This window comes from Bubalus bubalis, chromosome 14 (genome assembly GCF_019923935.1).
Source record: "Bubalus bubalis isolate 160015118507 breed Murrah chromosome 14, NDDB_SH_1, whole genome shotgun sequence".
Classification (NCBI taxonomy): domain Eukaryota; kingdom Metazoa; phylum Chordata; class Mammalia; order Artiodactyla; family Bovidae; genus Bubalus; species Bubalus bubalis.
In genome coordinates this window covers 25,643,072-25,762,505 of record NC_059170.1, presented here as the reverse complement: position 1 = coordinate 25,762,505, position 119,434 = coordinate 25,643,072, and the positions used below count along the sequence as shown (strand labels likewise).

The 119,434-nt window shown below is 46.5% G+C and overlaps 2 protein-coding genes across 2 annotated transcripts; one reads left to right on the top strand and one right to left on the bottom strand.

Annotated features, from left to right (window-relative positions):
* Nucleotides 1-7,231: 7,231 nt before the first annotated feature.
* Nucleotides 7,232-55,186, top strand: APCDD1L (APC down-regulated 1 like). Its single transcript, XM_006049031.3, has 4 exons — nt 7,232-7,574; nt 47,801-47,939; nt 50,266-50,818; nt 54,422-55,186. Exons 1-4 carry the CDS (start codon nt 7,319-7,321, stop codon nt 55,184-55,186), a joined length of 1,713 nt encoding a protein of 570 aa, XP_006049093.2. The 5' UTR covers nt 7,232-7,318.
* Nucleotides 55,187-71,802: 16,616 nt separating this feature from the next.
* Nucleotides 71,803-119,101, bottom strand: VAPB (VAMP associated protein B and C). The gene is made up of 6 exons (XM_025263753.3): nt 118,876-119,101; nt 94,256-94,408; nt 81,334-81,437; nt 77,620-77,700; nt 75,620-75,796; nt 71,803-73,285 (listed from the first exon to the last, which is right to left on the bottom strand). Exons 1-6 carry the CDS (start codon nt 118,931-118,933, stop codon nt 73,127-73,129), a joined length of 732 nt encoding a protein of 243 aa, XP_025119538.1. The 5' UTR covers nt 118,934-119,101; the 3' UTR covers nt 71,803-73,126.
* Nucleotides 119,102-119,434: the final 333 nt, after the last annotated feature.

Sequence of the window (119,434 nt, the reverse complement as noted above, 5' to 3'; positions counted from 1 at the left end):
TTCAAGAGGGAGGGTGGAGACTGAACTCTGAATGTTAATTGTAAAACGAAAAAAAAAAGAAAAAGAAGAAGGAAAGGAAAAAATATGTAAGGTCTTCTGCTTGGGCTGTGCCTTGAGCGCTTGTAAACTTCCCCCCACCCCCAAATTTCTGCCTGTTCACCGACTGTAGCTCACCTGCTCCCCAGACAACACACTGCCTCTTCTATTGATGTACCGAAGCAGCCGCAAAATCCGCACTTGGGAGGGGCCCTCTGGATGGATTTTTCAACCCCCAAACACCACCACCTTCGAGGTATTTCTATTTAAAATCAATTTGCTGCTTCCAGACTGAAATTGGAAGCAGAGGAAAGTTTACAAACAGATGCCTGTCAAAAGGCTCAAACGAAACAAGAGCTAGTCCCACTATTGGGACACGCGGCCAGGAAAGAATATGACTTTCATTGCTGGCCTCTTGTCCCCTCTCCCCGTGTGGCCCTGCACCTGACAGTTCCTTAAAGGCTGGAAAATTAAGCCAAAAGATGAAATTGGGGGATTACTGGTTTATTTAGACGTTTACATTATTAAATTTGACCACAGGTTGGAAAATACACACATAAATGGAAAAGAAAGTTGTACTGTCCCAGTGTCAGCTGGAGCTGTCCTCCTGTGGCCTCACACTGAGTGACTTTCATTTCTATCCATTCTACTTTGTATTTTCCAAGAAAATTTATTAGGAACATGTTATAATGGGAGAGAAATAACCAACTTTGTGCTTTTTAAATGCTACGTTAGGTGTATATATCAGATCAGATCAGATCAGTCGCTCAGTTGTGTCCGACTCTGCGACCCCATGAATCGCAGCACGCCAGGCCTCCCTGTCCATCACCAGCTCCCGGAGTTCACTTAGACTCATGTCCATCGAGTCAGTGATGCCATCCAGCCATCTCATCCTCTGCCGTCCCCTTCTCCTCTTGCCCCCAATCCCTCCCAGCATCAGAGTCTTTTCCAATGAGTCAGCTCTTCGCAGGAGGTGGCCAAAGTACTGGAGTTTCAGCTTTAGCATCATTCCTTCCAAAGAAATCCCAGGGCTGAAATCCCAGGTGTATATATAGATGTTTCTAATTGGGGCAATGTGGGAGACCTGGGTTCAATCCCTGGGTCGGGAAGATCCCCTAGAGAAGGGAATGCAACCCACACCCTTGTATTCTTGCCTGGAGAATCCCATGGACAGAGGAGCCTGGCAGGCTACAGCCCGTGGTGTCACAAGGAATCGGACATGACCGAGCACTACCACCACCATAACATTTGTTGTTAAAAAAAAAAAAATCAACCATCTACGGTCATGTGTGCCCCCCAACATTTTTTTATAATTTTCGTCCTCTGACAAAAGCCCCTCAAAACAGGAATCGTCACAGTAGGTTTGCCTTCTAGCCACTCGGCTGGTGGGTGGGCAGGAGGCCGATGGCTGGGGAAAGGTGAGACTCTGCTCTGGGCAGCCCTCTTGCAAACACCACAGACAGGAGAAGTTGGCACCCGCATGGTGCCCCACGGTCTAGGAGGAGAGATGAAGAGCAAAGAACCACCTGGGCGGTGCCTCCTGCCCTTGCTGCGTCTCAGTTGCCCCTGTTCAGGAAGGGGAGTCCACATTCTCCGCTCTCTTTTGTTCATCTTACTTTTCAGACTCAGAGCAGAAAGCTGCCATCACGTAACTGAGTTCATGGTGAGCTAATAACTCAGCTCTGTGTGAGGCCTCTCATGTGTTGTATTTTATCATTTTTTCCTTCTCCCACCCCATGCCCACTTCCCTCCTCTCACGCCTGAAGGCAGCCTCTCAAATCTGTCGGACGTGTTGCCTTAGATACACACACATGAAAACTTGTGGATGCGGCTTTATGCTTGGAGCTTCCATGAAGAAGCCCTTCTGCTTCCTACCTCTTTCTCAAGACACTACATTTTCTAGATCTCTCTCTTCGGTTGTGTGTGTCTCATTGGTTTCTCTGACAGCATCAGGAACCCCCGTGCAGTTTAGCTAGACAGACCCCTGGACACTAGCATGAAGCTATTCATATGGGAACACATGGCCCCACCTCTGTGAATGAGGGACTGGGATGTATCTCCACAGTATGGGGACTGGCAGCCCAAGGGTGAGTTGGTACATTAGTGAATTATTACGAATCAATTAATAAATGAGAGGATAAAATCAACAAACCAGCTTAGGGACCACCCCAGAACAACAATCATGACAACTGTAATGTTACTCATTCTATCCATCCATCCACCCATCCATCCACTCACCCGCACAAACATGTATCTATCCATCCATCCACTCACTCATTCAGCTACGTATCCATCCATCCAGCCATCCATCCACTCACCCGCACAAACATGTATCTATCCATCCATCCACTCACTCATTCAGCTACGTATCCATCCATCCAGCCATCCATCCACTCACCCGCACAAACATGTATCTATCCATCCATCCACTCACTCATTCAGCTACGTATCCATCCATCCACCCATCCATCCACTCACCTGCACAAACATGTATCTATCCATCCATCCACTCACTCATTCATCTACGTATCCATCCATCCACCCATCCATCCACTCACCTGCACAAACATGTATCTATCCATCCATCCACTCACTCATTCATCTACGTATCCATCCATCCACCCATCCATCCACTCACCTGCACAAACATGTATCTATCCATCCATCCACTCACTCATTCATCTACGTATGCATCCCCCATCCATCCATCCAAAATGTGTTCACTCAACACCTCTGTGTCAGTGTGCTGAGCTGATCCTTCCAATGTCCCCTACCCCTACTACAGCCTGATGGGGCAAGAAGACTGAGGTGTGAGGGCTGGTGGGGAGGTTTCTGGGCATCCCAGGACATTCTCACAATCTGCCTCCCCAGGAGCCGGTGAACTGGAAGTCATTCAGGACTCAGGCAGTTTAGGGTCAGGTTGAGGAGCAGGACTCTCAAGTCCCAGAGCAACTTCTCATTCAGGCTCCATCTCACATCAGCTGTGTGACCTCTGACTTCCCTTCAGGGAGTCTCAGGGCCTGAGAAGACTGGATCCTATACCCAATGTCAACTTCTGTAGACACTGTCATCTTAATCCTTCAGGGTCGCATGGGCATTATCCCCATTTTACAGAGGAGGAAACTGAGGTGGGGAGTTGTAGGCTAGGACCAGATGAGTCCAGAGAGGCACCCAGGGCTCAAAATGTAGGCGGTGCTTAGCTTCAGGCACCCACCCTGTACCTCCATAGCCTGAGAGTGAGCAGCCCCTCAGCATTTGAGCCCCAATCCCTCACCCTGGCTGTGGCCCTGGTGAGCTGCTAAGTGGTAGCATTAAGTTTTGCAACTGAGGGACTTCCCTGGTTGTCCAGTGGATAAGACTCTGTGCTCCCAGTACAGAGAGCCTGGGTTCGATCCCTGATCAGAGAACTAGATCCTGCATGCCACATCTAAGACCTGGAGCAGCCAAATAAATAAATAAAAGTCTTTTTTAAACAAGATTTGCAACAGAGTCTTCCAACAGGGCCCAGTGCTCATCCTGTGATAGTGTGTGTGATCATTTGCTCATTCATTCAACAAAACGTAGTAAGTCCCCATCACATACAAGGTGAGATGTACCAGTGCCATGGGGGACTAGACAGACAACTGCGGGGGGAGCAAGGGCTCTCCCGGGGGACAAGAACACAGGCTCCCTGCCTCAGTTTCTCCATCTGAAACAGAGGGCTGGTTGTGAGGGTCTGGGGGGCTCCAGGACAGGCAGTGTGATGCTCTGCAGGCAGAGATGGTTACCACGTGGGGGGAAGGGTGTTCAACCTGCCCCTCAATTCATTCAGAGCAGCCCCCACCTGCCTTTCCCACCAGGGAAGCTGGCCTGGATGTTTATTGGGTTATTAGATAACCAGGCCCGGGCATCGTTTCTTTGATCAGACACCCCTGATAACGAGCAGGGGAAACAGACCATTTTACAGCAAGATTTCGTGGGGTGATCTTATCTTCCCGTGGTGCTGTTAATATGCAGGAGGATGAGGAGGTAGGTGTTTGGTGGGGAGGGAAGAAAGAGGCTCATTCTGCAAAGCTCTCCTATTGCGCCAGCCTCAGGCTTTGATCTGGGGGGAGGGTGGGGTGGACGTCTGGCTCAGGGCCCCTCCCTCACACCAGCTGTGCGTGGCTTCAGAAAGCCTGCCCTGTGTCCCCCCACTCTTCCCGCAGCTCTGACCACTTGGGAAGACCCCTGCAGTGATCAACCCAGAGAAGTCAGCTCTGGAGGCCGATGGTAAAGCCCACAGACGTGACTCATGGCTAGCAGAGTCGAGGCTCAAGAAAGAACCTGCTTCTCCCCCAGACAACCTTATAATTACTAATCATTTCAAATATTCTTGGGTCTGTAGGTACGAAAGGGGTCAGGAATAGAGCAATTAACACCCTTGCTGCAGCAAAATGCAAGGTCTGGACAATACAAATTTGGGGGGTTAAAAATAAATATCTGCGTTTGAAGTCAAGTAAGTTTAGCTTTGGTTCCTTCTCTCTCTTTTGTTGGATCTTCTTATGACCAGAGGGTTGTTCAAACACTAACTGTTCATTTTCTTTCTTTCTTTTTTTTGGAGTAAAATCTGCATTGAACAGGGAACTTATCTGACCCTGTGCTTCTGTTTTCTCACCTGTAAAGCCAGGAGAGCAGCACCAGTGGGCCTTGAAGACCCCTCCTAGCTTCTCCCATCCTTCCAAGCATCACCCACTGTTCATGTTGGGCTGGGCGAGTACGATACCACCTATAATTTTCAATCTCAACAGAGGAGTTTGGCTAAGACCTAGGCAGCACTTTGCAATAGGGCTTCCCTGCCATTCCTAAGCCTCTTCGAAGAAAGGGTGTTATCATTAATAGAATGGGCTTTCTCATTTAGGAACTTGAAATTCAGAATGGAGCCAAGAGCCCGGTCAGTCGGGGAATCCCATGGAGACACACAGCATCCCAGACACAAGCAGGGACTAAGGAGTTCTGCCACCTTACAGCTGGGTGGCCTTGAGGCACTGGCCCAACCTCTCTGAACTCAGTTACCCTGCTCTGTAAAATGGGGCCAACAATACTTCTTACTTCTCATCAGGCTGTCCAGATATAAAGTCTATGCATCTAAAGCACCTGGCCCACACCAAGGTCTCAATGTGGGTGTTAGTCGCTCAGTCGTGTCCAACTCTTTGCAACCCCATGGACTGTAGCCCTCCAGGCTCCTCTATCCATGGAATTTCCCAGGCAAGAATACTGGCGTGGGTTGCCATTTCCTTCTCCAGGTTGCAATAATTATCAGCAATTCCTCTTATAAATAAGCCAATATAAATAAATAAGCCAATATAACAATTAATACATGAGCACCAGGCTTTGCAGGGAAGTTCTGTTTTCTAATAGCAGTACAGTAGGTTCTGAAAGTACTGAATCATAACCCCACGTTGCATCAGCGTAACACCCACCTCCCAAGCCAAACCATTCTTACTCAAAGCCCCATCAGTGAACTGGGACTGCAAAATGCCCTCAAGCAGGAAGCCTAGAAAGAACAGCCTCAAACAGTCACGGCCAAAAGAGCATGCAGTTTTTAAAAAACTATCCATAATTGTAAATTTTTAAAATTTAAAGGCACAAAGTTGCCACAAACAATCACCATTATGCAATTATAAATAAGCACACCCCACCCCCCACCCACGTTACCCCTTTCACCGAAACTTAATATGTGGCGCGCGGTCGCTGTCTGCCGGGGAGCTGATGGCATCTCGGCTTCAGCAAGGCCACCCCAAGCCTCATGCTGTTCTCAGCAATCCATAGAGACCAGAAAAAAATGTCATTTTCAGGAAGGGAATTGATCGCTTCTCTCACATTTCCATTTGTGTAAGATCACGCTGTGGCCTCCTTCCACACTTGTCGAGTCTGTTCCTCCAGAGAAAAGAAAATCTAAGGACATCCCGGGGACGGGGGGTCCCTGGCTAGGGGTTCCCTGGTGGAAGTTGAAGGGCTCCGGAGGCCCAGGGTAAAAAATCAAAAGACGGGGTGCTGTCTACTGACCCCCAGGGCCAAGCAACCCACAAGCGTGGACAGGTGGGTCTCTTCAGAGGGCAGGCCGGCTGCCTGGGCATGCACCCTGGGCACAGACATGTCCCCACGTGCCCAAGTCCTCCCCAAGGGACATCCTCCATCTCTCTCTCTCTCTCCCTCTTCCTCCCTCTTTTTCATTTTCTTCTTCTTCCTCCCTTTCCCATCTGCCTTTCTGTCTGCCTCTCTTCTCTTCCTTACTTCCTTGTCCCTGCCTTTCTCTCTCCCTCTCTCTGCCCTTTTCTCTTTCCTTATCTTTCTTCCCCCTCTCTCCTTCTAGGTTCTCTCTTTCACCTCTCTTTTGGTTCTATCTACTCTCTCTTCTTCTTTCACTGTTAAGGACAACACAATGAAAACGGACACCTTGATCTACACATCTCAGGCCCCCACCAACCCCGCCTTCACGACTTTACTTCTGTTCTTCTGGTGATCCCCACAGGTGGGAAGCCCTTCAACTTCCACTTCTCCAATCCAAGTGATTCTGTCGCTTCTTCATTCATAAATCCAATAACTTGGGAGGTTCCTTCCCCAGATGCTACTCCTGTCCTTCAAGGCTTCCCTACCACTGGGGAGCTGCCTGGGGGAGCCCAGGCCCTGAGGTCAGGCCCTGAGGTGGCCTGACCCATCCATCTCCCTCCTCCTTCTCCCAGCTGCCTTGCCTCTGAGCAGCCACCCTCAGCTGACTCACTCAGATGGGGATTAGGGGTGGGGGCAGGAGGAGGAGTTGGGGGTGGGGGGAACCGCCCTGGTCGGCTCCACACTGTTTGCCCAGATGCTCTTTGGAGCAGAGAAGAGCTAATTACAGGGAGCGGCTGTGGGCTGCTGGGCGCCCCAGGTTGGCCACATTCACTGCGCTCCTGCACTCCAAGTTGACGCGACTTTTCCAAAAGTGTCTGGAAGGCTTGAAGAGAAGCCTTGGGGGTCTGAGGACCCCGCGGGTACAGATGAGCTGCCCCCGACCCCCTTGCCTTTGGAGGGGACAACCTGCATAGGGGTGCGCTTTGGCGGAGGAGCGCACCGCACCGTCTGGCTTGGCCAGGACAAGAGTTTTCGGGAGGCCTCCTGGCTCACTGCAGAGACTTGGTGGGGAGAGGAAAGAACCAGGGCACGGAGGGGGGTCGACTGGGTTCTGAATGGCAGGAGGAGCTGCGCCAGAGGGCTGGGCGCGCTGCGAGGCTGTGCGAGCAAGGCCGGGGGCTGTCTCCACCTCTTCTGGAAAGTTGGACCTATGAGTGCGCTGCTCTCCTTACAACTATCAACAGCCCGGGAGGGCGAGCGCGTGCAAGCGCGGAGTGGGGCGCAGGACCCTCGTGACTTCTTCGCAGGACCCCAGCCGGGCCGCCGCTGTCCGAGGCCGCCTGAGAGCCCTGCGCCGGCGCCTCCTCTCCACACAGTGTGGAGGCGCCCCAGGGGCCGTCCTGCCACCCTCGACGGGATGCCGGCTGCCATGCTCCCCTACGCTTGCCTCCTGGTGCTGTTGGGAGGTAGGTGCCACCCTCCCCCCACTGCCTCGCCGCCTGAGGTCAGAAGGGAGGGAGCTGCCATCTGACATTCCTTGGGCTTCCTGGGGACTGCTGTGTGGGCCGGTGAGCCAGGCCGGCAGTTCTTCGTCTCGCGCGCTCTTCTCCAGCCTCACCTGGCCGGGCACCTGCCGCACCTCCAGCCTCCTCCTGGACCCTGTGCTGGGAAGCCGGGCGCGGAACCACGTGCGCACCTCTCTGTGCTCAGTGCCCGCGCAGCCTGACCTCCAGGGATCCCGAGCCCACTGGGAGGCCCTCGGCAAGGTGCAAGCTCCATGTCACTCAGACCTGGGCTGCGGAATCTGGTCTGCCCACTGAATCCTAGATGGGCTGGGACTCAGAGCTGCTGTCCTACAGCAGAGCTACAGAAGTGAGGGGAGGGCACAGTGACCCTCACCCCACCCCTCAAATTCTGGTGCACAGCAGGCTTGGGGTAGGGGGTCAGGGGACCGGACCCCCGTAGAGGGGACAGCGTCCTCTCCAGAACTAACTGCTCTCCAGCTGCCTCTTCTTAGAGGGTAGGAAGATCAAAATTCTGTCAGGCCTGCTGACCATGGGCATGTACATTGTGCTTGGTGGTACATTTTACCAATGTACACCATCGGCAAAAATGACAATAATAACCACAGTGTGCCGGGCTCACCCCCAAGCACCCTCACCTTGTGAAGGATTAAGAATTCTACCCCTGGAGTCAGATCACCTGACTCAGAAGTCCAGATCAGCTTCATATCAACCTGTGTGAACTTGGACAGGCATGTCATCAGTTCTCTTAGCCTCAACTTTCTCATCTATCAAATGGGCTCATGAGATCCTCACCTCTGTCTGGGGTTATTGTGAGGGTTACAAGAAGGAGAGCAGGAGAAGCGACTAGCGCACTGGCCAGCCCCGAGGCGTCCATCCTGCAGGAAGACACACTGCCCAGTTATCGCTGAGCACGCTTTTCTCCACTTACAGGCAAGGAGCAAAGTCAGGTCTCTCTGCAGCTCTTCAATCAGCCCCAAATTTCTCAGCTAAATATCTGAAGAAGAGATGAGCCAGGTCTGAAGGAAGGTCGAGGGAGGATGTGTAGGCAGTTTGAAGAGCTGCAGATGTATCCGCCAAAAAGGGACGTTTACCTCAGGGCTGGGGCGAGAGGTCGCACGGCTGTCCATGCCCAAGGAGTTCTCACTGGGCACCAAAATAGGCCAGGAAAGTAAGAGTGGAAGGAAGGGGACATGGAGGGGACGGCTGGGCAAAGAGTCTGTGTGCTTGCCCTATGGGCACAGAGCTGGGAGGGGGAGGAGGAGGAAGCTGTGTCTTCACCTCTCCTCCTCCTCCTCCCAGGTGGTGGGACGGGCCAGCCCAGTAGGGCACATTTCCCCAGAAACCTGCAGCCTTGGTCACAGCACAAGGCCGTTGTCCTTGGCAGGCCCCGTGCTTCTGTCACGCCAATAAAATCAGCGCCAGTGTAGCCTCGCTCCTGGCTCTCTGGAGTCCTGCTGCTTCGCTCCCAGGTGACCTCTCGCCACCCCAAGTCAGACAGACTCCACAGGAGAGAAGCCCAGAGTACCCGGAGGCCTGGGTGAACAGAAAAGGCGGCTGTGGAGCCTGCGGTTGAGACCCAGGTCTCAACCCTGGGGTGACAGACCCGTGCGGGCTGCCTTCACAGCTCCTCACTCTGAGCCGGGCCCCATTTTCCACTGAACCCTTTTCCCAAAGTCCTTCTCACCACTGGCTGCATCACCAGGCAACAAGTTCCTTGTGCTTTAGTGAAAGGAAACAGAACCCTTTTAATCCTTCAGATACTTAGATAATTGAGGTACCTGAGCAGAGGCAAGCCTGGACTTCATGTCTCCAGGTTCAAGAAACTACTGTAGGCACACCAACGGCCCCACCACGGGAATGCACCTTCACATACACACACACACACACACACACACACACACACATACACCCCACCAGGGTTTCTCAGCCTCAGCACTGTTGACACTGTGGTCCAGACCCTTTTCTGCTGGGGGCCATCCCGTGCCCTGGAGAACATGGAACACCATCTTTGGCCTCCACCCACCACACGCCAGTAGCAACACCTCCCAGCTATGAAAACCACAAACGTCCCCAGAAGCTGCCGGATGTCCCCCGGGGGCCGCGATTGTTCCCAGCTGAGACCCACTGGTGTGGGCAGATCAAATTCAACTTTCAGATGAATCTGTCAAAAATCACCAGGTTAGGTGGATTTTGTTATTCTTGCTCTGAGCAATCAGGAAATCAAAGGCACAGTGGGACCTCAAGAAAAACAACACAGTCGAAGTAGTTTCTAATCTAGACGTTGATTTTTCCCACTTGTCCACTCTCCCCTGGTCTCTGAAAATGTCCTCCCTGGGGATGACAGGAGCTGGCTGTGGGTGAGGGTGGCTAGTTCCCGGCTGCAGCAGACCCTCGTCAAAACCCTGCATCGCCAGATGTGTCTTGTGCCAGTACAGTGGCTTCCAGCTTTGGTTCACTCCTCAGCAATTTCTGGCTCTTAAAAATCTCCTTACTCAACAATTTATGCTTGAGGGGGAAAATGAAAAACCACAGCTTCTTTTTTTCCCCCTCTCATTTGTATTTCTTTTTTCTAATTTCAGCCCTGCTTTTATCTCTAGCCATATCCTTTGCAATGGCAAGTTATCATTTAGAGACAGATTAACTAGGACAAAATCACAGGCTATTCCATAATAAATTACTTGTGGATATAGGGCTCTGTTTCAAAACTGAGAGTGAAATCTGGGGAGAAAATTAACTTAGTAGATGGGTCCGAAAAATCAAAGGTGAAAGGAGATAGGTAATTGTATTCATTACGTAAAACAAAAAAAAAAGTTTTTTTGAATGAAAACTTCCTCTCACCGCTTGGATCATTGTGGCCAGCTGTTTCACTTGTATTCTGACTGACGCTGGAATCTCCAAAGTCTAAATAACCAGCTCAAGACAAACAGAACAGCTTCGTTGGTCTCCAAACCATCTGGATGGCAAACTAGTAGGAAGCTACGTGTGAAAAACTATTTGGAAATGTATTGGATGCTCACTATGTTCATGGAAGCTGAAAGCCAAAATGAGCCCCTGCTGAGTCCCTTCGCTGTTCACCTGAAATTATCACAACATTGTTAATAGGCTCTACCCCAATGCAAAGTAAAAATTTAAAAAGGCAAAAAATAAAAGACCTGGTGCAGCCAAGTAAATTAATCAATCAATTAACTAAAAAGAACCCAGTGCCAAAAGAGGCGACTGAGTTCAGTTTGAACTTGAGGGCAGTTCAGGCTGCGCTGGGGGTGATCCAGGGAAGGAACTGAATTCTGAAGCTGGCGCCAGAGGTGGCCATGAGTTGTAGCTGGGTGGTGGGCTCAAACCAGAATGGGTTTCAGAAGCTTATTGCCCAAAGCCAGCCCCCAACCCAGAGTGGGGAGTGCAAGGGTCATGGTGAACAGACGTCCCAGAGAATGTCAGACCTCACTGTGCGAAGGGCCACCAGGGGTTCAAGTGGGCTTTGGTTCACTGGGGAGGCAGGACTAGCCCCCCAGGACCTCCACCTGTGCACTGGGAGGTTGGTCGGTCTTGGCTGAGTTTAACACGTCTTGTGTGCTATGGAGAGCTTGAGAGCAGCATCTTAGGAACTGAGCAGACCCGGGTCCCATCCTGGCTTTGTCACCTTCCAGCCCTGTCACCTATGTCCCCATTAGCGAGTTGGGAATGATGATAGCCCCGCCCTCCAGGGACACTCAGTCCCAGCCAGAGCCTCTGTCCAGCTCAGCTGTGTTCATACCCGTGCCTTCTCCTTCGAACCCCTGTCAGTGGCCCCAGTTCCTGTGTGACCCTCCTCCCCGCACACTTCACAGACAAGCTTTCTTCCTCCTCAGAGAAGGTATCACCAGCCACCACCAGGATACAGAAACACTCTGTCAGCCTGTCCTTCAGGCCACACCCCTTTCCACCACAGCCTATACACACACACATGCTGTTCCTCTGCTTAGAATACTGTTCCCTGCCCCCAGCCTCCCCTTCATCTGCAGATTTGGATGTAAATCCCTAGTCATGAAATTGCTGCAGCAAAATGTGTGTGTAAATTCTCCCCAGAGCCTTCCTTTCTAATGGCTTGCACAGTCAACAACCTCCATGGATGGGCTATGAGACCCTGTTCCCCACATCCTTGCCAACCTTCATCATTACTTTTCTTTAAAAATCTTGCCAGTGGCAATGCCTGGTTATTTATACTTGCATTCCATCAGTTATGAGTAAAGAAGAAAGTCTGTATATTACCCCTTTCATTGACTTTCCTATGACACCTCCAGTAATCTCCTTTGCCCATTTTTATATCGAACTTAAAAAAAAATATTTTCTTCTTATTGACTTGTGAGTGCTTTTTATATATAGAGAAGTAGCTGTCTCCCATATACATTGCCATTTTCCCTAGCTTTCTGTCCACCCAAACTTCCTAAAAGAGAATTTACTCTTTGTTCCTGGTCTCTTTCACATTTATTCCACTGAAACATGTGAAGGCATGTGGTTTCTAAGCAAAATGTGCTTTTTTTCACCCAAGAGGAGAATAGATGGCCAGATAATCTTACTATGAATGACCACATATGGTGTCTGTGTGTGAAGGAGAAACTGACTTTCCTCGGGGGGAGAGATACAGCCCAAGCACTATGCTAACAAGCATGTCATAAATGATACCCCATGATTCTTGCAACCTCCTGTGCCATGGGCACCATTCTACAGATGACAGAAGCAAGGCCACACACCTAAGGTCGTCCAGCCGGCAAGCCCAGGGGCTGAGATTTGTGGACCACCAAGCTTCCTGCTTCAGCTGCCCTCTCCTGGGGCAGTTCAGCTCAAAGCTCAGGCAAGAGGCTCCCTGCCCTGCTGCTGCTCGAAAGAACTGGGCTTTTGAGCCAAGTTTGGGCGCCAGGAGATCCACAGGCTCTGTGGCATCTGGGCTGGTGGTTTACATAACACGACTTAATGGGGAAGATCGCAGCGCAGAGACCACAGGCATGCTAACAAGAACAGCGTTTTAAATCCCCAATTAAATGTTAATCTGAGAGTTGTTGAAGAGGGAAGGATCCTAATTGTCCATCTGCAAAGGCTGCAGAGCTGCTGGGCTCTGGAATTCGGCTTCCCACATTCAAATTCCAGCTGCTCCATTTGCTGCAGATTACCTCATCCTTCCATGCCTCAGTTTCCTCCTTCATGAAGTCGACCCCAAGGGACTACTGTGAGAAGTCGGTATTACTATCCATGTGGAGCGTTTAATACAGCACCAGGCACACAGCAGGGGCTTGGTGAGGTCACTCACATCACTGTTAAGGTGACGGACACTGCCCTGCAAGGTCCAGTCTGGGGAGTATGCTATCCTTCTCCTTGCGGGATTGTGGAGGGGGTGACTGCAAGGCAGTCTGGGATGTCAGGAGTGTGGCTGGGGAGGAGGGGTCAGAGAGGGTGATGGACAGAGTCAGAGGAGGACAGGGATGCAAAGTACGAAAAAGGAGTCAGAAGCCTGAGTTCCTGCTTTCAAAAGCATGTGGGGGCTTGGGTTGCCTTTGCCTGGTAGTAGACCTGAAGTGCCCATCCAGTGGGTGGGACGGCGCCATGCATTTCAGGAAGGAGGGATGGCGGGGGGTCTTTGTGAGGAAAGCTATGACAAACCTAGACAGCGTATTAAAAAGCAAAGACATCACTTTGCCAACAAAGGTCCAAATACTCAAAGCTATGGTTTTTCCAGTAGTCATGTATGGATTTGAGAGTTAGACCATAAAGAAGGCTGAATGCCAAAGAATTGATGCTTTTGAATTGTGGTGCTGGAGAAGACTCTTGAGAGTCCCTAGGACTGCAAGGCGATCAAACCAGTCAATCATAAAGGAAATCAACCCTGAATATTCATTGGAAGGAGTGATGCTGAAGCTGAAGCTCCAATGCGTTGGCCACCTGAGCTGACTCATTGGAAAAGACCCTGATGCTGAGAAAGAGTGAAGGCAGGAGGAGAAGGGGGCAACAGAGGATGAGCCCTGGGTTGGGAAGATCCTTTGGAGAAGGGAATGGTTACCCACTCCAGTATTCTTGCCTGGAGAACTACATGGACAGAGGAGCCTGGTGGGCTATAGTCCATGGGGTCGCAAAAAGTCGAACAAGACTGAGCAACTAACACACATACCCAGAAAACGGACTTGTGGACACAGTGGGGGAAGGAAAGAGTGGGACGAACAGAGAAAGTAACATCAACATAAATATACTACCGTGTGTAAAATGGATAGCTGGTGAAAAGCTAATGTATACACAAGAAGCTGAGCCTAGGGGTCTGCAATGAGCTAGAGGGGTGGGATGGGGGAAAGGAAGGAAGGCTCAAGAGGGAGGTGATATGTATATAATTATGGCTAATTTGCATTGTTGTATGGCAGAAACCAACACAACATTGTAAAGCAATTTTCCTCCCATTAAAAATTAAATTAAAAAAAAAGTAAAAAAGTCAACATCCGCTGGGCACCTGCTTTTGTTAAGCATTGTAGGAGCATTATATTACTTCTTTACGATTGCCTTATTGTTTGGACACTACAGTCATTGCCATTTCACACCTGAAGTAATGGAGGCCAACGGGCTAGGGTTCCTAAAAAGTTTGCAGACCAGTGAGCTCTTGGTTGCTCAGCAACCATCCACAGCATGTGAGATACCAACCCAGTAAGTCCACACAACTCACTGCTCCCTGGTGGCCCTAAGGTACTAATAGTCTGTCTACACGGTTAGCTCAGGGACCAGGAGACCCATTCCCCATCACAGAGAGGAACCAGGGAAGGTGGGATCCTTCACAAATGCCAGGGAGATCCATGGTGCTACCTGTTGGTCTCATTAGCAGTGGAGGGTTTGCCCTTGAGTAATCCTCTCCCACCACCCCCTTCTCAAGCCTTCTTCTGTTTGAAGCCAAATTGCAGTGGACAAGTGCTGGGTCTGCCTGCCTAGGTTCCTTGCTCCCTTTTTCTGCTAACAGCAAAGTTTCCCATATGACTCTAGTCCTGGAGGACTTGTGAGCCAAGGTGCCTCACCTCCTACCTGGGACATGAATCTCAGGCCTGTGCCCATAGCTATCCCAAGAGCTCAACGCGCATTACAAAATCTGAGCTGCCCTCTCCAAACCTCAATATTAAATTATACAAAAAGGGAGAAGCAAAGCAGTCAATCACACCTAACCCTCTTCTTGCCCCCAAATAGGAGTAAAAACAGAGCTCAACACAGAGATGTATTTAGCTTGGAATTACCAGTGACCACAGCAAAACAAAATTACTTGTCCTCTGAAATGTACAATTAAGAGTTGTTTTAACATGTGTTTTTGGTGGTTGGGTGTGGTTTCTAGATAGTTTGAAACTGAAGTCTACTGTTTGGTCCATCAGCTCTAACCGGGTTTAGATGGGCTCCACTTTCCTTAGCAGCAACCCCCTGTTAACTGAAATGAAGACCAACTTGCCAGGGGGTGAGAGTGCCTGGGCTTTTCCAGTTGATGTTTGCCCTTATTTTTTTTCTTACGATAGTTTTACATTTCGTCTGCCTTCTACAGGGAGGTCAACTTAAAGTAACCAATGAAACCTCAGAAAACTGTTAACCTGGTGATGGAGTAACTAGCTGCATTTTCCTGGTAAACCCCACCCCAAGCCTTCAGGGACTAGAGATGCCTGTTTGGGGCCAATTCAGAGATGTATTCATCTCTGCCACAGTGAAATGCCATCGTGTTTAGCAGTGAATTCCTGAAAACTTCCTGATGCTGACTTCCTGAAAACTTGGTGTTCCAGGTACCAGGTAAAGAGCTTAAGCCCAGTCCCATTATATCAGGCTCTCCATTATTACTGCTGGCAGGGGCCTCGGGGAATAGAGGTTAGGATTCCGAGCTTCCAGAATCCTTTAAGGGCTTCAACAAAACATGGAATCACTTGGAATTTGCATATTCATCACCACAGAGCTTCTCAGAGTGTTTGAGGCCAGAGCTGCTGGAGTTCATTATTAAGAGGGTGAAACATAGTCCCCTGTTTACACAGATAATTTGCTCAGAAAGTTCTTTTTTTTTTAAATCCCACTTAACTACAAACTTCTTTGTCTCTCTCCTCCAAATTCTAATTTAGAAGAACAAAATGAATGAGTATGCATTTACTATGTTTTTTGATAACTTGGTATAATTTCAACTCAATGATGGAAACATTTCTTCATTCAAGTATTCTTCAAGGGGTGTTCAGTGGATGCTGATAGTGTGCCAGGCACTGTTCCACGTCTTGGGGACACAGGCATAAACAAAATGGGCCTGGTATGGCCCTTGTGGGGCTCGCCTTCCAATTGAGTGGTGGGGTGGGGTGGGGGAGTGCAGACAATAAATAAGAAACAAGAGAATGACTGATGGAGTGGCACTAAGGAAAGATGGTGACTGGGGAAGTGTGGCTGCCAGAGGAGGTGAATTGAGCCAAGCGGTGGTGTGAGGAAGAAGGGGTGTGAGAGAGGACTTGACTAGGTCTGAAACCTAGGAAAGGAGGTTGAAGATCCCAGAGGTGAGACGAGCTAGAGGGAGGGGCGTCCAGGCCAGGGGACACCATGCTCCCGGGTCACATGCTCTGAGAACACGGGGGCCTGCTGTCTTGGTGGTGGGGTGGGATGTGGAGCAGAGCCTCAGGAGACCACGCCGGTGAAGGTCACAGCCAGGGACAGGGTAGAGCGGAAGGCTGGGGTCTGGAGAACTCTGCCAGACACAGCAGACACACCAGTCCCACCCGCAGACGAGAAATGAATGTCCACCCGACCTTGGTGACTGCTGCTGAGGGTCTTGACCACAGCACCCAAAAGTGGTCCTGACGCAGGTGAAGGGCATGAGCAGTCAACGGGGTCTGAAGCCAGGAGGAGGCCAGCCTCCCAGGTGGACACAGGATGGAGATGAGACTCCACAGAGGACAGGGAGATGTGAGAGTGGGGCCCATGGCCTTGGTTAGGGAAGGACAGCAGCTAGAGGTGACGTCCACTAGGAGGTGATGAAGGTCAGGGCACCCTCTGAGAATGAGAGGCTTTGGTCCGAGGGAGGAAGACCTGTGATCTCCAAGCAGTACCGGCTTAGGACCTGTCATCAGGGAGGCTGGCATTCGAGTGGAAACCAAAGTTCTTAGGGATGGGAGGTGTGGGTTTGGCTGGTCTCCACGTCCAACCTGGACTCCACGTGCAAACAGGCAGCCAGTTCAGGCAGATACCTTTGAACTTCCTCCTCCATCCCTCCCAGCCCCTTCAACCCTTTTCCTGGCCAGGTGTGTCCCATCAGCTCCCAATGGACAAATGGCCTTTCTTTGTGCACAAGGGCCACTTCAGGATAACCAAGGGTGTGAACAGAGTCCTTCTTCCCTTCAAGAAATTATATCCTTGTTAATCAGGAATGCAGTATCTGAAGCCGCACTTAAGCATCATCTAATAGGTTCCCAATTACTGAAGGGGTGCATTTCGGGGGCTGAAATTTCAGCCGCACCACCACCAGTCTGATTATCTTGCTGCTTCCCTCCCCCTACTGAAAGCATTTCATTATTGAGCAACACACTTTCGAAGCTAGTTTACATTGTCTTTGCTTGGCTGACCTTGTACGCTATTGAGTTGGAAAATGTGGTTTGTATTGTAAGGCCTCTTAATAATGTTTTTTGTTCTTTTTTTTTTGAAATGAGGGACTTTTCCATTGCAAATGAGACAACACCATATTTAGCACAAAGAACGCCTCTGTCTGTTTTGAAACATAACTTTCATTAGCTAGGTTTTTCACCATAAAGAGGATTTAAATTTTGTTTTAAAAACAGTCTGCCCCCCACCCACCCACCTGCAACACATATTTCTGTGTATCCCTCCATAACAAAGGTCTAGAAAGACAGGCAGATTGATAGTAATGGTCTGCTGGGAAAGGAAGGAGGTTGAAGGCTGATTAAAGGGAATTCTGCTGCCCTGCCTTATTTCTTCGTAATGCCAATACACTAACAGGGGGTAGATAGAGTCCTGCCTCCACCAGCCCCTCAGGCAGGGGCCCCTGTTATGGGTTGAAACATGCGCCCCACCCTACCCCCAAAATTCGTATGATGAAGTCCTAATCCCCAGAACTCCGTAATGTGCCCTTCTTTTTGGAAAGGGTCTTTACAGAGTGATGGCATTAAAGTGAGGTCATGGGAAGGGGGACTGTAATTCAAAATGACTGACGTCCTCATTAAGAGGGGAACCAATGTGAGGACAAGGGGAGGGAGTCGTCTGCAAGCCCAGGAGAGAAGCCTCAGAGGGAACCCCCCCTGCCACACCTCCACCTGGGACAGCTGGTCTCCAGAGGGAGGGAGAATCCATTTCTGTTGTTTAAGCCCCCAGTATGGGGGGCTGGGTGATGCTACCCTGGGACCTAATAGAGTGAGGCATGGGAGTGGGCGGGGGTCCAGCATCCTCCTCCATGAAGTGGGGCATCAAGATTGCCCCAAGTTGGACAACAGGCCCAGCCCCCACCCAAGCAGCTCTCACGCCGGCGCCCCCTCCCCAGTCCCTGTCTGCAGTCTGCACAGGAAGCCAGGAAATTTTGGAGGGATTGGGACCATCGCATCTCACCCACCTGGCCCCACACGGTAACCACGTTCCCCTATTCTGTCCTCGAAAGGCCCACTGAGACCTTAGCACTGCTGGCCAGGCGTCCCACGTCCCCACCAAGATCCTATGACCCCCCTCAGCTGGGTCCCCACACGGGCCCCTCCTCTTCTCCAGGGCATCCAGGCCTCCGTGGGGCTTCTCGTAGGCGTGCCCTGCCCTACGCCCTGCCTCCCCCTCCTCCCCCTCCTCCTCCTGCCTCCCCCTCTCCCCCTGCCTGCTTCCTGGCCCCCTGCCGGCCCACCCAGCCTCCCTCACTCTGACACCCCTCCCTTCTCTCTGGATATCCCTCTTCAGTCATTTCACAGGCTTCTATCCCTCAAACCAGTGCTGGCCAATGGAAATTAGATGCTGGCCACATATGTAATTTTTGGCTGCCACATATTGCACGTGAATCCTAGTTCCTTGACCAGGGGTGGAACCCATGTCCCCTGAAGTGGAAGTGGAGTCTTAACCACTGGACTGCCAGGGAAGTCCCCATATGTGTAATTTTAAATTTTCTAGTAGCCACACTTTTAAAAGGAAAAAAGAATAAAATGAAATTGTATAATTATATAGTTTGATTCAGTGACTCGATGGACATGAGTATGAACAAGCTCCAGGAGTTGGTTATGGACAGAGAAGCCTGGCATGTTGCAGTCCATGGGGTCACAAAGAATTGGACACAACTGAACTGAACTCATAGTTTGATTCATATTTAAAGACATTCTTACTTAACCCGAGATGTCCAAAATACTATCATTGCCACACACAACCAATATTTTAAAATTATTGAGAGTTGGCATTATTTTTAAAATAATGTGCGATAATATTCAAATTTTGGGGCATAAAATTTCCATCAGAAATCATCATATATTTAAGCTTTATAAAATTTATTGTTGAAAAGGAGAGGCACATGCTTACCCAAGTTGTTCCAAAGCTTAAAAGTGTTCTAATAACTGAACTGAATTTTAGTTTTGAAATATAAGCTACAATCATATTTCTCATAAAAGGGGCATTAGATAAAACTGGAGAAAATCTGAATAAAGTATGTATGGACTTTAGTTAATAATGATGCCCCAAGATTGATTATGTAATCGTAGTAAGTGTGGGCTTCCTAGGTGGCTCAGTGGTAAAGAATCCGCCTGGCAATGCAGGAGATGCAGGTTCGATCACTGAGTGGGGAAGATCCCCTGGAGAAGAAAATGGCAACCCACTCCAGTGTTCTTGCCTAGGAAATCCCATGGACAGAGGAGCCTGGCGGCTACAGTCCATGGGGTCACAAAGGGCCGGACGTGACTTAGTGACTGCAGCACAATGAGAACACGCACTGCACTCACATAAAATGCTGTTAACAGCGGAATTGGGGCTAGTGTAGATGAGGACTCTGTACTTTCTTCCCAGCTTTTCTGCAATCTGAAACTCTCCCTATACTCTCTCCTGCAGCCTCGATCCCCAGAGGGGTCCCTGAGAGCAGGTCTGAGTTCAGACCTAGCAATGAAAGTGAAAGTTGCTCAGTCGTGTCTGACTCTTTGCGACCCCATGGACTGTACGGTCCATGGAATTCTCCAGGCCAGAATACTGGAGTGGGTATAGCCTTTCCCTTCACCAGGGGATCTTCCCAATCCAGGGACTGAACCCAGGTCTCCTGTGTTTCAGGTGGATTCTTTACGAGCTGAGTCACAAGGGAAGACCTTACACGCTTGCAAATTCACACAGTGACTTTTGTTTTTCGTATAGTTTGGCTTGCCTACCTTTTTTTGTTCCACTCAAAGTAGATCAGAATCTTATTAACATCTCCTCAGTGCCACTCATAAGAAGCCCTTTCCCCTTTCCCTAGCCCCTGATCGCAGACATAGCCTCACCCATCCCTGCCTGGTGCCAGGAAGACCCCCGAGGGGTCCCCTGCTCCCCCACCCCTCTCTCCACTGCGGGCCCATGCTCCCTCAGTTGCTTCTGCCTGAAGCACCTCCAGGGCTCCTTTGCCTCCAATATGGCCCCACCTGCCCAAACCAGCCTGCTCCACCCAGGCAGTCTCTGTGCCCTGTGGGCCCCACTCTCCCTGCAGGCAGAGCAGCAGCTGCAGCAGCTTTCTGTCCTCCCCTTGCCCATTTCCAGCTCAGCCCATCCTCAGGGCCTTTGCACATGCTGTTCCCTTAGCTTGCACTTACTTTCCACATATCATTTCCCCAAACTCCCCTGGACCCCCAGCCAGGGAGCCCTCCTAGCTAGCTTTCCCCTTCACCCCCTCAAACCCATCCTCAGCATTTGTTGTGATATTTCATCCCTGAGATTATGTAAACACTATCTGTCCCCACTCACCCAGCACAGCACCCAGCATCCCACCCCCACCCTCCACTCTGGGGACCCACCTCCCTGCCCCACCGCACACTGTTGATTTATCTGGGATCTGGCTCCCAGGTGGGGCTGTGAACCCCTCCAGGGCACAATGGGTTTTATTCTTCTTCGAGTCTCTCCCACACCTGACCCAGTGTTTGGTGTAGATTATTGCTAAGTAAAAGCTGTAATTACATACACTAAAATTTCTTTTCAGGATTCAGAAAATCAACCTGAACTCATTAACCTCGGGGGTAGCAGGACTGAATAGAAATGCCCCCTTGCCCTCCTCTGCTCATAAAAATATTCATAAAGCATGAGCATGGCCGCAGCCCACCTCGTGGCAAGCCCTGTGCTCAGCTCTCCACCGCCCGAGCTCTGCGCTCTGTCCATATCTACTAAAGGCCTGCTTCTTTATCTGCCTTCTTAGTGTGTCCTCGGGGGGCTCAGGACTTTCTCTTCTTATAAGGGGGCTAATCCCATCCTGGGGGCTCCACCCTCATGACCTCATCTAAAATGAATGTCCCCAAAGGTCCCCACCTCCAAATGCCATTGCACTGGGGGGCAGGGCTTCAGCTTATGTATTTGAGGCAGGCACAAACATTGTCATAGTACTGGGTGTGATAACAAAAAAAAAATTTGTGAGTGATGGGGCTGCATGGGGTCACAAGCAGTGACCCCAGGGCTGGGGGTCCTGACTCCTGCCAAGGCTGGAGGAGAGCAAGGAGACAGCACGTGTTGTGTGGATGGTCAGGTCAGTGCCGAGGACACAGGGGACCCTTAGTAAATGCAGCACATCACAGCCTGGCGTTTGACGTTCGGGGTTACAACAGTAATCACATGCATGGATGGAACGTGGAGTACTTCACCTGTGTTACCTCTTTCTGCACAGTAAGCCTCTGAACCCATTATACAGAAGGAGAAACTGAGCTTCTCCCTCAAAGCCACTAACCTGGATTCCAGCCTGGATCTGCTGGGTCCAGTCTGGGCTCTAGCCACCATGGTCCCTGCCTTCAAGGGGCCTCAGCACAGGGGTGAAGCACAGGTGTGTACTTGGGACTAGGGAAGCACAGAAGCCCCCTCCTGCTCCCTGGGCAGAGGCATGCCTTCGGTAGGGACGTGATGCACAGCCTGGTTAGATGACACAATGTGATCCCAAGGCCCTGCCGTGCCTTCTTAAGACCACACCCCTTTCACACACTGATCTGCAAGAGGGCAGCTGTAGACATTCATACACGGGGGCTATGTGGGTGTTACGCTCTGCTCTCAGTCTTGAAATTCTTAATGCTTTCTGAACAAGGGCCCTGCTTTTTCAGCATGCACTGGGCCCCCAGTTTATGGAGCTGGTCCCGGTGGCTGATGTTCTTGCATGCATCTGTCAGGAGTGGCACGACCCTAGGCAGAAGGGTCCCAGCCATCCCTGAGCTCAGTTGGCTGAAGATGCCCATGATCCCCAAGTGCTGCACAAACAGCAGTCATCACTGGGAAGGTGGTAACCAGAACCTCCCTTGTTCCCTCTGGAGACAGTGAAGTGGGGCCGCAGGCCAAAGAGGGAACTGGAGGGCAGGCTTGAGACAGGATCATGGGGAAATTGTCACTAAAAAGGTGACATCTGAGCTGAAGGATGAGAAGGAGCTGAAAGGTCCAAAAGAGCATTCCTGGGCCAAGGAGCTGCCAGGGCAAAAGCCCTGGGGTTAGCACAAGCTGGGCGTCCACATGGCTATTACCATGGACTGGGCAGCTTCAACCACAGATGTGTTTCTCCCAGTTCTAGAGCCTGGGAGGCCCAAGATCAAGGTGCCAGCAAATTCCATATCTACTAAGGCCTGCTTCTTTATCTGCCTTCTTAGTGTGTCCTCGGGGGGCTCAGGACTTTCTCTTCTTATAAGGGGGCTAATCCCATCCTGGGGGCTCCACCCTCATGACCTCATCTAAAATGAATGTCCCCAAAGGTCCCCACCTCCAAATGCCATTGCACTGGGGGGCAGGGCTTCAGCTTATGTATTTGAGGCAGGCACAAACATTGTCATAGTACTGGGTGTGATAACAAAAAAAAATTGACAGTAAATCAGTGTGTGATGTGCCAAGTGCTGGGAGAAACTAAGAGAAAGGAATTGGAGGCAGAGGCTGGGTTTTGAAGGACTCGGAAATGGGAAGGATTTTAAATAGGTATTCGCTCACAAATATGTTTTTATGACATAATGTTTGATAATTATTAGTGCAAAAAATAAAAATAGAGCTTCCCTGGTGGCTCAGATGGTAAAGATTCTGCCTGCATGCACGAGATCCAGGTTTGATTCCTGGGTTGGGAAGATCTGCTGGAGAAGGGAATGGCAAGCCACTCCAGTATTCTTGCCTGGAGAATTCCATGGACAGAGGAGCTTTGTGGCCCACAGTCCATGGGGTCACAGATAGACACCTGTGAGCCCATCTCTTACACCAAGAACCAGAACTTTACTAGTATCTCTATCCTTGTATATTTCTTTCCTTCCTGAATTTTGTGTTCTCTGTCCCTTGCTTTTTTCAGGGTGTATGTACCCTGAATGTAAGTTTGTTACATGTGTTGCTTGTTCTTGAGCTGAATAAGTTATTACGTGCTGTGCATGGTCTTCTGCACTTTGGTCACTCCCCATTAGGTCTCTAAGTTGTGTGTGCATGCTGTTCTACGTGGCTGCCTGTCATGCTTTTTCACTGCTGTGTTATATTCCAATATGTAAAACAGTCTAGATTATCTTTCTCTTCTTCAGTCTATTACATCTGTTTTCAGTTTTAGGCTATTACAAGCAAGGCTCTTGTAGACATTCTTGTACTTGTCACGAGGTACACATGTGCAAGAGTTATAAAATCAGAGTCGTGATCTGTTAATGCATCAGGAAGCCACACTTGAGGACCCTGATCTGTGTGTTTTCTTAAAGGTTTTGTTTTGTTGCTGCTGTTTTTAGAGAAATACTGATTTTAATTCAACATAATAAAGCAAACTCTAGGCATCATTTTTCAACCTAAAAATTGACAAAACTTTTGAAACAAGGGAAAATTTCCTCCATACTTGATACATGGCTCCAGTTACCAAAAGAAAAATGATGAAAATGCTAAAACATGAAAAGAGAATCCTAAGATTTTTTAAGTATATGAAAAAACTCCCACAAAACCTGTCAACATTGTTCTACAAAACAGCACCAGTAAGAAAGGCATGGCTGTCTCATGGTAAGAACCAATATTGTTTCCTAAACCCCCCGGTTCTGTAATTTGCATGTGTGAATGCTGCTTGCTGATGTAAAATGGATTTCTGACTGTGAGCACCAGTAAACATTTGTAAAGCCCACTGGTCTCACATTGCAAACTTTCATGATGCTCATGTATGGGAGTGGTTTTATACAACACCAGGGTTCCCACTAATTTTTACCTACACTTGCTATTTGTGGAATTCCTGATTTTTGCTCATCTCTTGAGCATAAAATGTTACCTCATTGGGCCTTAATTTCCATGGCCCTGACAGTTAACGGGCTGGAATATCTCTACCGAGCTTTATTTAACATTCTGTTTTCTCTTCTGTAAGATCCTGGCTTGTGTCTTGCACCTATTTGTCTATTGGGTTGTCTTTTCCTTAAGATCTGTGGGACTTCTTCATGTTCTGCACATCAGTCCTTTGCTGGTTCTCGGTGTGGCGGGTGTCCCCTCCTAGTTGGTGGTCTTCCTTTTCACTCCCTTATTTGAGTAACGGGAGTTCCTCACTTTAATGTATTTATTCGCTTGTCTTTCAGTGTAACACTTTTTGCATCTTGTTTGAGAAATCCTTCCCTACCCTGAAGTCATAAAGATATTCTTCCATATTTTCTTCTGAGAGTTTCAGTACTTTGCAGTTTTCATTTGCCCTTCCCTGGTGGCTCAATAGCAAAGAATCCACCTGCAGTGCAGGAGACATGGGTTCAGTCTCTGGTTTGGGAAGATCCCTTGGAGATGGAAATGGCAACCCACTCCAGTATTCTTGCCTGGAGAATCCCATGGGCAGAGGAGCCTGGTGGGCTACAATCTACGGGGTGGCAAAAGAGTCAGATGTGACTTAGCGACTATACAGTAACAACAATTTACATTTAAGTTTTTTATCCATTGTAAGTTGATTTGGGGGCTTGGTGTGAGGAAAGGGAAGAATTTCTTTTTATTTTCCATGTGGATAACCAAAGGCTATGTATTGAATAGCCTTCATCCTTGCTGATCAGCAGTCCTGTCCCTTATCAATCTTCTGAATTTCATGAGTCAGTATCTGAGGGATCTATTGTATTCTTTTGGTTAATTTGTTTATCTCTTCACAGAATGTTCAATGCTACAATTAGTCTAGTTTTCCATAAATCTTGGTCTCTAATACAACACACCCCCATTTCTTGTTTTTCTTCAATTTCTGACACCTTAGCTCTTTCATATAAATTTTATAACCATCTCGTCAATATCCTAAAATAATAAAATAATATAGAATCACCTATTGGGATTCTGATCTGAATCCATTGTATCTATGGATCAGTTTTCAGAGAACAGGCATCTCAATATTTCCTACCCATGAATATATATCATTTCTATCTTCTTTAATATCTATCAATGTGTTTTTATAATTTTCTCCAAATATGTCTTGCATATCTTTATGAGACATAGTCCTAGGTACCTTATACTTCTTATTACTATTATAAATGGTATCTGCCCCCTCCATCTCTTTCTTGCTGTTATAGAATACAATCAATTTTTTTACATTGATTTATTTTATCCAGCGATCTTGCTAAACACTCTTGCTGTTTCCCATCATTTTTCTGCAGATTTTGACTTCTATTCTAAGATAATCATATCATCCACAAATAGTGACCATGTTATTTCTTATTTAACCCTTAAATCTTTTATTTCTTTTTTTATCCTACTGCTAGGACCTTCAGTAAATGTTGAGAGTAAGTGACATCCACTGTGATGTCATCTCATTTCGGATCCCAGCTGGCCAGTATTTTACTATTCAGTTCAGTTCAGTTCAGTCGCTCAGTTGTGTCCGACTCTTTGCAACCCCATGGATTGCAGCACACCAGGCTTTCCTGTCCATCACCAACTCTCGGAGCTTGCTTACTATTAAGAGATATTGGGTAATGCCCTTAATCAGCATAAGGATACCTTTTGATAAGGATTTTTTTTTAATTGTGAAGGGGTGTGGAATTTTATCAAAAGTTTTCCTGCATCTGTAAAGAAAGCTGAGTCCCGAAGAGTTGATGCTTTTGAACTGTGGTTTTGGAGAAGACTCTTGAGAGTCCCTTGGACAGCAAGGAGATCCAACTAGTCCATCCTAAAGGAAATCAGTCCTGAATATTCATTGAAAGGACTGATGCTGAAGCTGAAACTCCAATACTTTGGCCACCTGATGCGAAGAACTGACTCATTTGAAAAGACCTGATGGTGGGAAAGATTGAAGGTGGGAGGAGAAGGGGATGACAGAGGATGAGATGGTTGGATGGCATCACCGATTCAATGGACATGAGTTTGAGTAAGTTCCAGGGGTTGGTGATGGACAGGGAGGCCTGGTGTGCTGCAGTCCATGGGGTCTTAAAGAGTTGGACATGACTGAGTGACTGAACTGAACTGACTTTCCTGCATCTATGAGTCATATCACGTGGTGTTTCTGATCATATAGGAACGTGGTGAATGACATTTATAGATTTTTCTAACATTAAACACATTGCGATCGACCCCAACATGGACACAATGCATGATCTTCTTATATACTATGTATTTCAGTTGCTCATTTTTAAAAAAATATTTATTTGTCTATTTTTCCGCCTCAGGTCTTAGTTGCGTGGGATCTTTTCTGGTGGCACGTGGGCTTGGTTGCCTCTGCAGCCTCTGGGATCTTAGTTCCCTGATCGGGGATTGAACCCACATCACCTGCATTGTACGACAGATTCTTAAGCACTGGGCCACCAGGGAAGTCCCTTGCTAATAGTTAATTTAGGACTTTTGCAACCAGGTCCATCAATGAGGTTGTCCTGTAACTTTCCTTTTTCACATCATTCTTAATTTCCCTTTCTCACACTTTCCTCAAAAGGCTTCAGGGTTTCTCTCTCCTGAGTGTCCTTTCCAAAACCGGGAGGAGAAGCAGGACCCCAGGAGAAGCAAGACCCCACATGTCTTCATGTGGACATCAGTTTTTGCAGACATTGGAACTGTAAGCTATGTGAACGTAGGAGACAGTCTCCTCCTTTTCTTTTCCTGGTCGGTCCTTTTACCCCCAACTACCTTCCATCCCTGCCTCTTGCTGTAAAGTGTTGCAGTGACCATGGGCACTCAGGCATCAGCTTAAGGAGAAAGTTGAGCTGGAGATTCTTTTACTTAGTGAGATGTGTCCATGTGTCTCAAAGCCACTCCCCTGTGTAGTCATAGCTGGCTGAGCATGTAGGGGGGCTGGCTTCCAAGAAGACGTGCCTCTCACTGGACTCCCTTCCCACTGTGAGGACATGAAGGCATGTGTAAATTTGTCCTCTAGCATCAGAAGTTCAAGGGTGGAGGAGAGACAAGGCGTGAGCCGCCCAGAGCTGGGGCGAGGCTAGGAAATGTTGCTTCACATCTCCTAGCCTGTAGGTGAAAGCAGCTTAACAGAGGTTAGGGTTTTCCAAAATTTGATGACAACCTGGAAAATATTTGCTATCATAAGGAGCTGTGAAGCTAAAAAGAAACATTTCTAAACTATCAATAGCCAAAAATACACTCAACCAACAAAAGCAAAAGAAAGACTGAAAGGCCTTTCCACTCTTCCCATAAAGAATGAAAATACAAAGTCTTTGTCATATAAAGAGGGAATCAAAGCCTGTACAACCCAGAAGATGCAGGAAGAAACTGCTGTAGAAGATTCAAGTCATTGATTAGTGAAAATAGTATGTTCTGGGTTTTATAATGTGTGTTCAGTTCAGTTCAGTTCAGTCACTCAGTCGTGTCCGACTCTTTGCGACCCCATGAATTGCAGCATGCCAGGCCTCCCTGTCCATCACCAACTCCCAGAGTTTACTCAAACTCATGTCCATCGAGTTGCTGATGCCATCCAGCCATCTCATCTTCTGTCATCCCCTTCTCCTTCTGCCCCCAATCCCTCCCAGCATCAGGGTCTTTTCCAATGAGTCAACTCTTCACATGAGGTGGCCAAAGTATTGGAGTTTCAGCTTTAGCATCAGTCCTTCCAATGAACACCCAAGGACTGATCTCCTTTAGAATGGACTGGTTGGATCTCCTTGCAGTCCAAGGGACTCTCAAGAGTCTTCTCCAACACCACAGTTCAAAAGCATCAATTCTTCAGCGCTCAGCTTTCTTCACAGTCCAACTCTCACATCCATACATGACCACTGGAAAAACCATAGCCTTGACTAGACGGACCTTTGTTGGCACAGTAATGTCTCTGCTTTTGAATATGCTATCTAGGTTGGTCATAACTTTCCTTCCAAGGAGTAAGCATCTTTTAATTTCATGGCTACAATCACCATCTGCAGTGACTTTGGAGCCCCCCAAAATAAAATCTGACACTGTTTCCACTGTTTCCCCATCTATTTCCCATGAAGTGATGGGACCAGATGCCATAATCTTAGTTTAACATTTGTCAACTGTATAAAATTTGTAATCTCATATGATTTTTTTCTCATTTTCAATCAATATGTACTTTTATGCCAATTTTGAATTTTTGTATAAATTTGCAGCCCTTTTCTTTGGAGGGTCTTATAAATTGAATAAACTTCAGGCTCCACAAAACCTGGAACTGCCCTGTGTGCACAAAGGACCACAGAGGAGCTCGGGGCTGCCCTTTCCTCCTGCTCTTTGCAGGAGATTATGTAACATCAGAATGATCTGCTTCTTTAGCCTTTAGTGGAACTCTTTTGTACAAACACCCTAGCCTGGATCTTTTGTTTATTTGGGGGATGGTGGTAAATTACTGTTCAATTTCTCAGTTATAGAACTACCCCTGTATATATACCAGTATGTATAAATACTAGATCATGGACTTTTTTTAATGAGGTATAGATGATTTATATTGTTGTTGGATCAGAAGCTTCTTTTCAATATTGCTGCAGGATCTGTAGTTATGTCCCCTTTCCACTCCCAGTATTATTAATTTCCCTCTCATCTCTCCCCACCCAGCCACTATGCTGCTCTTTCTTTGTTTTTCTGATCAGTCTTACCAGAGATGATTCCCATTTATAAAGGATTTTAGAGAATGAACTTGAGCCTTGTTGATTGTCTTTCAAAGCTTTGTTTTCTACTTTATCAATGTCTGCTTTCTTTTTTATTATGATTATCTCTTTCCTTTATCTTTCTTTGGGCTTACCCTACTTTTCATGTTCTACCTTTTTCAGTTGGATAAGTATCTTTAACTTGCAGACTTTCTTCTTTTAAGTATAAGCCTATAAGCTTACTTTGAAGACTTGCTTTCTCCACATATGAAATGTGTTTTTATAGGGACTATTTTCTCTTTTTTCTCAGTTCTAAGCTCTATTTCTTTATTTTATCTGTATTTCTTAATTGATGTCTGACTGTTTTAAGTATTTTAAATTTACAAACACAGATTTTTTTAATTGTTTTTATTTCTGATTCTTATTTTATTTCGGTTATAGAAGTGTCACCTGTATGATACCAGTCCTTTGAATTTGTTGAGACATTCTGTGGCCTCGTATGGGTCAGCTTCTGTAAATGTTCCATGTGTGCTCAAAAAGAAAAAAAAGAAGGTGCATTCTCTAATTGTTTGGCACAGTAATAATGTGTATATACATTTAAACAATACATACACACGTGCACAGGTACATGTATATGTGTACTGTACACACATCTGTATAAAATGAATCATGTTTGTTGTGTCTTTTTAAGTCTTGTGTATCATTATATTACTACTCTTGTCTGCCAGACCTATACACAATTCAAAGAGCTGTGCTAAAATCTTTCATTAAGATGACAGATTTTTCACTGTCTCCCTATATCGGTAGCAATTTTTGCTTTGTGGATTTTGATGCCATTTTATAGTCATATCTTCCTGGAAGATTGGATCTTTTATGGATTGATCACTATCCTTAATAATGCTTTTTCTAGTAATCCTATTTTATCTGATATCAGTTTCCTTTTATTTTGTATTTGGTAAGGACTTTCAATCCTGTTACTTTCAACCTTTCTGTGTCTTTACACATCAAGTATATAAATAACATAAAGCAGGAGTTTTAAACATCCAATTTAATAGTGTCTGTTAACAGGTTAGTAAATGAGATTTGTTTTATCATGTTTAGTTTTCAAAATTGTGCTTTTTATTTTTATTTTTTCCTATTTTCTTGTTTTTTTTTTTTAAACAAGGGTTGTAGTTTTTTTTTTAATAAGGTTGGGTTCTGTTTATACCATTTTTTCTTTCTTCAAATTTAGAAGTTATATAATACTATTTATTATTTTAGTGGCTACTTCTGAAATTATAGCATCTTAATATCTTAATCTTTTTCCTGATAGTACAAGGAATTTAGAACATTAACCTGATCATTTCTCCTCCAAATTACATGCTACTGTTTTCCAGTAATTTTGTTGATGTCCTTTTTTTAACCCTACAAAATTACAGATCATCAGTTTATTCAGTTTTTTTTTTTAGATTTACAACATTTTCAAGTTCTTTGTTCATTATATCTTCTTAAAAATCAGACCTTCCTTCATCATAAATTCCTTTGCATAGAAGATCGTTTCATACAGTCATAAACATTCTTAGTATTGTTTATCTGAAAGTGTCTTTGTTTCATCCTTAATCTTGAAAGGTTGTTTGGCAGGGTCCAAAAAAGATCTTCACAACCAAGATAATTACAATGGTGTGATCACTCACCTAGAGCCAGACATCCTGGAATGTGAAGCCAAGTGGGCCTTAGAAAGCATCACTACAAACAAAGCTAGTGGAGGTGATGGAATTCCAGTTGAGCTATTTCCAATCCTGGAAGATGATGCTGTGAAAGTGCTGCACTCAATATGCCAGCAAATTTGGAAAACTCAGCAGTGGCCACAGGACTGGAAAAGGTCAGTTTTCATTCCAATCCCAAAGAAAAGCAATGCCAAAGAATGCTCAAACTACCGCACAATTGCACTCATCTCACACACTAGTAAAGTAATGCTCAAAATTCTCCAAGCCAGGCTTCAGCAATACGTGAACCGTGAACTTCCTGATGTTCAAGCTGGTTTTAGAAAAGGCAGAGGAACCAGAGATCAAATTGCCAACATCCGCTTGATCATGGAAAAAGCAAGAGAGTTCCAGAAAAACATCTATTTCTGCTTTATTGACTATGCCAAAGCCTTTGACTGTGTGGATCACAATCAACTGTGGAAAATTCTGAAAGAGATGGGAATACCAGACCACCTGACCTGCCTCTTGAGAAACCTATATGCAGGTCAGGAAGCAACAGTTAGAACTGGACATGGAACAACAGACTGGTTCCAAATAGGAAAAGGCTGTATATTGTCACCTTGCTTATTTAACTTCTATGCAGAGTACATCATGAGAAATGATGGGCCGGAAGAAGCACAAGCTGGATTCAAGATTGCTGGGAGAAATATCAATAACCTCAGATATGCAGATGACACCACCCTTATGGCAGAAAGTGAAGAGGAACTAAAATCCTCTTGATGAAAGTGAAAGAGGAGAGTGAAAAGTTGGCTTAAAGCTCAACATTCAGAAAACTAAGATCATGGCATCTGGTCCCATCACTTCATGGGAAATAGATGGGGAAACAGTGGAAACAGTGTCAGATTTTATTTTTTGGGGCTCCAAAATCACTGCAGATGGTGATTGCAGCCATGAAATTAAAAGATGCTTACTCCTTGGAAGGAAAGTTATGACCAACCTAGATAGCATATTCAAAAGCAGAGACATTACTGTGCCAACAAAGGTCCGTCTAGTCAAGGCTATGGTTTTTCCAGTGGTCATGTATGGATGTGAGAGTTGGACTGTGAAGAAAGCTGAGCGCTGAAGAATTGATGCTTTTGAACTGTGGTGTTGGAGAAGACTCTTGAGAGTCCCTTGGACTGCAAGGAGATCCAACCAGTCCATTCTAAAGGAGATCAGTCCTTGGGTGTTCATTGGAAGGACTGATGCTAAAGCTGAAACTCCAATACTTTGGCCACCTCATGTGAAGAGTTGACTCATTGGAAAAGACCCTGATGCTGGGAGGGATTGGGGGCAGAAGGAGAAGGGGATGACAGAGGATGAGATGGCTGGATGGCATCACTGACTCGATGGACAAGAGTTTGGGTGAACTCTGTGAGTTCGTGATAGACCGGGAAGCCTGGCATGCTGCAATTCATGGGGTCGCAAAGAGTCAGACACGACTGAGCAACTGAACTGAACTGAAACAAAAAAATCCAGATTGATGGCTCTTTTCTTCTTCTCTTCAGTGTTCTGCAGATTCAATTGTTGATTTATTTTTATTAATCCGGCTTAGTATTCACTGTCCTTCTGGGTACCAATGATTTGGTTCTTTTATCACTTCTAGAAAATATTGAGACATTTTTTCCTTCACCTATTGCTTGTTCTATAACTTTCTTTTCTCTCCTTCCAGGAGATATTATTTAGGCTTTCTCATTATAGCTGCTATGTCTATTAAAGCCTTTTAAAGTTTTTAGCCCACTCTCTTTCCTGAATTTTGGGTAATTTCTTTGCATCTATTTTCCAGTCCACTAATTCCTTTTCCAACAGCATCTAATCTACCCCATGATCTAAGTACTAAGTTTTTATACCAACAAGTACATTATTTTATTTCTTAAAGTTCCATTTGATTCTTTTTTGAATCCGTTTGGTCATTTCTATAGGTTCATGTCTGTTGTTCGTTTTTTTAATTCCATATTTTACTTCATTAAATATTTCATACATACTTTTATTATGTGATAGTAACTCCAATATCTGAAGCTCTTGGTATGTTAGCCTTTTCTTTCTGCTAACTCTTACTCCATAGTGGGTTGTTTACTATGTATTTGGTGATCTTTAACTGGGACATCATGGAAAATTTTGGGACCTAAAATGATCATGCTTTCCACAGGAGAATATTCATATTTACTTCTCCTAAGTGTCAAGGGGCACCAGCAACCCTGTAAAGTCCTGGTTCCCTGCCCCTCAATGCTGACTTTGGCTTCTGCCCTCAGTAGAGTCTCCACAGGTCCCACTTCCGCTCATTCAGGGGACCAGAGAACTCAGAGGCTTCCCTGCAATTCAGGTGAGAAATGATGGCTTTACCCAGAGTGGTGGTAATAAAAATAATCATAAGGGTATGAATCCAAGTTAGTGGAGTAACTGCTTATTAACCTGTGCCCCTTTATTTAGCAGTATTTTATAATCACACACAAAAATATGTGTTTGGCCATAAGCTTTCATTAGCCTCTAATTTCTCTTCCATTGTTCATATGTTAGATTTGCAAAAAGTGAAAAGTCTGATAATATCCAGTGTGGTCAAATGTGTAAGGACATGGATACTTTCATATACCACTGATGGAAGGTAAATTGAAATGGCATTTTTAAAGGGCAATTTGGTCAAATCCCATCAACATGTTAAATGCACATACAAATTTCTTTGTTAGGAATTTCTCTAAAAGACATCCATAAAATTTATACCAAGATATATTAAAAGGATGTCCAACATGTTGTTGTATGTTTAAAAAAATTGACCACAATCTAAATAACTATCTGCAGAGGATTGGTTAACTAAATCAAGATTCATCTATATAATGGAATACTGTTTTGTTTTTTCCACAAAGAGAGAAGGCTAAGATGGAAAGATAGCCCCAATAATCTAAGTGTAGAAAGCAAAATGCAGAACGATGTGTATAGGAAGATTGCATTCATAAAAAAAATTTAACAGCCAAATAAAAAAAACATTTACATTTATATGCAGAGATTGGCGTGAATGCATTTTCTGGGAGGATGCACAAGAAACCGTTAAAATGATTCACTTTGGAGGGAGCAACAAGGGCTTCAGGGTGGAAAGCAACTTTCGCTTTTCATTTTACATCTTTTTTATACATTTTGAAAATTCCGCTGCAAGCCACATATTGTTTTGTTTGAAGAGTTTAGCCTGTTTTTATTGGACTCTTCTTGATTAGGGCATCACTTTCCCTGGTTATTACCTCTTCTGTTTGTGCCATTTCATTATTTCCTCAGATTCTTCCTTCAAAGACTGCCTTCAAAGTCTCTCCAGTCCTAAAAGGCCAGCCTTCCTCAAAGATTTCCAAAATCCATTATTAATTTAAAAATATAGATTCCATATAATATACATAGTATGGTCCTATTTTTTTCATATATATATATATGAAAAATATGTATATATATGAAAACATATATATATATATATATATATATATATAAATGTTTCCCTGATAGCTCAGTTGATAAAGAATCCACCTGCAATGCAGGAGACCCTGGTTCAATTCCTGAGTCAAGACAATCCGCTGGAGAAGGAATAGGCTACCCACTCCAGTATTCTTGGGCTTCCCTTGTGGCTCAGATGGTAAAGAATCTGCCTGTAATTCAGGAGACCTGGGTTCGATCCCCAGATTGGGAAAATTCCCTGGAGAAGGGAAAGGATACCCACTCCAGTATTCTGGCCTGGAGAATTCCATGGACTGTATAGTCCATGGGGTCCCAAAGAGTTGGACACGATTTAGTGACTTTCATTTTCACTTCACTTTCATATATATATTTTGAATATGCATACATGTGTGTGAAAAGAAAAGTCTACGAAGATTTAGGACATGGAAGCAACCTAGATGTCCATCAGCAGATGAATGGATAAGAAAGCTATGGTACATATACACAATGGAGTATTACTCAGCCATTAAAAAGAATACATTTGAATCAGTTCTAATGAGGTGGATGAAACTGGAGCCTATTATACAGAGTGAAGTAAGCCAGAAAGAAAAACACCAATACAGTATACTAATGCATATATATGGAATTTAGAAAGATGGTAACAATAACCCTGTGTACGAGACAGCAAAATAGACACTGATGTATAGAACAGTCTAATGGACTCTGTGGGAGAGGGAAAGGGTGGAAAGATTTGGGAGAATGGCGTTGAAACATGTATAATATCATGTATGAAATGAGTCGCCAGTCCAGGTTCGATGCACGATACTAGATGCCTGGGGCTGGTGCACTGGGACGACCCAGAGGGATGGTATGGGGAGGGAGGCAGGAGGAGGGTTCAGGATGGGGAACACATGTATACCTGTGGCGGATTCATTTCGATATTTGGCAAAACCAATACAATATTGTAAAGTTTAAAAATAAAATAAAATTAAAAAAAAAAAGAAAAATGTATTGTGCGCCTGCCATGGGCCAGATATTGTGGTAGAGGATCAAAGGGGACCAGGGTCCCTGTGCTCAGCTCTCTTGACAACCCAGACTCTAGAATTCAGGGAGTCACCTGTGTACCAGCAGGGTAATGGCAGTGTGCTCTGTGTGAGGTGATGTGGGTGAGCTTGTACATCACCTTCATGCTTTTATGTATCTTCTGATTTATTTATCTATTTATTTTTTGCCCTGTGTATGGCATGGAAGAACTTATATAAAAATAATAATTAAGCCATAAAACGCAATCTATCTATCCCTTTGGTCTTGTCTCTCTTCTCCAAACCCCTACACTCGTCAGTGCAATCACTGAGACATTGATGCTAAAGCTTGTTTTGTATCTGGATATCAAATGTAAGTGGGTGTCTCGTGTTGTATCTGCCACCTTACTCACACACAACCTGCTCCCAGCGCTTCTCCATCTCCGGCAGGGATGGGTGGGGGTGGGGGCTCCTTGGCCCCTGCCTGCCCCTTCCAGCAGGGCGGCTTGCCCTGGGACTCTGCCTCTGGCTAACTTGACCTCTGTCCTCAGCCCATGTATGTGCTGTGGACAGGTGTGTGGCCAAGCCAGCTCCTCATGACTGGCTCTTCCTGGATGCCCTGTTGGCTCCTCAAATGACACACGCCCAAAATGGAACTCTCCCCAGGCCCCCTTCTCAGGAATGGACTCCCAGACCCCAGTTTCCCGGCTGAGAACCCACACAGACACACTCCCTCCTCCCTGTCTTCACCCCACATCTCAGCCACCCTGGCACCTCCTCCTGAGAACCCCTCTTCCCCAGCCTCACCTTCATGCTGGGATTTGAGGTGGTCTCCCACGGGTCACTGTGAGCCGCCCCACCACCACTGCATACACTCAACCATCCTGACCACAAGCCCACAGAGCCTTAGCTCTTCGGTCCCCAGCCGCTGTCACTGTGAGCCACCAAGAGCAGTTGGCCACATCTGATTCTCCTGTCCTATAATAGGGTCAACCTTTCTCTCCAAATCAACTAACTCATTTTCACTTATTTTAAAAATTAATCTATCCTTGTATGCTTTAGCCTTGTGCTAACAAAATTCCAGGCTGGATGTGTCAGTTATCGAGCTGAATCAAAATAAGACAGGTAGACTTCAAAGGTAAACTGTCCATCACCTACCCCTGTGCCACCCAGGTGGGCACAGTGCCCTTGGGAAAGCATGCCTTTCAGAATGCCCACTGGCTCTCCTCCTGCCCCCGCGAGGCTTCCTCACTCCCCCAGGGTGAGGGCGGGCAATCCTCCATGCAGCTCCTGCTGCTCCCTGCCTCTCCCTCTTCTGCCTGCTGGCTCCGGCTCAGCTCCGTGTGCTCTCTGCTGCTCTCTGCTTGGGGACTAATGACTTCCTGTTCAGCCGGCTTGCTTTTCACACCTCCCCACCCCTCCAGCCTCTGCCCAGGGCCCATTACGGCCCTCTCCACCCATCAAGCCGCTCCTGCTTCAAGACTCTCAAGGAGCACAGAGGCGGCAAGGCTCCTCTTGGCAGACCGGACCAGAACACCCACCTCTGTCTCCCGGGTGCAAAACATCAGGCCGTGTGCCCCCTTGTCAAAGCACCTTTGCTATCCCATGGCCGGGCACTTGGTAGGTGCAATGTGGAGCAGAGACCTGGGCCTGTGTGTGAACTTGGAAGGACCGTGGGGTTTGCATGGAACACAGTTGGTTTGGATTTGGGGCCTTTCCACCCACCGACTCGTGTGACAGAAGTTAGACACTCTCAGACACTCCTTTTTGGAACCTCTGTTTCCTCGTATGTGGAATGCGGGCAACCCCAAGACCTACCCCAAAGGCTTGCTGTGAGGACCCGACAGATAAGTAAACGTGGGTTCTGCAGTCTCTAGAGCTACAGGAAACCTGTGTCTTGTCAGTATGGTAACTAGACGCCCAAAATTTAATCCACTGTGGTCACACAGTTAGCCTCACTGTGTCCCCTGAGTGAGCTGCGAGCTCCCTCCCCGGGATGCCTCCCTGGGATGCGAACCCTTGATCCAGGGTGGCAAGGGAAGGTGAGAATTACAAGCCTGTTTACTTAACATTTAGGAAGCCAGAGCATTTCCTGCGCCTTGCCTGCAACGCTTAAGCCAATATTTACATCCTTGGGATTCTATTTGTATGGTAATTTAAAAACAGGGTTCGGACTTACAGCTCACCTTTCTCCTGAAACTCCAAAAGCACATTAATTTTCTAGACAGTAAAATAATGCAGTAATTAAATATTACCATTTCTTTAAAAAAAATAAAATCTGGTAATGCCTAACAAAATGGGTTTTTCAAAACATGATGTAGGTTTCCCCACAAAACTACACTCCTGGGAAATTCCTGATTTTGAATGTATGGAAGAGACCATGAACTCCATCTCAACACAATGTAAGAAAAATTGACTTGTTAAATTGCAATAATTTTCTTGCATTTAAAATCTTCATGCTTCCCAGCGTGGCTGACCCAAAGGCCCTCCCATGTGCGTCTTTGGGGAAAGGCCGAGAGGAGCTGGGATGGTTTGTTTGTTTATGAAGCTTCCCGGACCCCTTTCTCACGGTTCCAAATTGGAGCGTTTGCTCTGCCTTGCAAACTTCTTCCAAAGGAGGCCAAGCTTGGTGACCCCGTGACCGTCGCCCTTGGGTCTCCAAATGCGTTCTTGGTAGGAGTGGAGCCCAAGATTCCCCCACGTGTAAGAAGGCATGGGCCCCGGAGCCGGCCTTCCAAGGGCTCCTCCACCAGCGCCAAGGTGGGCGGAGAGAGCCCCTGGCCCTCGGCTGAACGCCAAGGCTGGAGGAGACGGTGCTGGGTTTCAACCGAGGCCGCCCAACCGCCCCAACCAAAGTTCAAGAGGGCCCCCTTGTGGACACTTCCAAGAACAGCCCCGTACGTGGTGTACTTCCCCAACGCCGGGGGCTGCGACCCGGGACCCCCCCACACCTCCGGACCGCTCTCAGACCCAAAGGCACTCAAGAGGCGACCAACAGTCTCCAATCCTCTCTCCTCGAAACCTAAGTATTTCCGTGAAACAAGAGGACTCTTGGCCCCTCCAGGCAAGACCTGGTGGACAACCAAGCTTCCCAAGGTGCCTCCCCAAGGTCCCTTCTGAGCCTCTTTGCTGGAGTCTCCACGGCGAGGACACAACATCTTCTTTCTTACTGAACGTGTCAAAGCCTTGTGATTGCCTTGCCAAATTCCTGTCCTATAGAACAATGGAACCTTCAGTCTTCTGCCAGGAGAGCGAACAAGGATGCAATGCAACTGGAGACTTCTAGACACACGTTCTGTTTCGCAAACACGGACTTGTAACTACAGCCCTCAGGGCAGCACTAGAATGCTCGGTGGGACCCAGGCAGGTTCAGAAGCCAGCAGAGATCTCACACTCCAGCACAGCACCCCACCCCCACGCCACTTGTTACTCCCCTCAAAGCACAGGGCTGGTATCTGTGGAGAGTATCGACCAAATTTGTTATCTGCTGCATGCATGCCCAGTCATGTCCGACTCTATGTGACCCCATAGACTGTAGCCTGCCAGGCTCCTCTATCCCTGGGATTCTCCAGGCAAGATCACCGAATTGCCATTTCTTCCTCCAGGGGATCTTCCCAAGCCAGGGATGGGATTCACATCTCTTATGTCTCCTGCATTGGCAGGTGGGTTCTTTACCATTATCGGCACCTGGGAAGACCCTTATCTCCCCACTGCAGTCACCCAGCGGTGGCTGGGACAACCCCACCCCAGAGGCTCTGGGCCAAATGTCAGGCGTTCTCCTCCTGGGGTCGTCAGCCGCTCTTCCCTGAGAGAAGGCAGGTGCTGGTGAGGCTGAAGCCGGAAATTTGGTATAAATTATGAATATCTACAGGGCCAACGTGCAGATCTGGGAACACAGACACTCAAGTTGAGCTCAGGAGGACATGTGTCCAGGACACCAGAACATCTGGGTGAAAAGGGAAAAGCTCCCATGAATCACCCGGACGCCTCGGCTGCTTGGAAGCAGCTGGACCTTGGCTGGGAATTCCTAGTTTTCATCCGGGTGGAAGACCCGGCCAGAGAGAGGAGTGATTAGCATTATCATGGGGCTCAGGGAGTTTTGATGGGAACGGTTTTAGTACTGGAACATTCCTAAGCAAACAAACAAATTAAAAAAAAAAAAAAAACCTGGCTGATGAGCCAGGCCTGGTGGGCCAGACTCTGTCTCCCAAATCCCCCCTTCCCTTCCCATCCCATAAGCCCTGCATTTTCTCTCCGCTTAGCAGGAAACGCTCAACACAGGCCTTGGGGAGAGATCTACGTGGTCAGCCAGTCCCCTCAACAACATGTTTTCAATTTTGGAAACACAAGCATAATAAAACAGTCGCCTTCTCCAAGCAGCACCTATAATGTCCACCTTTTCCACCAATCCCTTGGTCCAGCCCACGCTGGAACTTTCATGGAAAACAGGTGAGACAGTGACAAACCAAGCTACGTTCCTTCCACAGCTTTTCAACACACTGACATCTGAGTCTGAGGCCCTCCTGCATCTCAGAAGCTCAGAATCTGTTTTCCTAGGCACGCGGTCCCTCCAGAATTTCTGCTCCCTCAGGAGGGACCGTGTCCTGAGGGAGCAGAAAGTTGCTCGCTCAGGACAATTTTGAACTCTCCAAACTCACCATGCAAAGGCAGGCACACTTGTCAGTCCCGGGAAGCTGCAGGGCTGGGGAAGCAGAGTGCCCTTTTTCTAGAGCATGCCATTTCTGAGTTTCCCAAGAATACAAAGTCTGTCCTGTCCAATCCCTCCCCCGCAACGCCCCTTCCCTCTGGCCTTGAAGGCAAAGACCCTCGGATCAGATGGATAATGAGATTCAATTACAGCCAAATGAGGGCCATATGAGGGGTTTGAGGGCTGGCCGTCCACACCAGAGGGGGAAGTTTAGGCTCCTTAGAATTCAAAGTTTGTGTTCATATTTCTGTGACTTGCTGGTACCGTCACCGCATGTCAATCTGTGACCTTCTCAGGGGAGTTTAAACGGAAACCCTGCGTGGCTTTTGTGCCGTGGCCGCCTTGCAAAGCACGTCTTCTGCTGTAGCAACGCGGTGACGGCTGCCATCTCAACAGCCGGATTCGGAAGCTTGTTGGCCAAACGTCCCCTGTGTGCCGTTGCACACCAGCATTTCTCAGAGTGTAAAGGGCGGCCGCCTCTAATCAAGAGAGGTTATTTTGGGGTGGGGATTTTTATTGAAAACGTGTGTGAGCTTCCAAGTACAGACATTCTAGGTGCATTACCTCAAGCTCAGGATTTTGAAATAAACCAGAGGGTTTCAGATTTTTTTTTAAGCAAGAGAACACTTTTTTCAAAGCAGATCTTAATTAGCCTCCCAGGACATAAACCAGAGCAAAGGGTGGGGGGCCTTCGTGGGCTGAAAAAGGCCGGGGTCCCACTTACTGGGTCTCCCCTTCTCTCCTGAAAAAACATCTCTGGTTTTTGGAAACCAGCTTGAAAACCTCTGATACAGTGAAATCTGATGCAGACATCTCTGTACTATCCAGTACAGAAGGGCCCCTGAACCCCTGAAATGTGACCCGTCTAAACTGAGCTGTGCTGGAATGTATATGCACACCCGACTTCGAAGACTTGTGTGTCAAAGAGCGTATAAAATATCTCACCGCTAGTTTTCGTATTTATACATGTTGAATGTATTACAGACACTATTGGGTCTGGATAAAATATTGTTAAAATTAATTGCACCTGCTACTGTTTGGCTTTTTATAATGTGTGACTCACAGTATGTGTCTATTGAGCAGTGCTGTGGAGCCAGGCTGGAGCCTGCCCTGGGATGAAGAACCATATCAAGGTCCTAGTTTTGCGGGGCAGGCCCCAAGGATCAAAAAGGCTTTAAAGCCAAGGAGCTAGCATCAGGTGCTTATGCCAGATTTGACCCATCCTCAAAACTCTCAGCAGCACTTGAGGCTAGACTTAAATCTCCCTTTGACTACTTCTCTTTCCTTTCTCCCTGCTTGGATAAACCAGGGTTCCCTTCCTGCTGGGAACTCCCTTACTTATCCTTCTACCCTCAGCCAGATTCTTAGAGATCCCAACAGCTGCAAGCCTTCTTTTTCTTCACTTCCATTTCAAGCCTGACCCTATTAGCCACACACATGATGGAAATCACCAGCCAATTTTTGGGAGGGGAAGCCCCAAGGGATGGGCGAAGTGTCAACAAGGAATTTATGGGCATTGATCTCATGGAGCATGAGTCATTCATTCATCCATTCAACTAAAAGCAGCGACCACGACTAGCATTTACTGAGTGCTAACTATGTGAAGGCATTGTCCTAAGTGGTGTCCATGTCTTGACACAACAGATCGTTAGCATCCACTGGACACTGTCCTAAGGGGCTGGGGAGTCGGCAGGGAACAAGAGAGATAAGGGCCTGTCCACATGGAAAGGAGGGAGAAAGAAAAGAGGAAATAAAGGACGAAAAGAAAGAAAGAGGAGAGGGAGGGAGGGCAGGAGGAGAAAGAGAGAAAGAAAAGAGGGAGGGAGGGAGGGAAGGAAGGAAAAAGAAAAGAGAGACTTGGGGTGCCTAGAGTGATGCCTCACTAGCAGTGAGCACCCAGCACCCAGATCTTGGTTTCTAAATACCATTCTCCAATAAAAGGAACCAGGACACCTTGGAGGAATATGGACATAATAAGCCTAGAAGATCTAGTGCCAAAAAGTGAGGACATGCTAAAACAAATAAATAACAAATGCATTTAGAAAGGACCCAGGAAGTAAGTCGATAGTGCTCCTGAGGGCCACAGGGATAATTTGAGCTACAGACTAAATAATGATAGCAATGGATTGTAACCTGTAAAACAAATATCGCTGAGTTCACACTAATACAAATAATAATCAAATAAAGAGATAAGCAGGGAGAAGAGAGCATGCTTCTTTATAGCACAATCCCAGTTAATAGATTCAGAAAGAAGGGTGGAACTAGCAAATGACCATTTGGAAAACACCACAGTTATAACTTGTAAGTAAGAATCATCTCTGGTCATCAATAGATGCTAAAATTAGCAGGGGGAGTATAATGGCAAACAAGATATTTGCATGATCTCTAAGTATATCCCCATAAGATAATTATTAATTACAAAGAGGAAAATAGTTGTTTAGCAGATGCCTCTTTAAGTGAGTGGTCAAAGTTAATATCACCAGTGCTTCCTCAAGCAATGCACTGAGAAGGGCACAAAATCACTTCTTTGGGGTTTGGGCCCAAACCATGTAAACTGAATGTAATCATGAAGAAATATCCAAAAATCCTAAATTGAAGAACACACTTCAAAATAACTTGCCAGTACTCTTTAAAAGTGTCAAGTTTATGAAAAACAAAGACTCAAGAAGCATTTCTGATTGAAGGACTAAAAAGAGACATCACTGCGGACTGTGACTGCAGCCATGAAATTAAAAGACACTTGCTCCTTAGAAGACAAGCTATGACAAACCTAGACAGCATCTTAGAAAGCAGAGACATCACTTTGCTGACAAAGGTCCAAGTAGTCAAAGCTATGATTTTTCCCTGAGTCATGTACAGAAGTGAGATGTGAACCATAAAGAAAGTTGAGGGCTGAAGAATTGATGCTTTCAAACTGTGGTGCTGGAGAAGACTCTTGAGAGTCCCCTGGACAACAAGGAGATCAAACCAGTCAATCTTAAAGGAAATCAACTCTGCATATTCATTGGAGGGACTGAGGCTGAAGCCGAAGCTCCAATACTTTGGTCACCTGATGCGAAAAGATGACTCGTTAGAAAAGACCCTTATCCTGGGCAAGATTGAAGGCAAAAGGAGAAGGGGGTGATAGAGGATCAGATGGTTAGATAGCATCACTGACTCAATGGACATGAATCTGAGTAAATTCCAGGAGATAGTGAAGGACAGGGAAGCCTGGTGTGCTGCAGTCCGTGGGGTCGCAAAAAGTTGGACATGACTGAGCGACTGAACAACAACAAAAAGATGTAACAACTAAATGTGATGTCTGATCCTGCATTGGATTCTGAACCAGAAAGGAAACATTACTGGGACAACTGGTAATATCTGCATAGAATTTGTAGGTTAGGTCATAACATGGGATCAATGTTAATTTCTTGGTTTTGACCATTGTACTATGTCTGTGCAAGATGGTAACCTTTGGGGAAATCAGGGCTAGTAGAGCTCTTTCTACTGCTTCAGCAATATTTTTGTAAGGTATGAAATGATCTCAACTTGAAAAGTCAAAAAATAAAAGTAAATTAACAACAGTAAGCAGGTAAGTAATTGAGAGAGGTGATGAGTGCTGTACAGGTGAGAAGAGAGGTAGAAAAGAGCAAAAGGGAAGGTTTGATGTCAGCCTGCCAGGAATTCCAAATATGCTGAGGCCGCAGCAAGCAGAGAGCACCCAGCTCAAAACAGAGGGAGGGTGCTCTGGCCAAGAAATAGCTCTGCAATGGCCCCGAGGCAGGAGAGTCTTTGCTGCTCATCCCCAGGAACACACAGTGGAGAAGTATGGTGGGAGCTTATGGATGGCCTTGGAAGACAGCCAATTTTGAAGGGCCCTGGAGATCCTAAGGAAAAGCATGGAATGCTACTTCAAGTGTATTAGGAAGTTTTTGGCCATTGTGTAAATTTCCTTTGAGACACTTATGATTCTTTGAAATTACAGTCCGTAGTGGGTCTCCTTGATTAATGCCAGCCTCCCCGAGAGAACAGGAACTCTGGTCATCACGTGCTCCCTTACAAAGCATGTAACAGCCATGCAAAGTTCATGGTAGGGGAAGGGAGAGAGAAGAAAATAGACAAAGGTTATGGTCTTGGGAGGCCTGGGTGGCTTGGTATGGGCTGTGAATTGAATTATGTCCCTAAAAAGATGGTACCAGTAAATGTGACCTTATTTGGAAACAAGGTCTCTGCTGATGTAGATGCAGTCGTACTGGATAAGGGTGGACCCGAACCCAGTGACTGATGTCTTTATAAGAGAGGAGAGGGAGGTTTGGCTACAAAGACGTAGACACACAGAGAAAAGACAGCCATGTGAAGACAGGGAAAGAGTAAAATGATACACTTACAAGCCATGGATGCCCTGGGCCCCCAGAAGCTGGAAGAGGCAAGAAGGACCCTCCCTTGGAGCCTCCAGAGAGAGGCAGCCCTGCCCATACCTTGATTTCAGACTTCTGGTCTCCAGACTGTGAAAGAATAAAGTCCTGCCATTTTCAGTCCTGTAGTTTGCTGTCCTTGGTCATGAAGGCTCCAGAATGCACAGCCATGGGGGGAAGAGAGGCGATAACCTTGGCCTCTGCCATTCTGTGCACCCCTTCGGGCTATTGACCACATCTACATATTAAATAGTTGCTTATTAAATATCATTTAATTTTAAAAAAAATCCAATGCAGACCAAACCCCTTTTAAAACTCAGTCTTATCTTTGTGGGCTGTGAAACCTGATTTTGCTACAGTAACAGCCGCTGCTTTTTAACACCCTCTAAAATCGATGTATAACCACTGGAATAAGAAATACTCACCACTGCACCTAAAATCACCTGGCACACCTCCCAGAACCTCGGAACAAGCCAATTAGGATGGAAAAAAAAAGCGAGTGTTTTTCTTTTGCTTTTTGCCCCCAACAGAAAGATATCTGAAGACCTGATATTTCTCCATCTGCTCTGGCTACGAACCGCACGCCTTCTCTCCCCCGCCCCCTCCCCTATTGATCCAGACCCACGCTTTTCATGATCTTTGAAGAAAACAGGACAGTGCACCTGGGTGTAAACCAGCTCCCAAGACTCCATTTTTCATCTGGAAAATGAAGATAATCACGTCCACCTAACAGAAGTGTTGTGAACAGCAGATAAGAAAAGGGCACATATTTTTTATTTTACGAAATACCCCCGAATAGGCCAGTCCACCGAGACAGAAAGCAGATTAGTGGCTGCAAGGGTTTGAGAGGAGAGAGGCGTGGAGAGTGACTGCTAATGTGTGCAGGGCTTCCTTTTGGGGTGAGGAAAAGATTCTGCAACTCGACAGAGCTGATGTTTGCATGACCTGGTGAACATCTTAAATGCCACTGAATTTTAATCGTATGCTTTAAAGTGGTTAAAATGGTAATGTTTATGTTAGGTGTATTTACTATTTTATTTGTTAATTGAATATGAAGCACCTGCCTGGGGTAGCCAACTCTCCATCCTCTGAACCTCAGTTTCCTTGTCTGCAAAATGGGGGCACAGACGGAACCTGGGCCATAGGAGGTCTTGCAGATGGTCCATAGGAATGGCTGGCACACGTAAGCACTCCATCAGGGTGCCGACCGGCTGCCTCCTGGGTGCTTATGGGGTGAGACCACCTCTTGAGACCACAAAGTACTGGTGCTCAAGACAGGCTCCGAAGTTGTCTTCTCCCCTAAGGCCCCAGGCAGGCTCCACATGATGTCTGCGGTGCAGCCCACTGCTGGCATTCTGACTCACAATCGTACAACGGGCTGGAGCACATCAGATCTGAAACCCCAGTAGTCTGGTCTGAGCAATTGGACGCTCCGGATTTCATTCTGCAGGTAATTTCAACGACACGATCTAATTTCAAATGTCCTGCTCTTATGAGTGCAAAAGCAGCATAATTTTTAATTAGTGGGTAAACAGTAAATAATGGATGGCGGCAAGTGGACACCACTGTTAATTAAAAATCCATGGTTGATAAAAATCAATTTGGCCCACGCATTTAACTCCGTCTATCAGGTCCCTGAGAAAAGTCATGCAAGCCAGCCCATGGCACCATCTGCTTTCCACTGTGGTTTCCTGAGCCCAGACTTTTCTAGGGGAGAAGAGAGGGAGAGAGAGAAAAGAAAATCTATAAGCAGCCTCCAAAGCTGGGACTGGAAGCATTTCACGAGTTCATTTCTCATCGGTTGGTTTCATTTTTTGTAACCTTGAAGTTGAAGCTCCAGCCAGGAGGCAGTATCACGCTCCACTCTGAGTTTTTTACCAAGAAGGGCTCCATTTTGTGTTTTGTGTGTACATGTTCTGAATACGGTGAGATTCCACCATGTCTCATCATCTCCTGAATTAATTAAATCCCAAATTTTCGCAGAAAAACAGGACAAACTAAAAGACACTTAGTGGGAAGATGGTATCTTGAGGATTCATGTCAAAATACAAAACGTTTTTGGTGTCCAAAAAAAAAAAACTAAAATTTTTTTTTTAAGTTAAAAAAAAAAAAATACCATGTTGTGAAAGCAACGTCTTCTTGGGAGCTCAAGAAGAAGGTGTGAAGCGTGGATACCCTGGCGAGTGTATTTCAGCTCCAGACTCCCAATCAGCCTTGCTGGGCGTTTGGCCCAACTCAGGCGCCTCAGCGTCCTGGCTCTGGTCTCCAAAAGACTAGATGTGCCCGAGTGAGCACAGACCTACTCTTTCAAGACTCTCCTTGCATGGAGTTACTCTGAGGAGTGGCCCTGACAGCCCTTGGGGCAATCCAAGTGCCCCCTGTCCCTGGGGACACCACAGCGCTGGTGCACCAGCTGTCTGTCTCCATCTGTCTTATTTGGCTGATTGAAGTCCATAAATCAGGTGTAGGACACAGCAGGAACATACAAGGATCCAGGGCTGCAGCAGCATTTTCACTCATTCATTCCTTCAACCCCTTCCCCTGCCTGTGATTCAAAAGGAGCCACAGTTAAGCTGACAGGCCAGAGCCCACGGCCTGGCTCCAAGCCTGGCTCCATCCCCTGGGGCAGGCCAGGCCCGGGGCCAGCTGAGCCCAGTTCACTGAGCCCTTGGCTCTGCCCGTCATGGGAAGTCGAGACGAACACCGTTCCCTAGGGTCATCGCGATGGTGAGCTAACGTGTAAAAATATTTATAAAATAACAGAATACAGATGTCCAGAGCCGGCACCCAGCTAACAGGGGCTGCTGTTGCCTCGTGTCGTCACCATCAGCGTCATTCCAGCTTTCTCAGCCAGTCCCACGGGAACCCAAGAGTCTCCCAGGGAGACCCCAGACCTCCAGGAAAGTGAGGAATCCATTCTGGCAGGCCAAGGGGGAGCAGAGAGCTTGGGGGCCCCAGAAGACTGCTGCGAAGGGGCAAGGAGGGGACCCCAAGCCTCCTGGCCAGAGCACCTTTCCTGAACCTGGTGTGGTGTAGGGGGAAACACCCTAGGAAGGCTGGCGATGGTGTGGGGCCAGCGGGTTGCAGCGGCTATAACATTTGGACCCTGTTTCACCACCAACCTTACAGCCTCCCGCATCTGGGCCACATCAAGCTCGCCTCTCTGAGTGGGGATGACAGTTTCCAGGGCAATTGCTGCTCTTTAGCAGATGAAGGCCCTGGTGCTCTCACCTCCGGGCCGCTCCTAGAAGTGAAGATCTGGCCAGGCCTGTCTGGTCTCCACCAGATGATCATATCTGGTAGGGGAGGGAGGGGTCCCTGGAGAGGGTGGGGGGCCCTCTTCCATGAGGCCTCTGAGTCCCCCACCCCCAATGCCCCTCTGTTGGCCTCGTGCTTCAGCCCGGGTCCTACCACACACATCCTGAGCATCACTGTGTACCCCAGTGCCTTCCTGGTCCACCCATGGGGGGATGGACAATGCCTGGGCCTGGCACCACCAAGAGACCACGAAGGGAGTGGCCTCGAGGGGCAGGTGCAGGTCTGGCTGCTCCAGGGGGCAGAGGTCAAGCTGAACCTGGGCTCGTAGGGGAGAGGATGGCAGTCCCACTGTCCAGCTCCTCTGTCTGGGTCCTGGCTGCCTCCTGCCTCTGGTGCAGGGCCTTTCCACAGCCGCCCAGTGGCACTTGGCCACAGGAGGAGGTGCAGGTGGGCGCAGACTCTTGCCTAGCTCTCTGCTGCCCCCTGAGCCAGGAGGGGGGTGCCAGTCAGCTAGAGAACTAGGGTGTACCCAGATCGCTGACCTGGGTCTGTCTGCTTTGCAGCCCGCACTGCAGAGGCAGCTGGGATGGCAGGGGCGGGCCATCTGCACTGGGAACCACGCTGCCAGCAGCCCCTGCCCAACAGAGCCCTGGTCACTGAGCTGCTGCCCCCACGCCTGGACGGGCCCTGGATCTCCACTGGGTAAGACCCGAGGGTCATACTGAGCACAGGCCCCTGGGCCGGGAGACCTCACCCTGAACCTCCGTGTTCACATCTGTGAAATGGGCACAATTCATCCGGTTGTCCAGAGGCTGCCCAGGCATGGGCTTGCTTGTCACCCTCCCCAGAGTGAGCCTAGGAGGCCAGAAGGAGCCATCCACCCAATTCTCCCTTTCGCCTGATAGTCTCACCTGACGTTTCCGAGGCCCAACTGCTGCTCTGAGGGGTGGGCTTAGCATTCTGCCCTCACTGGTGGGGCAGCCAGGAGAGTCCTCCCCACTAGGGTCAGAGAGAAGGCAGGCAGCGTTCTCACCCACCATCCCCTTGGGCCAGTCCCACTCTGGGGTCAAGGACTAGACTTTGCACGTCCTCCATGCACCTCCTGAGGTCAGGGGGAAATTCCACTGCCAAACATCTGCTAGCAGCTCCCTGGGGTGGGTGGGGACTTGAGATCTGCAAAGTTGCTCTGGATGCATTCCCAGGCTCTGCCCCCACCTTCCACAGGCCAGGTGGGATTCAGGCATCACTGGCCAGGGTCACTGTGAGACAGAACATGGGGAGGAAGGGGGCTGGCTGCAGGCTGTTCTTGCCCTGGGAAAATAGCATTCCAGATAGTTCTAGAAGCTTCTAGTATTTTCTTCCTAGAAAGTCCTCCATTGTACCCTTCAGATAGGGTCTGCTGCTTTCTGGGAGCAGCATAGGGAAGGACCCAGAGTCTGAGAACCACGAGGACATCTACCTTCCCTTGGGCAAATCTCCCCACACTGGGGTGTGAATCACTTCTCTCTGTGTTTAACTACCACCTGTACTGATTCTTACAGGTGGTAGTTCTTCTTACGATTCTTCTTAAGAAGAATCTTTACGATTTCCTTACGATTCTTCTTCAAACCAACTTGCTTTTGTTGGTGTAAATATATTCATGTATTTTGACAGTCTTATTGAGGGATAATTGGTACACTGTACACATTTACAGTACTGTGATTATGTTTCAAAGGAAGTGTCATATCACTATGGATATGGAGAGCTGAGCCACTTGCCATAAATAGGAGGTAACCCTAAAAAGAAAGTCTGAAAACGAAACAACATCATTAAGTTCTCACCCGAGTCTCTCACTGCCTGCCTAAGGCCCCGACTCTGTTTGCTTTGGGAGAAAGGGGACGTTGGTATTAAAGACATAGGATAGAAAGAAAAGGCTGGTGAGAACATGTTTCTCCTGCTCCAGCAGCCCCAGTATGAAAAATACTGAGAAAATAACAGTCCAGGTACTGCCTGTTTGTGGGGGGACTCATCCACCGTCCACCCCAACTGAGCCCCCACAGGAAAGTCCCAGATGCTCCCTGACCCCAGCCCAGGGTGTGACAGGGTCCAGGAGTCCTGTTTTCATCACTAGCAGAATAAGGCCTGAGGACCAGGGCTGGCTTTGTAAATAAAACTTTACTGGCACACAACCACTCCCATTACATACAGTACTGTCTCTGGCCACTTTGGCTCCAAGACCACAATCTTGAGTAACTGCAACAAAGATCACCTGGCCACAAAGACAAAATAGTTATAGTCTGACCCTCTCCATGAAAAGTGTGCTGACCCCCCCAGTTTAGATCAACAAGTCTGTCACAGACTTGGATGAAACCTGGTTTGGGGTGGGGGGTGCAGTGGTGGTCAGCTTGGCAAATGGGGAGACAATGTAAGTGCTCATCATTCATGAGTCACTCAGTGAGGACCAGGGTTGGGGGATCCAGTGTGTGCCTGGTCCTGGAGCAGGTACCAGGAATCCACTGGGGAGAGAACAGGCAGGACCCTGCCTCCTGGAGCTCAGAGCACAGGGTTCCCCACACAAAGCAAAGGAGCCCCCATTTCTTAAACACCTCCCAGGTGCCGTCACTGTGCTGGTTGCTTCCTGGGAGCCCGGCCTGTGGATCTGATGCCTGAGTCCAGAGGAAGAAGCTGGGCATCATCCCGGGTCACACTTCTCATGAAGGACTGAAATGGAATTTGAACCAGGGGCCTCTGGCTGCAAAGCCTGTGTGTTTCCTGGACCAATGGGGATCTCTGGGGGACCCAGGCCAGAAAGCGGGGAGATGTCGGCTGAAAAAGGTGCTTAGGACCGAATGGAAGGAAAGCTTCTGTTGAGACCATAAGGCAAGAGGGGAAGGCCCCCAGCATGCAGGGTGGAACTGAGGGCAGCTGGGGGAACTGAGCCTGCAGGCCTGAGAGGAAGGCTGAGGGAGGTGGAGCCCGGAGCCGCCCTGGGCTTCACCATGCACGAGCCCAGCTCACTGCCCTGCACCCTTCTCCCTCTGCCCCGCAGCTGCGAGGTGCGCCCGGGACCCGAGTTCCTCACCCGCTCCTATACTTTCTACCCCAACCGCCTGTTTCGCGCCTACCAGTTCTTCTACCGGGACCCCTCGTGCAGCGAGCCCACCCACTCGCTGCTCATCAAGGGCAGGGTACGCCTGCGCCGGGCCTCCTGGGTCACCCGCGGCGCCACGGAGGCCGACTACCATCTGCACAAGGTGGGCGTCGTCTTCCACAGCCGCCGCGCCCTGCTTGACGTGGCCAGGCGCCTGGACCACAGTAAGGCGGGCCGGGACTGCGCGCACCGCCTGCCCCCGGCGCGGGCCTGGCTGCCCGGGGCCCTGTACGAGCTGCTGGGCGCCGGGGCTGAGCGTGACTGCGCGGCCGCCCTGGGCTTCACCATGCACGAGCTCAGCCTGGTGCGCGTGCAGCGCCGCTTGCAGCCCGAGCCCCGGGCCGCGCCTCGCCTGGTGGAGGAGCTCTACCTGGGGGACATCCACACCGAGCGGGCCGAGCGGCGGCACTACCGGCCCACCGGCTACCAGCGTCCGCTGCAGAGCGCCCTGGTGAGTCTGGGGCCCAGGGACGGTGAGTTCTGAGAGCCTGTGGGGCCTCTCCCTGCCTGGAGCTCTCTTTCCCCGCGACTCCAACCCCACACTGGTCTGCCAGCCTCAGGACCTTTGCACATGCTCTTCCCTCTGCTTGAGGCCTTTCCTCAGGTCTGGAGAGGACTGGCTTTTTCCAGCAGGAACTCCTGGGTTGCCTTCTTGAGTCTGGCCCTCCTGGACTCTGGAGGGTTCTTTCCTGCCCCTGCTGGGATGGTGCAGGTCCCTGTCTCTCAGGTCTCTGCTCAGCTGTCCCCTCCCATCCCCACTCTGCACACACTCAGGGCTGCACTGTATTTGCAGTTGACTGCCTTGCCCCAGCAGCACTGGATCCTCTGCAAGGGGGAAGCCCCCTGTCCCTCTGTGTCCCCACCCAGAGCCCAGGGGCTGGCACACTTGCTGGGCCCATAAACGTTGCTGTATGAACTGGGGGGTTGGGGGGCACTGAAGCCACAGGGCTACAGGGCTTTGCTGCCCGCTCTCACAATTAGAATTTTTAATTCTTTTGAGTTTACATTGAGGTTAGTAAAAATGAAGTCAAGGTTAGGATGCTGGGTTAAGAATGTCTGTAAGAGATACCCAAGGGATATTTTTCAAAAGTGAAAATCGTTCAGGTATCCTTATCAGGTGTTCTTTGAACCCACAGGCAACCCTCACACATTCAGCGTGTATTGAGTGCCTGCTGTATACTAGACACTTAAGGAAGTAAATCAAATGAGGCTAAGCATCCACTGTGTATTGGGGGGCGGGGGGTGGCGGGAGGCAGGGGCACCCTCTGCTCTCTCTCCTTCTCCCTCTTCCCTCCTCCCAACTCAGGATCTGGGAGGAAGCACAATAAGAAGTTCTCGCAATCAGAAAATTAGCCCGAGTTCTTTTCATGACCTCGAAACAATTCTCTGTTTGCCAGCCAATGTTCCAGGCTGCTCTGATGTCCATCCTTCTCAGAGCGGAGCAAGTGCTGGTGGTGGGGTGGTTACTGGCACCCATCACCTCATTAGGAGGGCAGTCTGCTCAAGACACAGAGAGGAAGGACCCCAAGGTGCAGAGGATGACACAGTCCCTGGGGCCACACACTCTTGCCCTTCTGTTGCCTGACCACCCAGGGTACCCATGCAATCTGCAGCGTGATTGCTAAGCAGGACACACGTGCATGGGAGCCTGGGCCGGCAGGCCAGATGTGCAGACATTAAATTAAATATCTTCTCACCAACTGCCCCCCCTCCCCATAGAAAAAGAAAAAGGAAGATAATTTCAAAGATGGATACACTGCAGATAGACTCCCAAGTAACGAATTAGTCATTACCTTAAGCTCTCTGGGTCCCAAGCCTTGCCCACAACCCAAACCAGATGGTAAATATGAACATTTTTAGAAGTTAATTTAAAGCCAATTTGATCCCCAAATTCATTGCCTGGATATAGAGTCCTAATCGACCAAAATCATCTAAGCCTGGTGTCACCTCTAGGGGTTAATTAGAAACTGTTCTGTGTTGTTGGTATAACTTTATGTAACAGGCTTAAATCAGAAGGCGTTTGGCTTGCACACAAGTGTGAATTCTGCTGGCCAGGGTCTTGTGTATTAACACACGCAACTCCAGACCTGTGCACAGTGATGCCCGGGAAGGCTTTTTGAGGGAGATGGGTATTTCCTTCCACCCTCTTCCAGAGCACCAGAGAAGGAAATGCTTTCTCTCTCCCTCTCTCAGCTTCCAGTCGTGCTTGTTCTCCATTTGTTTCTGCCATTGCAGAAGACTGGTTGCCCCAGATCATCAGCCAGCCTCCCCAGATAGCCTGTATGCAGAAGATATCTTTTGAGGGAGAAAGGCAGCCCAGAGATTATTTTGATATAATACATTATGTCCTATCAATACACATTAGTGTAACAACAATTGGAATGTGGGTTAAAATGCCTAAATTAGAGGAGACTCTTATCAGCCAGCACTCCAATTACCAGCACTCCAGCTAACTACCCAGCTTTCTTGCTTCTTTGTTACAAACATTTCTGTGGCCATTTATTTAGCATTGCCAAGTGCCTTCAGGTCCTCTGGGTCAAAATCCCCCAAAACAAAAAGAATATCATTTTCTATATGATAGAAGTAGAATTCTGGGCAAGTGTAGGTTCATCATAGAAATAAATAAGAAGAGCTTATAATGTAGCAATCCAAAATAGAAAAAAAAAAAAAAAGTTCTCACTCATCCAATATTTCCTTTCTAAATCAGAACTCCCAAATGCCCCTTGTTTGGCATGAGACTCACCCAGCGGCAATCTGTGGAAATATGTTTTTTTTTTGTTTGTTTTTTTTTTGGCAAGAAAAAAAAAATTGGATCTGTTTTCCCAGCTGGACCCTCAAGAAGCATTTCCCTTCCTGGCCCTGTTGTACGCCCTTGGCCCTGAGTCCCCTTCTGGAGCAGCTAAAGCTAGAGATGCTTGCTTTGACAAGAGGCTGTTCCAGGACATTTACCTTTCAGAATGATGCTCTCAACTAAATTCTGGGCAGCAGCTCCCTTTAAAAAAAAAAAGAAGTCAGTATCTTGTTTCTTCTTGGCCTGGACTGAGCTTTTTCACTCCAAAAGCAGACTGACTCCTCCCACGCAGTTTGGTTCAGCATCTGCTTCCTGTTGACGTGTTTTACTGTAAACCCAACTCATGAGAATTTATAAGGCAGAGGCAACTGTAAATAAGGCCAAAGCGAGAGGAAAACAAACCCACAGCCTCAGACAACTGAGGACCATGCCCTCACCTAACAGTGCAGCGGGGACTGGGTTTCCAGTTCTAAACAACACAGGAATGAACATCTTTGTGTCTCATCACTTCGCCAACTTTTCAGCCACACCTCAGCACAGACCCTCAACAAGCGGGTCTGGGAGCATGAGAATTTTAGTGGCTCTAAAGTAACAGCGCGTGGAATGCGCTCAGCACAGCTCTTGGCCCTTAGGAAGCACCTAACAAAGAATGAGTTGGGAGTGAAGGGAGTAACTACAGGCAAGAAGGATAGTAAATGTTAATGGTCAAATTTTAGGACCAAGCAGGCCAGGTATGGGAAAGGATACCTCCTTTCAAATCCCAGGATATAAGTTCCATCTCTCCTTCCTTCCTTCACCCAATACACTTGCTGTGAACAGAACCTTGCTCGGCTGGGGGTGGAACAGCCAGGGAGAGACGGTCTGGCTCTCTGGACCTTACTGTCCAATGAAGGGGTAGGGGCGGAGAGAAGAGGGAAGAGGGGATGGTGCATCTCTGAGGGCCACCATCCAAGGCGAGGTCAGAAGAGGTCTCTCTGAGGCCGGTCTCTGAGCTGAGACTTAGAGGTTGGGAAGAGGGCAGTCAGGCCACGTGTTGGGGCGGAGGGGAAGGTGGGGTCCAGGTGAAAGCAGCAGCAGGTGCAAAGGCCTAGAGGATGGAGGAGCTGACAGAGGTTCAAGAAGAGTAAAGTGACCATGGGGCTGGAGGCAGGAATGAAGGAAGTGATGGGTGTGGGGGGTGGGTGGGATAACGAGCCAGCCCACTCCAGGCACACCCTGGCACCCCACCTCTGACGTCACCCCCTTCCCCTTTGTCTCTGCCAGCACCATGCCCACCCCTGTCCAGCCTGCAGCCTCATCGCCCGCTCTGACGAGCACCACCCACCCATGCTGCCCCCTCAGGCGGCCCTGCCTCTGCGCCTGGGTGGCCGCTGGGTCAGCCCCGGGTGCGAGGTACGCCCCGCCGTGCTCTTCCTCACCAGGCTCTTCACCTTCCACGGTCACAACCGATCCTGGGAAGGATATTACCACCACTTCTCAGACCCCACCTGCCGGCAGCCCACCTTCACTGTCTATGCGGCCGGCCGCTATACCAAGGGCACACCATCCGTCAAGGTTCGAGGTGGCACTGAGCTGGTGTTCCAGGTCACAAGGGCCCGCGTCACCCCCATGGACCGGGTCACCACGGCCATGCTCAACTTCTCTGAACCGAGCAGCTGCGGGGGCCCAGGAGCTTGGGCCCTGGGAGCTGAGCGTGACATCACTGCCACCAATGGGTGCCTGCCACTGGGCATCAGGCTGCCCCATGTGGAGTATGAGCTGTTCAGGATGGAGCGGGACCCCCTTGGGCAAAGCCTGCTCTTCATTGGACAAAGGCCCACTGACGGTTCGAGTCCCGACACTCCGGAGAAGCGGCCCACCTCCTATCAAGCACCCCTGGTGCTCTGTGACAGCGTGACCTGGGGCTTCTCCCCACAGCACAGGGCTCGGCTGCAGACGCCTGTCCGCGGTGGGACACCATGTCCCCACGTGGCCCCTCTCCCCGTCCTACTCCTGGTCCTCAGGCCAGCCTTCCTCCAGTGGTTGTGAAATAGGTATATACTTCCAGCTGGTGCCTCAGGACACTCGTCTGGCCTGTGGACTCCCTCCTGGCCATAGACTCCTACACCCATGGCTGTCCTGGACAGTGATACAGCCTGGCTGCGTCAGCTCAGCACCTGCAGGGTCTGCCCCACTGCCAGCAACTTAAGTCACGACCACAGACTCAGGCCTGGCAGCAAAGTCACCTGCTCCGAGTTTCTCCATGCTCACTCTGATTTTCCTGGGTAGTCCGAGGAGTGGACTACGCCCATCTCCCTGCCCGATGGCGCCTCAGTTCTCTCCTGGAGCCCCAGGATTCAGTGAACTGGGAACACGGTTCTCTGCGTGCATGCTGCCACAGTTCTCCTGAGTCTGTGGGTTGCTGTTTAAAGATTATTAATTTGCATTTAGCAATACCAACTCAAAACCAAGCCATGAATTAAAGATGCTGCTTCGGGCTTTCAGCACAGCTCAGCTCGCCGGCAGGGGCTCGTCTCTCTTTGGGGGCAACTCGGCTTTCTTGAGTTGTGACTGCTGGCGTTTGTCTGCACCCGCCTGTGCTTCTGCGAGTCAGGCCTCAAGCTGTCAACAGCATGTGCAGAGAAATTGAGCCCTCCTGGGCCAGGGAGCAAATCAAGGCGGCCCCATCTGAGCCTAGAAGCTCGGCCTCCCTTGCCCACCCCGTACGCCAGCGCGTGGAGCTAGTGGCCGGGGCCAGGTCTTTGGAGGAAAGCAGTGTTTCCAGCCTTTGGAAAGTAATTAATACTAATGACAGCGGTAACACTAACGTGCTCTGTAATTAGGCCTGCACTGGCATCCTCTGTTTTCAAGATTCCCTGTGCTTGGCTGACAAGGAGGGAGAGAAACCTCTGGTGCATCTCTGGGACCATCCGAGGGTCACTGGCCTGCCCAGCAGTGTCTGGAGGATGAGTTGGAGAGCCACGCCGTGCCCAGCCTGCCCGCTGCAGTGCTGCTGTGCCCATGCTCTCAGTTCAGAGGGAGCTGTCATCACGGTGGGGACAGGCTGTGCCTCTCCAGGGACCCTGCCTGTGTTCCCAGGGCCTCGTCTGTACACCGCGAAATTAACTGGCCTCCTGGTGGGCTCAAGGGTTTCCGGGATGCTGTGCTGATGAGTCACACCCTCCTTCCTCTGCCTGAATCCTAGAATCCTATCTATCTATGGCTCTTATCGCAGATCTTGAACAATTGTCTGTGAGGCTAATGATGCTTTCAGAGGGAGGCCCTTGTCCTCTGTTCAACAGTGTGGTGTTCAATCAGTCCGCTGAAATTGCTAACTTATCTACCCATTCTTCTTTATAAAAAAAAAAAACAAAAAACCACCAAGTTAATATTCTCTATAGGTCTCAGAGAGCTATGAGTGTTCCTGGCATATTTACCAAAGTACAAGAAATAATTAGATTATTTACAGTCTCAGACTGCATCACGGTGGGGGTTGTATGTGTCTATGTTCCTGGTGGGGATGAGGGTGGGTGGCGGGAACATGTCCACGGCTGAGCAAGTCTTGTATCCGAGGCTTGAGGCAGCCATACTGCCATTTATCATCAAATTTGAATCTTTTAATAAAATTAAACAGCCTGAAAAATGTTCCTGCTGGTTATTAAAGTGAACCAAGGGGATTATGGTTCTAAAGAAAGGAAGTGAAGTATCTTGTGGAGAACATGTGAAAGAGAATAAAACCAGTGGAGGTGAACCCTGGCTCTCTCTGTGTTGCTCCTTCAGTTCACACCACTGCCCTGTGCTAATTAAAGCTCTCCAGGGGCTTGCAGCACACACAGAATAAAATCCCAGGTCTGGACATACCACTGGCTGCCCTGGCTGCCCTGGGTGTGCTTCTGTCTCCTGACCACACCAAGCTGTTTCCTGCCCCAGGACCTTTGCACGTGTCATTGTTGCCGCCTGGTGCCTCCTCCCCCAGATCACAGAGATGTGACTCCTTTCATTCACATCTCAGACTGCGTGCCACCTCCTTGGGGAAGCCACATGAATATTCCACCCCCCATCCCCAAGGCAGCCTCCATTTCCTGCTCTCCTCTCTATCCACCCCATCACTCTGCTTTATGTTCCTTATAATGCTTGCTGATCACTGTCAGATTTATCCATGTTTATTCTCTGCCTCGAGGGAAGGACTGAGTCAGTCACCGGGATCTTTTCCAACTGGTACAGCCATACCTGGTGCTCAGTAGCACCGGGATGAATATGGTTGGGTGAACCAAGGCTAGTGATCGCAGTTAACCTTCACCAGCAAAGAAGGCACTGCCACGTGCCTGGTGAGGCAACCCATGAAGGGGGCACCCCACAGTGTAGGGTGGGACTTCTGCAACTAGCAGAGAGAATCCAGGCTTGGAGGAGAGAGGGATCAGCCCCAGGCCCCCACAGCTGAGCCCCAAGAGCCTGAGTGCAGAACTTCTGACTCAGGGCGTCCTACTGGGGCACTGGATCCTGGCAGGGGTGGGAGTCATGACTGTGTTTGAAGAAAGCAGTTCAGGGCTGCTTTGGAGGACGTGACTGAGCCTCCCCTAATTAGGAAGCCTATGCTGAGGAAGAGAGAAGGTTCCTGGCCCCAGGGACGAGATGGAAGCATCCTCCCATCCTGGGCTTCCTGGTTCTGGAACATTCGATGTGTGTGTGCTAAGTTGCTTCAGTCGTGTCTGACACTTTGCGACCCTGGGGACCATAGCCCATCAGGCTCCTCTGTCCATGGGATTCTCCAGGCAAGAATACTGGAGTGGGTTGCCATGCTCTCCTCCAGGGGATCTTCCTGACCCAGGGATCCAATCCACATCTGCGTTGGCAGATGGGTTCTTTACCATTAGCATCACCTGGGAAGCCCACTCATTGCTGACAGAAAGTTCCAGGCTCTTTTCTCCAGGGCAAGAAGCCAAGCTTCCCAGACTCTGGGCTCCAGTGAGGGGTGGGTTTTGACCCAGAGGACTGAGGGGACTCTTCCAGGGCTGGGGACCCACCTTATCATTATGTCTGGACCTTCCACAGAGAACTCAAGATAGCTTTAATCAGAAGAGGGGAAAGTAAAGCCAACAGTTCTCATTCAAAACAAAACAAAATTAATGTTCTCCATTGTATGTTCAGTCACGTTTAAAAAAAAAAACCTGTGCAGTTTATAATTTCATAGCACAGGCTCCCAGGAGGGTAAATGAGCTTTTTTCTTTTTTAATAAAAAGTTTAAATTGTCTACAGCTCTCAGAGGCCTATTAACTAACAGATGCTGATTATCAACAGAAGTTATTTCTTTGCTTTCTCTAAATGAATGTGCTCAGTCTCCCAGCGGTGCAGCTGGCCTGAGCCACGCAGCTCAAGGTGACGCAGTGGCTCTGGTCCCTGGGGCCCGTGACGCAGCCGGGAGCGGGGAGGGGCAGAGCCTCCGGCCGCAGGGAGGGACTAGCATCAGTGCCAGCCCGGCCTGGACTCCCTCCCAGCCATTAGTGGAGCCGGCTGGGGAGGGGCTGCTCTGCTCAAAGAGGGTCACCTGGGCAGCAGTGTGAGACCCCCAGTCTGTTCCTTAAGGCCTTAAGTGACAGACAGCCTTTGCCTTGTCACACATAACCACCATCACACGGACGTGAGCCCGGGAGTCAATTACCTGCCAATATTCCCTAGGACTCAACTTTTCAGATTTGAGGCTGGCCCTCCTGTGACCCCCGGATTCCCCTGAGACCCCTTTGGCCACCTCCATCCTCCATCAGCCCCAGCCAGCTGCCCCCCTGCTGTCCTGAATGTGGTCCCTCTCAGGTTCTTTGCCTCTGATCCCCCCTCTGCCTGAAGCATTCTGCTCACTTCACCCCACTGTGTCACTGCCCACCAGGACATCCTTTTTATCCCACCACAGCGATTTTCAGGATCTCAAATACCCTATTTGTTGGTTTCCTTCTCTCTTGTCAGCCTCTCTCCTCTAGGGGCTTCCCTGGTGGCTCAGATGGTAAGGAATCCACCTGCAATGCAGGAGACCCAGGTTCAATCCCTGGGTTGGGAAGAGCCCCTGAAGAAGGGAATGGCAACCCACTCCAGTCTTCTTGCCTGGAGAATTCCATGGACAGAGGAGCCTGGCAGGCTACAGTCCACAGGATCGCAAAGAGTTGGACACGGCTGAGTGACTGACACTACTACTCTCTCCTCTAGAGGATGAGTTCCTTGACAGCCGACCCTTGTCTGTCTGGTTCCCCACTGTCCCCCTGGGTGTGAAACAGAGCCTGGCACAGAGTAGGGGCTCAATAAACACTGGTTAAATGAAGAAATGCTCTGAGAACTGCCTGGAAGTGCTCTGCATTCAAGCATCAAGAATAACCACATTCCTTAAATACCAGCTTGGAATTTTGTTTTTTTTTTTAATAAGATGAACAAAGCAGAACTCTGTGAACTTGAAGATACCTATTTTCTACTAGCCAGACTCTCTCTAGGAAGGACATTAGGTACAACTGCTGTCCCAGGAGAGGGGGTCACAGCACGCAACACAGGATCCCCTGAGAATCCACCTCAGGTTTCTCATACTTAAGAGAGTTCACGGAGCCTGAGGACACCCTCAGCCTCACACATGCACCTTAGACTTCATGTTCTTGCTGCTCCGGTTCCCCCACGAGCAAAATGAGCTGAAACCTGATAATAATTCCTGGAGCCACCCATCTGCAACAGGAAAGACCATAACTGGCAAGTGATTCAAGAGGAATCAACAACATAGTCTAAGAGGAATGGCTTTAAACTAGGAAACTTGGTGAGGTTGGGTCTTTTCTCAGTGATGTCACATTTATTTCCTAAAGGCTATTAATTAATAATGTACTACTCTTCCTCCTACATCTGGTATTTTTTTTAATACCTTAGGAGAAAATAAATTAAACAAAAAACTTAGGTGGTTTATTGCTTGTGTTAAAATCAGCCATGTCTGCTTAATAAGACCTATAAATATTGACTTAGCATCCACCATGAAGGTCTGCCAAGCTTCTGGCTAAAGTGGCCAGGTAGAACACATGCTTTTCCCTCTACTTTCTTCCGAAATCCCAGTAAATGTCAGGAAAAGAATAAAACAGCACAAAATCACACAGATAAAAAAGGGAAAGAGACAACAGCCAACAAGAGGAGAATTCTGGGATCTGGAACACGGATGGGCCCCTTTCTGTTGTAGGCTACGAGAAAGTCAAAGAAAAGAGCTGGCGGGTTGGCTGAGAGGTGGAGCTCAGAGGTGTGTCCACTGTGCCCTGAAGGCTAAGGAATTGGTGGGCCAAGGCAACTCAGAAGCAGGACAGCAGTAGGGCTGAAAACTGGAGGACCATTTTCAAGTCTATAAAAGGAGTTTTGCCCCCCAGGTCCTGTCCCTAACCCCTCTAACAACTAGCAGTTTAATCAGAGTATCTTTGGACGTGGAAACTATTTAGGGCAAGGACAAGGTATAAGCTAAAAATGAAGTGAAACATGAAACAGTGAAGCTGTACATTCTCTTCCTTGTTAAGGGATGATGGCCAGACTTCTGCTGCCAGGCAGGAGACTGTAAGATTCCTCTTTAGAGAATGAGCCCCAGCTAAACCAACTACAGGTACTGACGGCTAGAAATTGCACAACGAGGTATCTGTTAGGTCCCTAATGAGTTAGCTTTCATTGAAACCCACTGTTCAACAAATCCCACCTTCACCCATGCACCTTGCCATCAGCTTTTTAGTGCTTCACTAAAAATACCTGCTTCCCTGGTGGCTCAGTGGTAAAGAATCCACCTGCCAATTCAGGAGACACGGGTTTGATCCCTTGGTAGGGAAGATCCCCTGAAGAAGGAAATGACAACTCACTTTGGTATTCTTGCCTGGGAAATCCCATGGACAAAGGAGTCTGGTGGGCTACAGTCCATGGGGTCACAAAGAGTCAGACGTGACTTAGCAACTAAACAACAAAAATAAATACCTAAGGATGGTCAAGAATCACCAGGCATTTGAGAAAACCTCCAAAATGGTAGAGACACAAACCTAGTCCAAAGCAAGCAGTAGGTAGTAGATAATGCAGGGGATAGACCCATAACAAAGATTATACTTTCCTCAGTGAAAAGAATGTTAACCTTTTAAAGACCACCACCATTTTTTAGTCTCTCTTATAGAACAACAAAACAGAAGCTTCTAGAACAACAGCAAAAGAACTATAATATCCTCAATGAAAAGAAAGCAGCATATACATCTAGCAACAGCAGCTGGCCATAAACAAATAAGAATAACTGGAAAAGAAAGAAGTCTTGAAAATGATAAATACATTAACAGAAAAAAAAAAATCAAAAGAACATTGGAGATTAAAGAATTTCCACAGAAGTAGAAAAAGGATCACACATTAAAACGGCCTCTGACCTCTTATGGGCAGCACTGGAAACTGGCAATCAGTGAACGATGCTTCAAATCCTCTAAATGATTCCCAACCTTGATTACTATACCCACTACAACTATCAACCAAGTAGGAGGGCAGAATGGAGCACTTCCAGAAATGCGAAATTCTCAGAAAAATGATCTCACCCTTACTTCTCCATTAGAAATCTGCTAAAGGATACATGCTGCCACGTTCTTCAGCAGGTAGTAAAACAAGAAGGAGAAAGCAAGAGACCCAGAAAACAAGAAACCCACCCAGAAGAGAACAAAGGAAGCTCCCAAGATGAAAGGGAAGAAAGGGCCCTCCTGGGATGAGAGCTGGGCAGCAGGCCTAGAGATATCAGTCCAGAGAATAGAAAGGGATGCAGAGGTCCCAGGAGGGAGCTTTCTAATAAAACACACACACATAAAAATCACAGGCTACCCAATATGCGAAAGTACTAAAGAGAGTTATACTTCTGTCAGAGTTGGAGGCTGAATTCATTACAGATGCATAGGAGACTAAGCAAACAAAACACTAAGATGCAGTTATTCTGGGGGAGGGGGGAAAGGTCCTGGATACATATACTCGTAGAACATACAAGGCAGAGCTGTGAAGGATATTTTCCTTGGAAGGGAAGCTATGACAAACCTAGACAGCATATTAAAAAGCAGAGACATCACTTTGCCAACAAAGGTCTGTCTAATCAAAGCCATAGTTTCACCAGTAGTCATGTACAGATGTGAGAGCTGAACCATAAAGAAGGCTGAGCACTAGAGAATCGATGCTTTCGAATTGTGTTACTGGAGGAGACTCTTGAGAATCCCTTGGACAGCAAGGAGATCAAACTAGTCAATCCTAAAGGAAATCAACCCTGAATATTCCCTGGAAGGACTGATGCTGAAGCTGAAGCTCCAATACTTTGGCCACCTGATGCAAAGAGCTGACTCATTAATAAAGACCCTGATGCTGGGAAAGATTGACGGCAAGAGGAGAAGGGGGCAACAGAGGATAAGATAGTTAGATGGCATCGTTAACACAATGGACATGAGTTTGAGCACACTCCGGGAGATAGTGAAGGACAGGGAAGCCTGGTGTGCTGCAGTCCATGGGGTCACAACTTAGCAACTGAACAACAACCACCATGCATAAGGGTACTTGCATAGCCAGTATGATGGCATGACACACAGAGAGGGACAGGAGAGGAGACTGTGCTGCAGACAGGGGTGGGGAGAAAGGTTATTGGAGCTAAACCCTTATCTTCCTTAGAAGGAAATCAAGAAATAGTATCTAGACATGAAAAATCAAGAAAAAAGCAGCACATGCACACTATTCAGAAATATAGAGGTTAATTACCAGAAGAAATTAGTGCTAAAAACAGCTGCCTCTAGGCAATGGAAGCCAGGAGTGATGAGGGTCTGCTGGTTTTCATTATGAGCCTGTTAGAACTATTTGGCTGTTAATACTATTAAATGAAATGCTCGGGTTAAAAAACAAAATTAAAAATACCACAAGGCCAAATCCAATGACAGAACCTAGAATGTCCCTTCAAATTGCTTTTAATCCAATAAAGGGACAGAGAACTGGGGGCAGCGGTGGTGGGCTTGGGAAGGTGCCTTAGAGCCGACAGTCTCAGCCAATGTCTGTAAACCTCGCTTGTCCTCAATGTCTGAGACTTAGGGGAAATACTGAGGGTATGATGGGGCCACCGGCTTCCCAGGTGGCACTAGTGGTAAAGAACCCACCTGCCAATGCAGGAGACATAAGAGATGCAGTTTGATCCCTGGGTCAGGAAGATCCCCTGGAGAAGGGCATGGCAACCGACTCCAGTGTTTTTGCCTAGAGAATCCTGTGGACAGAGGAGCCTGGTGGGCTATAGTCCACAGGGCTGCAAAGAGTCAGACATGACTGAAACAACTTATCACACACATGACAGGGACACGGGGACTGGACGGCTATCCTTTGATGACCTTATCATTCCTAATGGAGTTTGGAGTCACGTTTATAACTGGCGATGTGACTGCAAGGAGAGGCTTAAAATACGACAGTGGGCCTTGGTTTGATTTTAAAGAGTCCTGCCCCCATTCACATTTTCCTAACATTTTTTAAGAAGCATAAAGGTACATTTTTCCAGAAGTCCATAACACTCATTTTGTGTTTCTCCAGTTTTGCTATTTCTTTGCTTCTTTGAAGTGACCTTAGTGGTCAAATATTGCTAAGAAAACAGAACTTCAACTTGAAAAAAAAAAGGTCAAGACTCTGGGTATGATTTCCGAGGGCATTCCGTGTCTGATGCAGCGCATCACTCCCATTTAGGACCTGGCAGGTTCTTAGGGAGCAGATTTGTCTTCTAAGCACTGACGAAAGTTAATGGCAAATTGGTGTGGTTACTTCTTCAGTACAGCACCTTCTCTTGTTTAAAAAGGCCTCACCTAGAGATTGTCATACTGAGGTGAAGTCACTCAGAGGAGAAATATGACATCCCTTATATGTGGAATCTCAAAAGAAATGATACAAATGAACTTATTTACAAAACAGAAAGAGACTCACAGACTTAGAGAAGGAACCTATAGTTGCCATGGGGGGAAGGGATAGTTAGGGAATTTGGGATGCACGTGTATACACTGCTATATTTAAAATGGATAACCAACAAGGACCTACGGTGCATCCCAGGGAACGCTGCCCTGTGTTGTGACAGGCTGGATGGGAGTGGAGTTTAGGGGAGAATGGGTAAACGTATATGCATGCCCGAGTCACTCTACTGTGCACCTGAAGCTATCACCACATTGTTAATTGGCTACACTCCAATACAAAATGAAAAGCTTAAAAAAAAAAAAAAAAAAAAGCTTCCATTTCACAGCTGGGATTTTAACCCTGTATGGATTACCACCATTTTCAGTACCGTTTATATGAGGAAGCTTCGCCCCGGACTAGGAGGCTGAAACGCATCCTCTTAGAACACCACAGTCAAAGAACCCCAGGAATGTGATGTGTGATGTTCAGACCAGTGCAGTAGTGAGGCTGCTGATTCGGGTCAACAGTCCAAGCTCCGTTTGTTGGCCACACAGGGTGATTTCCTCTCCCACCCAGTCCACTTCTGTACTCTTTGCAGCAAGTGATTTTCCTGTTAGTGAAATCACGTAGATTCGTATTTGCACATTTATAAATGTGTCCTCAGCATCTTCATTTTTGTCATTCTGTCATCAGCCCCTTGTGGGGTGTGCCTTTCAATGTCACTGCTGATCCTTTACCCCATGAAAAGCTGCTCAACCTCACACACAGAAATCCCAAATTAAAACTCGGAAACCAAGTGCATGCTTCTGATGAGCAAAGATCAAAAAGGTGGGCGAGGCAAGATGCTGGTGAAGGAACAGGAGGAAAGGAGGCAGTTCTGGGGCCACATGCCCCCATGTCCTCCGTAAGATGTGGAGTCACAGGGTCAAATTTTACACGCAGGCGTCCTTTCCCGTGGGGCTTCCCAAGTGGCACAGAGGTACAAGAATCTGCCTGCCAATGCATGAGATGCTGGAGATGCGGGTTCTATCCCTGGGTCAGGAAGATTCCCTGCAGGAGGAAATGGCAACCTACTCCAGTATTCTTCCCTGGAGAATCCCATGCACAGAGGAGCCTGGCAGGCTACAGTCCATAGGGTCACAGAGTGGGATACAACTAAGTGACTACGCATGCACACAACGCCCTTTCCCAGGTCTCTTTCAGGAACTCTCTCCTGATATTCCAGCTCACTTACAGGGGCATTTGCTGCAGCTGTGTTTGCAGCAGTGAGACTAGAAATGACTTAGGTGCACCTCTCAGAGGGCTGGTTGAGAAAAATCACCCAGGGGAGACCCACGGAGCCATTCAGATATGTGTGGCCACGAAATGATCTCTAAGACGCACTATAAAGTAGCGCTCAGAACAGGGAGGGGAGTGTGTGCTGCTGCTTGTGTGTAAGAAAACACAAGGGCTCTGCACACACAGGAGCACACAGAGGGCCTCTCTGGGGAGAGCTGAACAGGAAATGGGGTGTGGGGAGCCTGTGGAGAAGGGAAGCGGGTTTCGGACTGGAGGACACTGAAGAGGAGCTGTCTACCCTTCGCTCTTGCATGAAGCCTTACCGTTTGCATGTGTTCAGTGCAGTTCAGTTCAGTCGCTCAGTCGTGTCCGACTCTTTGCGACCCCATGAATTGCAGCACGCCAGGCCTCCCTGTCCATCACCAACTCTGGAGTTCATGCAAACCCACGTCCATCGAGTCAGTGATGCCATCCAGCCATCTCATCCTCTGTCGTCCCCTTTTCCTCCTGTCCCCAATCCCTCCCAGCATCAGTCTTTCCAGTGAGTCAACTCTTCACATGAGGTGGCCAAAGTACTGGAGTTTCAGTACTTTTGAAACTTTGCATGTGTAACTTCCTCCAAAGAGGTCAAAATGTTCTCATTAATATTTTTACATGAAAACACAGGAAGATGGAGACTATCTGCCACCGCTTAAAAGACCAACACCACCCCAGTGTGCAGGCTTGGAGAAGTTTACACCAGTGAGTAATCAGTAAGTCAACAACAAACTCCTCCCCTGACAGGGAAACACAGGGCTGCAGGCCTGGTCCCCATGCTGAAGCTCTCTGGGCAAAAAGTTTCCTCATCAGTAAAATGAGAAGTTTGACCTAAGTCATTCTGTAAGGCTGTTTTCGGGCACAAAATATCTGATTGTTCATTTAAACCAATTTTGTGTTCCCAAGCAACAGTAAGAAAGCTAGTGATGGGCTCTAGTATCTGGTCTAAAGCGTGGCTAAATGCTCTTAGGCCATCCATTCCAAATAATTTTACACTGAAGCATCCTTCAAATACATTCAGAGCACAGAATTTATTGAACATAACACGGAGACGGCTAGTACGGAAAGTTCACGCCTCGGCAGGGCAGGTTTCATCAGGCTGACATGGAACATGTGAGAACATGCTGTGAATGGCTCCTTTGATCTGGACACTGAGGAAACCCACCCCCTTCCCTTTGGGAGGTGGAAAATCAGCCATGAAACCATGCATTTATTACATATCAGATAATCAACACATACCATGGTAAAAGAGTCCTCTCCTACACCAACTTTTTAAATGCACTCCACGTCAAAACGGGTCATACAACTTAAAATACATAAAAATGATGAAAATGAAAGCATTCTAAGACATGTCTTAGAATACTCAATCCCCAAAATGTTAACATATATCGAAGTCAGGATAAAAACCCTCATCACAAACTGCAGAGATCTTTGTTTTTCAAGACAGGGAGTGAGATATAAGCTATGGAAAGAACAGCATGTGTTACTGAAACTACTTCTTTTCACAAAGAGAGAGGAGGTGAAGAGAACATTTAAATAAAAATAGATCATTTTGAGTTTCTTATAAGAAGTTCCAAATGGCAGGAGCTTATAAATTGTGTTTTTATAAGGAAACGCTAGTAAGAGAAATGAGAACCAAATGCATTTTGCGTTTTTCTCTCTACGTAGAAGAGTGAGTCAGTTCACTGAGGCTGCTTACGAATGAAAAACACAAAAAGACAATCATTCCTGTTGAGTAGTTTCTCAGCATCTCATTCAGGCTCTGACACTGAGAAGGTAAACTGACCGATGTTTGCTGAATGAGGGGTGGTGAAGAGCAAGCAGCAGTTCTTGTGCACATGGTGTCAATGGGACAGACAATAAACTCTGACCTTTAAATCCAAAGAAAATTATCAATGGAAAAAAAAGGATATTTTTAAATGAATGCTGCACTAGAGGCTCACAGATGAGTTTAGTTTACTTCTAAAATACAAAGGAAAGATGGCAGTGCAGGCACCCAGTTCATAAAAAGAACCAGACCTTTCTGTATTACGTGGAAAAATGTCGAGTCGATGTGGGAAACACACACGCTAATTTATTATCTTAAATCACAAAAACTATGCATTCTTGTTAGCACTAAGCCTTAATGAAATCGTGTTAAGATATCTGATTTGTCTCCCTTAGTCGGCAGTTGCTGAAGGGCAATGAACAGATAATGTAACCTTTTCTGTTCTCGCCAGACTTGTTGGGCGTCAGTCAAACAAAACCCTCTGGGGCTAGAGCCACACCTGCGGAAGCCAGGGCCAAGCTCCCTTGGCTCGGGACACAGGGGTGGGCAGGACAGGAAGCCAGCACCTGTCCTGCCCCCACATCCCTGAGCCCGAGGATTAAACACACATCCACCCTGCGGTATGACAGAGTAACTGTAAAAGGGCATTGTCACAGGATCAATGTTTTCTGGTTTAAAAATAAACATCAGTATTTATTCAGCAGCAGCAGACTATTCATATTACCCCACCATACTGTTTTATTCAACTGACATCTTTTAATCAAAGCAATCCATATCATGGCAACATTCCCAGGTATCATAATTCCAAGTATTTATGGCAAGTGAGATGATAATAGCTTTATTTCTGTTGCGAGTTCTTTCTTTCTTCCCTCCTGATTGGGTTTTCTAATGAGTTATTTCCATTAAGAACACCTAAAATCATTATAGTCATTGAGACGACTGCTCACCCACCTCTACCAGCGTCACTTTTAACTATTACACACAACTGTTTATGTGTGTTCATGTCTTCTAAGTTTTCCAAAATACCTCTGTAAGGACAATAAAAGTGAAATCTTTGCTTTTCATGGTGGGGTTACAGTGAACAGAGGGAGGTCGGGTCTGCCGACTTGGGGGTGGGGGACCTTGTGCACCCTGACGTTCCTGGAGGCCGAGTTTCATGTGCACCAGGTATGCTGCTGACGAAGATTCAGACGCAGGAGGAAGTGGGTTAGTGAATTTATCTTGCTGGGGGTGCACTTCCACAGCCTCCCCGGCCTGCCTGTCAGCTGATGCGCTTTAGTGGGGTCTGCTGTGGCGGCCCCCCCTTCGGTGATTTCCCGGAGGGGTCTGGGACCAGCGGCTGTGTGGCTGTAAGCCCCAGCAGGCCCCTTCTGTGATGCCGGTTTTTAATGCTGGTTTTTGCTTCACGTTTCACTTACAAGTTATGTAAAGCCTCCACAGAAGGCCTCATCATCACCTTGTGAGACAGACTAGTCATTTTCTTTCTCAAGCCCCCAAATTCATTCCCCAGGAGCATCACGCAGCAATCTTCAGGCAATGAGAAAATGGAAAATGCATGTTTCTTCACTGTCTGAAGTGTGTTTAGTTTCCAAAAGAAAAATAAAGCAGCATCTGAATGAGAGTCGTGACTCCGTTTGCTTTGTATGTAAAACCAACTGCAGAAGGGATGAAGGCAAACACAGACAAGGTGCCTGAAGGGCCCACGTTGCCGAGATGGGCCCCCGCTAATTCACCGAGGCCTTTCTTACCACCCCTCTGAGGGGTTTTTGAAGCTGAAACAGTGTCTTAGAGACTTAGGCCCTCGCAGGAGGCTTCCCAGAGACTAACTTCGTTCCAAACTAGAGGTTCTAAGAAGTTGTCCCATTTAACCTCCTGGAGGCTTCATTTCCTCTTGGGCAAAACAGAACCCTTGCTCCCCAATGTATCACAGTTGTCATGAGGATTGAGTCAATGAAGGAGCACAGAGGAAATGCTCTGCACGGGGTGGCGAGGGCATCCTAACAACAGCGACTTTCCTTGCAAGGTTACTATCAGAGAAGCTCTGAAGAAGGCTTTTAAAAAACAAGAGTTTTCTCCAAATCCAACTAGGCTGGGAACTCTGAGGGATCCCACTTCTCATGGGGCACAGGGGGTCCCGAGTGCCTTTTCTGGTCTTGTGGGACCTGCTCGCCCAGCTGGAGTCATCACTCCAACAGTGTGGCGGACCTCCTGAACACAACCCCATTCCTGCTCACATCTCAGCACCAGGGACTGCCACCCAAGGTTCACTGAGCAAGGTCTCCAGAAAGGGAACTCTGGCGAGTGAATGACTTACTTAGGGCTCCTCCTGCTCCAGCCCCACAGCCTCAACAGGAAGGGGCCATGAAACAAGCTGCTCCCGCCCCAGGGCCCCAGCGAGACGCGAATCAGTGAACTGCCATCACTCACAGGGGGTGCAGTGGCCTCTCCACCTGCCAGTGCTGATGTTACTCAAGTGTTCAAGGTGACTTTCAAGTCCACATCCACCTCTCTCGGTATTTTTTTTACCAACAATTTCACAAACTGTAAACAAAAACTTGTAAATGAGCCAGTTCTTTAGAAAAGGAACTGAAAATGATAAACGGCATTCTATATTGGCGTGGATCCTGAGTTTGCAAATATATTTTTGTGTGCAAAAAAAAATAGACACCATTTGAAAAATGTTAAGCTACTTACATATGGTATATATGCTACACACACACAGCTTGTTTGCAAATTAATTTGAAAGGCTATTTAGCTGTGAGCTATCACTGCCTTCAGTTATATCTGACTCAACACAGCCTGCGAGTCCAATAGCGATACTTTCCAATAGCAATTCTCTTCCTGGGATTCATTTGAAAGCGTTTAGGTTTTCACGGATCACTGGAGGTTCTTCATTTTTTCCCCCTTCTGTGTTATATAGGTATAAGCTGTCTCTCTAGGCATAAACTGTCCACTGGTAAAAATCAATTTTGATTTTATCAGTATTTATTACTGCTGCTGCCAGCAGTTTAGAAGACTAGAGAGAAGGAAAACATGCAAACTAGGAGGGAAAAAAAAAAAAAATTAAAGCCAGGTCCTCATGCCTACAAACAACACAGCCTGCTGATTTTTAAGAGGTATTCCCTATGGTGCCAAGGGAGCCTAAATTATCAATTATCAATCAATAAAAATTTATAGGACTCTGTTACTGCTTGTAATCTCTTTTGTATCTGTGAGCTCGGGGGTGGGTATTTCTAAACCAGGGAGGGTACTGCCCTCACAGGTGCCTATGAGCAGTAACTAGGGCTGCAGGCACTGGAGCAGCCTGACTGTGCCCGCCCAGCCTCCCTTCCCAGCCGACACGCCAACCAGCTTCAACCTAGCTTGTTCCAAGCCAGTTTATTCCAATGACTTGACTCTCACCAGCTCAGGACAGAATAGTCTACGGGCAGGACCACCATCTACCTGCCTCACCCTCAATTTCCAGAAAAGACACCCAAAATCTGCACACTCTTCCAGGCTCAAGATCTTGAGTGTCCCTGGCTCTTAAAATAATGAACCAGAGCAGTAGCTGACCACGGTCAATGACATGAGGTCCGGTCTTCCCATCACTACCTTCTCTCCCTGGTGGGGGTTCCCTTCTTCCACTCAATCAGAAAGTTCAACAAACTAACAGGTGTTCACCAAGTCCTAACCCCTAAAACAGCCAAGAGGTTTAATAAGATGACTAGTTAGAAGAGACAACCTTGGATTTTAAATTTTGATTTTTAGGTACACACAAATAGCCCACATCCTCTGAGACGTGGATTTCCTTTTTCTAGATGTACACAAAATACCAAGTCATTTTCAAATATCTGAATCACAGGCGCCCCAGGCACTCTTTTTGAGAACTTAAGACACTTGATACAGGCACCAGCAAATCTGTCTCATGGGCCAGATTCCAGCAGCTGTTCTTGTGAATAAAGTTTTACTGGCACACACGGCAACCTCCTTGAAGGAAAAGTCTTCCGACTCCTGATCTAAGGAAATGGGACTGCACTACACCCACAGGCACTACTTGCGCGTGCTCAGTCACATCCAACTCTTTGAGACCCCATGGACTGTAGCCAGCCAGGCTCCTCTGTCCATGGGATTCTCCAAGCAAGAAATTGGAGTGGGTAGCCATTTCCTCCTCCAGGGGATCTCCCTGACCCAAGGACTGAACCCGCATCTCTGGCGGCTTCCTGCATTGGCAGGTAGGCTCTTTACCGCTGAGACACCTGGGAAGTCCCAGGCATGATGTGAGGCCCTCCGAAGCACTGCCCTTTCAAGGCCAGGAGGTGCAGCAGGTTTATCACACAAAGATTAACCTGCTGCAACTGCTACACTTAACAGAAGCTGGCAGAACGCACACACTTCCCTGCTCAGTCTTCTCACCCCTTTTCTTAAGTATCTGGATCCACACGGAATGGACACTGGAGACTAACTTATAACTGCTGGCAGGGATTCCACAGCTTCATGCAACGGGTCTGTGGTTGGGAACTAGGTCTGTTCAATGTTCACCAAGAGTGCTCAGCATGTAAACATATGTATTTCTCATCCATAGGGTCATTTTTCTTTTTAGGTAGGGGTCATTTTTAAATCAACCTCCCAATGACAAAATAATAATGATAAAAATAGTAAGTACCCCCAACCCACTTAGCAAAAGTGACAAAATGACAAAAGATCTCTTAATTTGGGGGCTTTATTTTTTTTTTTTTTCTTTTTAAGATGCTACATAGTCAAACAGAATTGGATTGGTCTTTTACGGCATAAAATTAATTCACAGTCAAGCTCTCCATCACTACTTGACGGCTCATCCAAAGTTCCTCTCGAAGCCCCTCCCGCACCACCCCCCACGCCCCGGCCCCGCCTAGCTGGCTCCCTCTCCCCGGCCCTCTGCTGCCTGCCTCTCTCGCCCTGATTCCAAGTCCGGGCTGCCTGGGAAGGTCAGGACCACACTGGGGCATGGGTGCTGAGTGTGGGTGGTGCTGACGAGCAGAGAAAGACAGCACAGGGACCGGCTACCCTATCCCCCAGACAGTGGCCTCGAGCTGACCGCCGCCACTGAGAGTCCTCTCCCCACGGTGCCTATTACTTATCTACACAGAAAACATTTCCTGGCAGTTGTTCTCCAACGTTCCCACGAGCACACCTCCGTGTGTGTGTGCGCGCGTGCATGCGTGCACACAGCCCTGAACCTTTGGCAGCAACGCCAGCTTCACTCCATGGTGTTAGGTAGCACAGGTGGGTTTTAGGCCACAGAATTAATTATAATCTTGTGACAGAAGACATGAGATGAAATACATTATATAAGTTAAATATGCATTAAACATCTCTGAATAATAATTCAATCTCACTACATGAACCAATAGTTATCTAGCTTGGTCCCTTGAAGAGAACAGCATTCAATGACTTTGACTTCCAGAGCGTCGGGTCAATCAGCAACACACACTCCCCACTGCTGCTGAGCACAGCCGATGCTGCCACAGCGCCGTTCTTGGTGCCCTCAGGCCCTGCTCATCAGTCCCCAGGAACTGATGGCCGGGGTGGGCGTGGAGAGGCTGCCCGCAGTGAGTGAGTGGCACGGGGAAGGACATCGACAGGGTGGGCTCCAGCTTCCCAGAGGCCAGCACCAACAGACAGGGAAGAGTGTCATGTTTGCAGAGAGGAAATCCAGCAACGTGGACCAAGGCTATGGACGCTTAAAATGACATTTACAACATGCCATTACCATTTAATCATGGTTTCCCTTGTCATTAATAAGGTTCACTCTTTGCCCCAATCATTTACTATGCATTTTAAACTTTCTAAAAGATTGTTATATTATGTTCTATTTGTGTGTGTGTGTGCATGTGTGCACGCAGGCGCACACAAGCGGGGAGGGGTAATTTAAAGGCAAGACCTGTGAGATGTCATCATACATTAATTTCTCTTTACACATGGTTATGATAAATTTAAATCCCACACTATGGCGGACCCAACAATCCAATCCCCGGCTCGCATGCTGCCTACAAGGCGATCTTCCCTATGATCACGCCAACGATGAAGAAGAGGACGACGAGCGCCAGCAGCCGGGTGCTCAGGCCCTCCTCCTTCCCAGCCACGGCTGACGCGGGAGCGGGGCTGTTGCTCTGTGCTGTCTTCCTCATCCGAAGGCCGTCTTCCTCCTGGGGAGCAAAGACACATTTCAAAGACAGTCCAAGGCACCAGAAGCGGAAGGCAGCTGTACAGCTTAGCAGAGGTTTGGGGGGGGGGGGGGGGTGCAGGGAGTTACGCCCAGACTCCATCACACGATATGGTCCCCACCTCCTCATTTTGCAAATGGAGAAACAGCCTACAGAGAAAAGACTGGCTTGAGGTCCCTCTTCCTCCATGCATCCACCACAGTCTGCTGGTCCCTTTGTCTAAGGCAGGGCACTAATGTGGTTCTCTGAGATTTATAGAAAAAAGTTCTTCACAGAAAAGAATCCCAAGAAATGACCAAGTAGGGGACCTGGATGCTTTTAAATGTAGAGCTCCATGGTTGATACTTGGTGAGTTACATGGAGACTGCTGGACTGAAAATGGGATGTCTGCAATATCAAAGTATAACTGAACTGCATAACACATCTCAAATATTTTCTACTTAATGCATGGAATTTCTACCAAAGAAGAAACAATCTTTTTCCTACATATGAAGATAACTTGGCCACATTTTCCCCATCTACACAGACCTGTGAGAATTGACACTCTTCCTTTCTTCACAATCCCAAATAGGGCACGCATCAAGGCCTTCCTGTTCTAATTACCCTCAATCCATCCCTGACACCCTCCACAACAGCTGCACTTTCTTTTCTTCTCCTTCAGTTCGTTCACACTCATCAAGTGTCTGATAGATCTGACGACAAGAGGCAGCCAGCCCCTTGAGCCCACCTCCCATGACACTCAAGGCCACGTCTGTGGGATTATCAGTATCTGTGGCTATGTCTCCCTGGCTACTCTGGGGCTTATCTTAAGGGCAGGGACCACCCATGTCTGTATCCCACAGTGCTGGGCACACAGGAGGGTCTTAGGAAATGTGTGGCCAAATGAAAGTATGAAAGAACACAAAACAAGAAATCCTTGTTTTGCAAGATAAAGAATCTTCTAATGTCAAGACTGGTCTGATAATATTTTAAAGACACTTTGCTTGTGGGGTATGGCCAATATTGCTGTGTGCTGATAAATGACTGGTGCTATTCGATTAACTTCAAAAAAAAAAAAAAAAAAATGGGCACAGCAAAATACAGCATTTATTTTATTGGGTTTATATAGAAGCTATTTCCACCTATTTATCACTTTAAATGGCACAGAAGAGAAATACATTCAAGAAGAAGCTTTAGGCGTATCTTAGACTTTTAGCCAAAAGTAGAGTGTCAGCTTCATAATTTACTCCATACTAACAGCAGTCACTGAATGAGGCAAATCATGATTACTGCAGAGAAAGACGAGGATGCCACTTCCTAAACCCCGCTGGCCCTGCTGTGTCTCCTACCTCATCAGAGTAAGAGAAGGAAGAGTCACCTGCAGTGAATTTATGGTGTGTACCTGGTGCTATGCAGTCAGAGAGTGACAATCTATGGTGGCTGGGGACATGATCAAGATGAAAAGAACAGATCGGCCTCAAGACTTAAGCTGCAACAAAAGATCCTACAATCAGATGTTCAGAAACACTCTCTTTAATCCTGTGTATGAAAGGCATACGTTCAACACTGGAAGGGGCCTTAACAGGGTTTTGCAAACACAGGCCAGAAGCCGCTGTGACGGACAAAGTTACACAGCACGTCCAAGTCTGGCTGGTCACTTCCACACTACCGCAGGCCTCCAAAGCCAAGAGTAGCACACCTGCCTTGCTCCAGCACCAGTGCAACCTCACCCCCCAAGGCCAGGGCCACCCTCCAAAGCCAGGGCCACTCGCCAGGTCTAGGGCCACAAGCTGGAGCCCCTGGTTCTCTGTAATCTCCCCCATGGATGTGACAGCATCCCAGCTCCAGTCTCCTGACCATACTGATAGAGGATGAGACCCTACTGCTGGACCTATTTAGGATACTAAAAAATCAGAATGATGATTGCCTTGAAACAGAATACAGGTCAGTCTTTACTCTCTTCAAAAAGATTCTCATCCAATGGGGATGGAACAGGGGCTTGAAAATGTGAATTCAAGATAACCATTGTTGTTTTTTTAATTTCACTTTACACTAATGGATTTCTTGTTTGTCTGCTGTCTTTTTATGAGGGGACAAGAGTTTAAATAGTTGAAAAACTACTGCTCAAGGGACAATGGTTCTTAATTTGGTATGCATGTGGGCGTGTGTCCAAGGATTGTTTTGAGAACCTTAGGAAAGGTACAGAAACTTCAGCCTGGAGGAAAAACATGCAAATACAAGACAACTCCACAAATTCGGTGTTCAACCTCCTCACCCAAGACCATGGTAGCAAAGCCCCCATTTCCTGGAGACGATCAGGAAACAAACTGTCATTACCTTGAACTGCTTGTTCTCCTCCCGCAGCCTCTGGACTTCGCTCTGCAGCCTCTTACACTCTTCCATCACCTTCTTAACTTCAGTGTCATCCAAGGAGGAACTCAGAGCTTTAGACACCGTTGGTGTTTCTGTCTTTGATGCAGTTGTGGGTATAATTTTATTTATTTCTACATCATGCTGTTCAGAAATAAATGAAAGCCCAAGTGTCACCAACCACGTATTAAAGGACTTCTTCATGCAAAGTAAAGTAGTTCTCAGCAGACACCACCCAAGGTAGCGTTTCATCCAAACTGTACAATGTCACATTTACTTTTAAAACGGATCACTTTATCACCTAGTATCTTCATAATCTAAAACTGAGCTCCACAAATTATGGATGAGGGCAAATATTGAAGTCTGGCTGAGACTAATACTTCAAAGAAAGAGAAAAGGGCCCGTGCGCACTGCACTATCAAATTCCTGCCATGAAAAATCAGCAGAGCATAGCTGTGCAAGCTCAGGAATCATCAACCACAAATTACCATCACTACAAAGACGCGAACATCCCCCAGACTGGCTGGGCGGGAGCAGATGGCCAGAGGGGACGTGACCCACAGGGTGATCTGTCTCCTGAACTTAGACAACTGCAGAGACGGGATGAAGGTGCAACAAATTCAGTGTCGATGGTATTTCAGCCTGGGGAGGCAATGTGTTCCTCACTTCCCCAGCCACGACTGTTCTGTGACCCCCTCTGGAGACCCACTGGGGATGAGTGAGTACATGGGGGCAGGGGAAGCACGGAAGCCCTCGGGGGTCCATGCGGCAAACGGAGAACAGCGAGCTCTACCCTTAGTCTCCCAGGGGAGAGGAGTGAGGCCCTGGCAGGCAAGACCTCAACACACAGAGCTAACCTCCAAGTGCACAGCTGGGGCCAGAATACAGTCCTCAACTATACACAACTAACAGAACATGCTGTGGCAAGAGGGAAGGGAAAAAGGAAAGACGACCACCACTCTTTCAAAGAAACGGGATAGTGATGGTGGTCAATTAGTGAGCCGGAAAAAAATGCTAAGTAGTTCTGACACAAAGCATCAGCATTCCTGGAGATCGTTATGGATAACGTTGAGAGCTTCAACATTTCTATTCCCACCACCAGCTATTAACAGCCAGGGTGGTTTAATATTCTGCATGGGTTTTAAACTGTGTTAACACAGTTTAAGTTTTTTGACTAGGGTGAAGGGAGGTCCATGCCAACCAGGCTCATGCTTTGGTTTCACAGAGAAAAGTGAGCCAGCAGCTGGGAGGGAGTCACTTCTTACCCTCAGTGCTCAGGCAGCAAAGGGGGTGATTCTCAACGGGAACTGACTCTGCCTCAGGAAGGGCATACCGGGCGACATCTGGAGACACTTCAGGTTGTCACAACCGGGGATGCTACTGGGGTGAGGTCAAGGGTGCCGCAGCACACCCTGCAAGGCACAGGACAGTCCCACAGCGAAGGGCTCCTGGCCCGAAAGTCGGCAGGGCTGAGGGTGAGAAATCCTCATCTAAAAGCACATTTTGACTGAAGAGAATCTGGGGTTCAAGAGGTAGACAGTTGGTGCTCAGTGCAGACAGGGAAGCCTGCAGACAGCACTGAACAAGAGGAGCTGAGCGCTCACCACCGCCTGTTCATCAAGCACCAGGATAAATGGCAAATTATTCCGTTTTTGTCTTTCCCACTGTTAAATATTACAGCAACCTAGAACTTTGCCCAAGTCAAAGAAGCTCTTCGGACTTTATGACATTTCAACAGGTTGTGCTTTTCAAAGGCAAAAAAATGTTTCAATGAGTTCTTTCTGTGAATCTTCCAAAGGCAGATTTCACAAAGGCCCACTTATTTGTTGACTTCAGCTTATTTTTCTCTTCATACATCAGAAGAAGGAAAATAATTTGCCAACTTAAATCTTGGTTTTGCAGGAGATGGTATGCAAATAAGTATCAGCTTGCAACATTCAATTATTGTTAACTATAAACATACTTACTGGTTTATCATTTTCTGCTGGCAATTCAAACACACATCTAAGTTTTGAATCCATAAGGTCTTCCGGTTTTGCCTCCTTCCACTAAAACAATTTAAATTCAATAATCAGGATATTATAAAGCTGCTAGAAGAATGATTTTCTTCTTATAACTGACAATTTCAGAAAAATACGCTTAATGAGAAAGCCCTGATGTACATCAAATAAAGAACTTAAGTCTGCTGAGATTTCAATATTTTTAACGTGACAAGATTAAATACACCAGCTCCCCTGAATATTGATTATTCTTCACCAGCCCCAGTAATGCTGCCTGACTCCTCTGTGTCCACCAACGCTCCTTGTTGCCAGGCTGTGAAAAGCACACAGGACAGAGAAGACCACCACTGGACCCAGAGGAATCTTCTAGCCTGCATCTGGATGGCCTAAGGACATCTGGGCTCTCCTTAAGAAAATACAACTTACTTCGCAGGGCATGTCTTTCTAAGCGGAAGCCCATACTACTTGGAGGTGCTTTTAGAACACTGCCAACTACCAGCAGGGCACGGGAATGGGAAGGCCACATTCTGTGACCCCTACTGTCTGGGCTGACCCCCACTCCCTCAGCCTGCTGGTAGGAACATGTTCCTGACTAAATCCATGTTCTGGGAGGAGGCACTCCTGGCTTACTGCTCCTCGTTTTGGCAGAGGAGAACAGGAATCCCAGATGTTCTGAGAATTATAGAGTAAACCAGCACAGCAAGAAGGTGATACAGCAAAGGAACGAATTCCCCCACCATGACCCCAGAACCATGCAGGAGGCAGAGAGCAACAGGTACCAAAAGTCAAAAATGGGAAATAATCTGTGTCAAGCAGAACAGGAACGCCCAAGTAAGCCATGGTGGGCACAGTCATGGAACAGTATGCCATTCAAGGGATACAGAAGAGTGTTTAATTACATGGGGAAAATTCACAGGATATAAATGAAGAAACTGCAAGCAGTCTTTTAAGTCTGCTCCTCTGCGCGCACACACACACGTGTGCACAAATACATGCGCGTGTGTGTGCGTACCGTAAGACCACTCCTCTGCGTGCGCGCACACACGTGTGCACAGATACACGCACGTGTGTGCACGTACCATAAGACTGCTCCTCTGCGCGTACACACACATGCGCACAGATACATGCACGTGTGTGCACGTACCGTAAGACCTTCGGGCAAGGGTCATCTCAGGGTGCTGGAAGTTGCCGTGTGAAAGCCTGCTGGCAGGCAGGCAGTCCAGTGATCTTCGAGGATCTGACTGCTCTGCATATCACAGACCACCCCTTACCCACCGGGGCAGACGTGCTCTGCACTGGACAGAGGTGGCAGTCACCACCCTAACCACGTAATCAGACCTGGTGTCACCGAAGGAGGGACATGATGCACACAGGACACTACCTTGCAAAAACCCAAAAATACCGAACCTGAATTTAGTCACGAGGGAATCATCTGATAAAGCCAGAATGTGGGACATTCTACAAGGCACCTGGTCTGGACTGTAAACAGGATGAGTGTGCACTAGTAGAACACCAACGAAAGGCCATCTCTTGAACTAGGAAATGCTAATATGCGCTTCTCTCTTAAACACATTATTGAATTCATGTTAAGCCTCTTGGCCACGAGTGACAGGCTACTCAACAGAACTGAGTCTATGAAAGAGCCTGCCCTTGCTACAATGCATTCAGGGATGGTGAAGTTTCATGAACAGTGCACCTTACAGTTAGGAAACTCAGCAAAAAATAAAGTTTAGGACAGAGAAGAAGCAAACGTGGCAAACTGTTAAAAGGTGAATCTTAGTAAAGGTTAGAAGAATAGGCACTACTGTTTTTTCAACTTTCAGTACATCAAAAATATGAAGAATAACATTTTAAAGTAAAGAAAAACCACCAGGCTCTCACTAACAGTGGTTGGGTCTAGTATAAACAAACTACAGGTCACATAGTTTTATTTTTGCTTGTTTGTATGTATCCCAGATTTCCAACAAAGTACATTTCATTTTTTAATTGTTATGAACATTATCACGAAAGAAAGTAAAATTCACTTTTATTGTACACTGAGGCCTGGCCTATAGCAGCACTCATATAAGACAGCTGCCAGACACTGCCTCGTGCTCTACACACAGCACATTTAGTCCCACAACAGCCCTGGGAACTAGGTTTTTTCCCCCATTTTACACATGACCAAACCCTCAAGAAAGTTAATGAAAACTGCCCAAGGCCACAATGTTAGTAAAAGGCAGAGTCAGCTTCACACCCAAGACACCCAAGGCCATGCTCTTTTACCAAGCCATGCAGCGAAGCCAAACAGAACATATTCTTGGAGAGTCCACGTGGTGCATTTGCCATACATTTTTTTGATCACACAAGGTAACTTGAAGTGACACACCATGTTCCAGGAAGTGAAAGCAGTGAATGTACCCATAATTATTTCTATGAGAAGGAATGTTAACACAAAGCCTATGATCGCTGGTCTCTGTGAAACCTCAAATGTCTCATTTACCCCTCACTTCCTGCCCAGGAGTTACACGGAGTTAAGCATGAAGGTGGTCAGCTATGCTTTTCTAAAACTCAAAGAAATGGCTGTGTGGTCACACAGGGGCCTGAAGGTAGGATGTGCATGAAACAGTACTTCAAATAAAACTCTGAAAGAGAAAAAAAAATAACATAGTGTGAATCCTAGCTAACTCGAATTTGTAGGCATTCCTCGGACAACGCCAGTCTCTGAGTTTCACTTGATGATCTGGAAAGTGGTGAAAATGTTGAGGCAGTCCTGCCCTTCTTTTCCAAACTGTGAGGACTAGACAGTCTGCCCTCCCTGGGCTGTGGATATTAGGGGTCTATCAGTATACTGAGACTCTCGCAGCACCAGGATGCCTGCTGATTGATTCATGTGTGTAAAAAGCTGGGGGTAGAACTGCCATTATAATCATCTTCTAGAAAAATCAATACAGGGGACTGGCTGTGGGGCTCTGTCCCCATGGCGACCAAAGTCCGTGGACGCTCAAGTCCTTCATAGAAGATGCTGCCGCTGCCAGCACTTCACACCCACAGAGCAGAACCCAAAGCAATGGAGGCCCAACTATAAGGTATCAACTACTTATTTTATGAAAATGAAGTCAACTTATTTTTACCAAAATGAAAAGATGGAGTTGAACACGTATTTAAGGGGAGGGGGGTGGAAAAATGGAAGGAATCTGGGGGTGGGGGCAGGGATACAACAATAAAAACACAAAGAATGGCACTTACTAGAACCAAGCAGGGTGAAAAAAGCCTAAAGGGTTGAAGGATATTTAGTATTCAACTCTCCCCCATCCCTCTAGATTCTGGGGGATCGGGAAGAAGAGGCAGAAAGCGTTTTCTAGAATAAAAATTGCCCTTATCTGTAGGGGGAGGGAAGGGGGTGAAGGTAGAGAATCCTTAGACCATTCAAGACACAACCCACCAGAACAAGGAACTGCTGAAGGAAACCAGAAAAGTCAGAAACCAGAAAAGTCAGAAGAGTGTTCTAAAAGTTACATAAAATGTTAAAATCAAAGTTCTAGAAACCCATAAAGGCAGTCAAAGTACAAACCTCCTGAAAAGCACCATTCCCCTTTAAAAATAATTTTGACATTTTTTGAAATGCATGCACCCACAATTCTGCACCTATTTTTTTTTTTTTAATTACTGGAGAAAAAAAAAAAAGCATTCAGTACTTACTACTGCTTCCATATCAGAAGTGTCAGTTGGAGCAAACATAGACTGAACCATAAACTTGTGTTTACTTTTCTCATTGGGATCATAATCGAAAGGCTGTAACATCACTGAGAAAGAAAATATTTCATTAGGAGGGTCAGAGCTTGGTTACCGGCAACCATTTGTTACATTAATACTTGCACTTTGGTGGTAAAGCAGTTCACCAGGATGTTCTTCTCTGAGCCTCATGAAGCCCCTGGTGAAGTGAGCACTTCAAGATGAGCAGCCTCTTCCCCACCCTGCAGGTCTCAGACCTGAGGTCATGGACATGAAGGGACCTGCCCGAGGTCAAACAGCAGGCAGTGGCAGAGCCGGGACCGGGGCTTAGGACCCAGGTCTTCAGACTCGCAGCCCCTGATCTGCCACCACGGCACACCTGACCCAACAACTGCCACAGGCCTTCCATCCAGGTCAACCAGATACAGACATCTGTACCTGTTCTGCTCAGGAAAGCACCCGCCAACGATCTCCTCAAGAACTAAGGACGGTCCACATCTGAGGAGCAGTTCAGGCGTCTCTCTGTGCTATTCTCCATGTCAAGATCGTCATGGTCACACTTCAAATACAATTTTGCCAAGGATGTTAGAGAATTTTTACAACCCACACCCTCACAGCATGGAGAAGACCCCATCAGCTTTCACAACCTTTCTCCCAAGAACCTAGAGGACTCTCCCTTGCAGGCTCCCCGGACCGAGCACATCCACAGAAGGAGGGGCTGTCCTATTCTGGCCAGCCTCCCCGGGACCTGCCACCCTACCCCGCTGAATGACGGCTGCTTTACAACATGAGGTTTCCTACAAGGCTTTGAGAAACCACACATCCAGTTGAGCTCCTTGAAACCTAACTTGCTCACATGCAGGGAAAGCCTGTTGTAGCCCTGATGAGTGACGAGCTCCCCAGGACCGAGCGTCCCCCTGGGGCCAGAAGCTGGGCTCTGCCCTTCAGCTTTACCATCACTTCAGTTAATCCTTCAGAGGCAGGGAGTGTTGCAGAAGGTATTGTGATGCTTACTTGCAGATGGAAAAACTGAGGCACAGAAAGATTAGCCCAATACCATGACGGAGCAGTCTGACTGGAGGGCCAACGTTCAGGGCCACCAGAGGGCTGGATCTCTGTGCTGGCCACTCACCAGTGTTTTCCTGCCTTTGAGTTCACTGAGAACTTCCTGGGTTCTTAAAGCCTCACAGTCATCCACCCCTGCAGCAAACAACCAGCCCTGCCCTAAGCCTGGCTTATAAAGGAATCCGGGACACAACAAAGGGAGGGACCTGCTCAAGGTCACCACTCTGGGAAGCAGCAAAACATGCTGTTCAGCACCCCTTTTGCCACACTGGATTCTCTGACACAGGTGGGGTCACATCCCCAGATCCCCCATCACGGATCTTACACGTGATGAGGAGGAGGAACACAAACATCCCTCTCTGTCTTGGAGGTGCATGGGTCCTTTCTCTCTTGGGGACAGAGAAAGTTTATCAATAAAATACATTCAATCTGAGGATCTGATATTCAAAGTGAAACCATCAGCAGAGAGAACAAAAGGTCATTTAAAACAGGCACAGGGCCACTCCACTTGAAATTTTATTCTTGCAGGTGTAAAGGCATGGCTCTATCCTGGAGAAGCAGTCCTTGCTGGTGGCCTGGGACCTGGAATGGAGACAAGTCTGCTGCTAGCATCACTGAGCTAGCAGGAGCTCTCCCGGAGCATTGCTACACACTGGGGCTTGACATTTAACCCCAGGGACAAATGGCCAGACTAGCAGGTCAACACCACAGACTTTTATTCTGAAAGCTGAATTTCCATTGCATTTTTTCCACCTCTAAGATTGCAGTAAAGATGTATGTGATAAAGAAGCCACTATCTTCACATGCACTGTGATCCTGCCTGGACAGGGAATGTCAGCTTTACTGGAGTTGGGTCACAGTCTTCCAACTACTATCAGATTAATGTTCATTTAAAAAAATTGAAGTGAATTAGGTTTTGAGAATTTCAGCTCTCACCTAGCTGTGGCAAAATCACGCTCTAGTATTTTTTTAGAATGGGAAAGAACTTAGTCTTAGACTGCATTTATATTTCAGTAGAGCACAGGTCTAGCAGAAACACTGTCTCATCCTTGAGGCTCTGCTTTCCCAGATGTGAATGGCTTCCAGTCCTCCACTATGGAGGCCTCTAAGGCTGAGCCAGGATTATCTGTAAAGATGCCCAGAAGATGAGAGCCATCAGAAGACACTGCTAATTCCCAGAGAAGTTGGCTCTTTAGCTTCAACAACACTGGGTCACACACAAAGAACAGCTGCATCCAGAGACCCTAAGACAACCCCACATAAGAGCTGTTTCCTCCCACTCTTTTCCCCTTTCCTCCAGGAGGTGCAAGCCAGAAAGAAGGGCATGTGGGTTGCAGGCTCATCCTACAGTAAACTGACTCTTCCTTTTCATCTCTCCATCTTGCACCATGCTCCTGTCCCCAGTGCCTTCACAATGTCCCAAGAGCAAAAGGAAAATAACTTTTACTGGCACCTAGTATGGACCAGGCACCAAATAAGGCATATTTTCCTTAGTTCTCCCATCAGTCTTCACAACAACCATAAAGATGGTCATGTCTTCCTTTTCTAGGTGAGAAGACAAGGCTTAGAACGGCTAAGCAGTCTTGCTTGGGCCACATGGCCAGTATTAACTGATGGACCAGAACTCCACACTGGTTCTGTGTCCACAGTCTGACTTCCACGGCACAGGTTCTCAAAGCATTACTCGCAGACCCTGAGACATCTCCACCCCCACGTCAGGTGGTCCATAAAGTCAAAGCTGGTCCTTATGATACCAAGACATTACACGTCTTTTCCACTGCACTGCTACCCCCAGTAACGGTGGGCACAAAAGCAACAGTGGGTGAACCTGCTGGTGCCTAAGCGTGGACACCAGACGGCAGGCACTGCCATTCATGGGCAGTGTGTTTAAAAGGCCATCTCACTTAAGAATATCCTTGATGAAGCAATAAACATCACTTACTTCACTAAATCCCAACCTTGGACAGTGCATCTTGGCACTCTGCTCTATGAAAACACACATCAAGCATCTCTGCTGCCCTGGGAAAAGCACTTGTGTAACCATTCCGGGTTATGAGCTAAACTGGACACTTTCGCATGGAACCACTGACAGAAAACTATGGGCATTCACACCCGGGTATATGGCAGATATTTTCCTAAAAATGAATGAAGTGAACCGGTCACTGTAAGGAAAACAACTTGTAGCTGTTGTTGGTGATAAAACCCAGGCTTTCAAAAAACCTTAGAATCTTGGGAAACCTCTCTTGGCCACCAAGAGCTTCAGTTTCCCCAATGAGATCAGTAAGGAGAGTAACAAATGTACATTTTTGATACTGGATAATGAAATCTGTCGACAGCTGGAAGGTCTGTGTAGCTCAGGTGGCATAATACTACCAAAGCCACCAAGTGCAAGGGAAACCAAAGCATCTTGGTGAAACAAAGTTCAAACGGTTTGCTGGAACAGGGGCAGAGTCTACACTGTGCTGACGAACATGAAGAAAAGTGCTGCTCGACAAGTTCTGGCACAGCATCAAAGAAGAATACCTACAATTACAATACATATCAGTGGTAAAGGTAAAGATACAATACATATCATATTACCACTGATATGTATTGTAATTGTAGGTATTTTACTTCATATACATTCACCAAAACACACTGTAACAGAACGAAATGCAAAAGCAACTGAGAGAATCCAGAAATTAAGGAAATATGCAAAATGTATCAAATAATGCCATAATTTTTTGAAAAGTTATCTTTCACTAAAAAATGTGTGAATTGTATTTATTAAAATTGTTATGAAAGAATTAATACTTTTTAAATTTCTCAGTTTAATTTGCAATACAACAAATATTGATACAACCCACAAACCGAAAAAAAAAAAAGCGTTTTTGGTCTTTAATTTCTAAGCATATACAAAAGGGGCCTTGAGACCAAAAGGTCTGAGTACCATTACTCTACATCAGGTGCCTCGCAGGCCCCTCCAGGAGGAAAATTATCTGGTTGCTAATTCAAGTGAAGGCACTGGTGGCTTCCTACAGTCCCCTCTTGGGAGAATGTGCCATTTAAAAGAGAAAGCAGTTCACACAAACCAAGTTTCCGCCCCACGTGCACACAGCTGCACACACACCTGTCCCTGAGAGGAGGAGACTAGGGCGCCCCATGCTCGGCTAACCAAACCACCTTGCTGCAGCGTGCTCCCCTCTGCAGGTGTCGCTGTCTGATACCCGTCACCCTCAGAACTCACAGATGTCATCAGCCCACCTCCAGGCCTAGAGTGCACTGCCCGCCAAGTTGCCGTGTGCAGAGTTAGAAGGACCTCACGAAGACAGAACTTACACGGAGACCTCCGAGCTCATGAGAACACAAGCACACAAAGAAGTGGGTACTGGTGGCAACTAGCCCACCTTACAGGAGCACTGGAGACAGCAGAGGGGGCGGTCACATACCCTCTGTAAAAGGCACGGACTCAAAACACGGAAGCACAGATGCCCAGCTCACCCTAAGGCTGGAGAGGAGAAAACTTCCAACTGAGTGAAAACGATGACCACCGGTGAACTTCAGGAAGCTCAGGGTGTGAGATGGGTGCTTGGCCCCTCCCTCTCTGCAGCGACGCTCCCTCTGCCTAGAGCAGCAGGTGGAAAACAAGATGTTTGCCACCCACCAGCTCTTCTTTTCTGTGGGCTCCCCGATCAGCGATCAAGAGTGAGGAGGTCAGGTGGCACCCAGACTTCCTGAAACTTCATGAAGGCTCCTAGGCTTCAGCATCTGCATTGTGCTGCCCCCAACTCATGCCCCAAAGCCTGTATTTCTCAGCTGCTATCATCTCATGTCAAGTTCAATTTGCTAGACCCTACTAGCTGGGACTTTACGAGAACATGACAGAATAAACGTTAATCGTTTGTTCTCGCAGCTCCATACATGCAAATTGTGACAGAAATTATGTACTTTTTTCCATGACAGGCTATAAAAGAGCTTCCCATTAACTTAATTTATTTCACTTGAATTCCAGAGACACTGATGATAAAATCCTCTTAAATGAACCATCTATCCTACTTTTTAAAATGTATCGCTGATACTACATTAAAAAGAGGCCCGTTACCAGGAGACGGCCTGGAGACCAGGTCACCACTCACCAGCATTAATGCTTTGTGATACACTGTCAGCTGAATGCAGGTTGCAAAAGTGGGATCCTGTTAGGAAAGGGCCTTCACAGTCATAAAACACTGGATCAATAAGATCGGACTTTCTTCAGAAGACATGCAGAATATACACTACTTAACACACACAAACGCACATACCTCGGAGAAATGACTTGATTAAATGCTGCATAAAAGCTTATGAGAACCCGAGCAAGTCACAGATCACTTTCATCTGCATTTAACGGCAACAGAGCACACGAACAAAAGCTTAACAAGGCACCTTGGCAACTGCTTTATTATTATTTTTTAATCTCAGAATTTTATCTTTAACATGCCTCTCTCCCGTTCACATGACCACCATCTCAGTACAGGCCTCCTCCAACATCCAGGTTTCTCCTCCCAGATCTCCCACCTCCTCCCAGTATCTCTCAGAGCCCCTGTAACCCACATATTCCATCTCCCCCAAGTACCCGGCTCACCAGCTTGATAGTCCTCAAACGAAAAAAAACTATTTCCCAAGTAAAAGACAATCAATCCATGTCCACAGCCTCGTTCTCTCAGTTTCCTGATATGATCCAACAATTGTTCACGCTGCTGGTCCAACAGGTGTGCACAGGGCGCCGGCCACGCCCACACCCCCAGGTGTTCTCCACGTCGCCTCTTACCACGTTGGCCTTAGGCGGCTGGCACATCCCTCGTGGTCCACCTGCCCTACTCACGTCTCAGTATGCCATACCTTCTCGGGCTTTCTCTGACTCTGAACCTTCTACTAGTCTGACTGTCACGAGGGGGTCTCCAACTTCAGCTTGCAGCAGACCTACCTGGAGTGCATGTTAGAACACAGGTGGCAGGGTCCCACCTCCAGTTTCTGATTGCACAAGTCTGGGGTGGGGTGACCTGTTCCCAGCTGTTGCTGCTGGTGGTCCAGGAACCACGCCCGGAGAAGGTGGGCTGAAAGCACCCCTGAAGGCCGTCTCACCCTCTCGTCCTTACTGGACTTACTGTCAGCGGACACCACCCATACAGAGCTCTCTCACAGGCTCACCTTTCCCACACTCACTTTTCATCTCCTGGTTTAAGACAATGGTTTCTAAACTTCTTTTTTTTTTGGAGGCCACAATTTGCTTTTTTTTTAATTTTTGGCCTCAGCATGTGGGATCTTAGTTCCCTGACCAAGGATTGAACCCACGTCCCCTGCAGTGGTAGGGCAGAGTCTTAACCACTAGACCACCAGGGAAGTCCCGGTTTCTAAACTTCTTATCACCACTGTCCTCTCACTATCTCTTTGCTTTTATGCCTCTGTCAAACTGTCGTCTACCAAACTGCATTTACAACGTCATAATGAAGTCACTGCTCCACTTTTTTGGAAACTGATCAGAGACAAACCAGAACTCTGCCAACAGCTTACCACAATGAGGTGACAGAATTCTAGCCTAAAGCAAAGGAATCAGACATTTTAGTTAGACTAGGTGCCCTTATCAGGAATAAATTTATCGTTTCCTTCAGGATGCTCAAAATGTTGAAAACAAGACTAATTTCCTGGACTTCTGCCTATTCAGGGACCCATGGATGGAACTATGAGTCTAGTGGGTAATTAATCTTATCTACTTATAAATTAGTTGACTCGGAATTGTCTTTGTGTTCTCTAAAGGATCTTCCGGTTCAGTATAGATCATTTTAGATAACATACTCTTCAGAGTCTGATTAACTTATTTGTGCAGTGTTTACAGTACAAATGTACCCCAATACTGCTGGAAATGAGGTGCATCATATACACGCCTAAGAACATGGCTCACTCACTCCCTTTCATAAATATCTTTTAAAATGCACATCTATTTTCAAAATTCCAATGCACTTTCCTATCTCCATTAATGCTTTCTAATGGAATCCCACATAGCCTTTCCTGAGTACTCTCATGTTCTGATTATCAACTCACATTACACCTGTCTTAATCTGAACCACATGCCAGGGCCACTGTGCAGGGAGAAAGGTTTGTCCTGAGGCTGGGGTTAATTTCAGACCCATTATCTCTCCCATACTTGTCCTCTGGAGTGTTCCTGTCCAGGCCTTCACTGTGGCCACCTCTCACAGCTCTTCCCTTTCATTCTGTGATGGGCTGGACATCAGAACAGGTTAACAAAGAGTCTAAAGTAAGGGTATAAACAGTAGAGTTAAGGTTAGAAGCCCAGGTGTATCAATGCGCAGGGAGCTGCCATCAATGACAGGAACATGACTTTTGGCTGCTCCCAAGTTGGGCTTGGTTTCTGCTCCTTGGCCACACTGTAAGAGCTGACATTACTTTGTCTAAGTGAGGTGGACTGAATGTACTTGGATAAACCCTCTTGACCATGATCTTTTAAAATGGAAAGAATAAGTAAACTGTGTTAAACTCATAAAAAGTGAAACATGGGATTCTTCTTAAGAAACTTAAAAATTATAGTAAACTTTTAAAGAAACCATTAAAAGCACGATTAAGCTAAATTTTTATTGGTAATCTACTCCCCCCTCTTTTTAAAAAACCCAGAATCTCAACTGGGGAAAAAGATTAAAGACATCTTGTAAGTACGACTCTGAGTTGTTCTTATCTGAGAGTAATAAGCCTGATTCATGAAAACCATCTATAACAAGGTTTCGCTTATCAGAGACTTCCAAAGCAGACGATCACACGAAGAATGATGCTGTTAAGATGCCTGAACCCCCCAAATACAGCTCCTGCTATCAGCACTTGACAGACGGATGCCTGACTTCCTTCTCTAAGGGCAGTGGGCTTAGACTCGGGTGCTAATCACCTAAAAGCTGCCGCCCAAGGTTGGCTGGTCCAGGGCAAGCGGGCCGCTCCACTAAACTGAGTCAGCAAAATCTTAGGAGGATTAATTATCAATTGCGATCCTACCCAATTACATTAATTGACCAGTGATTCCATCCAAAAAGAGCTGCTGATATTCATTCTCTGTCCTCAGGATTTTACTGGAAGAACTCTGTGCTTTAAATGTGATTGAAGTAAGTGCTGAAAAGGGCTATATGTCAGGAATGAACATTGTTCCTGAATTCTTTGAATTTAAAATACAGATTCAGACACCAGAAGATGTGTGTCTGTTTGTCTTCAATCCACTTTCGATTCCCAGGGTACACTTAGTAAAGTGTATCTGTACCTAAATACTGGTATCTTTACCGACTCTTTCCAAGGCCCACCCCGCCAAATAGATATTTTGCATTTCTAATTTGCTTGGTACATAGGCAACCAATGTGCATAATTGAACTGCAAATGGAAGCGCGCTTGCTACTTTAGTGAAATTAGAATTCAGTGAAGGTTATAAAAATATTAAACTTAATATCATATTACAGGAAGCGTAAGTATTTTTGATGGCCCATAATTTTACCACTTCACCTGCTGTATCTGCTGGCAAACATGGTTTGGAATATTAATGGAAAACTCCCTCATTATTAAACTACAGTATTAAAAAAAAAAAACCTACAACCACTAACAGCTTACCACAAAGACATTTTCAGAAATTATCTACCTTAAAAATATTTCCCCACCAGACAGTTCAGAAAACAGATTTAATTTTGTAAAGCTAGAACAAATGGAGAGACCCCCCACTGCTTCAAACAATTCATTAATTCAAAAAGTTCTATTTTCCATGCATTTAAAATCTCTGGGGGAAAAAATCCAATCTCCTCTTCTCCAATCTCCATTTAAGTGTGCCTATTTTGCTGAGGTCCAGATCTGAATAATTCAAAACCATCTCTAGTAGATGGTGTGTGTCAAGGAGCAAGGGGTCAAAACCATGGCATTCTGGGCCAATTAATGTAAACACAAAGCACCCAGCACCCTCCCACCCACTGCACTGCCTCATCCAGCAGACAAGACCCTGATGGGGCAATCAGAAAGAGAAGAAAGGAGGACCCACCCTTATCTAAAGGGCAAAGAGAAGGACTCACTCAGAGACTCGGGTGACTAGACCCCACAACAGCCCGCTGGGAAGTCCATAAGTTTCCAGCTATGGCACTTAAAGCTCAGTTCATACCAGTTTCCAATGGTAACTTCACCACCCGAGTTTATAACACAGGGATTTGCTCTGTTTAAGGACCCCAGTACGAGACAGAAAGTGCCACTTTCTGAAGAAAATAAAACAGGTCAGAGCCAAGACTTTTGACGCAGAATGTGAGGTCCCGAGGATCAGATTAAGCTGACGGCGGAGAACAGGTTCACAGGGTACATCTTGAAAGACATCAGACAGCTAGAATGTCTCAGTCCCCCATAAAAACCCGACCTGCAAGTCTTCAAAACCGCAGTCTCTCTGGCCAGCTCCAGATACCATCCTCCTCCTCTTCTTTCTCTCCCTGCTTGCTCCCCTTCTCTAAGAATGATTTATAACCTTTCCTAATAGCTATTAGGGTTTTCAGAAATGGGGAAAGAACAACTTCCCTGTACGGTATGTTGCGACGTTCTGTGTAGACAGGGCAACACTGCTAGTTATTTTCAGTTGACCTGATGACCTCCTTTTCATATGTGAAAACCTACTAGTGACTTTTCACTATAAACAAATGCATATTACATAAAGAAGAAAAACAAAAATTTCTTGAATTGGAATTAGAAAAATTCCATAAATTAGTTAAATGAATCACACTGATGTATTTCTAAAAGTGCAATTCAGATATGTACAACCCACCTTCAATAGAAACCAGCCAATCTTTGTCAAAGTTAGTGGAAGAAAATGCAACCCCAGTCTTGTACCACACTTCCAGTTAAAATTCTGCAGCACTAGTAAAACACTCTTTGACATGAGTACCATTCCCTCCATCTTACAAATGAGAAAACTAGACCCTTCAGAGGTTAGTTTTGGCCAAAGACCAGCCAACAGGCTCAACAGCAAGGCTTGGGTTTCCTCTCAGGTTTCTGCACCCAGGTCTCCTCATCTCTGAGTAGAGTGGGTGCAATCCAGCTCAGCCACGTGTGCCCATGGAAGGGAAGCTGGCCTTGAACCCTCTGCACTGCCCCCTGCTGGCGTCCTCCTCCTCCTCCCGAGGAGAGGCCCTCAGCTGAAGCTCCACGTTCTCACCAGGACGCCATCACCTGGCTGTACTGTAAGAGAACCCTTGAAAAAGTACAATGCTTTCTGCCCCAAGACACAACCGTCTAATAAACAACACAGTGGCACCTCAGCACACAAAACCCCAGCAAGCGGAGGCTGGCCTCCGGTGCCGACAGGTGAAGCTGTCCCGGAAAGGCAACGGAATCAGGCTTCACCCAGGTGCACCTCAGCACTGAGGCCAACGCACACGAAATAAAAACAAAGGAGCCCTTTCTCACGTGTGAGCATAATCTTGTCTCATTAGAAGGAAGGCCTGCAAACACAAGGACATTTTGTTATTCAACTGCTTTTTTCCCCAAGTACATGATACTCTGAGAGCCAAGGTATTTTGTTTTATATTTATTTGTAAGCGGGGCCATCCCCTGACACTGCTGAGGCAGTTGTTTTGTTCAGCCACTATGTTGTACCCGACTCTGCAACCCCATGAACTGCAGCACGCCAGGCTTCCCTGTCCTTCACCATCTCCCGGAATTTGCTCAAATTCATGTCCACTGATGCCATCTGACCATCTCGTCCTCTGTCATCCAACCATCTCGTCCTCTGTCGTCCCCTTCTCCTCCTGCCCTCAATCTTTCCCAGCATCAGGGTCTTTTCCAATGAGTCAGCTCTTCACATCAGGCGGCCAACGTACTGGAGTTGCAGCATCAGTCCTTCCAGTGAATATTCAGGGTTGATTTCCTTTAAGATTGACTGGTGTGACCTCCTTGCTGAGGCAGTTGGTGTCACCAAAGAGCCACTGGATCAGGACAGACACCTGGCTTCCACTACCAGCTCTGCCATCATCACCACGTGCCTCTGCGTGATTACCCCACCCCCCACCCCCTGAACCTTTCCTTCCTGTCTGCAAAAGGAAGGCCACAACCACGAAATCTTGGTCTTCCTTAGCAGACAATCATAAATCAAAACAAATGCCCAGGGTTAGTTATTACTTTAAAAACCACATGGGGGAGGGGTGAATCTTTCTGAAAGAGATACACTTATGCTCACCCATTCATATTTAATATCAGAAGGCACACCTACACTGTACATCTCCCTGTTGAGACTATTTTATTCAGAAAACGATGTTGCTGCCCCAAATTTACTGTGAAAACTGGGTAAGTCTCATCTCCTGATAACCGTGCTTAAATATGTCATGGGCAACGAAATCAAGAGGTAAAAAAGAAGTCAACTTTAAAAAGAGAATAAAAAACATCAATTGCCCTTGATTTCAACAGAAAAATGCAAACCACATGAATCCAAGGAATGCTGAAATGCCAATATCCTGGGTCCCCCTCCCTGACCAGTGAGCTACAGTGCAGAAGGTTTGGGGACTAGAGCCAGACAAGCAGGATCTACATCTTGGTTTTGTCACAGGCCAGCTTTGTGAGCCTGTGGCCACCGGAGTCGTTCTGGTACAAGGGGGTAACAATGCATTCCACGCTGGGCAGATAACAGAAATCACATGAGATAATATGTGTGCAGACCCAGCACAGAGGAGATCCTCAACAAGTGTTGGCTCCCACCCTCCTGATTCCTCCTGGATACTACCTGATTCGAGAGTCCGAATCAGGTCTTGCAGCCGCAGAGAGAAACACGCAGGGGGACAGCCAGTGTGGGCACACCCTAATGAGAGAACCCAGAGGATGCAGGGAACAAGAGTCTACAGAAACCATGAGATAATGAAACACCTTATATCTTTCCAAAGAGGTGAGTCATTTTCTTTCAGGTGTCAAATGAATAGCCAAATGTATCACAATCAAAATCCATCAGGAAAAAAGTCAGCCATCCAGATACCCATTTCAAATGAGGAGTAGCTTCTAATGATGCCTCAGAGCCCTTGGTGACAGTCTCCTGATATTTGAAGGATTAACACACACTCCCCCAGAGCTCCTCCACAAATACAAAAGGCACTGCTGGATCCAGAAGTCCTAATGAGCTCAAAGTTTATTCCATTTCTAAAATACATTTAAACTCAAACCCATCGCTTACATCTCCTTAATTCTGAAATCCAATTCTCAGTTTGGGCACTCTACCAGCATCTTTTCAAAAGTTGGACTCTGGAAAATAAATGCACTCTCAGACAGAAGGGGGGAAAAAACCCATCAGACATGCACAAAACTTGCACCCTTGAATACATTCCAATTTCCTCAGCCTTCATCTCCCTTAGCTTTTCACAATCAGTAAAGTGCAGTTACCAATCATTGGAAATGACATGAGCTTAATGTCAGAAATCATTTAGCTTAAATAAGAAAATAACTCCATTTAGCTTTCTCCCACAAAGTAAAATTAAGTTTGTTTAGCCCTTTTTTTATTTATTGCCAAAGGGCAGATTTAATTTCAAGGGAGTGAAAACCCAACTCATTCTCAAGTAAAGTCTGATGTTAGCACTTTAATTTTGCTCTAACTATTGAGGCACAAAGGCTGTAAGCATTAAACTAAAGAGGCATTAATTATGGAAAAACAATAGGTGAGTGGGACCCACCGAGATTTTTAATCAGAGGGTAGGGAGCTGGGGGGAGATGCCTACCATCTTCCTTTGCTATACTGCAAACACAAGCTTGAAGAGATCCCACTGCCTCTAGGGAGCCCTTTTAGCCCATCCTTCAGGCCTTCATTCTCAGAACTTACCAGATACGTTAATCGAGGCCCCTGCATCAATGATCCCACTGTTGGGCCTCACGCAGTACCTACGTGGTGCCGTGGTCTTCACTTTAAAACACACATTTCGATCTGTCGGGTTGCCAAGCTTCAGGTTGGTGGTGACAACATCGGTGAAAGGACCTGCAGAATGAGACAGGGACTGGTTGGGGATCCCACGAGGACCATGCGGAGGAAAGACTGATTTATGGTACGGGGTCAGGACGGATGTGGAACGTGGCTGACCCATGATCATTTCATCATAACACACAGGAGAGATGGGCTGAGGCTGACGCACGAACAGTGACAGCTAAAATCCACCACGGTCTCGTCACACCACCAGGCACCTGGCCTAGTGAGTATTCCAGCAGACGGGGTCTCCCTGATACCTCACAACTTTACTGCCAGACAAGAACGCTGAGGCTTGGGAGAACGTACCACTTGCCTAAATTTTTCATGGTAGTTAGTGGTAGCGAGGGTCTGCAACCAGGCAGCCTGAGTCCAAGGCCAGCTCTTAACCTATGCGGAACACTGATTTCCACAGTGACCAGATGAAATCTAACAGAGAGAAGGTGAAGGACTAGACTTGGGTCCAAAATGATAATCAAAGGCAGAGTGCCGAAGGCAGCAGATGCAAGAAAGACTTCCAAGTGTTAGTGGTCTGCAAACATAACCCCCAGCACACACAATACAGTGATGCTACAGCAAGGTCAGAGTCCTGCGGGGCAGCCCACACCTACAACAGTGCGTTCGCTTTTAACTACCCAGGGTATTGGAAGACTGAAACAAAGCTCGGTGCCCTAAGGGTATTTTTTATTATTATTTATTCATTTTCTACTTTATTAGATTTTTTAATTAAAAAAGTAAAACATGCTTCTTAAAACAAGCCAAACAATAATAAAAGATGTATAAAGAGGAAGTTAATAAGCTTTCCCCTGTCCCTTGAGGTAACTAATATTAACACTGTGGGAGATCCATCCACATCATCTGTGCTTACACAAACTGTACATACATACATGAGTGTGTGTGGGGGGGGTAACAAAAATGGGATCATACTACTCACATTACTCTGAAACTTCTCTGAAACCTGACCCGTACGGTTTATAAAGGAGTCAGGTGGGAGGGTTGAACTATAATGTCTCTTAGGTCCTTTTCAACCCCTTTTCAAATTTACATCTTTTCACTGTGTACAGCAAAGGTGTCTTTGTGCATCTTCCAGGCAAGCTCTTTACTCCTATCTTTACGTTCACAGGGAATTCAGAGATGGGGTGGGGAGGTATATGTGCCCCTGTGCTTACAAACTAAGAAATACATAGTTGGTTCATCTGCTCCGTAAGAAGATCCGCAACACAGATATTTACATCTGTGCCTCGAACATTTTTCAGTGAGACTCTGAGCTTCTGAGGGCAAGAATGATACCGTACCAGTTATCACATCTCCGACACAGTGCCCGGCATCTAGTGAAGGGATGGGGGCAGGGGTTGAGAGATTGAGATTGACTGACTGAGAGTCCTTCACCAAGGAGGAAACTACCTCGTGGATTACCACCAGCAAAATTAGAATCTCAGGCTGCTTTCTCGCCTCTGGAGGTACTCTGGGTATGAAAAATCAATCTGATATGGGCTTAACAAATATAAATTAAGAAATCAATAACGGTGAAAAGAAAGAAAGGAAAAGAGACTCAATTCCAAAATAAAATAAACTACAGCCAGTTCTGCTAGAAAGCTTATTTTGAAAATGTGAATCTGTTTCAATGTGATTGATGTGCATATTAGGGGGACAATCTGAGCATAAAATGAATTTCACATTTGCTTATGTGTGATTTGTCTGCAAGAAACGCTAAATGATCACAGAAAACAACATCCAGCTGAACTGAATGGCAGAGAGATACAGAAAACACACAAGTGCACACATCTCCATCACTACCAGGTACGCGGGCTCACCCTGCGGCCCTCACAAACTGTCACCCTTCCAGCGACCGCTTCCACGGGTAAACGTCAGTTTTTCATGGTAAAGTATCATATTTATTACAGTATTTATCTATTTCTGAGCCATTTAATGTGTGCTAAACTGTGCTTCTGCTTATATTAGGTTCCCATCTTTATATGTCTCTCTGACCAACAAAGCTTTTGAGTGTTACGCATCTAACCTTGTTCCTTCCTCTTAAGTCTTACGGTCTTTTGTGCTATTTTGTACAGGATGGCGATTTTTAGGAATGCATATATCATATTATAGCAGGAACTACCATACTACTGGATTATCTATAGTTTTGTAGTTACTTATACTAAAAGCTACTTCCATTCTTTGAGCAATGACACCTTCAAGAATGAAATGGCTAGGGAATTTCCCAGTGGTTCAGTGGTTAAGACTCCAGACTTTCACTGCCGAGGGTGATAGTTCAATCTCTGGTTGGGGAACTAAGACCCTACAAGCCACGTGGCGAGTAAAAAAAAAAAAGTGAAATGCCTAATAACAATTTCTCCATTTGCTTACCTTTCCCATAAGCCTTGCCTTTGACCCTCCAGCAGCCAAACTGGAAGCCACGAGAGGGGGGCATTCTCCAGGTCCAATTGTGGCCAGACGTGGGGTGTTCTGTCTCCCCTACTGACTCCACCACACAAAGCCTCTCCCTTCAAGCTACGTCACCCCCTTACTGAGGGTGGGCACCCTGTGGCTCCAGGGGATTTGCAGCTACAGTGAGGGAAAGCCAGGTGCTGACCATGCTTCATCCTTGGATCAAGTTGTTGGCCTCCAGGGAGAAACAGGACACTTGATGCTGAAGGCAGCACCTTTATGCGGGATTATCCAGGGCTCGACCCTTTTCTAATCCCCAACACAGGCAGTCTGGCTCAGAATGAAGATGGAGGAAGTTTTCTCCCAGTAAGTCTCTGCTTGAAATGGTATCACTTCAGCAATGGTAAAAAAAAAAAAAACAACCAAACACAACTCTGGTTTCCTGGAGTCAAAGAAAGCGATTAAACAAGCACACAAACATAGCTCAGACCTACACGGGCACGATCACCATGTACATACATTCTTTGGCCCTCACATAAAAAGGGCCCACTACAAGAACTCCACATAAGCATAGCTCCAGCTCTAATGGCCCCACACTGCTTGGGGGAAAGGAGGAGAAAACAGATTTAAAAAATGTAGACATCTGAAAAAAGGTGAGCTTCCAAATACAAAGCCTACGGGGCAACAGTACTCTCACTGACAATTTGAATGTGATTCATAATCCACCAGGCCTTAAAGCTTTCTAGATACAAGCTGAAATCTGTTCATTTCAACAAAATTCTGCCTCAAGAACATGGAAGCATCTTCAGATCAGAATGCCAAGAATTCATAAGAGCCCACAAATCCACATACACCACCCCACCCCGCCAAAAAAAACAGCATTTTCTAAGGTGGTTTGAAGTATACTAAGCAGAAAACAGGGATTTGGCGAGATTTCACTGTGATGAAATTAAGAACACTCGTTTCCAACTCAGTTTCTCCTGTCCCTTCCTCCTCCTGCTGCCTCATAAATCAGAGTCAGGGATAAATTTAAGTGCATTTATCCTTTGCAATGACCTTTTCTTCTAGGTAGTCCACAAAAATAAAGCAAATTTAACTGTGGACACTAATCTGCTTCTGGAAACTCCACTGGTTAACCTATTACACGGCAATCTAAATAATATTTTAACCTATATGATTCACTTAAAAGGTAGTCTAAACTATTAAAAAACAAACATTATTTGCAATAAATAAGCAGAATAAATAAATATCTCAGATTTCTCCCTAAACAAAAGTATTAGAGACTTCTTGGGCTTACATAGGCCTTTCTTTTTTTTTAATCTAGAGGAAACAGTACTAAAAATATAGGCAAGTGAACAACGTCACTGATAAAACAGCAAAGTCTAATGTGAAAAAATCAAGACATTCTGCAAAAACAGGCCAACCCTTCAACCCACACTCCGGACAATTCAAGAATTTTATTGAAAACAAATTCTATTTGATTTGAGTAATTACAGGAAATAAACTATGTTAGTGTTCTCCTTTACTCTTGTATTAATGAATTAGAATATACAAAAATCCCAATAAAAATGATGTAAAAGCTTGTGAGCATCATTCAGATTTTTACTAGTCACTTTCCTTTCATAAAACTGCCATTTCCATTAAAGCATTATGTAAAAATGGGATTTTACTATACCAACATGGGTGTTTATCTCCAATGAACTCAAACACTGCTTACGCAGTAGAGTCAATTTTACAAATGAAATATTCACAAACTAGACTTTCTTCTTTTAAGAGATGAAAAAATGATTTGGTATCTCTAGAACTGCAGCACACTCATTTAATCATTTTTCTTTCTAATCGTCTAGTCTTTCAGACAGTTATGCAGATATTTTAAGAACATCTAAAATGTGAAATAGGAGGTCCCCCAAAATGAAACAACATGAGTTTGAGAGAAATTAGGAATATTCCTTAGAGTCCTAATTTTTTTTCTTTTCAGCCATTTGAATAATGTTCTTTATGCCCTATATTATGCATATTCATCTGTGAAAATGCTTGTGAGTTTGATAGATGCTCATGAATAGCATTAACTAACTTGAATTCAAATTCCATAACATGCTTTAAAATGTATTAAGATAAAACTAAGCACAGTATAAACCATTTCCTCACTCAGGTTCAGCTTATTGTCATTTGAAAGTGTATATTTTAAGACACAAAGAACTAGAATTGTCCTGTCTTAGAAAGTAAATAATAGAATGTCAGCAGAAATATGCATAGCATTAAAAGTAAAAGCAGAAACAGTGAATCTTTCAGTCTTACTTACAGAAATGGAGTCTCATGATTATAAAGCTCTGGTTTTAAAGATCAAGGAAACAAAGTCACAAGCCAGCAAACTCCTCAACAGCATGACATCAGGCTTCAGGTAGTGGCAATTTCATTAAAAAAACGGCTGGATAAACGTGTCAATCAAGAAACACAAGAGCACTTTGTTGAAAAAACATTCCATTAAATCTTGAAAGATTTTACCAATATATGCATGGTTTAAGTACTTCCTTTCTGTGACCATTCACTCCAAGATCCATGGAAGAAAAGACTAACAAAACTCTTCCTTTCAGAAAGAGGAAACAACCATTTTCATAAAAGAATGACCTAAGCATTCAGGTCCCAATGACTTTTTTAAAGGTAACAGTGGAAACACCAAGTGAACTCAAAACTCAATCTTGACCTTACTTATCTTTGTAACTTTAAGCAGATCATATCACCCCACATGTAAAGCGCAAGACATAATTTAAGGGGTATTACTTTTACTTAGCAATTCAACTAGAAAATAAAGACAGACAGACAGACAGACACACACACACAATTATAAAACCTCTAGAAGATAACATAAGAAAATCCAGGTACCTTGGGTTTGACATGACTTTTCAAAAGATACAACATGGAAGGCACAATCCATGAAAGAAATAATTAATAAGCTGGACTTCATTAAAATTAAAAAGGTTTGCTCTGCAATGGATACTGTTAAGGAGAATGAGAAGACAAACAAGCCAAATACTAGGAGAAAATATCTGCAAAAGACATACGTAATAAAGAATTGTCACCCAAAATATATAAAGAACTCTTAAAATTCAACAATAAGAAAATGAACAACGGAACTTTTAAAAACAATGGGCAAAAGATCTGGACACCTCAGCAAAGAAGATATACAGAAGGAAAATAAGATCTACAGATAGAAAAAAATATAGAAATGAAAAGATGCTCAACATATGTCATTAAGAAACTGCCAATTAAAACAACACATGAGATACCAATACATACTTATCAGTGGCCAAAATGTAAAACACTTACAGCATCAAAGGCTGGCAAGGATGTAGAGCAACAGTTTTCATTCCTCACTGCTGCAAATTCAAACCTCTGGAAGACAGTGACTGTATTTAAAACACACACACACACAAACTCAATATACTCTCTTACTACACAATCCAGCAATCACACTCCTTGGTATTCACCCATGGGAGCAGAAAACCCACATGCACACAAAAACATGCACACAGATGTTGACAGCAACTTTATTTATACTGCCAAAACCTGAGAGTACCAAGATGTCCTTTAGCAGGTAAATAAGCTGTGGGACATAGAGACCATGGAGCATCATTTCACACTAAGATGAGCTATCACACCACGAAAATTCAGACCCAGATGAGTCTTAAACGCACATTACTCATTTAAGGAAGCCAATCTGAAAAGACTATACCCTACATAATTTCAATTATATAACATTCTGGAAAAGGCAAAACTATGGAGATAGCAGTTTGCAGGGCTTATGAAGGAATGGAGGGATAAAGAGACCAAGTACAGAGGGTGGTCAGGGCAGTGAAACTATTCTGTGTGATACTACAATGGTGGATGAGTGTTATTACACATTTGTCAAAGCCCACGGGATGTACACCACCAGGGCTGAACCCCGACTTAGACCGTGGACTTTGGGTGACAAGGACATGTCAGTGCAGGTGTATCAGCTGTGGCAAATGCACCATTCTGGTGCTGGATGCCGACAGCGGAGAAAGCTGTGCATGTGTGGGGCCAGGCGCAACTCTGTGCTAAGTTTGCTGTGAACCTAAAACTGATCTTAAAAAATAAAGCTTTCCACCCTGCCAAAACAAAAAAGAAAAGAAGCACCCTCAACATCTCAGATATTAAGTATCACTGATTTTTAACAGACATTATGTAGATATAATTGAATAAAGATAAATGAACAAAGATGCTGCATTTTGCTTTTCCTTTTCTGGAGTCCATGAAAAATTCTGGTGTTGCAAATAAATATTCTTCCTATGTAATATGTCTCCTGATGTAGCTACGAGACTTTGAAACTCAAACTGTGTGTTACCAAGGAAGTTATATACCAATTTGATATATTATCTATCAGGTCTCAGCTTTCCAGATATAAAGTTAAGAGTTATTAGTTCCACACCAGTTTTTTTCACACTGCATAAAAAGAGCTATATTATTTTATACTCTTGCAAACACAATTGAGGTACATCATCTCTCTTTTCTTCAACCCTTCCAAAACACATGTTACCATATTTCACTTCAACTCTGAAAAGATTATCTTCTGGGAAGGTAATAATCTGTCTCCAGAAGCCTAGGACTCATGATGGATTTTGTTAAGACAATGAAATTATGTTTGAGGTTTCAATACAACAGACTCTGTGTATGGGAAAATACATTAAAATGGGGGAAATGGACACTCTAAAGTAAAAACTGGCTGGATATCTTACAGATGTCTTCAAAACTGATCCTTTGACAGTCTGTTTTCATCAAAGGTGTCCTACTGCCTCCTGCCTTCCCAACTTACCTGCAGTGCACCAGCCTTCTCATTATTCTTCTTGTTTAGGTTAGGCTTCCGCTTTCAGAATGTAAACTGCCTGAACAGAGAGACTTTTCTTGTTCACTCCTGATCACAGGTTTCCAGAGCATTTCCAGACGTAGCATGGATGCTCAATAAATGTGCTGGAAAATGAGTGAATGGCCATGCCACACTTCCATCTGTTTTAAACAAGGCTTTCACTCTTCCTGAATCCTCCCTCCTGGAGGCACCACCAGGCTCTGGGTGAATCAACACTGAGCTAGCTACTGCTCCCTCTGCAGGATTAGTCCCCTTTTCATCTTCTGCACAGGACTCAGAATCAACTTCACAGTTCACGTGTTCCTTTCCTGACTGCTTCCCACCTGGAGTGAACCTCCACACAATTCAGCACCGGACGTCCAAAGCCTAGAACCGCGCATACCACACACATAGTAATGGGCTCACTAAGTGTGTGCAGTCCGAATGGATACCAGGCTTCCTCAGAGGCAACCCAAGTCATTCTGACACGTTTCCTGTAAAAGAATGCCTTATCCGTAACTTCGCTCTGCAATCATGATATATTTGGGCTGACCATACACAGGTTGAAGGTACTATTAATAAAAATGGTCACTTGTGTCAATAAGGCTTTTGTCACTATTATTCTATGTTAATTTTGTTTAAAGTTGTCCCTCTAAAAAATGAAAAACAGATTTCCTAATAACAGATATCCAAAGAGGGTAAACTCTTAAATAACCATGAATTCAAGAGTAACAACACTGGGAGATTTTTTTTTTTAATCTATTTTCTTGATTTAAGTCTTAGCTCACACATTAATTCAATGTTTTACAAACAAAAATAAAGCTTTGCAATTAATGTGCCTTTACTGGCAGACACTGGATTTCAACATTTCAGCAGAAAGCCTTATTATATATCTCTGATTCTGAAAGTACCACAAATAAAAAGAACCCGACACACACACATAACTTTCCTAAAGAAATCTTAGAATGCAAAGTGTTCTAAATTAATAGAGCAACCAACCCACCTCATATCCCTGGGAGACAGCCAGCTATTGAGAAGCATCACACCCATTATTATAGCAAGAGAAATCAAAACCCAAGAATATTCACTAATGATCTAGACACTGGCTTGATTGAAAAAGACTATACCAACATTTAAGGCTGCTTATTCAACTCACTAGTTTCCTAGCTCCTCTGGAGCAAAAAGAAATAAAATTCAGTCTCCCATCAACTCCATGGGTGGGAAACTACCACATAAGGCACCCTGCTGTAGTGTAAGGACTCAGTGGATCAAAGTACTATGGAAGCTTAAGGACAGGATCAGGAAAGCTCCCTGCGAAAGACAAAAAGCTGGGCAGCAAGGAACAACCGCCTAACAAGTGGAAGGATATTTGGAGCTTATGTTAACAGACAAGCAAGAATTCAGAACATATAAAGAACTCTTATTAAGAACAAATGTGTCAAATTCTTATGAAAGAATTCTACACAACAACTGAAAAGAATGAAGTAGACCTGTATTTTAACAACGGATGGTCTTAAAAACATGGTAAGTGATACAAACACCATAATACCACATTAGGTAAAACAAGAAAAAAAAAAAGGAAATAGTTCACACTAAATTCCTCTGAAAAGTAAAGAAGAGAGGAGCATGAACGGGCAGATGTGGAGGGCAGACATGTCTTCAAATTCTTGGTGAAGCTTATTCATTAAAGAAAAACTTCAAAACAAGTCTAAAAATTATTAACATTTAGTTATTTTGTATTTAGATGTTTATTACATGATCTGTATTTTTCTGTAATTGTATTTTTTCCACATGAAAAGAGCTATAGTTTATGTAAGATCCAGACAATATTCTGAGAGAATTTTCTTCTTGCCTAGAATGCTCTGTATATATAAAAATACTAGAATCCTGAACTGTGGAGTTTCTTGAAAACCTATATATATACACACACAGACATACACATCAATAGCCATTCTTATGTTATTTTTATAAAAATCAAGGTAATTACTTAAAACATGTTTAGAGTAGCAGTGGTCTCAATTCAAGACAAAAACCCAAACCCCAAATTCTTACAAAATCTATTGTAAAAACCTTGAAGACTATAATAAGCCTTTGCTGCTGCTGCTGCTGCTAAGTCACTTCAGTCGTGTCCGACTCTGTGTGACCCCATAGACGGCAGCCCACCAGGCTCCGCCGTCCCTGGGATTCTCCAGGCAAGAACGCAGGAGTGGGTTGCCATTTCCTTCTCCAATGCATGAAAGTGAAAAGTGAAAGTGAAGTCGCTCAGTCGTGTCCGACTCTTAGTGACCCCATGGACTGCAGGCCTACCAGGCTCCTCCGTCCATGGGATTCTCCAGGCAAGAGTACTGGAGTGGGGTGCCATTGCCTTCTCCAATAATAAGCCTTTACGCACCTAGAAATAAGACTAGAAGCCTTTACACACCTAGAGATAAATTCTATGACTACTTTCGTTAATGCAACACCTCTTTTCTAAACAGAAAAATGGCAGAACGTTTATATAAGAGCTGAAGGTTGGTATATTCCATCAATACACAGCACTAAGACAGATTATGGTACACCAGTGAAGATTATTTTAAGGTGATGGCACACCTGTCTAGTGTGAATTGTTTAAAAAGATCTTAGACTCAATTTTTTTCAATGCAGAATCTTTTGTCCCACTGACTAACAAAACATCTAGTACTTTTTCTCTATTTAGAAGATAAAAATTTGTGATTTAGAGAGATCATGAAAATAAACAAAAAGGTAAGCAATACTCTACTGAATTAAAATTCTACTTAAATATGAGGGGCAAAACATGACATTTTCCCCACACAAAGCAGGAAGAATCAAGACAGAATTATGCCCAAATGAGAGAGACATGCGTGATTAGAGAGCAAGGGGTCCCAATTTCTCATGATCATGGTTGTGGCTGTAACTTGACTGAGTTATAAATTAACAGTTCAAGTCAAGTGCTGACAGTCGGTATCAGCGGAAGTAAAAACTTCCCCAAAATGTTCAACCTTTAATAGAGATGACAGACAGCATACAAACAGCCACCACACCAAAATCAACACATCCTAATTCACAGCAGACACACACAGGAGAGAAGCAAACGCACACTTAGCATTCTGCACCCCTATGGTCCAACGTGAATTTTCAATTTGTGAACAATGAGAAATAGCAGAATTCGGTTTATAAGTTAGTATGTAATCTGCTTTGGTTTCCTTTTCAAAAGAGAATCTAAGTGGCTACACCAGTGAAAAGAGATTATCAACCAGGTCAGCAGCTTCTTAAACAAATTCAACAAGAGGCCAGGGAAAAAGGCTATGAGACTTGGATGAAAAATATCTTCTATTTTCCTCCTTCTCTGCCTTTGGAAATCATATTCATTCTCCAAAGTTTTGCTCAAATGCGTTCTCTTTTGAAAAGGCTTACCTAATCTCTCAGTTGGAAAAAATTATTCCTTCCTATACTGTGTTCTAACAATAAGCTGATGATGACCAAATTTATATCCTGACCACTCTCCTCTGGTGTCCACTTGTGGCTGTAATAAGCATCTTAAGTTTATCATGGCCAAGCAGCAGAGCCCAATTCCCCTCACCCAAATACACTGCTTCCCATCTCAGGAAAAAGAAACCGCCATTCACCAAAAAGCTTGGGCCAAAAGCAGTTACCTTACTTCCCCTCCCATTCCACATTTAATCCTTCAGCCAGCTCTACCTTCAAAAGAGATTTGGAATCTGAGCACTTCTCATCCCATCCTCTTCATTGCCACCATGCTGGTCCAAGCCACAGTCTGTTGGCCTGGGTTAGGGACAACTTATGGATGATGTATGGGTGGACAGATTATTGGATAACTGTGTGGAGGGTGGATGGGTGGATGGATAATGGGTAAGTGTAGCAGCCTCATGGCTTCCACACACACCAACCACACATCTAAATAGCCTACTTTCCCCACATCAGCCATGGTCTTTTAAAAAGACTCTTCCTTAGAATCTTCCCTGGTTTTCCAGCTCAGAACAAAATCCAAAGTCCCTCCCATGGCCTGTCTACCGGGAAGGTGCCTCCTTCCTCTCTGAGCCCACCGCTCCTCTGCAGGCATAATGTCTCTGCTGCTCGTTGAACACACCAAGCTTATCGCCACCCTAGGGCCTTGCACTTGTCCTTTCCTCTCTCTTGAATGTTCTTCCCCCAAAATGTGTGCATAGATTGCACACTCATTTTACACAGGTCTCAGTTCCAATACTGTATTGCCTTCTCAGAAACTTGGCCTTCTCCGATTGCCCTCTTTATAACAGAACCCACTTCCAAACCCCTTTAAACTTCATCCACCATCCTCTCAACCCCATTTAGCACCTACCATTATCTCAAAGCATATTCTACATATTTCCCATCTCTTATTTAGTGCCCTTCTCCCCCACTAGAAGATGAGCTCCATAAGGCAAAGGTCTTGTCAGTTCTTTCATCTCAGTCTCTCAAGCATCCAGAACAATATTCAGCACAGCGCAGGCATTCAATGAGTAACTGATGACGGCACAGTCCAGGTACTGTGCTAGGTCCTCAAGCTCAGAGACGACACTGCTCTCCTGCCCAGAACCCTGAAGAGACAGGGTCAATACACTTGGACAGCCGTCCCAGGACCCAGCCAGAACTAAAGAACAAGAATCTCTGGGACTGAGGCTCTGGAATGATCTATCTTGAAAACAAAATTATCAAACAATAGTGATGTTAGTTAACACTTAACGGGTCTATTCTAAGCACTTTATATGCATCAACTCACTTAATCCTTCTAACATACCCAGAAGTGAAGAATTTGAGGCATGGAGACATTAAATATTTTATCCTCGATTTTCAGGTGGTAGATCCAGCAGTCACATCCAGGCAGTCTGGCCCCAGAATTCACACTCTCAACTGCTGTGTGGTACTCGACCTCTCACTGCACAGAACACCATGTGGAAGTTAACACGTAAAGTGTTGTATAAACACAGGAGGGTGCGGGGGCGGGGAGCTGAACACTGAGGGGAAATCCCAGAGTTTGAAAAGATGAAGGAACACACTTTCTGAGTTGAAGGAAAAGTGTTGGTGTGAGCACGGTGTGGGGTGATCAAAGCACAAGGGGGCCTTGGAAAAGGAGGCCACGTGGCTACAACAGGAGGGGTCTGAGCGGAGGGAGTGAAAGGAGAAATGGGGCAAGGGGCGATCACATCTGCTATGCTTTTTAACACCTTATAGTTTAAAAATAAGCTGTAAAACCTCATACCTATACAAGTCTGGCAGTGAGCTCTACAGGAGAAAATGAAAGGAAGAAAATTAAAAGTGACTCTAGGAATGCAGGTACGATGAAGGAAAATGGGCTTCCTCTTCTCTTCACGGGCTCTAAACAGTATCCACTGCCTCTGCCAGCCTCCAGGGGAACCCAGATGTAAGAAGAGACGTACTCACACAAGTCTGTGTGCGTCTGAGTGTTTGAAGATTTCAGGTGTTTAAAATGGAGAATAAAAGCTGCGACTGTTTTAAAAATAAAAAAAAGCATGGCCCAATTTGAAAGCCTGTGATGCTGGCCTAAGAATTCTGAACACTAACCTGTAGGGTTGAGGGAGCCAACAAACGTTTTCAAGTTTAGAAAAATAACTCTAACAAGTGTACACAGGGTGGCCTGAAGGGTCAGGGAAGGAGAGAGTATATTAGAGCCAGAGGGGGCACATGGGGCAATAATCCTGCACTCAGGATATGGCAGTGGGGAGAAGCAGAAGCAAAGGGGTACAGGAGACACTGCTGAAGACAGTGATTGACAAGATGCGAGTGGGATGGGAAGAGGGGGCAGTGAAAGACGGGTTTAGGATTCCTGGCTTACCCACGTGGGTTCAGGGGCCACTCCCAAGACAGGGAAGGCACATTTGAGAGCGTAAGTCAGGAACACAGCGTGGAATACAGCGAGTCCTGATGTACTTTCATGACAACCAACAGGCAGGAATGTCCAGCAGGCAGAAAGCCTCGAGACCAAGATATGCTTGGAGATACAGACTTGGAAGTTTTCTGTGTAGCGGTGAGAGTTGAAAGGACTGTGAATGAGATAACATACAAAGAGTGCTTAAATGGAGAAGATGGAGAACAGAAGCTTGGGAAATGTCAACATCCAGTAACCATGATCAAGGGCTAGGGAGTTCACCAGAAAAGTCAAAGGTTAAAGTCACAAAGAGAAAATGGGTGAATTGAGAAGGGCTTCAGTGGAACATAAGGTATGAGAACTGAAAGGAAACTAGATGTAAACCACTCATTGAAATTCACTGCTTCCAAAAATTTAGTTGTGATGTAAGACTGGGCATTTGCTTAAGCAGGGGAAGATCTGGAGAAAGGTAGTTTCTTTTCAGGAAGGAGAAACTTAAGTATGTTTGTAGGCACTGAGAAAGCATCAAGCAGAACAGAAATCTGAGGCACCAGGAGGAGGCTGACTAATGGAGCGAGACACCACAGGGATGGAAAAGGGATGGAGAGAAGCACACTGCGTGAGAGGTGGTGCTGAGTCCCTGAAACAGGAGGGGAGGATGGTGGGAACATATGTTTGTAGAAGAGAAAGAAGTGACCAACCCTAGGTAGAATATCTTAATACTCAATGTCAGCTGCACACAGCAGCCTTGTTGATGGGTTCCACCATCCCTTTCCACAGAAAGCTGTCTTTTTTTTTTTCCCTCTTTACCTTTCTCGACACTCTCAGACCTGGACATTGACTCCCTGGAATGTGCCAAGCGCTGTGCATCATGCTGAGCACTGGGATCAGGGGTAAAGAAAACCGTCCAGGAGGGCAAAGGCATTGCTGGTTAGTGGGGAAGGAAAGCAAGTAACCAAACACAGCTGACTGTGCAGGGGCACAGGCATGGTGTATGTGGACAGTGTCAGGAAAACGACCGCAAAGATGCGGAGGAGGGAGCAGTGGGACAGGCGGAGAGGCGAACGCAGGAGCTCTGGGACTGGGGGAAGCAAAGGCCAGAGCGCAGGCACGAGGCAGGTGGTGCCGGGGAGATCAAGGGCACAAATGGGCACAAACGATTTCCCAGGCGTTGTTAGAGAATGCAAATTTTATTCTTTTGGCAATGGGCGTACAAAAATTTAAGATTTTTAAGAAAGCAACAGAGAAGCTAAGATTGGCCCATTTGAAAGTGCCATCAGTATGGAGACAAGCCTAAGGACAGGAAGACCAGGTAAGAAACAATTACAGTCATCCACGGGAAAAGGAGGCAGTCACGGAGGGGACAAGAAGGAAAGGACAGACCTGAATACCGGGTTCAGAGTGTGAGCTGCTCGACTGTGTGCATGTGGATACCACTCAGGGAGGTACGTGTCAGAAAAGGAGGTCCAAAGGAAAAAGGAAAAGGGAGTGGGGAGGAAGACATTTTGGGGCGTGCGGCACGTAAAGTACCTGCAGCCCACGTCTGAGCTTGGGTCAGCCCTAGGATCACTCTAAACGCTGCAAGAAGCCAAAGGAACTGGCAGAAGAGACAGGGAGACTGGGTGGGGCGCTGAGAGGAGGAGAGAAGAGGAACAAGAGCCGGGGCTGGAAAACCTGCACCCCTCAGCACCATCCTCAGGGCTCCTTAAGGAGCAGGCGGAAACGGCCAGAGGAGGGGGAGAAAGCCAAAAGGTGGTGCGTGAGGAGGTGAAGGGAAGAGCTTCGAGTCCCGCGCCATCACAGAGGCCAAATGCTCCAAAGAGTACTGTACACGTGAGGTAAATAATAAAATAAAATAACAGATGTAGTAACGAGGCAGTGAAGTGCCCAGGTGACGACTCAGGAGTGAAGCTTGCTAGCACATACGCTCCTCCTGGAAGGAAGGAACGAGGAGAGCAAGCCCACCTGAGAACCTGAGAACACAGTTAACTCCTATCTGAAAGTGGACAGGGAAATATTCAGATGTTTACTGAAGAGGACTAATTGCCAAAGTTGGGCATGTATGCCTAGAGTTAGGCACGTAAAAGAAAAAAAAATAAAATAAAATAATCTTATTGTGAAGGGCACTGAAGGCATAATTCATTTAAAAAAAAATTTTTTTTTAAAGAATAAAATAAAGAGACCCAGGTAAACTGACTGAGTTTTCTCTGGACTGCTCCAGATGACCTCTCCCGTCTTTTCCACTTCCGTCATTCTCTGGGCAAGACGAAAGGTTAACCAGGCAGGCACTGTAAACTGTCACCCCCCTGTGCCCAAAACTCCATGAGAAGTTCTGAATGACTGGACTCTCCAAGGAGTGATTCAGGACTTTGCTTCGTTCAATTAGTAAAGCAGTGTCTGACTTGTAAAAGGTCAAAAAGCACGACTTTGGATTTTCAGAGCAGTCCATCAAGATACATTAATATGCCAACAAATCAATTCAACCAAGAGAATGAGAATTCAAATAAGCCTCCACAAGGACAAACCTTTGGTTTTTCAGCAAATCCTTCTTTTTATTCTTTATGTATGCGTCTATTTCAAATGGTCAAGCCAAACACTGAAAAGATGACCTGGTCCAGGGCTATATCCCTTCTTTGGCGTTACTATGCAGAAGACAAGAACATATCCTATAGTTACTACCAGGGAAAACTACAGAAACAAAACCTATAGGGGCCTGCAGTCTACAGCATGGAAGACAAAGCCATCATAAATAAAGCACAAGTAGCAGATGCCATAAAACGTGCACAGGGTACCCGGTTTGTACAGTTTGAGGTGATGCAGAAAACACTGGAGCTGGATAAGAATATCCAAGAATACTCAGGAAAAGTTACTCAAATACAGTGAGCTTTTCAACAGGAACAAGAAGGCTCATTAATTAAAGATCTGACACCCCACTAGTGCAAAGCACTGGTCGGTACTAAGAGAAATACAAACCCCAGTTTCTGCCCTCAGGGGGCTTTCCATCTTTCTTCTTCAACTAAAACAAATTTTAATAGCATGTTCTCAAGACTGGAGCTGGAAGGAACTCCAAGCGGCCTTGGGGTCAAGCTTCCTCATCGAACAGGAGAGGGGATCAAAGCTGGCTGGGGATGGACAGCGGGGGCAGGAGCACAAGCCGCCCTTTGTAATACAAGCACACAAGCAAGTTCTGCATTCCGCCAAGTGCCAGTCCAGTTCCTCTCATCTCTGAAACGCAGAGGATGATAATCCTGGCTGTTTTCCTAGATCTGAAGTGCTGGTGATGGGGCTTGGAACATTTAGGACTCTAAAGGCTGGAGAGTGCTCAGACAGTGGAGAAGCACAGAAAACTGACCTAGGTACCCTTCCTTTCCTTCCCCTTTCCCCATTATACTATAAATGTTGAGTGATGTGACTAAAAGGCAAAACAGTACCCAATCAGCCTGCATTGTTTGTGATGACAAGCACTGAGGCAACAGAGGACATGTGAGGAGTGAGGTAGAAGGGAAGGTATGTGATAATATCAGCACGTAATTTTCAACATTAATATAAAAATGACACAATCAGAAGTCACTGAGTTAGGATGAAAAGTTCTTAGGGGAAACAGAATTAGTACAATTACTTTTTTTAAGTCAGTCACTCTAACACTCCAGAACAACACTGGAGTCTGCTTCATGGAAGCAGTGACAAGGAAGCCATTACTAGATTACAATGACAATTAAGCGCTTTTCCTTCATTTTTATATTTCATGTGTCTTTCAGGCTCTTTCTCCATTCCCCAGGTCCTATTTCCAGTCCTCCTTTCATCTTCCTAGCAACGTAATAAATAACAAAGTCCTGGGCCTTCCTCCTGAGCCACACTCCCACTCACTTTTTAAGAGGAGCAACACAGTCAATGGAATGATAAACAGGGGCTCTGCAGTCAGACAGATCTTGGTTCAAATCCACATCTAATTCATGTTACGAACCTGAGAATCCTAACTATCTTACTTTCTAGTCCTGTTTTAAGAATAACTGAGCACTTACTTATAGAAGCCTGGACATTTTAGGGCCAGGACTCCTCTCCAGCCCCCACCCCAGGGCCTGGCCACAGGAAGCTTTTGGAATGTGGCAACCAGACCAGCCCCGAATCACAACCACGTTATATTCCATCAGACAAGAGGGGCTCCTCTGTCAGTGAAGAACACCTCAAAGCCTGAGCTGTGGAAAAAGAAACTCCAAACATTCCCAACTGGACAATCGTCTACTATACACACAATCACCACACCCCTGCATATCTCATGATTCCTACGAGTGGCTGTCATCATTCAGGGAAGGAAGACTTCCCAAAGCACACCCCCTACAGAATGGAAGAGCACCTTCTAATATTCACTGTGAGTCAGTCTCTTGCAGCGTTTGAGAAATCGCTAGTCATCTCAGCCCCACCAGTAAGCTTTGCAGTAGCACCAATGAAGGTCACATTTCAGACATTCTTATCTTTTTTTATTATGTGCATAATATCACATATATTATTATGTATAGTAAAACATAAATCTTTATGTTGTTTAGTCATTAAGTTGTGTCCGACTCTTTTGCAACTCCGTGGACTGCAGCCTGCCAGGCTCCTTTATCCATGGGATTTCCCAAGCAAGAATACCAGAGTGGGTTGCCACCTCCCCCTCCAGTGACATTCCTATTCCTAATAAACACCCTTTTGAACTCTAAATTCCCACTTTACAGATCTGCAAAAACCTGTGATATCTCTACCTCATACAAGTTTCACCCTATCTTCCAAAGACTCCAGAGCAGATTTGCAGATTACTTGAAAGTTAGTGTGTTCTAAACATACAGAATCATTAAACACCAATGGTTTCTGTTACAAAAAAGAAAACAAGAAAATTCACAAGGTAAATCAAAGAATGCTTTGGAGTCATCTGTATGGACTTTTTAAAAGAAGAAAGAAATCCCTCCTAAAAATTCCACAAATAGTAACTTTTAATTATCTAATATTCTTAAGAAATTATCCTGACAGCTACTAAGACATCCGTAATGGTTAAAAATTCTCTGCCTTCCTCCCCCACCCTGTTCACGAGTTCCTTCCAGAGATGATGTGAAAGCAATGGGCTTTGCCGCTACACACCTGGGCTAAATCCCTGCACCACTTTTTACCCAGTGGCCCCATCCAGGGACAGGCCTCCTGACCACTGAGTAACTCATATCACAGAACTGTGCTACAGATTAAACAACAAGATAAAGAACCTAAAGCCTCTACCACTGTCCCCAGGCTTTGTGGACCACCTTCTGGAAATCAACCATTTCTCTTCTAGAAACATTCATTCTTCCCTTCCCTTTCCTCTCATATTGCGTAATGGATGGAAGCATCACTATGGCCATTGCTTTAAATTCCGGACCCAAGTAACTGCGGGGGAGTGGTGGTGTTAGTCTAGCACTTAGCCCCTTACAAATATGCCCTCTGTTCTGAGCTCAGTCAGTTTTCTGCTCCTCTCCACTCTCTGAGCATCTTTTAAAGACAGCCCAAGGAACTTGGTTCCTAAAGGTTATAAGCAATTCAAACCTAGATAAATGGCCCAGGGGGCCATTATACTGTCTTAAAGCGGTTCAGATGGCAAAGAATCTGCCTGCAATGCAGGAGACCTGGGTTCAAACCCTGAGTGAGGAAGTTCCCCTGGAGAAGGGAATTGCTACCCACTGCAGTATTCTTGCCTGGAGAACACCATGGACAGGAGGAGCCTGGTGGGCTACAATCCATGGGATCGGACACAGAGTCAGAAACGACTGAGCGACTAACACACACACAAAAAGCACAATCCAAAACACACAGCAGCTTCAACCTCAGTCTCCTCCAAAACATATATTTTCCAAGCCCCTCCCAGACAGGTTAAGGCTGAAGGACCTCATTGAAATGCCAACTGTATACTAATTCAAGCACATCAGTTATCTGTGTGAAGGTGTGCCCACATGGGCCTGTGCACAAACGCACAGGCACACACACACACACAACCAGAAGAAGCCTGATTGAAGACAATACTTGACAGATGAAAAGAAATGCTAACCTACTAGTCAGAAGGTAATAATAACCCCTCTGAAAGGATGAAGGAAACCTCTAGGAAAGTATTTCTATACCTTTAGAGTTTTGTGCCATCAATGCTAAAATATTATTAAAAGAAAGCACTACAAGATTTTTTCCCATGGGATGATGCCATTGTCTCAAGGATTTTTTTTTCCCCACGCCAGGGGCAGGGGGGCCGGGGGGAGAGGGGGGATCCAAAAACACATTACAGCATTGTTTCTAGACATCAATAGTTTTTGTTAAAACAACAGTTTAACATTTTGAAAAACAGATATTCAGATATTCTAGAGATACTATTTTGACACACTGGCATTTTAAAAAATAATCTTAAATTGACTGTTGAGTTCAGTAATTTTTCTTGCATAATGAAGCTCTTTAAACAACTCATGTTTTTGGAAAGCCAACAGCCTAAGTCTGTCAGGTAAAAACTTCAAAGAATGAGCCCATCCAGCAGGCAAGGGCCAAAGCAATCCTGGATATGCTATGCTGATGACAGCCTGAGAGGAGCCTAAAATGACAGAAAATGAGGGCACAAGCCCGCAAACCGTAACACAACTTTGTTTTTAAAACAATCCCAGTGCAAAATAACTGTGCAGAAGGCTTTTATTTTACTAAAGACATTCGATGGCAACCTTGTCTTGACTAATGGAACTCAGCACTCTTTTTGTTCGTCTTTCTTGTGCTGAAAGCTGTGCTCATTTGTTTCAAATCATGGTCATCCTTCAGATGGCAAATTCTTCAAACACAAATGGGAGATCTATGAAGCAGTCTTGGAAATAATTCCTTATGTAAAAACTCAAGTTTCAGGTTCTAAAAATCAAGCCTAAGGGCCATGTGTGAGCATAACCAATATAGTTTATTCCCCTGATTCCTCCCCTAATTTCCAGCTACTTAGTGGTAATATTGCTGGGTCAAAGTTCTCATATTTTGCCTTCAGCACTGGAAGGAAAGATGCTATATAATTTTAATAAATAAAAGACAGTGTTAATAATGTTTAAGAGTTCATTTCTTTAATAAGCATCAATTCAGACTAATTATTTTAACAAATCCACACTTGCATGCAGACCTACCAGGTAATTATCAAGATAACCGTGTTCACATTGCAAGCACACACAACAAGGAACTATCACCATTTTCCAAATACAAGCACACAGCCAACAACTATCCATTTTTTCCTCAAGGAGTTAACTGTAAAGAAAAGAGTAAGTGAGTAAAAATAAGTTAACGTCTAATTCACATTTTTCTCCCAGGAACAAAAATTTAGGAATTAATAACACAATCTATGAAGACTTAAGTTTGACTAAAGGTTGGTAAGTTTAATGCCACTTGCTTCTGATGAGCAAGCTGGTTAATAATTAAATAAACGAACATAATCTATTCAGGATGGATTTAAACCACAACCATAAAGAATCTTAAGCACACTGCTGACATTTTGTTGTGCTGTAAAACACAGTCTGCTCTATGTGATCATGAAATGTTAAGGAAATCAGGGCTATGCTAAAACTAAAGAATTAATGCTGTAATTAGCATCTGAAAGATAATTACTGCATACAACAGACTATATCCACAAGGTTTTCTATTTTTTTAGCTTCCTAAACAATCTTCAGCTACAAGTTAACTAAAGAGGGTGAAACTAAAGATTCTAAGCACTTTCCTCAGACAAAAAGAGGTCCCTAACCCACTGACCCAAGCTCCTCTTTCCTCCACAAAGTGGTAATCAACCACAACAATCCAGTGGATACATACTGACCAACAACAGGACTACCTGAGGTTTCCTGAAGGTCACTGGTTCAGTCGCAGAATCAAGCAAAGGTAAATGGGTCCACCGTGGATTTAAACCTTAACTAACCAGTTCCTGAGGACAGTTAACAGACCATTCTCATGTGACAGTATCATGAGATGGAGGAGGACACTAGGGTGTGAAGAAAGAGGAAGAGTCCTGGGCAATGACCAAGAAAATATACAGCATACTACTTAACTGTGGATGGAATCAATGGAAGGGGAGGGAGAGGAGAAAGAAAAGAGATACGAAATACCCTAAAAGTTGACTCTTTCACAAAACTCTCATTGAGCTGGGCAACAACTGGAACCTCAGAGAGAGAAAGTAAAGGATTTGGCCTTGAAGGAAGAACAACAGAAAAGAGTAACAATGCAAAGCACACTTTTCTCAGGTTTTAAAAGCCTTTAACTCTTTCAGAAGGGTGACTCCAATCCAAAGAGATCCTACTATTCCACCATGCCGAGTATCACAGCATTGCACTTCTTTTGGGAGGCCAGGAGGCCTTCTCCTTCTGACACTTAACCACAAAGCAGCTCAGCACTTTCTTTAAGACTGAACAAGGTCCTGTAAGGCTGTGTCCTCTTTTCTTCTGTAACATAGATCTTAACTTCAACATAATCACACAAAATGTCCAAGATGAAAAATAATCCAACATATACAACCATATACCATCTTAGGCTATGCTTAAAAGATGATTAGTTTTTTTCCTCTAGATGACAGACATTTAAATTATATCTTCTTATGTAAAGTTAGCTTACAAGTCTGATTCATCTACGTGAACTGTCTGAAGTCAGAATCATCATTCCAAGTAATCTGGAAGATACTAGTTAAATGAGCCAGTTCTCATCCTGAAATGAATGCTCTCTATACAGCAAAACAGGGTATTGAACCTCATTTCATGATTTTAGTGCTCAGTTTAAAACAAACCCACAAACAAATCATGAAAGTGGTTTATTGAAGACTGCATATGCCTCTTCTGAAGCCACACGCCAACAGCCCTCAACAATCTGATACCAGGACTTTTCCTGGATCACTTCCCCAGCAAACATATCCAGCAACTTTGGCCATCATTACTCTGGCCAACCCTAGGCTAAGAGATCACTCCTCTGTGCCACACCGTTCAGGTAAAGAAACTGAAATGATGAAACCAGTTGTGTAAAATACAACCAATCTCTGTACAATACTGCACATTTACGAAGCAGCTGAACAGCCATAATCTCAACCAAACTTTCTACAGGAAGCAAGGTAGATGTGACGACCACTCCCATGGAGAAAAGAGTAATCCCAGGTTTTGGCGAGCAAAGTGGCCAGCCTAAGCTCAAACATCACTAAGTAAAAGAACTGAGACAAGAACTGAGGAGAGTGTATGTTCAAGAGTGGGGTTAAGGCTGAAGGGAGAGGTGGGGTTAATCAGGGAGAACTAGCTGAGGAGACACAACACAATCTGCATTTGGACACAGGCTGTGTCTGTTCACAAAGGCCTTGGAAGATAGGACTCTTGTCAACCAGCCAGCGCCTCGTGACTCCAACAAAGGCTCTGTGCCCTAGTCATTCAGATATACTAATGGCATCCCAAAGGAGCCCAACAGTCTCAGCCTTTGTGCCTCTGTACCTGCAATTTCCTCCAACTGACACACTCCTCACTCCTTTCTCCCTGTCACCCACTTCCATCTGACCTTTGAACTCAGGTCAAATGACACGTTCTTCGGGTGCTGATCTTGGAGCAATCTGGATTGCCTTGTATCATGGCACTGTTCTGGCTTATTCTGTTGTCAGCTCTCTTCCCAAGAGCTAAGTTCTGGGGTGGGGGCTTGAAGGAGAATGGGAGCATCTATGTGATGTGACTCGTCTTCTCCTGTCACCTGTCACATGGAGCAGGCAATGGGTAAATGCCTGTGGACTCAAAGAATGGACGTGCCAACTTCTGGGAGGAGTTAAGCCAGGCTTCCAGGGTAGAGAATTTCAGACAACTCAAGTTGAAACCATCACCTTCCACATTCACTTGAGTTACCAGATTCCTCTCTCAGCCTGGCTCCTCTAGAAGGCCTGACCTTAAAGTACTGCCATGGAATTATAATCCACGTCACGGTTTTGTGGTCTGTGTTTGTTTGAACTGGAAAACCTTCCACTGTTTATACATTTGGAATCACTTCCAAATGTGACAACCTGAGATTGTTAACCTGGGAGGCAAAATGACAGCCACCACAGTGGAAGAATGCCCAGAGATCAAGAAAGCATAACTGTTAAAAGAGCGTGAGCTCTGGAATCTGGGTTCCAATGTGCCATTTGCCAACTGGGTGACTCTGGGTAAATTACTCACACTACCTCCTGCCTTAAAGTGGGGTGTGTGTAGCCAGCAGGCATCGCAATGCCACAAACATCTACTGAGGAGCTGCTCTGGGCCAAGTGCTGGTGACACTGCAGTGACCTGGCCGTTCAAGGGAAACCATGCTTGCATCATGCCAACCTGTGTTAGTCCCTCCTGAAATACTCTGGAGTACTGGCTTGCCAACCTTCACTAGAAGCTAATCTTTAAGAAAGCAAGGGTCTTGTCTGTCTTGTCCATTCACCCCTCTCAAGTGCCAATCAAATGTCTGCTACACAGTCACTCAGTACATTTGGAAAGAAGGAACGGTCAAATCAGATGAAGACCTTCTTGTCCCCTAGCACTGTACTTTGGTGGAAAAAGTAGGGAATAATAACTAAAGATGAAGGCACACATTACAAGGGGCTTGGGCTCGCCACAAACATATAGGTGGCCCCCTGGGCTTCCTCGGACTCCAGTTCCAGGCTCTTCTGGGTGGGGAGGGGGAAGATCTGACAGCCCTCCCCCAACCCCATCCCACGGCTGCACAGGTGTGAGACACAGGCACAAGAAAGGCAGGAGAAGAAAAGTTGGGTCCCGTCCCGTTGGAACTTCTAAGGAGGTTCCTATCATTCACTTACTCCACAGGTACTTATCAGGGCCCTAAGGTGTGCGGGGGATAAAACGGAGATGTGACCAGGTCCTGTCCTCATGGAGCTTCCCTCCCAATGTGGAGCAGACACAGTACACAAGTGTGTAAAGTGGTCCTCACACGCAGGGCTAAGTTGCCGAGCTGCCAGGAGTGATGCTACAGGGGCGGCCGCAGGTGTCCCGGGCGGGGTGGCGGGTCGGCGCGGGCCTCCCGGGGAGGCGACCTCTGACCTAGGACCTGAGCCTTCCGGGGACAGGCGGTCGCCGGGGCCCACACTCTGGGCGGAGGCCGCAGACTGGACAGGAAGGGTCACAGCGGCAACTGTGCGAGGGTCTGGAGAGCGAGGCGAGGGAGGCTGTGGAGGAGCAGGCCCTGGACTCCCGCACTCGACCCTCGGGGCCGGGGAGGGGGCGCAGGCGGACTCGCCGTCGGACGGGGGCGGGGCGGGGGCCGCGGCCGGGGGGCCGACGTCACCGCCGCGCCGCCGGGCCCTCCGGAGCGCGGGAGGGAGCGCGGGGCGGCGGGCCCGGCCCGCGGCCGAAGATGGCGGGCCTCCGGGCTTACCTCGGAATTTGAGCTCGTGCTGCGGCTCGAGGCTCAGGACCTGCTCCACCTTCGCCATGTTCCTCGGCGGCGGGGCAGCTCGGGCGGGGAGACCCCTAAGAGGTCACCTGGGGCGGGACGCGTGAATGCTGCGCCCCCTTTAAATTTGGAAAGGGGGGGCCTGCCGGGGCGCGGGCGGGGGTCGCCTATGGGTTGCGCGCGGGGGGGGGGAGGGGACGGCCTACGCGGTGCAGGCGCAGGGGCGGAGGGCGAGGGTGAGGCCGCGGTGCCCAGCGAGCGTACGACACGCACGCACGCACGGACGCGCCGACGCACGCACGCACACACGCTGCAAGCCGGCCGCCTTAACCCGGCGCGCGCTCGGGGACGGCGGGGAGCAGAGCGCGCGAGCCCCTGCCGAGCAGTGCGCAGGCGCGGCGGTGGCCGTGGGGGCGGGGCTGCCGGGAGGCAGGGGGCGGGGCGTCGCGCAAGTCCCGGGGAGGGGAGGGTACGGGACACCCAGAATTGAGGACCATCATCCTGAAGATTATGTATTTAGGCAGGGCGCATGGGAGGCAGA

Coding starts and splice junctions, on each gene's coding strand:
- APCDD1L (XM_006049031.3), top strand. CDS start 7,319: ATGAGTGCGCTGCTCTCCTTACAACTATCAACAGCCCGGGAGGGCGAG. Junction 47,940..50,265: donor GGGCCCTGGATCTCCACTGG/GTAAGACCCGAG, acceptor TCTGCCCCGCAG/CTGCGAGGTGCGCCCGGGAC. Junction 50,819..54,421: donor GTCCGCTGCAGAGCGCCCTG/GTGAGTCTGGGG, acceptor TGTCTCTGCCAG/CACCATGCCCACCCCTGTCC.
- VAPB (XM_025263753.3), bottom strand. CDS start 118,933: ATGGCGAAGGTGGAGCAGGTCCTGAGCCTCGAGCCGCAGCACGAGCTC. Junction 75,797..77,619: donor CAGCAGAAAATGATAAACCA/GTAAGTATGTTT, acceptor ATTTCTGAACAG/CATGATGTAGAAATAAATAA. Junction 73,286..75,619: donor AGGAGAACAAGCAGTTCAAG/GTAATGACAGTT, acceptor TTTGCTCCCCAG/GAGGAAGACGGCCTTCGGAT.